The 144,179-nt window shown below is 43.2% G+C and overlaps 4 protein-coding genes across 6 annotated transcripts; 3 read left to right on the forward strand and 1 right to left on the reverse strand.

Moving 5' to 3' along the window:
- The first annotated feature begins 1,689 nt into the window (after positions 1 to 1,689).
- BAG4 (BAG cochaperone 4) lies at positions 1,690 to 21,497 on the forward strand. Of its 2 annotated transcripts, none has more exons than XM_060250546.1 (5): positions 1,690 to 1,816; positions 13,614 to 13,715; positions 17,409 to 17,660; positions 18,596 to 18,847; positions 19,999 to 21,497. In XM_060250546.1, the coding sequence occupies exons 1-5, from the start codon at positions 1,802 to 1,804 to the stop codon at positions 20,500 to 20,502; spliced, it is 1,125 nt and encodes a 374-aa protein (XP_060106529.1). In that variant the 5' UTR covers positions 1,690 to 1,801; the 3' UTR covers positions 20,503 to 21,497. The 2 variants fall into 2 exon arrangements, with proteins under 2 accessions (XP_060106529.1, XP_060106528.1); XM_060250545.1 differs by lacking the exon at positions 1,690 to 1,816 and adding an exon at positions 1,818 to 2,099.
- An 11,754-nt stretch (positions 21,498 to 33,251) lies between these two features.
- DDHD2 (DDHD domain containing 2) lies at positions 33,252 to 67,528 on the forward strand. Of its 2 annotated transcripts, none has more exons than XM_060250569.1 (18): positions 33,252 to 33,404; positions 37,589 to 37,801; positions 39,967 to 40,157; positions 45,919 to 46,008; positions 46,461 to 46,581; positions 46,998 to 47,087; positions 49,108 to 49,240; positions 51,115 to 51,323; positions 52,229 to 52,299; positions 54,216 to 54,338; positions 54,816 to 54,911; positions 57,831 to 57,950; positions 59,228 to 59,383; positions 60,319 to 60,421; positions 62,753 to 62,926; positions 63,366 to 63,510; positions 64,628 to 64,747; positions 65,672 to 67,528. In XM_060250569.1, exons 2-17 carry the CDS (start codon positions 37,597 to 37,599, stop codon positions 64,707 to 64,709), a joined length of 2,109 nt encoding a protein of 702 aa, XP_060106552.1. In that variant the 5' UTR covers positions 33,252 to 33,404; positions 37,589 to 37,596; the 3' UTR covers positions 64,710 to 64,747; positions 65,672 to 67,528. The 2 variants fall into 2 exon arrangements, with proteins under 2 accessions (XP_060106552.1, XP_060106553.1); XM_060250570.1 differs by having other exon boundaries at positions 33,356 to 33,394.
- A 2,025-nt stretch (positions 67,529 to 69,553) lies between these two features.
- Positions 69,554 to 87,235, reverse strand: PLPP5 (phospholipid phosphatase 5). The gene is made up of 7 exons (XM_060250571.1): positions 87,107 to 87,235; positions 79,609 to 79,717; positions 77,217 to 77,307; positions 76,365 to 76,428; positions 74,826 to 74,950; positions 73,569 to 73,739; positions 69,554 to 71,988 (listed from the first exon to the last, which is right to left on the reverse strand). The coding sequence occupies exons 1-7, from the start codon at positions 87,181 to 87,183 to the stop codon at positions 71,819 to 71,821; spliced, it is 807 nt and encodes a 268-aa protein (XP_060106554.1). The 5' UTR covers positions 87,184 to 87,235; the 3' UTR covers positions 69,554 to 71,818.
- A 49,330-nt stretch (positions 87,236 to 136,565) lies between these two features.
- Positions 136,566 to 140,335, forward strand: LOC132580364 (gametogenetin-like). The gene has a single exon (XM_060251115.1). It carries the CDS (start codon positions 136,575 to 136,577, stop codon positions 138,747 to 138,749), a length of 2,175 nt encoding a protein of 724 aa, XP_060107098.1. The 5' UTR covers positions 136,566 to 136,574; the 3' UTR covers positions 138,750 to 140,335.
- Positions 140,336 to 144,179: the final 3,844 nt, after the last annotated feature.

The raw sequence follows: 144,179 nt of genomic DNA on the forward strand, positions 1-144,179 counted from the left end.
GGGGGGGGGTGTAGAAAAAACAGCAGCAATGCTTATTTACTTACTTTATAGTTGCAGCAGCTGGTCTGAAGAAGGTCTGAGAAGAAAAAGACCTAAATACTGTGGGTTGGAATAATAGTGTCATCGTTAAGCCATCTATTTATTACTTTTTATCTCATCCTTTATCTCAGGCCAACAAAAACAGTTCTCCCTTCCCCATTTTATCTTCCCAGAAACCTGTGAGGTAGGAGAGTTTGAGGGGGTTAACTGACCCAAGGTCACCCAATGAGTTTCATAGTGTAAGAATGACTGGAACTGGGGTCTTCCAAGTCCTAGCCCAACACTTGAATCATTAAACCATACTTGCTGTCCTCTGTTCTTCAAAGATTTACAACATAGCAGCCATCCAAGAAAGCTGTCTCTTCAGCAAAGTTTTCTCCAGAAGCGAAAATCGTGGCGGAAAAGCCTATCAATGGCTACTAGCTATGGTGATTAAGAGGAACCTCAACATTCAAAGGCATTAAGCCTTTCAATCCCAGAGCCAGGAAGTAACATCAGGGGAAGACCTTGGCCTCAATGCCCTATTGTCGGCTGTCCAGAGGAACTGGTTGGCCACTGTGTTAGACAGGATGCTAAACCAGATGGGCTACTGTTCTGATCTACCAGGGCTCTTATGTTTGGGAGTTCATCTGGTTGGAAACGACTAGAATGAAACAAGCATCTGGGGAGAATGATTCTAGCGGCTGTCTCTCCCCCAGATGCTCCATTCTGTGTGCCAAAACCTTTATCCTTTATGAAGCTGCATTCCACTATGAAGCCCTACACAGGAAGTCTGAAATGAGGCAGACCACCTCACATGGTGTTCGTGAGACCTACAGCTACTCCCATTTCCGTTTCCACAATACAGATTTATGTCCTTGCAAAGGAAAATCTGTATCTTTAGAAGTGCACACTATATTTGCAGGTGGCTCCTTATACATCATAAAACGAACTCAGACCTGCTTTAGATGTGCATAGGAGTGAGGTAGGGACCTCTTTGAGCTAAAGGAATGGATTGTTGCATTTCAAACTGGCTCTTGCAAGAGAAGGATTGCATTTGGCATGGTCTCCATTGAGGGGGGGGGGGGGAGAACTCCCTGCAAATATTCTCCATTTGGATTTTTTAAAAAAAAAATCATCTCAGGGCTTTTTTTCTAGAAAAAGAGGTGCCCAAACTCTCAAGACAGAAATGAAAGACAAACACAGGGTGCCCCTCATGGACTTTTCAACATTTTTTAAAAGAATTTTGTTTCCATTAAGAGGTTCCAGAACTCCAAATGTAACTTTGCTACATTTCTACAGAAGAAAGCCGATTAGTCCTGTTACCTTGCTCATTAGATGTCTCATTCTGCTGACTGCATGATTTACACTGTAATCTTTCTTGAGTGTTTCAGAGAAAAAAATCTGCCTGTGCCTAACTAGAAAAACCTCTAAAAACTACCCACTCACCCGTTCTGTCGGGTATTTAATCAGGTCAAAAGGATGTACAATTCTGTGGATCTGAAGAAGTTACCTCTGAAATAAATTAGGATAATATTTAAGGTTCTACCCGACTCTATGTAATTTTTGTTATCGGTCTATCCTGGAATTCTAACCCAACTATTTTTCTCCAGCGTTCCAAGGGTTACTGGTTGATACAGAAGGTCTCTTCTGATTGGATACTTCGCATGATTGGTGCACGTTGCCGATGAACGTCTAAAACATCGGGGGACGTCGGCAAGAAGCTGTGGACTCCGCACATCCGGGTTATTATCGGCAGTTTGCCTATTGGTTTGGAAAGCCGATGACAGAAATGAAGGTAAGAAGGGGAATGCCTAAAGTACCAATTGGTTATAGCGGGACATTGTTCGCGCATGCGTGTAGTGCTCCTAGCGGGGAGGCGGCAGCGAGGGGAGCCTGAGGAGCCGCTAATGGCGGCCGCGTTGAGGAGATTGTTACACGGTACGGAAGTGGAACGAGTCCGACCGGAGCCTGAGCCTCCTCCGCCACCATGGGGCATGGAGACCCGCAGGTGTCCTGTGCATGGCGGCGGGGGTAATAGGGGGGAGAGAGTCGCTCGTGGCGACAATGGCAGTTTTCAGGTAACGGTCAAATTTTCGCTGTCCATTATCAGCTGTGTGTGACGTAAGCGGTCCCCCCTCCCGCGCTTACGAAGAGCCGCCACGTGCAGCTGTTCTGTTACGTCACTACGTGTGCAGCGTTGCAGCCTTTTAGGGGCGGGAGACAACGCTGCCTTTTAAAATTATTATTAGCGCACGTCCGGATCAATGTTCCCTCTAAGCTGCAGAGTATTGTGAGCAGAAATTCTACTTTGTGAGCTACTGGTATTAAAGTTGTGAGCTACTGCATAAATTATTGTGCTCTGAGGTCATCCTTTATGAGCTAAGACAAAAATGTGTGAGCTGGAGGCTAAAAATCTGTGAGCTAGCTTGTTAACTCTGCTTAGAGGGAACACTGGTCTGGATATGCTTTTGTTCCAGTTTTTTTTCTGAAGATCTCCTCCCCCATCTCACTTTTCTATGTTCACTGAGGGAAGGGGATGTTAATACCAGATTGAAGTTTAGAAAAAATGGTAAAACCTGTATGACCCATCTTGTTTATTTCTGTCCGTCTGTTCCCTTTCTCATTTCTTCCCCTTTTCTGTCTTCCTCTAACTGCAGAAGTAAAAATAAAATAAGAAGCTCTGACTCATGAAAGCTTATGCTTGAGTATTTAATAAGGCCTTGCAACGGACTAATAGGACCACCTCTCTGGAATTATTAATCTGGGGAGTGTTGAAGTCTGATCCACAATCTTAACAACTGATGTAGCCCTTTGTAAGGTAGAGGTTGTGCTGTGGCACAGAGAGTTGAGGACAAGGAAGATGCTACATTGAAAATAATTATCCTAGCTAATAAATGGGGCAGTACTGCTCCAGCTAGTAATTGGTGTTACCTTAAAGCTTGAAATCTCTGGTGGGGTTTATCCAGTAGCTTTCTCTTTCACCATCCCAGAAAACACCAATGCTCTAATTCTGTGCAAAAAAGAGATTTAGATTGCTCTAACCTGGTACGTACCACTGCATTATGATCCTAAGTGTGTCAGAAAGGCTTCTTATAACTTATTTAGGATAATGTTTCCAAGCAGGCCTCTCCCCTGCTTCTGCATTATGAAACTTTCCTTCCAAGAGATGCTTAATTGATTCCTTTTGTCTTCTTTCGGAGATACACAATCAATGTATTTTTGCTGACTGACTACATCTTATAAAGTCCTTTGCCCTACCCAAACTTCTCTGTTTCTTTTATACTATCCCCAATGACCTGCCGATTCCTTTCCTTCGCAAATGGCAGTTGATATTTAATTCATTCTTTTGGCAACATAAGAAATCAAATATAGGCTTCCAAACTATCAAGCATTGTCGCAATTTGAAGGGTCTGAACTACTCTGATGTATTAATTTATCATAAAACATTGCTACTAGTAAACATTATAAAAGTGGTGCATATCTAGCTGTCTGGACTAAACCACTGCAATCACTTCTCTCCCCACTAAATATTCAGGAATCTATTTTGTCAAACTCTCCCTCACATTCTTCTTTGATCAAACATAATGCTTTTATTTCAGCCATTTTTTAAACATGGGACAGCACTAGAAATAAACTGCTTCTAGAAATCTCTCGCTTCACATCCTTCCTCCATCAACTTTGGTTCCAGCCGTGCAGTGATCACGTAATAACTCCGCCGTGGAGATCTGCAAACACAACTCTACTGATTCATATTGCTTCACACACTGATCACCAAAGGCTGTATTGGAGCAAAAAATTGCCTCTCCTATCTCCTGGTACCTTCAATTAAGTCACACAATGTCTAGCCTCAGTCTTCCTAAAATTCTAAACACTCCAGTAACTGCTTTTGAAAAATTGATTGATTCTTTTGTAACAACGACAAAAGTCTGATATCCTCAATTTATGACATACTCATACATCTAGACAGTGATAAACTATTGAGCTATCAAGATAAATGGCATCTACACGGCAATGTTTCTTTCACTGTTAAACAGTGGTCGAACATCTATTCCTCGTATTTATTTGCATCCCCTGTAATCAGAGCTAGGTTACAGTCCTTCAAAATCCTTAATCGTTGGTATATCACTCCAAACTAAGTGTATTATTCTCCAACTCAAGTTCTCTTTTATCCTGAAAGAAATGCAGGAACGTCTGAACGTACGCCACTGCTGGTGGTAATGTTTGATATTACAGAAATTTTAGCTTGACATTCTCAGGCAAATCAAAACCATCACATCTTACACAATACCTCCCTATTCACCCACAGTGAATAGTCCAAAAACTAATAACTAGTCTTCTTGTAGCTGCAGAGTCTTTGACCACCTCAAACTGGAAGGCCTCTTCAGCCTCCACCAAATCAACTTGGCTTTAAAAAGTGTGGGAACACTTCATTATAGAATGATTACAGACCACCTATAACATGGGTGGGGAACCCTTTTTCTGCCAAGGGCCATTTGGATATTTACATCATTTGTGGGCCATTCAGAATTATCAGCTTAAGAAACAGTTCTCTGCTGAGGGAGAACAAGTCAGGCCAGCAAAATTAATGCAAATAATTGTTTTACTATTTAAAGTCACGTGGGGAGAGCCTAATTCACTGCACACATGCACAGCCCAACCCGCCGCCCTAGGCAAATGCCTAGGTCCAGGCATATTAGACCACATCCCCTAATAGTAGCATATTAGGTCACACACTTATTAGCATATTAGGCCACACCAGCTGGGATAATCACGTGCAAATTGAACTGGTGGTAGCTGGCTCCCACCCCTGCCACCCCTCCCTCCATGTGGAAACTGCAGCTGCTTCCAGCAGACTTTTAAAGGCACCCACATACCCCAGTGGCAGTCCTTCACAATGCCCACTACTCACGTTCCACGGGGTGGGGGGAAAAGGAAGGAAGGGAAAGGGAAAGAAAGAAAAATGAAATGGGAAGAAAGAGAAATGAAAAAATGGGAAGAAAGTGAAATAAAGGGAATGAATGCTATATTTTTATAGCATGCTATATTTTTAACTTGGCTCGCATTCCTATATTCTCCTTTTCCAGTATATAATCATTCATACCTAAGTGTGATCTAGTACAAGCTATGACACAGGATAATTTGTGTGAAAGAAATGGAAAGAAAGGAAAATAAAGGGGAAGAAAGTGAAATAAAGAAAGGGGTGAAAGGGAATTAAAGGAAACAAAGAAATGGGGGGGGGGGGGGAGAAATAGGGAAATAAATAAATGAGGGGGGAACTTACCTGAACTGTGACAGTGACTTTTCCAGGCCCTGCAGCGATCCTGGCCAGTAGGCCAGGCCCCAGGGAAGCCATAGCAAGGCTGGGTCCCGCAATCCCTGCCAGCCACTTGGGCCCTGGGGAGGCTGCTGCACAGTGCGGCTGGGCTGCACAATCCTCACCAGCCAGCTGGGCCCTAGGAAGGCCACCACGTGGTTTGACTCAGCCCAGCAATCCCCGAGGGCCTGACATTCCCCACCCCTGGTTTACAACACAGCTTGATATATATCCCCAAAATTCTCACTTTTCCTAAAAATTGATACCTTTTGTAGATGTAGACTACATCACAACTCATTATCCCTTACACTTAAGCATGCTATATTTTTAACTTGGCTCGCATTCCTATATTCTCCTTTTCCAGTATATAATCATAACCTGTGTGTGGTCTAGTACAAGCTATGACACAGGATAATTTGTTTTGTTTACATCTTCATTTAATTTGGTAATGGCTGACTTTATCATATTATTTATACTTACAATGTTTTTCAGATCATAATCCATCTAGACCTCTCACTGTATGCTAATACATTCCTGAGTTTATGCTGTGTAACTGTTTACCCATGTTTATCTCTATGCCAATTGATGCTTATCTGCTGTTGTTATTGTTCAATTTTCTTCAAATCAATAAACTATTTAATTTTTCTAAAGGAAGGTTGTTTTGCATCACTTAGCACTTTACATCAATCCTTGCTGCACATACTCAAAAGTCTCAGCTGCTTTACCTTTCTTGAGTACTAGAAAGCCACATTCCTTCCTTTACTGACTACACGTCTCCTATCCTAAACTCCTTGTGGTAGCATTCAGATTAGATAACCATGATTCCAGATGAGCTCATTGTGGCTTGTGCATCACAAACACTATTGCCTTTTCCTGCTGGTTTTTCTTTTACAGCACAGCAGTACAGTTTTGCATTCTAGTAAAATACTGGTAATTGCAGGTGGAATGGATGTGGAGCAAGGATTTGTATGTTACATGGATTACCTCTTGGTGTTCTCTGTGCGCAGAGACTCAATGAAGCCACTGTGGGGTCACTTTTAAAGAAGTGCAGGTGTTGCCCAAGGAGCAGTTCTTTCCCCACTTGTATATGTGTATATTAGCTGCTTGTTTAGATAAGAAACAAAATTAACCATATATTTTACACACTTTTGAGTGGGATTACATTTGCCTTCCTCCCTAACTAGCTCCTAAATTACTAATTCACCTTCCCTTATTGAATGTAATGGGAGTTTGTCTGCCTCTCAATAACTTTTGTTTATTTGTCATGCTAATGCAGTGGTGAGAAGGGGCTCTGTGCATTTGCTTGGTATGCAGAAGCTCCTGGGTCCAATCCTTGGTATCTCCAGCTAAAAAGATAATTTATTAGGCTATGTGAAAGACCTCTGCCTGAGACCATGGAGACCTGCTACCAGTCTGAGTAGACAGTGCTGACCTTGATGGGCCACAGGTCTAATTCACAATAAATCAGCTTCATGTGTTGTTGTTGAGCAGTATGCTACAAATCAGCATTGCAGTACTGTGTGTCCCATTCAGATGTGGTCTGCAGTACCCATGCAGTCCCAGCTGTGCTTTGTGAGTAATTTGCTTCTAGTCTTCCAAGTCCAGAAAACAGGCCCTAATATGGAAGGGACAGGCACTACAGGCCTGCCATTGGGACCTTGTCCAAATATTCTACAACCCCCCCACACACCTGTGTCCTTTATGATACCTGTAGTGCTGTTGGCTGCCCACCCATGAATGTAATGGAGCTCAAGACTTTGTTTTAATCAGGGCTTTTTTTTTTGCTGCAGCTCTGCCTGGGCTGGCCAGGGCTCTGGCTAGCCCAATCCCCCATGTACCAGCCACATGCTCCCAGCCCAGGCAGTGTGGCCTAATATGCAAACGTGCTCCTGCTGGGCTTTTTCCAACCCCCCCCCCCAAACACTGGTTTTAATATATGTAGATTCTTTCCCCACATTCTCAATAGCAGAATATGTTTAATTTGGCTACATGTAAAAACAAGGATTTTTCCGACTTGCTTGGGAAAAGGCATACTGAAACCTAGTTATAATTAATATGATCCTATGTTTTTGTATCTTTGTATCTGCTAATAGAATAATAATAATAATTTTTTATTTATATCCCGCCCTCCCTGCCAAGGCAGGCTCAAGGCAGCTTACAAGACATGATAGATATACCATGATAGAACAATAAAATACAATTAATACAATAAAATACAGTTAAATTTACAGGTTTGTAAATTTAAGTTAAATAAAAAATTTAAAACCGATATAGATTAATGGTGCTACAGTTTCAGTACATATATAAAGATGGCTAGGTATCATTGCCAAGATTCCATCTTAGAAGGCAAGTTGGAATAATAGGATGACTAAAATGCAATATTAATGGGTAGAGAAATATTCCTTGTATGCTAGAGTTGCAGTTTTAGTAAACACCTATACAACTTTATATCCGCCAAATACAGACTGCAAATACATCTTTCATTTTTAAAAAAATCACATCTTAATACTTTAACTTTGCTCTTACTTTCTTTGCTTGTACAGCAAAGTTCTCTTAACAAGTCAAGAATTTTATCAATATCTATATTGTATTTCTCTGTCCTGTATTTCAGAGTTACCCATAGAATCAGTTGTATTCCCCCTTAATGCTGCAATGTAAATGAGCTCTCCTTAGCAAATTTCAGGACTGCTTGAGAGCAGACAAAGATGGGTTTTGCACCGCCTTTCCTTTTATACTACCCAGACCTAACCCAACATCATGCTGAAAGCGAGTCACTTGCTTTTGGGGATCAAATCCACTAAGAAGTCATTATCGTATGTGCTATATATTGGTTTCCCATTGTTTATATTTATATTCCTCTTTTCCTTGAATCTGGTCAGGGCAGTGTACGTGGTCTCCCCCTCCCCACCATGGTTTTCATAATAAAACCCAGTAAAACAAGTTAGGCTAAGATAGTGACTGGATGTGTCATTCAGTTTAGGCTGTTCCAAGGAGACTGGCATAATGCCAGGGAGGCTAGAAGTCTTTACTGGAGAAACTGGGTGTGTCCCGGTGAGCTTATTCTTTCTGCTTTTATCAGAGCTTTCAAGGGCACCGGAATAACGCTGTGTTCTACAAATATGCTGGGATTACCTGTCTAAAGGTACAGTTTGTTTTGTATGTATTAAAGAGAGCAACTGTTCATCCTTAGTGCTTGAGAACTGACATACTAAACAAAATGGTGTGTTGAGGGGGAGAGTGAGATAACACAAGCAGATGCTTCCTTTGGGAATTATAGCTTTTTCATTTGGAAGCATTAGTTGGTCATAATTAAGTCATAATTGACAAGGGTATTAAAGGCACTGCTGGTGAAAAGTGGAGTGGGAGTATGTGGAGGCAGCAAAGGCATCATGTCCGGGTAGCTGTTGCTATTTACGTCTTCAAACTTTTAAGTCTACTAGTGAAACTAAATTTCACTCAATTACATTCTCACTTTCCTGATGAAGGCTGATCAAGAATCAGCAGGACCAGTCCTATATCAGATGGCCCTCCAAGGTATCTTCAGCTCAACTTTCCTTGCATTTGTTTAACTTTTGAGTACCTAATTCCATTTCTAGCCCACTTTTTGACTTTCCATGCATGATTAATTTGTGTCTTTTAGATGATAAATTAACATGGTGCTATTGTAAGTTACTTACACATTTTGTATTTGAATATTTTATGGTACTGATGTTTTCCTAATGTTAACCATTTGAACAGGCTGATGCTGTAATTTTTTTATGAATTAAAAAACCGAACACAACACTGGCTATGCAGACTATTACTGTTACAATTGAGAGTATTTGTTTTAGCTGTAGGGAAATAGTTGAGTAAGTGGTTTATGATGATGAGCACTCCCCACCCCCCCAAGTCTGGTGCCCCAGGATTTCTCTGAACATTACAGCAGCTTATCGGTTTGTGTTAGATGCTCATGGGCTGTCTATCCCAGTGGCTTTGCTAGAGACCTGAGGTTCTTTGCTGTGTTGCTACAGCTGAACTCTGGGAGACATTATGCTGCTACCCCCATCTTTAAAAAGGGTTCCAGAGGAGATCCAGGAAATTACAGGCCAGTCAGTCTGACTTCAATACCGGGGAAGTTGGTAGAAACCATTATCAAGGACAGAATGAGTAGGCACATTGATGAACACGAGTTATTGAGGAAGACTCAGCATGGGTTCTGTAGGGGAAGATCATGCCTCACTAACCTGCTACATTTCTTTGAGGGGGTGAACAAACATGTGGACAAAGGAGACCCGATAGATGTTGTTTACCTTGACTTCCAGAAAGCTTTTGATAAAGTTCCTCATCAAAGGCTCCTTAGAAAGCTTGAGAGTCATGGAGTAAAAGGACAGGTCCTCTTGTGGATCAAAAACTGGCTGAGTAATAGGAAGCAGAGAGTGTGTATAAATGGGCAGTCTTCGCAGTGGAGGACGGTAAGCAGTGGGGTGCCGCAGGGCTCGGTACTGGGTCCCATGCTCTTTAACTTGTTCATAAATGATTTAGAGTTGAGAGTGAGCAGTGAAGTGGCCAAGTTTGCGGATGACACAAAATTGTCCAGGGTGGTGAGAACCAGAGAGGATTGTGAGGAACTCCAAAGGGATCTGTTGAGGCTGGGTGAGTGGGCGTCAACATGGCAGATGCGGTTCAATGTGGCCAAGTGCAAAGTAATGCACACTGGGGCCAAGAATCCCAGCTACAAATACAAGTTGATGGGATGTGAACTGGCAGAGACTGACCACGAGAAAGATCTTGGGGTCGTGGTAGATAATTCACTGAAAATGTCAAGACAGTGTGCGTTTGCAATAAAAAAGGCCAACGCCATGCTGGGAATTATTAGGAAAGGAATTGAAAACAAATCAGCCAGTATCATAATGCCCCTGTATAAATCGATGGTGCGGTCTCATTTGGAGTACTGTGTGCAGTTCTGGTCGCCGAACCTCAAAAAGGATATTATAGCATTGGAGAAAGTCCAGAAAAGGGTAACTAGAATGACTAAAGGCTTGGAACACTTCCCCTATGAAGAAAGGTTAAAATGCTTGGGGTTCTTTAGCTTGGAGAAACGTCGACTGTGGGGTGACATGATAGAGGTTTACAAGATAATGCATGGGATGGAGAAAGTAGAGAAAGAAATACTTTTCTCCCTTTCTCACAATACAAGAACTCGTGGGCATTCCATGAAATTGCTGAGCAGAAAGGTTAAAACGGATAAAAGGAAGTACTTCTTCACCCAAAGGGTGATTAACATGTGGAATTCACTGCCACAGGAGGTGGTGGCGGCCACAAGCATAGCCACCTTCAAGAGGAGGTTAGATAAAAATATGGAGCAGAGGTCCATCAGCGGCTATTAGCCACAGTGTGTGTGTGTGTGTTTGTGTGTGTGTGTGTGTGTGTGTATATATATATATATATATATATATATATATATATATATTTGGCCGTTGTGTGACACAGAATGTTGGACTGGATGGGCCATTGGCCTGATCTAACATGGCTTCTCTTATGTTCTTATGTTCTTACCCGTTTCTTGTAAAACAACTACCTAGGATTGAAAGAAATCTCAAAGTGAGAGATGCATCCAAACATTTTGTCTCGAACTAGGGTTGGTCTGCAAAGGTTCTTGCAGTCTTTCCCCAGTTACTGTTCCTGAGAAAGCTTGGTGATTAATTATCTGAAATCTAATATCTTAGTTTTCATCAAGACCAGAAAATGGAACCTGCTTCAATGGACAATCAGTGGGTCCAATGTTGAGCAGGTTAAGACCTTCTCCCATCTGGGGATCCTGTTCTTGGCAGATTTATCTTGGACCCTCCAACTTAGAACAGCATTCAACAAAGCAAAACTGTGTACAAACACTATAAAGTTTTTCCATAATGGAGGGGGGTATATTCCCCGGAGCTGTACAAGTCTTCAACTTGAAAGCAGTCTTTACATCTCAACTATTTAAATCAAAGCCATCTCTGATAATACTGATTAATCTCTGGCCCAGTTTTTAATAATGTCCCTTGAGTATCAAATGTTGTACTGCAGGCAAAATGTTGACAAATATTCCTGGAAGCAAGAGCCTGGCTGTATGCCTTCAAACTGAAACTAATGTTGCTCTGTGCTAAAGATGGCTTGCTAGTCACTCTTAAATAGAATACCTACAAATTCAGGTGGATGAAAGCCCTCTTCATTAACACAAGAAATTAACTTTAGTTGGAATGTCAGCTAATATGGGCAAATCTGAAGTTGGTTTTGTTTTTTTTAAATTGAAAAGCTTGTTGTAGGGATTGATTGCAGCAGTTTGATCTTAAAAGTCCACCGAGTTTGGTCACCCCTGTCTTTTGGAATCCCCTCCCCCCCCAAAAAAATCTTTACTCTCAGTATGTACTATCTTACTTTCTCATGATACTGCAGAACTTTCTTATTCGCAAGATTGAATATTATATTCTCAGCGGTTTTACAGGGGAGATTTCTGAATAGATCTTATTTGGATAGACTTTGCCCTTGCGGCCTTAATAGGATTGATACATCTTTTCACATTTTGCTTGAGTGCAGGTTTTTTTTGAGAATATAAGGGATCGTTATATTAAGCCTCTAATTAATCAATTATCCCTTACACTCTGGAAACTCTTGTTGCCTCTGCTTATTGATGAGGATCTTGTTTCCTCTGCTTATTGATAAGAATCTTAAGATCACTCTGGAAATAGCAAAATTTAGATCCAAGTGGGCAGCCGTGTTGTTCTGAAGCAGTAGAACAAAGCAGGAGTCAAGGGGCACCTTTAAGACCAACAAAGTTTTATTCAGAATGTAAGCTTTCAATAGCGAAATTTGTTTCAGTCCTTTTAGCCCTTGAGTCCAAAAATGAGGGATGAGAATCTTCTACTGCTCAAGATTTTTTAATCAGTGAGCTTCTAAGGGAATAAAAGGAAGTATCCAAACTGCGAAATCTGTTTTGAAATACGGGAAGCACTCCATGAGGTTGATGTTGAGCCTTCTCCCCTTTGCTTTCATCTGTAATCAATTGTATACAGCATACCTCTTTTTAACCAGAAGGAAAGAATGACTGGACAGGAAAAACGGAACAAAGGAAAAGGGAGCGGCAGCATTCATGTTACTCTTCTATTTTGTATCCTTTGTCTTGTTTTTAAGGAATAACATAGCTGTTTATGAAACTTATGTGCAATATTGCTCAAAAATTTGTTCTCCTAGTGCACAAAATGTGTTCAGCAGAGTATTAGAATCAACTATGTGTTTTGAAGCTGTAGTAAGAACAAATGCCTTCTGATAATGCTTAGGGGCACTGCTTTAGGGTGTGAATTGCTGAGAACTGTTTGGCTCAGGCATACTTCTTGAAATCCTCTCTTACACTAAATGTCACAAACATGCAAAACATTCACGGCTATGGCCTTCCTTGTTCAGCTGAAAGAAGTTGTTTGACGTAGAGACCAATTAATTATTTGTTTGCCAGTCACTGCCCAATGTAAGGTCTGTTGTTTTTAAACATGCATATACACATGAAGCTGTCTTATACAAAGTCAGTCCATCAAGGGCAGTATTGTCTACTTAGTCTGGCAGCAGCTCTCCAGGATCTCAGGGAGAGATCTTAAACATCAGAGCCAGTTTGGTGTAGTGGTTAAGTGTGCGGACTCTTTATCTGGGAGAACCAGATTTGATTCCCCACTCCTCCACTTGCACCTGCTAGCATGGCCTTGGGTCAGCCATAGCTCAGGCAGAGGTTGTCCTTGAAAGGGAAGCTGCTGTGAGAGCCCTCTCAGCCCCACCCACCTCACAGGGTGTCTGTTGTTGGAAAGGAAGGTAAAGGAGATTGTGAGCCTCTCTGAGACTCTTCGGAGTGGAGGGCGGGATATAAATCCAATATCATCATCATCTTCTATCACCTACTGCCTGATTCTTTTAACTGGGATTGGACCTGGAACCTTTAGCTTCCAAAATATGTAGTCAAACTCTGCCTGTCTCGAAGATGTTATTAGTAGACTAGTCACTCAGGAGGCTAACTCAGCCTTTCTGTAAGATTAAAGAGAGCTTAGACCTTCTCCTAATTAGCAGGATAGTGCCATCTTGCCATAGCTGGGAAGTAGAATGGTTCAGCTTGGTCCACTTACAAGAATGTTAACAAGCAGATGTCCACTGTGTGTCTTGGTTACATGTGAATGTAAGTAGAGAATGAAGCTATTTTTGACATTTGTAATAGAAACACTCCTGCATGTTATTGGTTTTCAGGAAGTAAAACCACTTTCCCCTCCTTCTCTCTCCTTAGGAGCAGCCTTCTTATACGGGATATGGCTCCCACTACTGGAACTCTCAGCCTAGGGCTTCTTACCCAAGTCCATATCCTCCTGGATCTGAGCACCAAGGCCAGGTAGAGTAATAAAGCAGTATTTTGTGTGTTTGTAACCAAGATTGTCCACTTGGAGAATGACCTTGGATGGAGCCATCTAATAATAATTATCGTATGGTGGTGTGTGTAGAATAGGCAAGAAATTTTAAGATTGTCTGGCAGCTAGAGACTGTTGCTCCTTTAGTATTATGTACCATTAGGTGCCGCTAGGTGGCGAGCTAGACTTGGGTTTTTTTGTTTTTGTTTTTAAGGCACAGACATTTCAGAGGTGGTTTGCCATTGCCTGCCTCTGTGCCACAATTCCTTGGAGGTCTCCCATCAAATGTACCTGCCAGAATTGACCCTTCTTATCTTCCAAGATCTGACAGCCTGGGCTATCCAGGTCAAGGCTATCTGTTTGCTGCTTAGGGAATGGATTATATTGCAGTGCTGAAAGTTATTTTAAGTGGAATTCATTAGAAGCACAGTTTTTACTTCTACAAGGCCTTCTGTGCTGCAGTTGTTCTGTCATTCTTAGGTGATCTGGTATCAGCATCTTGAGTGTGAAACACTGACTCATGATGTTGACATGATGCAAGGACCTTTGCACCTGACCGTTTGCCTTGCAAAGTAGACTGGAGAGTTCTTAGTCTTGTGTCTTAGTCTCTGTGTTGATATCTGCTCTTCGTCTGCCAAATACAGTACTATCAAAAACTGTAACACACTTTCTTACTAAAATACCAGAGAATTTGGGTATGTGTCATTTTTTGGCATGGTGAAGCTTCCTCTAAATGGAGTGTGTGGTGGAGGTAAGAACTGGACTACCTAAACTTATAATTGGCAGGTTTCACTTTACCACTGTACTGTCTCATCTCAGTCTCATCTCTTTTGCAATGTTGGTGCAAATTAAAGTTGAATGAGCCTGTGACCACTACACTGAGGTCTTCTGGAAGGGCAGGACTACACATATGGTGAAAGTAGCCATGGTTTTTCCAAGCTAGAGAAAACCCTAGAAGGTAAAAAGTTTTAAATTGCATAGATGTGAATTGAAGTATCATTCCTTTCTTCCAAACTATTTAAACAGAAAATCATAATTTCTTCAGCTCACAGCAAGAAATTGGATAACTATAGAGAAGAAAGGGTTAAAAACAGTATGCACAATTCCTCTGCAGTTTAACAAATTAATGCTATCAGAATGCATTATTTTTATTTAATTTAGACTATATGCCACCTCTCCAGAGAAGCTGCTGAAGGTGGCTTTTAAAAGAGACTTGATTTGATTTATTCAATTTATAAACCACCCTCCCCATGATGGGGTGGGGAAGGATGAGAGATGGAGTCCGGGATTGATGGTGAACTGTTGCTGTCCTCAACTGTAGGCCTGATGGAACATCTCTGTCTTGCAGGCACTGTGGAACTGTACCAGGGCCCACAAGCCACAGATGTCACCAGGCAGAGAGTTCCACTAGGCTGGGGCAAGGGCTGGAAAGGCCCTAGCCCTGGTTGAGGACAGCCAGGGGATTTTGCTTCCCGGAGCAAATAAAAATAATGAATAAACCTTATTAAATGAAACTACTCATTCAAACCAATGGTCTTGAACAGTATCACACTATTAAAATTAAAACAATCTTAATTCAAGTCCAGACTAAGACTCATTGATTTATTTACATTGTTATATCTTGCTATAGCTTGGGAAAAGAACTTTGCAACTGCCAAAGTGGCTTTATGTTAGCTACCTTCTAGGAACTCTCTTGGTTTCACTCCTGTACGTATACTTGCCCTCCCTTAAGAAAGCAGTAAAATCTGTAATTTTCTTATATCTGTGTAAAACACGCATTCTAAGATACAATGCTCCAGTGTATCAGTTCACCCAGACTGACACAAACGTATTCTATTTGAGTAAGGTTCTTATAGTGACCATCCATTACCTGAGAAGATACCATATTTAATCTGGATAACATAAACACTTTTTATTTGAATAAACATGGTTTACTCAAAGTGTTCCCCGCTAGAGGGCACTCACTGAACGAGCACAAGGTGTTTTTTTTCTGCAGGAGGATTACTTGTTTTCTGAGTACAGTCACAGTGCACTGTCCATTGAGCATGGTGCTCAGTAAGAGATGGGGATGACACAATCTCAGCCTTTGTGCATGGAGTTTCTGACCCCAAACTGCAGAACTGCATGAGCCAGGGGTCCAGGAATTCTAACAGTGCAGTGTCTTTCATTCGGTAGAATCTGGCAGGCAGATCTCACTAGGATTGTTTCCTTTTTTATTCCAAGGGATTAGGTAGTGCTGAGAGTTGCAGTAAATCTTGTATTGAAGCTATATTGTACAGGCAAAGACTGCATGGTTTTCTGTGCTAGAATTGAAGGGTGTTCCTGTCCATTTAAAAACTGTATGATTTGAAAAAGTTCAATGGATGGGTTTCTCCAGTGACTTCCCGTAAACCAGGGGTGTCGAACTTATTTGTTATGAGGGTCGGATTTGACATAAATGAGATCTTGTTGGGCCGGGCCATGTATGTCATAAAATGTAATGCCAGGTGGCAGACATATAAACTGTATAAAGGGGGCGCAGACGAACACAATTTTTTTCCCTTAAAACATTAGCATGCTTGCAATATTTTGTTTTATAGTCTGATAAATGTCATCTCTTGCTATGAATTATTGCATAAAAAACTGCAGGCAACGTCTGTTCTGTACCAGTCTTGAATATGTTGTTCAAGTGTGCATGTATATAAGTTGCAAACCTACTTTTGATTTGTAGACATTCATTACAAAGATCTCATAGTCAATGCTTTGAGCCTCAGACCCAGAGGAAAACATGAAGCAGCTGGGCATTGTGAGCTTTGTACATAAGTTGCTTCATGTGCTGGTCAAGATTATGTGAAGGCACCATGGCACATACTGAGGCTTATGTGCTTGTCTACAAAATTATAGTCTTCCCCAGAAAAATAACTACAACTCCTATGTGGCAGTGCAAGAACAGAGAGACAGCCATGTACAGTGGTCAGTATCAGCCTACTGTGTGGGAAGTCTAAGTTCAAGATCACCAATCAAAGGAAAATGTGAAAGAAAAATCAAGGGAAATTTGTTAAGTAAACCTGGGCTGGACACACTCAGCCTAACCCTGGCTTGTTGTTATTGCTCTTTAAAACAGTTCACATGCTTTCCTATTGAGAAAGATTGGAGGGCATGAATATAGGAAAAAGAGGAGGGAAAACCAGTTGTACCCATAACAAGCCCAACCAAACTCTCTCTCTCTCTCTCTGTCTCTGTAGCAAGGCAAAAAGCTCATACCTTAAATGAAACGTTGCTAGTCTTAAAAGTGCTTTCTTTGTATTTCTCCCGATGGTGGGGACTGGGCAAAGGAAGTCTGGCAAACTTAATCACCCAGCAGAGCTATAGAGCCAGGCTCTTTCATTGGCTAAGGCTCCTCCTCTCTCCTCCTCCCTTTGGGAAAAAGGAGGGGGAGAGAGTAGGAACCAAGAAAGGCTGCTTTGCTGGCTGACTGATTGCTGGGGAGAAACACAAAATGGTGACTGAGCACATTAGGCAAGGTAAAATGAAGCAGACAACAGCCAGTTGCTGGAGGGCCTGATTGGAGCCCTTTGCAGGGCCCATCTGGCCCATGGGCCACATGTTTGACACCTAGTAAAGCTACAGGAATTTCTAAAATGTCACAATTTGCTCACTAGGCTGATTGGTTTAAATGTCCTTTCTTTATCTATTAGGGGATCGATCATTCCTATACAAATGGCGTTTATGGCACTCCATACTCAGCTCCTGGGACAGGACCACCTCCGTATCCCCCACAATCAAATACCTATTATTCTACAGGGCATCCTCCTGTCCCTTATTCTACAGAGTCTCCTGGATTGTACCAGTCTCAGTCATCAGTTTCCAACTGGAACTACCCCTCACCTAACTGTCCAGCAGAAGGTACTATGGTGAGGAGGCAAGTACCAGGATATGCCCAGCCTCCGGTAAGGAAGCTCTTGCAGGCAGTTATGTGTGATCTGTAATGGATGAACCAGTTAGTGAGATCTCTCTACCTTTGGCATGATGAGTTTAGTGCTTTTTGGCTTAAAGTAGCTGGATTTCTACACTTAAAACTTTTCTTCATTTGGTGATACAGCCTTCAGACAAGAACACTTTTTCCTGATGTATCTAGTTGCCTAGTTGGCTGGGCATGTTTACATGGCATATTTTATCGCTGGCCTACCAGCCCTAATCATGTTTGTCCTGGAAAACCGTTTCAGAGTTCAATAAGACTTGCTTTCTGATAGTATGCCTAACATTTCAACCTACAACCTATTCCCATGTCCACTGTGATATCATAGATTCAGAAGTATTAAACTACAGTTACAGGAGATGATGAGCCTTATACAGATAATCCCATATTACAGTTTCCCTACAAAAGATAAAATTGCAGTTTAAAATAAATATCCAGGATTGCCCATGATTGTTCCATAAAGTGGTATGAATCATAGCCATTTGCTTATATTTCTTTTTAGAGCAAGCCCACTGAAGTTACTACCAAATTTGATCTGAGTTGGTAGATCTCCATGATTCATTATGACAAATGTGTCCGTTTGGACTCTTGCCAGTTACAGGACTCATAACTGATTATATGAGCTTTAGCCAATTTATTATAGATTAAATCTACATAAGTTTTATTGGAAGAGAAAATCCTTAAATGTACTGCTTGTGCCTGCTGCAGTACTGCAATGAATAATCTTAGAGGAATCCCCCCCCCAACACAGGTAGAATTGCCTCTTAAAGTGAAACTTGCAATCTGTGATTTTTATAAATTCTTATATATTAAAGTATTCTCCCACTTGTTTTTGTTTTTTTTACTATCAAGATGTTTTTAATGAGATGGGTGCGTGAAGAAATAATTTATTTCTCTGCCCTGCAGACACCTGGCTTTCCTGTCCCACCATATCCCTATGGTGATTGCAATCATGGTATTCCTCAACAGGGGCCGCCACCGCCCCAGCCGAGGCTTCAAGATGCAACATGGAGACCTCCTGGTGTTTATGGGATGCAGCCTCCATATGGTTGGTCTCCTGCATCAACAGGACATGAGAATCGATATGTTGCTGAATCCTCTTCTCCTTGGCCTGCCAATGGAGCACCTGCCCCACATCCTCAGATTAACAGTGCAAAGGTGCGTTTTTAAAATGTACAAAGAGATCACCTTTCCCTTGTGCTGGAGAGTTCAGTTTGCTTAGCTACCCCTCCTTTCATCTGATATACAGAATGGGGCTCTTTGCTTTGACAAAGGATGAAGGTGGTGGTACCATGTATTCTAACTCACCAAGTCACCTTGCCCTGGCTACTCTTAGTGATATTTCTTGTTCAGATGCTACCACTGCTTTGGACAAGTAGTATCAGACACCGAGTTCCAGCTCATCAATGAGAGGAAGGAAAGCTTCCTGTTCCTAAAATTGCACTTTTAGCTTCTGATTAAATGCTAAGGGGTGTGAGTCTTGACCTGTATCCCATGGCTGTGGGCTTAATCTTCTGGAAAGGGCCAGAGTTCTACTTTCTGTTGGTGCTTTCAGGATGTGCATATCCAGTTTGTTGTATTTCCTAGGGAATTTATGCCCCAGTTCTCATCCCTTCAGAAAAAGGGTTTGGGAGAGGGGGGGGGGGTTGGTACCATATGCATCTTTCACCTCTGCCACTTGGTGCTGTTGTGGCTCCATAGGTATATAGGTATGATAGCACAGGCACTAATGCTCAAGGTTTCTAGACTGTATATAAATATAGGCAGCTTGGGCAGTTTTGTTTCTGACCCACCACAATCTGATCACCTCTGGCCCTTCTAGTGGACTGAGCCCTCATTAGGATTACTCTCAAGCTTTGGTAATACTTCAGTTCCCAATTGTCCTATGGACAATTGAGGTGATCTTCATATCATCTTGATAATCCTGTGGTGTTCTTCAGTTGCTGGAGCATGTGTGAACCAGAAGAATTTAGTCTACCAAGCTTCCCTAGCTACCATGTTTTGGAACAGTTTATGGGTGGCAGAGTTCATAGGGAAGGTCACCTGGGAGCCAGGTTACTGGGTGATAGCATATTGTGATGTCATTCTGACAGGTTCAGAATGCATTTCTTGTGTCTAGTATCTTTCAGGGCCTGAACCTCTTATGTACTGTCATCCTGACTATGCAGACCTTGCTCAAGGGCAGAGAAGCAGACTGGCAGTATTGGCTGCTAGGGGATCTGTGTGCACTTCACTTTTGATGCAAGATGTGAGGTAATGGAATTGGAGGAGCTAGCAACAATGTTAAAGGCTCTTATTTCTCACTTTAGGACTCCTCCTACAACCAATTGGAGCAAGGAACTAACCAGCACAGCTACTTCCCTGAAGCCACTCACCTGCCTTCTGGGACCATGAATGATCACAAGCTGACGCAGCTTAACACGAAGCCACCTGCTTCCAACACCAAAGTGCAGTACAGTGCGCAGCCCCAGCTGTATGATAATGTACAGAAGAAGCTGCCTGCGGCTGTTGACCATGGATCAGGTTTCAAAACGAATGGGCAGCTTCCAACAGAACCCTCAGATGTGCAGCCGGGAGTTCGAAAGGTTATGGAGGTTATGGAGGGGGTTGAATTGCTAGAGGAAGAGGTAGATGAATTTGTGGGGAGAAAAATGGACAAAGGCTTCCGGCTACTTGAGGAAATGCTGACCAAGAAGCTGTTGGAGTTGGACTCTATAGAGACAGGAGGTCAGGAGAGTGTACGCCAGGCAAGGAAAGAGGCTGTTCACAGAATCCAAGCCATACTGGAAGAACTGGAAAGAAAGGGGCTTTAAGTTGGAGATAGCAACAATCCTAAGGCAGAGTCCTGGAGTTCTCAAAGAACTGTGACTTTGTTCAATCCCCAGCTCTTTTGACATCAAAAGCAATAAGTGGTAACTTGAGTTTTGATTTAAAAATCACATGGTGAATTGCCTAGGACTAAATTCTTAGCTTGGTGATCCTGCAAACAAATATAGGGGAAGAGATTACATGCTGACCCTGAATGATTGAAGGCTAGCTATAGTAGCTTCCTTAGTTATCAGCATGCTTTTACTCCATAGGAGGATTATAATTCTGTATGAGGTTCACTGAGGTAAGGCTGTAAGTCTCTGAAGACAGAGCTTTTGGAGCACCAGTGACTTCTTTGAATGACTGAGTCATGTGTCGGACTCTGCTAGGTACAAAGACATTTCAGTTGCAACTCAGCACCAGTAAAATCAAGACAATAGTCTCCTTAAGCTGCTCCTCTTTGTATTATTTACAGGTTCCTTACTCTTATAATAGTAATTGCATTGTGTTCTATATTGTTGGGGGTACATCCTGCTAAATTGAAGCCCTTCTGATGAGCTAGTCAGTAGGGCAACCAAAGCCAGTATAGCTGTCCTGCCGTTTTCCTGTACCATGGAGGTACAATCATGATGCTTTTTATAGGACAAGCAGAAGGAACCAAGGTAAAGATTTGACTGTTGCCTGTTCAAGATGCAGTGCTAGAAAGCAGGGCAAATGATTGTAAGAACTCTGTCTGCAAATGCCCTTGGCCAGATGCGTTAGTGATATTTCATATGTTGCTTTACAAAAAAAAATCACTTCTATCTGTGTAACTGGTGATTCCTACATTTGCTGTCTGAGGGGGACAGGTAAGGCTACTACTGTAAATATTTTGTTCATCCCAAAGTGGTCTTTGTTCTCTAATGTGAGAAATAAACGTCCAAGTTTTTTAAATGCGAAGTTTGCAAATGACATTATTGGAATCAAGCAATTAAAATGAAATTAAGTGTGACCACACAAATGGCTTGGTATTCTGTCTTAAGTGTCCTGCTTCCTGTCTTGTAAGAGACAGTGGTGTGCAATAGACTTGATAAGAAGAGCTGCTTTCTGTGACCTGATCTACGGGACCACCTCCACCTCCTCCACTATGCCCCTGGAAGGGCTTTACGCTCTACTGTTTGGAAGCAGCCCTAAAGAGGTCCGGCTGTCCTCAGTCCTGGCCTCAACTTGGTGGAACACTCTGCCAGAGGACACCAGCGCCCTGTAAGATCTTTCGCAGTTTCACAGGGCCTGTAAGGCAGAAATGTTCCACCAAGCTTTTGCATAAGGACAGCAATGGTTTGCCCTGTTGGCACCTCCCTCCTCTCCCCTGGTTAGGAGTCCCCCCGCCATGTAACGTTTTGAAATCTGATCAACAACACTTTCACGAGTCGCGATCAGGGTTTAATTTGCTTTAGTCTTATTGGTCTATATTTGTGTGTTTTTATTTCGTTGCACATTGCCTAGAGCCCAGCACCAGCTGGGATAGGGCAATTTATTAAGTTAAATAAAATAAATAAATAATGTTTAGGGCATCTTTAGTGAGAAGATCTGTGTCCTAACAGAATGACTTTCCTTTTAGCTTCACATCTTATTAGAGACCAGTTGTATCATCGGTTATTGTCAGATTGTGGCCATTTAGTTCACATAAACTTATTATTATAAACACAAACTGTTCTGTATTAGATTCCTTGATTTTTTTGTGGGGGAGAGGTTATAACACTGGGTTAAAGTGCATTAAACAATTAGCTTTAACATTTTTTCAAAGGTGAAGTATATCTTGTTAGCTCCATTTTTGTGGTTGTTTACCGTTGGGCTGCTTACAAGCTTAAATAAAGTTTTGACTTCTGTGTGAGTCAGATGCTTGGATGTTGAAACTAGGTCTGCTGATTTGTAAATTAGGGAGCCAGTGTGGTGAAGAAACCAGATTGGAATCCAGTAGCACCGTAGAGATCAACAAGATTTCCAGGGTATAAGTTTTCAAGAGTCAAAAGAGACCCTCAAAAGATTATACCCAGAAAATCTGGTCGGTGTATAAGGTGATACTGGACTAAAATCTTGCTGTTCTATTGTAGATCAATATTCTGAAACTATCTTCATCTGTTGGATAGTTCAAATCCTGACTCATTCATAAAAGGTGACCTTGAGCTAGTCATTCTTTCTTAGCTAAACCTACCTTAAACAGAGAGTTGTGTGCTAGAACAGGAAGATATTCTAGACTATGGTATTACATTGAGTGCCCTGGAGGAAGGGCAGGATTAACTCTTGTGAACATGCTCAGGAGATCAGTACCGTGGGCTCTGTTTTGTACTTATGAACCAAATAGTCACAGTATAACCAAATCAGTGAATCAGATGAGTAACAGAAATTCTGAAAGATTGTGCACTTGGAAAAACAAAGCTTAAAAGATTTTTGGGATTCTTAAGCTTGTCCATTCTGTCTCTCTCTTCCCACCCCCCTTCCAAGTCTTTCAGAACTTGGATTCAGGTGGGTAGCCATGTTAGTCTGAAGCTACAGAACCAAGTTTGAGTCCAGTGGCACCTTTAAGACCAACAAAATTTAATTCTGGGTATAAGCTTGTATGTGCATTCTTATACACAAAAGCTTATACCCAGAATTAAACTGTTGTTAGTGTTAAATGTGTCACTGGACTCAGACTTGGTTCTTTTATTATCTGTATGCTAATTTGCTGCTATTCACAGCTCTTACCAACTGCTTTAATCCAATCTTGGCTATACTTATTGCTCAGTTAGTTATGCATCTTGACTTTAATTAGGCCTTTCTGGGAACTAACCCCACCTCCCTACCTATATGTAATGGTTGAGGAAGTCTTGCTTCAGTGTATCTGAGATGTACATGCTCATAAAAGCTTATACCCCAAATAAAAGTTTGTTGGTCTTAAAGGTGCCGCTGGACTCAAACTTTATTCTGTTTCAGAACTCCAGTTTCTCCTCTAGCTTTTGCTTTTATTGCAGGTGTTTTGACATACGTCACATTTAGTGTGACCATAAATCTCTCCTGCCCACCTGAGATGCTATAGACTTGCATGTGATAAGCCACAGGGAGCACTCTGTTCTTGATATTTCTTGCAACAGAGTTTAGAGCTTGCTTGTGTATATCAGGGGGACAGATTTTGAAACCCCAGATTTTGAAATCCCGTGCTGAGACTACTAAAAAGCACAGGTCTACAAAAATTGTCTGAATGCAGTCAATAGCAATGCTAATTTCTGAACCAGTAAGTTCTCTGTCTAAGTTGCAGGTTGTACCAGTGTTTGGTTTGAGGCACTTAGCTTTTCTTGCCTTCAGACTGTGCATTCTAGGGATGAGGGCATTGGTGAGGATTTCAGTGTTCTCACAAATCACTAGTGATGTCTTGATGCAGCTCCATAAGAAGAATTTGTGGTGCTAGAAGGGTTATGTGTTGGAAACAGGTATTCTTGTAGTATTTGTGAAAGGGATCTCAATATTATTTATGGAGGTGGAGTCGTTCCAAAGTAGGAGGATATCTTGGCTCCCTCCTGCGTGTAATGTTGCTTCACTGAAGTCTTGGTTTTAAATAAGCAGAAATACATTCATGCTGATGTATTTAACTGTAGGGTTTGCCTGATAGTTGCTGTTCAGTAAGCTTTCTGTGTTGGTTGTGTCAGTTTATATAACAACCCATCTCTGAGATTTTCCTGGGGGATTATTGTCTTTTGAAAAGCAAGCGTTGGAACATCTGCGATGAAAACGGGGAGGCATCACTCATTGCTAGTCAGGAAAAAAATTGTTGCAATAGAACATAGAACATCTTCTGGATATAAAATCCTAATTTTAAGCCTGTTGAAAGGTATCTCATTCGATTAGCTAGAGCTAGAAGGGCATCTTGAACTAAAGATGGAAATAGAAGGGAAAGGTATTGTTTTACAACACTGTAATGCTGCTAGTTGAAATAGATGGGGGTCAGGAGAAACAGCTATATTGTAGTTGTATGGCTACAGTGGGCTGCATTCAGTAAGTGGACTCCATGCCACTTCATTGTCTTTCAAAACCTAGAAAATCCCCTTCTTTTCGAGTAGATAATCTTATCATCCTTGTTGGACACCTTCTGTTCATCAGTAGTTGTGCAACCAGATCAAAACCTGTCAAAAGACAGCATATTAATCAGTGTACCATAATAACTTCCTGCTTATTATCTGATATGATAAGTGTTCTGGTTTTGACATCCAAGTCTTACATATCTTTAACCCCACGTGCATAACAGTCTCTCTTCTATTGCAGCCTTGAAAACAATAGGTAACACAGAAAAGGTATCCCAGTGTTGGAACCATGTGATATGCAATGTTGTTGTTTTTTTAGAAATGCAGTGGGCTGAATTAAGTGGAAGTTCATTTTAGCACTGTGTTCTTACTGGTATTTTCTGTAAATACTAGCAAACTCTACCCATCATGAGTGTAAACACCTTTGTAGTCTAGATCAGGGGTGTCCAACTCATTTGTTATGAGGGCCGAATCTGACAAATGAGACCTTGTTGGGCCAAGCCATGTGTGTCATAAAATGTAATGTCAGGTAGCAGAGATAAAAAAACTTTATAAAGGACACAGACAAACATGAAGTTTTTGTATCTCTCCTAGGTGGTTGAGGGAACAGAGCAAAGGAAGCTCTGGCTCTTTCCCTCCCTCCCCAGGGGATGAGGAGCAGGCAGAGCCTCAGCCAATAGAAGAAAAGAGGCTTGGCTCAGTAGCTCTGTGCGATTGAGAGAGCCTGGCAAAGCAAGCTCTCCCTCCTCCCCAAGGGGGGGGGAGCCTCAGCCAATGGAAAACATAGAAGCTTTCCCCTGTAGCTCCTATGTGATGAAGCAAGCCTGGCAAAGCAAGCTGTAACTCAGAAGGAAGCAAGAGAAAGGAAGAAGAAAGCAGACTTGCTCGCAGGCCTCATTGGAACCCTCTGGGGGCCTGATCTGCCCCCCACGCTGCATGTTTGACATCCCTGGTCTAGATCTCTCTCTACCTAGTTTTTGGTGTCACAGGAACCTTGGCTATGTAGATATGTTGTGATGTCTTGGACTGCTAGAAATACCAGAGTAGGTAAACCATAGAAGGGCCTTGGCAGCGTCTGCCTATTGTAGATCAGATTTCATGAAAGGTTTTTGACAACTTGGATTCTGAAATCCAAAACCTGAGAAACTAAACCCTTTATTCTGTATTGTAGTATAGGATGTTGAAAAATGCTATAGTGAGTAAGGATTGGTTTAGTGATGTTAGCATCCTGACAGATTTTAAAAGAAACACTGAGCCCTATGTACTTGGTAAGAAGAATCCAGTACACATTAAAATTTCAGGGGGTATCATCCACCAATCTTACAAAGTTATTTTGCAGGGATGGGAGCTAGAAATTTATGAAATAAGATTCCTTTGATGGAACCAATCATATGAATAGCTGTTAATCATCATTATAGTTGTGTTTATCTGTTTAATTTATAGTCCACCTTTATAACTGGGCCTCAAGGTTGATTACTTGAAAGTTTGATGATAATAAACTGGCTGATCCTTGTGTTGATATGGGAAGGACTGTGGTTTAGCGGAGGAGCATCTGCTTGGAATGCAGAAAGTCCTAAATTCAATCCCTAGCACCCTCCAGTTAAAAGGACCAGGCAGGAGGTGATGTGAAAGACCTCAGCCTGTGACCTTGGAGAGCCACTGCCAGTCTGAGTAGACAATACTGACGTAGATGGGACTGATGGTCTGATTCAGAATAAGGTAGCTTCTTGTGTTCATGTGATAACAAAGCTAGTTGATGTAGGCTCTGAAAACTCCCTTGAAAAACAATTTTATAAATTACCCCCAACCTGATAACACTGGTCAGATGAAGACTGCATATGCTCCAGGATGGGACTATGTGGAGACCTCTGAGTCTTGGTTAAACGGGGGGAGGGACTCAGCCTGTTGAAAAACCTGCAAACTCACAGACTACTTGAAGAGTTGCTTTTCCATGTTGTTTCCCCCCTCAATTTATTGTAGGCCCTTAAGGTTATATATGCTGAATGAAAATTATGTTCATTGGTAATGTTTCCCTGCACTTGCCTGAGCTTCCCATCCTTGATGGCTTTTCAAGCTTTTAAAAATTGGCTACTGACATATATGTTTAATGTTGTAACACTAGCTCCTCTGTATTTCCAGCTCGCATTTTAAGGAGTATGTAGCCCTTTTAATTGTGGAGATAGGCAAGGATGTGCATGTCTCCCAACAAAAAGGGCTAACAATTTATTTAAAAGGAAAGCTGGGAATACAGAGGTATTAGTAGACCAATATACTGCTATAGTGAGCTGTTTTTCTGGTTTTAAAGCCTGAGGAAGGAAAATAATATGGATGGGGTGGACCCGCAAAAAACATGCTTTCCCCATCCCTGTGACATACAAACATACTGATTGTGATCTTTCAAAAAAGATTGTACCAAATCAGGCATAAAGAGATAAGATTGTACCAAATCAGGGGCAAAGCAGGGGGAAATGTGGTAAGTAGATGATGATCATGTGTGGGTGTCCCCCCCCCTAAAAAAAAGCCCACTCTGATTTGTGTGCCAAACTGGAGCAAAACCTCCATGTGGTAGCCCCCTAACATGGCTACCCCACTGAAAAGTATACTCCCTGGCTAATGAAGGACAGATGTAGCGGGTGATGGCCTGAATTCCATAATCTCAGATTGTGAGATTATAAACAGACAGGAAAGCATAATCTGGCATCAGGAATCCTTGTTTCCTAAATGAAATACTGGTTGCATACTGTTCAGCTTGCTATAATGGCCAAGTTATAAATGACGGAATATTCCTTGGAGCCAAGCATGTCCTTGTGGATGGCAGCATACCTTTTTAATTGCTTCATGGTGTTTTCTGATAGCAAGCAGTTTTTGTCTCCCCACCCCCCACTCTGTACAAGGCAAGATCCACAAATGTTCATTCTACCTCATTGTTTTGAAGCTTACTTCTGTTCCCTCTCTAATGCATAACCACAATGAATCCTTTAAAATTTGTTTTTAAAGAATACTTACTGTGGCCTCCCTCGGGTTCCAATAAAAGCTAAGCATGTGTTCAGAAGCTAAGCAAATATACTTTTTTTTTTTTTTTGCTGTCAAGTCGCAGCTGATTTATGGTGACCCTGTAGGGTTTTCAAGGCAAGGGGCATTCAGAGGTGGATTGCCATTGCCTGTCTTGGTGTTGAGCCCTGGTTTTCCTTGGTGCTCCCCCATTCACATACTGATCAGGGACAACTCTGCTTAGCTTCTGAGACTGGATGAATCTGGGCTAGTCTAGGCTATTCAAGTCAGGGCAAACAAAGATTCTAGGGGTGAAGAAAAACATCTCTGTTGGAATACTGCATCCTTTTATACTTGCAAAATGTTTGAACTTGTAGTTGCTTAGAATAGCCTTGTTTCATAGTTGATTGTGTTTAGAGTAAAAATGAGCTAAAAAGGCAGTAGGGATGCCAGTGTTACATCTAAGCACTGACTGGTACCTTTGTGCAATGGTACCCTGAGTCAACCCTTAAAGACAGTGTGTTGAAAGAGCATGAAATTCATGCATTGTCTGCTTGTCTTTTCAAACCTCGTAAATGAGGCTTTTGGGACATGCAAAGTTTACTTTAATCAGGATCAGTATTTGTTCCACAATATGCTAATTGCATTTGTTGAATTTCTGGCAAGCAACGACATGAAACATTTTGGTTGGCATCTTCAGACCCCACGTTGCAAAATATACAGCTGTCAAAAAAAAAATTGTTGGCTGACCTAGATGTAAGATACACAAGCACAAGTAATTTCTTGTAATCGGCGGTCCTAGCACTGCTGCTAAAATGACTGGGTAAAGAGAGTCACCAGATCTCAATGAAGTTCTTTTGCAAACAACCAGTAAGGATGCTTTCAAAAGCTATTCCATGGGGATTCTGAACCCTGGGTGTATGGACTTCTTTCACAAGTCTGAGTTACACATGCCTCTTCAGATTGGATAATTGCTTAAGTTATTGTACCATGGAAGAAAAGCGGTCATGTGGAGAAAAAGCCGTCCTTGTAATGTGTGTTTGGCTTTGATCTGCAGTAAGTAGAACACTCAAATACTAACTAATACAGATCCTTAATACTTTGATCTGTCAAGGCTATAGAATTTTGCTTTCTTAAAGAGGAATTATATAGAACAAAATCTTGGGGAAATGGCATTTCCTCTGAGTGACACAATGCTCTAGTCACAAATGAAAATTATTGAATTTTGAAGATAAGACTTCTGTCTAATATGCTTCCCAAATTCATTTCCAGATTTTGTATTATAATTAAATGATCAATATTGTTTTTGGCTTATCTGTTCCTTCCTTCCTTCCTTCCTTCCTTCCTTCCTTCCTTCCTTCCTTCCTTCCTTCCTTCCTTCCTTCCTTCCTTCCTTCCTTCCTTGTTCTGTAAAACCTAAATAGGCTTACCAAGTGCAGAGCACTTTATTGAGTTATAATTTTCCTCTTGCTTCTTTTTTGGAGGTTGTGTGTTTGTGAAATATTAATTTCTGGCAGATGAATAAATGTTTGTAACCATAAGGGCATAAAGAGATAAAGTCAATCATGTAGCCAGGGCATACAATACCTATTTTTATTGTATTTTTGTATTCTCAATACCTACTGTGGTTTCAAACTCTACTTAAAACATTTTGAACAATAAAATATGACAAAAAATATGCCAGTTTCTGAAACTGTCTTCAGTTTAATTGTGAGGAAGCTGTTTCTGAATCCCCTTTAGTATCTTCTAGAACAGAGCAGGCCAAACTGTGGCTCAGAGGCCACATGTGGCCCTTTCACACATATTGTGTGGTTCTCAAAGCCCCCACAGCCCCATCAGCCAACTTGGAGAATGCATTTAAAGTTAAAGTTGCATTCTTTCTCTTTCCATTTTTCCTTCTTTCCTGTCTTGTGGCTCACACACATCTGATGTTCATGTCTTTCAGCTCTCAAACATTTCATATTTATTCTATGTGGCTCTTGCGTTAAGGCAAATTTGACCACTCCTGTTTTAAGAATTCTCAACGAGGTATTTTATGGTACTTTAAAAAGCTAGAACTTTTTAAAATCTAGCATAAATTTATTGCAAACTGAAGTCCTGTGAGCCCCGTGGCGCAGAGTGGTAAAGCTGCAGTACTGCAGTCAGAGCCCTCTGCTCACGACCTGAGTTTGATTCCAGCAGAAGCTGGTTCAGGTAGCCGGCTCTAGGTTGACTCAGCCTTCCATCCTTCCAAGGTCGGTAAAATGAGTACCCAGCTTGCCGGTGTGGGGAAGTGTAATGACCGGGGAAGGCAATGGCAAAGCACCCCGTAAAAACATCTGCCATGAAAACGTTGTGAAAGCAGCGTCACCCCAGAGTTGAAAATGGCTGGTGCTTGCACAGGGGACCTTTCCTTCCTTTCCTTTCCGAAGTCCTTAGCCCACTTCTTCAGATGCTGGTTCAGATTCTAGAAATGCTGTTTCTTGATGGATGTCTATTTAATCTTATTTTTCAGATCTCCAGCAATGACCTGCCTTCATATATTGTGCAATAGGTACATGAGAAACGTTTATCAAATGTTATCATAGAAAGGTTTTCTAAAATGAAAAAGCAATGATCTTTCTTAAGGAACGCTAATCCCAGGTTTACTTGCTGGTGAATGTTTGCTGGTGGCTGTATTTTGAAAACTTAAAAGCCCTATTCATCTATCTATATATTACATGCTGTTTCAAAATTCAGAATGCTAATATGTCAAATATTTTATGGGGGGAGTGGAATGTATTGCTATAATTTACTCAGGCAATCAGTACAAGCTATGATGACCTGTGCTGAAATAATGGTACTGAAAGCAAATGAACTGGCATTAATGATGCATTTGCCCTCTTGGTTGGATTTCCTAACTTTACGATATGACTGATTAAGATTAGTCCTTGAATGTACTCGGAATCTATCTATCCTAATCATGACATCCGAATCCTCAGCCAAAGGGGTTGCAGATCTCCACTGAGGCATTTGAGGTCTCCCCATTTTACTGAATTCACTCCCCATCAAACTTCATAACCCTGATCTTCAATTCTGGTGACCAATTTTGTTGGACAGCTTTTTAAAAACTTCTCTCAGTTTTAGCTGACATGCCAGCTACAGCTATACCTCAAAGTGTGATCTCCCCCCTTTCCTGGTCCAGTATCACAATTTTGTACACCAAATTGATATGAAGATGTTTATTTCTAGAGGTTTGGAGAGTCAGGGTAGGAAGACATAAGAACATCACTGATGGCTTTATAGCACCTTCTAACTGAGATTTAATGAAGTAACTCCTTAATTCTATGACCTATACTACTTAGGAGCATATATTTTAGTTACCCATTAACTTTTTTGTTATCTGCTCAAACAAGGTCCAACACAGCTATTATTTACAGAACTTTGAGCTGAGAAAAATTATCTATTTTTAGCCGTTTTGCTCTTCTCATGAAGAATGTATCAGTGTGCTTATGTCATAGAAAACAAGGTTAGTACCCAGTCACATTTCCCAGAGCATTTCTCAAATGGGCTCAAGAGATCAGTAAAAACGATCCATTGTGCAAGGTTCTCAGTCAGCAGTTTATGTGATGAAAGGTCAGCAATGAGGCCCAGAGTCCTGCTTCAACTAAATGGCATTTTTAAAAATGTCCTGTTTTCCTTGGATGCTATGTAAAGGATTCTTACTTTTTAAGCTAAATACACAGGCCCAAGCTGGCATATGGCAGCAACAGTTTTTCTATGGCTACCCAACTCTAGCTTTCTTTCTTTTTTTTTTGTAGCCCCCCCTCCCCCTCCCCATTAGTGTTCATGGAGGCTCAGAGCTTGCTTCTGCAGCTGGTGACTCCCAAATGCAGAGGAACAGTCATGCCTCCTTTCCTTAAAAAGCAAAAGTAAAAACTTTTAATAGTCCTGATCTCACTCCTGAGGTTTTACGGGTTTATTTCATTAAGAGCTACTTCCCACACCTCATCTCTTTAGTTGACACCTACCATTTCATTCCACAGCCACAGTGCTGCCACTGTTCTAACACCTGTAACTACACTTCAGTTTTTGAAATTTATTTTAGTTTTGTTCATTTATATCCCACTTCTCTCCCCGTTAGGGACATGAAGTAGGTCACATAATTCTGAAATACTGCTGAGACACTTTTTTGTTAACTTCAATCTGGGTTCTTTGTGGAGGTTTATCCTAGCTTCTAAACTCTCTGCTTGCCACCCACCCTTTTGAGCCTTGTTGCTTATCTGCTGCTCTGAGAACTTTTTCCTGCATCATTTTTAGTTTCATTTTCTGTTTTCATTCTTTTGAAAAAAATCTTCCCTTTTTGCTTACTCCTGCAGCAGTCTCACTCTTTGCTCTATTGTCCTCCTTGTCATATTGTGGGCGAAAGTAACATTTTTGTTGAGGGCTTTCTCCTGCAACAGTCAGTTCTGGGTTCTATTTGCAATTTCTCTCTTCTCTTTTCAAATTGTCATGCCAACTCCTATTCTGTTTGCTTAGCTCTGTCCTGCTTGCTTATGATGCGGTGTGGTCTGAAGCATGTTTTGTAGTGCAGTTGCCACACTGCTGGGGAGCCCTTAGTGCTGGAACCAGACAATGATACATCTGCTTGCAGGGTAGAGTTCCCGAGTCTGGCAATAAATGATTTGAGGATAGTCTGAAGGTTATTATAAGGTGCACAGTTAAGTATCCTGGTTTGTGGTTGGACTGGCAAATTAGGAACGGGGAACCAACTTGTAACAATCAAGCTTGTGGTAGTCCACCATGCAGTTTCTAACATCTGCTAGTCAGCCACTAAAACATCCAGGCAGGCCTATTCAGATATTATAGTTGATGAAATATGCATGAAAGCTTATGCCCAGAATTAAACTTCACTGGTCTTAAACTTTGGTCTGGAATTAAACTTTGTTCTCTTACTTCAGATCAACACATGGGCTACCCAACCTGAATCAGTCAACAGTGGACTTATTCTCCATACAACCTGTTTCTTTTAAATCAACTGGCCAGCACCGCATCTTTTGGCAGTGAGTTCCACACTCCCCCATTCCTTAAGTATGGCCTGACTCTCATCGGTGGCTAACAGGGCTGGAGTGAAAAAACCAAACAAGGGCAAATCTAGTTTATCTGTATAGCTTATCTAGTTTATCTTTATATAACACGCGACACAACCAAGAACTGATCTCGCATAAGGTTTTCACATTTACTTTTTAAATTATAAATCTTTCAAAATGATATACAGCAAGTGTAGTCAAATTTTCACAAAATATTTAATCCTTTAAATCCCCCTTCCCCCCAGACAAAAACCTATAATAATACATCTACCGGTATATAATTTTGCTGGGATCAGATTCAGATAGGCGAAATTCAAGAGGTAGATACAACAACATGAAAGCTGCATAACAAACTCCATACACAGAGAATACACACTGACAGAGTTCAAAAGAGCTAGCTTACAGAATCCACAGGGTGAACTAACTTCCCAGAAAAGGGGTGAAGAAAAAAACAAACAGGAAACCGTTCAGAACCGGCCCCTTTCCTCTGCAGCCCCTAAACCTCCCCTCCCCTCCCCTCCAATAGGAAACAATAACATCAACAAGGTTTCTTGCGCCTGCCTCCCCCTTGCGCAGGCAGCGACGCTGCCGGTGGCTGCGGATGGGACGAACTGAGCTAGGCCCCGCCCCGGGAGGGGGCGGGCAGAAGGGTGAACTGCTGCCGGCCCCACCGCCAGCGAGGCCCGGCTCGTGTGCGGGTCAGCTGCAGCCCAGCGGAACGTAACGCCGGCCCTTGTCAGCAGAGCTGGCGCAGAAAGGCGAGAAGCAAGCCAGCAAGCAGGCGCCCGAGCCCAGGAGACGTCGCGGCTTGGCCGCCTGGGGTCAGCCCGCGTGAGTAGAGCGGGCGGTGGAAAGGAAGGAATGGAGGGACGGGTGGCTGCGGGGGATGTCGTGAGGGGCAGGCGGGGGAAGAGATGTCCCGGAGGGCTGGGCTGGCCGGGGGAGGGAACGAAGGAAGGGAGGCTGGAGGGGAAGGAGTGGGGCAGCGGTGGCTGGAGGGGTGATATCGCTGAAGGGGGCACCGCACAGCGCGATGCAGTTGGGATGCTGGTTATAGGGTGGAGGAAGCGGGGCAGGTGGAGAATAGCGAGATGTTGAATCCTCCAAGGAGCTCGGGGCGGCGTGCGTGGCTCTCCTGGCTGCTGTTTGAAACCTCACAACGGCCCTGCGAGGCTGGCTGGGCGAAGGAACTGGCCCAGCGTCATTACTTCCCGGCTTATCCCTCTTTGAATAGTTCTAAGGTGCTCAGGAGAAAGGCAGGGGTATATTATGGTGACCCTGGTGGAAGGGGGTGGAGAGAGGGATCACCCAGAAAGCCTCCTGCACCTTCTAATTTTAGCCTTACCTACCTCACAGGGTTGTTGTGAGGCTAAGGTGGTGACTGCCTAATATAAACTATTGAGCTCTACGGTTTTTGTATCCTCTCATTCATGCAAGAGTCTTATAGGATATATTAAGACTAAGGCAGAGGTTTGCAATGGGCAAATATGTTTGTCCAGTTAAACTTCTGGACTAAACAGGAATTTGAACTGAGATCTTTGCAAGTCTTGCTAGGTATTTTGTCTGTTTTATGTTGCAGCAGCTCCACAATGGATTGGGTGGAAGGAAGGAATGAGGTTGTGGGAATGGTGTGGTAGTTTCTTGAGGCTGGCATCATACAGAGTGGCATTCTTTATTTTTTAATAATAGTGCTACATGTGTAGCGGCCTGCTATGGATGCAGGTGATCTATGTCTGGCAGGTGGTGTTGGAAGGAGAGCTTTTTTTGTAAACTAGAGCTGAGGAAATCAGAGATAGCTGTGTATGAGAAAAGTCAGTGTATTTAGTTCCCCTATCCTTTTGTTTAGTCATTTCTTTGCTTCATTTATATCTCACTTTTCTTCTCAGTAGAGGCCTGGAGTGGCTTACATCATTTTCCTCTTCTCCATTTTATCCTTACACCAACCCTGTGAGGTCAGTCAGCAAGCTTCCATGGCAGAGTGGGGATTTGAACCTGCATCTTCCTGATCTTAGTCTGATACCTTAACCACCACACTGCACTTTCCATTCCAGGTGTGCTGTTCAGGAGAGTATTGGTGCTATGTTTTGGGATGGAGAACTTAATATCCATATTGGGGATGAGAAGTGATGGGGAAGGCTGTGTTGTGTTGTGATGGGGAAGGAGTTTTACTTTACAGAGCTGAAGGGTATCAATCAGTGCCTGTAAGCATACAGAAATAATTGTGTGTGTTTGGTGGGAGGGAAACATTAGTGCCTAAGGAGTAAACAGACTGTTTGGAGAGTGAGAAACACGGGAGAAGGGGCCACAGTTCCTGCAGCATGATCCTTAGAGGTTTGAGCACCATGTAGGAACAACCTTGAATGAAAATGGCATGTGAATTGGATACAAAGTGACCGGTGCTCAGAGGATGATGAATTAAGTACTGGAGAAAGGGTAACATTAAGTTAACCATTACAGTGAGCTACTGTTAGATTTGAGTCTGGTAACACCTTAGAGACCAATTACTGGTTAAGAGACAGACGTGTGTTAAACGTTGCATCTCTAGCTTCAGTAATGGCTGTAAGTAGCTGTATGCCAACATGCTGTTTCGTCATCATTGTTTCTGTAGAGCCTTCCCTGAGCACAGTGAGCATTATGGAATTAGGAATGGCATTTGGTGTGCTCAATTAACTAAAGCAGTGGGTGGGAGCATGTTGAGATTGTTGTTTGGGTGTTGTCAGTATACCCTGTACTTAGATAGAAGCTGGACATCAGCATTCCTACACAGGAATTGATTTTTTCATAACATTGCTGATGAATCTGTGTCATTAACATATAGGATAGAGCTTGTGCATTCAGCTCCCCCTATGTTATGCAGGGTTAAATTCTAGCAGGAGAATGCCAGTTTGCAAGAGCTGGGGTTCCTGCCCCATGGTTTCTCCTGTCCTTTCTGAAATAAGCAGTCCATTTGCTGCTGATGAACTTTCCCAGACTGTTGGGAATATTTTACTTACACAGCATAGTGATCTGTACAGACATACATTCACAGCATCCTTTCATTTGGAAATTTCTGGAGAGAGATTTCTGAATAGCAGCATTTCTACTACAGAGACAAAAATAAGCCCCCCCAAAAGTGTCTATGTGAAGCCACCAGTAGTCTGACATTTTTACTTGTCACTGTAGAGACTGATTGGTTTACTGGCCGTGATATAAATAATACAAAAGCAAATCTGAGGTGCAGGTATGAGCATCTTAAGAGGGTCCCATCTCAAAAGAATACAAATAGAATATAGTGTTTCTGTAGGAAATTTAACACAGCAAAGTACTGACAGACTAATTAGGGTTCTGTGATTGTAAACAGCTCAGATATTATCTTCGTGCCTACATTTTTATGTAACCAAAATGGTTTAATAGTTTCCTGTCAGCTAGTGATGCTAATATAATTCAGTTCCCAAAGAAATACAGATAATACAGTTCCCACATAAAGCACTGTGTGATTATAGAACTCTGTATTTTATGTGTGTTGATTCAATAGGATGGTGAGATTTTATTATTATTATTATTTATTGTATTTAATGAATTGCCCTATCCTGGCCAGTGCCAGGTTCAGGGCGATGTACAACAGTAAAATCAGTTACATTAAATATAAATATATATAAAATCAATTACATTAAAAATTACAAACCCTGATGGCGTCTTTAAAGTGCTTTAATTCAGTTATTGGATTACATCAGGGGTGGGGGGATCCCCCCAAGAGGGGGTGGAGAGGAAAGGTGCCAGCATAGCAACTGTTGCTGTCCTCATGCAAAGGCTTGGCGGAACATCTCTGCTTTACAGGCCCTGCGAAACTGTAAAAGATCCCGCAGGGCCCTGATGTCTTCTGGCAGAGTGTTCCACCAAGTTGGGGCCAAGACTGAAAAAGCCCTGACCCTTGTTGAGGATAGCCGGACGTATTTCGGGCCAGGGATCACCAGCAGATTTCGACTACTGGAGCGTAACGCCCTTCCAGGGACATAGTGGAGGACCCGGTACTCAACTGGCAACCAGTGTAGCTGGCACAGCACAGGTAGAATACATGGCGTTCTTGTCAGGACTCGCACTGCTGCATTCTGAACCCGTTGGAGCTTCCGGATCAGACTCAAGAGTAGGCCAGCATCGAGCGAGTTACAGTAGTCTAGTCTGGGGGTGACCGTTGCATGGATTATTGTGGCTAGGTCTGAGCGAGATAGGAGGGGAGCCAGCTGCCGGGCTTGACGAAGATGAAAAAATGCCACCTTGGCAATATGTGTGACGTACGCCTCCATTGAAAGTGAGGTATCCAGTATTTCTTTTTTGAGGTATTTGTTCCGATTTATGTAGTCTTGTGTTTTAAAGCAAGAAGTTCAGTGTGCTTAGGAATGCTACTAGAACAAAACATGGGAGAGAAAGAACTTTTAAGGTTATGGCATTGATTCTCAATGTCATTGTTAAAAAATAATCTAAAGACTTTTTGAAAATTTAAATCCAAGATCCCATTTTTAAACACTAAATTCCTCAATGTAGTCTATGTTCATGGATGGTATAGGTTTTTGGAACTGAAGAAGACAAATCTAAAGCTTGATCTCTGATCCGTATTAAAGATCACTTTTTTGATATAGCTGTGTGGAAAACCTTACTTCCCATGGCTTACCAATTTGCCTGTGCATACGTCTCTCATAAATTATCAAATCTGGTGCAGTTATTTAGCTGTCAAACAATTGAGATATCCTTGTCAGATTTAGAAAGAGGCCACCCACTGAGCCAAAAATGTAAAGAGTTTTACTCATTTTACACTCTTCATCCATGTTCCTATGTTTGTTTTAGTTTGAGTAACTTGATAAGAAGTTGCTTTGTGCAGCTTCTGTTTAAGTTCTTGTAACCACTTCCACTTTTGTTTAGTTTATTTTTTCAGAAATTGTGTTTTAATTCCTGTGTGATTTTAGCTTAATGCTGGGAAAGAAACCAAATTTTGTGTTTAAAAAGTGTTCTGTTAATTTGGTCTTCTTGTGTTCTTCCAGGTAGTGCAATGTCAGCAGCGGAACCACAACCAACGGAGGTTTCTCCATCATTAAATTCATCCAGCTCCTTTGAGGCAGCGGAAGCAGATACAGCAAATAAATATGAGCCCGTTTCCTCACACTGGTTTTATTGCAAAGAAGCTGATTCCAGAGAAAGATGGATTCCCTTTAGTGGACAAGATTCTGAGAAGTTAGAACATTTTTACCAATCCAGTAAGTCGATTGGAAGGGGAGGTTATTTGTCTGTACAGGGCTGAAGATTCCAGGCTGGTAATCTTTTCCTGCATTCTGTAATGCATCTGAGAAGTTCAGAGGTGTACAAAAAATCTATAATCACCTACTTTTCATATATCTTCTCTTTTACAAAGTGTCTCCCTTAACTCTTATGACCTAGCTGCATGATTCATTCAGACTAAATCATGGATGTCTTAGAAACAGGTTATCAAGACTTCTGAATGTCCCAGGCTTGAAAGTCCTGATAGTTTCTCATAGCCACTTTTAGAACCAGGAGCCTTTGATGTATAGAATGCTTTACTAACTCTAAGTAACACTGAAAAGTATGACTCACAGTTATGAATGCCAAGTGATCAAAAGTTGCTTTTCTCTCAAAACAGGTGAACAGCACCTGCCTTGTCCTTTGTACTTTTGTGAGAGATCTGTTGGCTGTTGGGAAGTGTGCAGAAGTGTGTGGGAAAAGTGCCATCAGGTCTCAGCCGACTTATGGCAACCCCAGCAAGGGGCTTTCAGGTGCGAAGGAGAGAAGGTTTGTCATTGCCTTCCTCTGCAGTCTTCTTTGGTGGTTTTCCATCCAAATACTAAGCAGAGCTGACCCTTCTTAGCTTCCGAAATCTGATGAGACTCAGCTGTACCATGCCTCCTTCCCTCCTATGTGCAGAGGTGCAGAGAGGGAAATGTAGCATAGGTAACATGGAAAGATCAGGCAGATGTTTAGTGTATGATGTCTTCCTATGTGTTCATTTTGAAAACATTTTTTAATTTTCAAAGCTATTTCTGCAGGTTTTTTATAAAAAATAAAACCAAGAAATATGTAGTATTCTACACTTAATGTTGCATTCTCTGCAAATGGCTTCTCATTTTCACAGTCTGTTTTTAAGTTCATTTTAACAGATAGCATAAAGTGATAATTCTTTGTTTTGTTTGTTTGTTTATTTAGTAGGCTTATATTCTGCCCTTTCCCATAACGGGCTTAGGGTGGATCACAACATAAACTGAACAACTGTAAAAGCCTACCATTTAAATTCAAAATAATGCAATTAAATTAGCAAATCAAACAGAAGAATAAAACAAATAGGTCCATCGTCAGGCTTTAGGGGTTGGAAGTTGTTCTATTTTTTTCATTTAACGAGCTGATGTTGCTTTTAATAGCCGCTATAAAATGTTAAAAACAAAATCCTGGAAGGAAGAATTGCATGTTTGTTCTTTGCACAGTAAAACACATACAAGCAATCTTTTTCCTCTTAGATTTTTTATCCCTGTTTATACTGTCATACTGAATGTTCAGATCAAGTTGTATGGAATCTACTTGGGGCATATTCAGATAGCCCTTTGTATTACCGTATTTTTCGCACCATAAGACGCACTTTCCCCCCCAAAAAAGTGGGGGGAAAAGTGTGTGCGTCTTATTGAGCGGAGGTACCGGTACCTACCTTCTGGGGGGGGGGGGCGATCCACTGCTTCCGCCTCTGATCCCGGCGCTTCCCCCGCGCCTGCCTGGCTCCAGCTCTGACGCTTACAGCAAGCGCCAGGATCGCTCCCTCTGCCCTCCGATCCCGGCACTTGCTGTAAGCATCAGAGCTGAAGCCAGGCAGGCAGGCACAGAGGAAGCACCCGCCCCCTCCGCAAACCCAGCGCTTTGCGAGCGCCGGCTGTGGAGAGGGCAGCATGCTTCCTCTGTGCCTTTCTGCCTGGCTTCAGCTCTGACACTTACAGCAAGTGCTGGGATCGGAGGGCAGAGGGAGCGATCCTGGCGCTTGCTGTAAGCATCAGAGCTGGAGCCAGGCAGGCAGGCACGGAGGAAGCGCCTGGATCAGAGGCAGCGGATCGCCCCCCAGGAGGATGGTGCGTCCTATCGTCCGGAGCGCCTTATGGTGCGAAAAATACGTACCTTTTGAATTGTGTACTCTTGAACAATATTTGGGTGTGTAGTTATGAATTATGGGTTCTAATCCAGCCCCTTATTTCTGGATGGCTTGTGCCATCTGGTTAAATTGTTTTTTGTGTTCTGTAATCTGCCTTGAGTCTTGGTGAGTCTTGGTGAAAAGGGTGGGCTATAAATGAAGTAAATAAATAAAAAGTGTGTGGTTCTTTAATATCTAAAGTTTAGTTTCTCCTTTTATCAGACTCCTTGTGTCCTGCAGGTAAAGATAGTGAGGAGTTGGTTGTGCCAACAGAGGGGGGCAGATATGACGTGTTTTTGAAAAAGAGGCTCCGTTGTGCTGTCTACTGGGAGGAAGAAGACTCTGAAGTCAGGCGCTGCACTTGGTTTTACAAAGGAGAAAAAGACAACAAATATATTCCGTACTCTGAAAGCTTCAGTGAAAAGTTGGAGGTAATGTTGATTAAGGACACCAGTTGTGTCCCATCGTACATTTTTCTGATCTCCTTGGGAATATCCAGCTTCATAGTGTCACAGTCTGAGCAAGCTCTTAGCTACTCATCCCTTTCCAATTAAAGTTGGAAAAGGGTATTAGAGGCCCATTCAAATTTGATTTCAATTAATATCCTAACTGTTTCCTATCTAGTCCTTTCCTTCCCATGTCAATAGTGAATTTTTCTCAGTCGTAGGCATTTATGTGCAAGTCTTCTGTTGCAGTGTTTACATTTGCTTTCCTGCTAGACCTTAGACCTTTAGTTTTTTTCTAAGTGGCAGATAAGCCTTCCTACTTTATCTTGTACCTGTTTTATTCTCACAAATGGAGCCTGACTGTAAACTGAAGACATTTTATGTACAACTTGAATGGAGATGGAGAGAGAAAGAGAGTATTAATTTGGTGCATGGTGAAATAAGCTCTAATGGCTGTTGTGCTATAGCAGGGGTAGCCAGACTGCTGCTTGGGAGCCACATGTGGCTCTTTCACACATATTTTGTGGCTCTTAAAGCCCCCACTTCAAGTCAGCCGCCTTGAAGAAGGCATTTGTCTCTTTAAATCGCTTCTCCAAACCAAGCCAGCTGGCAGCTTGGAAAATGCATTTAATGTTAAAGTTGCTTTCTTTCCACCTCTCTCCCCCCATCTGTTCGCCTTCCTTCCTGTCTTGTGGCTCTCAAACATCCGATGTTCATGTCTTGCGGCTCTCAAACATCTGATGTTTATTCTATATGGCTCTTACGTTAAGCAAGTTTGGTCACCCCTGTGCTATAGAATCTCATCTTTACATATCTGTATGCCATCTCACAAATGGAATTTGTGAAGTGAACAGTACACACATGATCTCAGTCTTAAAGAATTAGTGCACAGGATAATGTGAGCCAATAATGCAAAGTTGCCTCTCAAGTAAATACTACTTGAAGGAATAATCTATATTGTAAGAATGTAAACAAAGTATGTTTTGCAGATGATGGGCCATTTGTTTGTCTCGCTCTTTTTTTAAAAAGTAGCACAATCTTTCTCTTATATGGGGGGCATTTCCAAAGAGATTTAGTAGCGATTTAATGCTGCATGATGTCCTTATTGACATTTCTGAAATTAGTGAATAGTATTCTCATGTCACATGGTGGGGATACCAGTAAACGTTCTTGGTGATTGCTCCCTCAGTGAACTGTGATGGTATTTTGGTCTTGCTGTTAGTGGGGTGGATTAGAGGAAATAGTTGGGATTTTACTGGCTGGGTGCTTTAACATTGTAGTTATAAAACTATTTTTTTTGCTGTTGAATCCTTCATTGTGTTAAATCCTTTACTGTGCTCTCCAGCAAAGGAATCATTCAGTTAAGGTCATGATTTATAATCTGATACATGTTTGCACTTCGAACTCTCTTACTTCCTAGTTATCCTGTGCTATGATCTAAACCAGTGTTTACCAAAATGGGCAATATTGCCCCCTGGAGGGCACTGGAACAATCCAGGGGGCTGGTAGTAGCCTTGGGTGCAATGGGGCGGTGAATAAAAATAAGGGGATGGTGGAAGCATAAAGGAAGAAGGTGGTAGGTGTCAAAACATCACATTTCTGGGAGGCATCCAGAATTTCTAATTTAGAGAAAAATTTCTATTAACAAAAATAGAGGGTTCTCTTTTGTTTGCTACTTAGTGCAAATTCACCTAATTAGACTAGTAATGAGGACCAGAACTCCTTCCACTTAAAATATAAGAAGAATGCAATTGTATACAAGAAAGAATAAAAAAATAGAGGTGTACATACAAACAAGAATCACAGAAACAAAAAACCTTACTAGCTATCCTAGCCAATACTCCCTACAGCTAGCAGCTTCTCAAGGTTGCTTGCAGTTTCTCTCAGCAATACAGTTCAAGTCAGGACAGTGGAAGCACTGAGGCAATTGCACAAACTTCTCTGAAGAGTTCCAACCTGCAGCTTTCTCCTCACAGTTTTCTACAGAGCATCAAACTTCTTACAGTCCTCTGGTTACCAGGTGGTTGCTTCTGTTGATTTTAGCCAACTGCAGTGCCCCAGACACAAGAGTGCCTTCGGCAGGAGCAGCACATGGGAGTAGGCAGGGTAGGTGACTGCCTAGGGCACCACCCTGCCAGGGTTGCTGCTGGTCACCCCTTTACTCCCCCTTCCTATGTGGCACGATCTCAGCAGGCAAGTTGAGAGCCCCGGGTGGTGGTGCTGCGTCACCACTTTTCTTCACAGGGCAAATGTTGCCTGTGCTTGTCCTCTAAAGAGAGCCCCATTTTACCACTGCCTGCTGCTTTCAGGTTGAAAGCGGCTGGGCGGCAGCACCTTCCCATTGCACTAGTCAGAGCTGATGCGTGCAGTGGGAAGCTACCACCTGTGTGTGTGAAGAATATCCCCCCCCTTAGGAGTGCACAGGGGGCATGCCTAGGGCGGTGGAACCCCTAGCACCAGCACTGGTCTTCTGCTCCTCTTCTTTAGTTTTGATATTTTACTAATCCACTTATATCACTGACTGGCTGTTAAAGTGCTAGAATTGTGCAACTAATCATTGGTACAAAACAACCAATTTAGCTGGGCCCATCTAGATCTTCTCCTGTCAAATACCTGTCAAACTAGATGGCCTCCTGTCAGTTGGAATTGACGGTTCACAGGTGTTTACTATTTTGCAGTTGTTTACCATTAAGAACATGGTCTCTAGGTTTACTTAAGCTGATAGCAACCCACACAAACACTTAGAACTTGAGTATTGTCATTTTCCAGGTAATGATGTAGACAAGAACTTGCACACATGGTTGATGAAATGCTCAATTTCTGGATGGGAGGCTTCTGCGACTTGTGGATGGGGCACCATGGCAGTCTAGTCTGCCCTCCCAACCCAATCCTGTAGCTTTGACACAGTCATAAAAAAACTAAGCAATGCCCAGCTGGCATTACATCAAAGAAGCCTATCTCCATAGTAGTAAAGCCTCTTCAAAGAAACTTCCGTATTCTTTCATGTCATTCCGGAAGCAGTTAAGTGTTTCCTGAATTACCTGAAGCCAGGAGCCCACTGCTGGCTGCCTGCTTCATTCATTACTTCATGTTACCCAAGCTCTGGCCTTACTTCCCATGGAGCTGACTGAGATAAACAGCTGCTGCTTCAAATACTACTCTGATCTCTGCTGATGGTAAGTAATGATTTCAAAATTAAAGAAATTGCAAAGGTGGCTATTCCTCAAACTATTCATGTGGGGGTAGGGTTCCCAAGTCTGACTCAAGAAATATCTGGAGATTTTAGGGGTAGAGCCAGGAGACCTTGAGGTGAGCCAGGAGCAAGGTTGTGACAAGCACAATTGAACTCTGAAGGGAATTCTGGCAATCACATTTAAAGTGACTCCACATTGTTTAAATGCCTTCCTTCCATTTGAAGCAATAAAGGATAGGGGCTCCTTCTTTGGGGTCTCATAGAAATGGACTTCCTGGTCTGACTGTTTTGAAACTTGGTGTTTTGAGTAGTGGCACTGGATGCTATGCTGAACATTTGGTGCATCTACCTCAAAAAACAGTCCTCCCAGAGCCCCAGATACCCATGGATCAATTCTCCATTATACCCTATTTTTATTTTATATTATCCTTTGTTATCTTAATTTTCTGTGTGTATATCTTTTCAAGTTGGAGACTGCAGGGTTACCAGTTTGTTGGAACTGAATCTATTTGAAAGAGAAGGGGATGAGCAAGACTGAGAAGTTGGACTTAACTGACCACAAAGTTTTGCAAGCCAGAACTAATTGGTGCATTGAACTCAGACTGCCTGTTGCTTTTCCCGTTTACTGCTACATGCATATTTTATCTTCATTGGTTTTGTTGCATTGTTCTTTATGAGGGAAGTGATGCATTGTATACTATATTTCAGTTGCTGTTACCTGCCCTGAGTCTGTTTGCATTTAGGGTGGGATAATAATTATAAATCCATTATCAAGGACAGAATGAGTAGGCACATTGATGAACACAAGTTATTGAGGAAGACTCAGCATGGGTTCTGTAAGGGAAGATCTTGCCTCACTAACCTGTTAAGGTTCTTTGAGGGGGTGAACAAGCATGTGGACAAAGGGGACCCAATAGATGTTGTTTACCTTGACTTCCAGAAAGCTTTTGATAAAGTTCCTCATCAAAGGCTCCTTAGTAAGCTCAAGAGTCATGGAGTAAAAGAACAGGTCCTCTTGTGGATCAAAAACTGGCTAAGGAAGCAGAGAGTGAGTATAAATGGGCAGTCTTTGCAGTGGAAGATGGTAAGCAGTGGGGTGCTGCAGGGCTCAGTACTGGGTCCCATGCTCTTTAACTTGGTCATTAATGATCTGGAGTTGGGAGTAAACAGGGAAGTGGCCAAGTTTGCAGATGACACTAAATTGTTCAGGGTGATAAGAACCAGAGAGGATTGTGAGGCACTCCAAAGGGATCTGTTGAGGCTGGGTGAGTGGGCGTCAACGTGGCAGATGAGGTTCATTGTGGCCAAGTGCAAAGTAATGCACATTGGGGCCAAGAATCCCAGCTACAAATACAAGTTGGTGGGTTGTGAACTGGCAGAGACTGACCAAAAGAGAGATCTTGGGGTCATGGTAGATAACTCACTGAAAATGTCAAGACATTGTGCGATTGCAATAAAAAAAAACCAACGCCATGTTGGGAATTATTAGGAAGGGAATTGAAAACAAATCAGCCAGTATCATAATGCCCCTGTATAAATCGATGGTGCTGTCTCATTTGGAGTACAGTGTGCAATTCTAGAATGATTAAAGGCTTGGAACACTTTCCCTATGAAGAAAGGTTAAAACGCTTGAGGCTCTTTAGCTTGGAGAAATGTCGACTGCGGGGTGACATGATAGAGGTTTACAAGAAGTCCTTTTCTCCCTTTCTCACAATACAAGAACTTGTGGGCATTCAATTAAATTGCTGAGCAGTCAGGTTAAAACAGATAAAAGGAAGTACTTCTTCACCCAAAGGGTGATTAACATGTGGAATTTACTGCCACAGGAGGTGGTGACAGCTACAAGCATAGCCAATTTCAAGAGGGGATTGGAAAAAATATGGAGCAGAGGTCCATCAGTGGCTATTAGCCACAGTATGTGTGTGTGTGTATGTGTGTATATATATATATTGGCCATCGTGTCATACAGAGTGTTTGTCTGGATGGGCCATTGGCCTGATCCAATATGGCTTCTCTTATGTTCTTATAAAGAAATTTCAAAAATTCTCTGTGTATGTAAATATTACTATGATTGATTTTATAAAATAATTTTAGAATTTCAAGCTTCAAAGTGTCTTCTTTACAACATCTTTGTTTATCCTGTGTACAAATATGTCACTGCATCTTTTAGTCCATTTCTTGAAGGTAGATTTCCGTGGGGGTGCTGAGTAATTTCTTTTCTGAAAAGGGGGCATTAGGCTAAATAAGTTTGGGAACCTCTGACCTAAACTAACAGTTCCCAACCTTTTAGAGTATACAGGCGACTTTTTAACATCAAAAAATCTTGCAGATCCCCACATAATAGTAGTTGTACTATGACTTTCTATTAATTGACATATAATGACAAAAAGATAAAACAGACAATGCTTAGGATATATATTTCTTTGTATACCCCTCACGATAATTCCTGCCCCCTCAGGGGTCCCCGGCCTCCGGTTTGGGAACCACTTGCCTAAATAATGAAGGCCTCTCTGAAATATGTTTGGCTTGATAAAGAATTTGTTTCTTCCTTAGGAAACATATATGATCTGTGTCACACTAGATGAGTGGAAGAGGAAACTAGAGTCACCTTCTAGAGAAATCATAATATTGCATAACCCAAAGGTAAGTGGCTTTCTCATACTGAGAAGTTTCTTCTTAAATAAATTTTCAAGTATTACAAGCAGTTCTCAGACTATTACTTTAGCTTTTTTACTGTATTTTAGTATCTTGGAAACATCTATAAAAAGTGTCTCTGCTTCTTCACTAGTACATTTTAGAAACTTGATTGTGTGTGTTGTGTTTAGGCTTGTTATAGCCTTTCAAATACACTCCAGTTTTTAGTATATGTTGGTACAGAAAGATTCCTGGATCGCTTCCATGGAAAATAATAAAAGTACATCTTACAATAGAATTAATTGGAATGGGGTGAAGGTTGCTACCATCAGTACATGTTTTTGTATTCAGATTTTCTTAGGCTCATCTCTTTGTGATGGAGGCCTTTGAATGTGATTATTTATGCTTGCTTGCTATACTACTCCACTTCTAACCTGATTTCTTTTGATGGTTCTTTCAAGCTGATGGTACATTACCATCCAGTAGCAGTCTCCGATGACTGGGGTGCAAGTCCCACAGAGCAAGGCCGACCAAGAACAGTGAAGAGAGGAGTGGAAAATATCTGTGTTGAAATCCCTAGTGGTAACTGAATGTTTTCTTCTCAGTTTGTTTGGTTTTCAGCTTTCTTTACTTTGATGTGATTTTATCCAAGGCATTTTGATTGAAATGGGTTAAGTAAAGGGCTGCAAGGAATCTTTTTAAACAAGTTATTTTAGATTTTAAGACAGAACAAAATTTTGAATGATGTCTGCTCAAAATTAAGAGGGTGCAGATAATGTAATTAGCTATCTCTGTAATAACTTTTCTGTTATTTATTTTTAAATCCCCATAGTGATTTACAGTAAGGTATTCAAAATTATCAAGATTTCATTTATAAAACGCTATTATTGCTAGTTTGGACCAGTATTTTCTGTGAGCCATAGTTTTGAAAAATACCGCACTCATTTGCAAAAGTCTTAGCTACATGCACTATGTAAATTGTCTTATGTTTGTTTCAGGAGAGCCTCTGCAAATAGATCATTTGGTTTTTGTTGTGCATGGAATTGGACCAGCCTGCGATATACGGTTCCGTAGCCTTATTCAGTGTGGTAAGTGGAAGAGAAGATGCTTGTTCCATCCCCCAAGAAGTCAGATGTATTTGTAGGCAGTTAGAACTTTTCGGTCTTGCTTTATGATGCAGTGGACCCATACAGTAGCTTGTGAGACTAAAAAGAAGAAAACTCAGTACAAAAATAGAAACAGCTCTAAAGCAATACACACCTTCTGAATGCCAGACAAATACAAGATTCTAATTCAATTATTCTAATCCCAGAAGTCCAAAGATGGATGGTAGATGTGCTCTGTAATGCAACAGCTTTAAGCAAATACCTTAAGACAAATAGGCAGAGAGCCAGCCACAGGCCTTCCAGGGTAGGGAATTCTATAAATTTGGTAAAAAACAGAACTTGATAGGAGTCCAGTTGCTTCAGCATCAGAGTAATATACTTAGAACAGCTTGCCCTTCATAGTGACCTTGTACCTGCATTCTTATATATGTGCCTGTTGTCCAGGCAAAAGTACTGTTGTGTTATACGTTTATTTTAATCCATATCCTTACAAACTGTAATTTCTCATCTAGAAGCAATAAGAGAATGAGTTATTTGGCAGTCTGATAATGCTTGAGCATTTGCCAGCAGTAGAAATTGCATATGAGGATTTTGTCAATATTTTACACAGCTACTCATACAGATATTTCTTACAGGAAACTGAAGATTGTGTTAAAAGTGACTAGGTATTTTCAGTGTACTTTTTAAAGGGGTAGCATCTCTTGCGCAGCATAGCTTTGAATATTGCAGATCTTAGAATTAGAAAGAATTGAAACACTTTAGAAAAGGCGAATGTACACTTACAGCAGGTATCACATATCAGGGGACTTACTGTACTGAAGTACTGTGATTTAAATGTTACGTAAATCCTTCATGTTCCTGATTCGGTAAAATGGATGCTAATGTCCTACATGGGAAGTTTCGAGAAGAACTGGAGTGCTGTTCCTTTTGAAGACCAACTTCCTTAGCTATTTTCACTACAGCTCTCATCTATGGTATGTTGTTGTCTTTGCTGTCAAGTCACAGCTGACTTATGGTGACCCCCATAGTGTTTTCAAGGTGAGAGGCATTGAGCGGTGGTTTGCCACTGCCTGCCTCCATGTCATGACCTGGTGTTCCTTGGAAGTATCCATCCAAATACTAGCCAGGGCTTGACCCTGCTTAGCGTCTGAGATCTGATGAGATTGGGCTATCCAGGTCAGATATTATCCACAGTATTGATGTATAGGATTACTTTCCGCTCTGGACCAATGCATTTCAAAAGCCCAGCTGTCTTTAAAAGTTGTGGTGGAACTTTTTGGTTTTAGATGGTCTAATCCTCATTGTTCATTATCACCTAATGCTGCTCCATATAAGTTGCAGTTTCAAATGCAGTAGTGCTTGTTTTTATGTATAGAATTGTTTCTCAGAAGTTTGCCAATGTTTGATTTCCAGTTCATCTCCTTTCCTGCATAAATTTGGTAGGAATATTCTAGCAGTTTTCTAATAGCAATAGTCTAACACAGTGGTGGCCAAATTTGCTTAACGTAAGAGGCACGTAGAATAAACATCAGATATTTGAGAGCTGCAAGACAGGAAGGAAGAAAGGCAGATGAGGGAGAGGGAAGGAGAGATGCACACAAAGCAACTTTAAATGCATTATCTAAGCTGCTGACTGCCTCGGCGTGGAGAAGACATTTTAAGAGACACATATATTCTCCAAGGTGGCTGATGGGCGGGGGGGCTGCAAGAGCAACTCAATATGTGTGAAAGAGCCACAGTTTGGCCACCCCTGGTCTAACATAATGACTTCCAAATAGTGGGTCTTGAGTACCTTGTGAACTGATCTGCATCTTTTGGCTGCATTTGTGAGAACTGCAAAGGCTTCAGATTCAAGAAGTGGGATGAATACAATGAGTTGCAGGTGGTGACCACTGCTGTTTGCACCCATGAATTGGGTATGGAGTTGAGTGTGCAAGTTGAACAAGCTTTAATTATTCAGTGTGTGGTGGCTGCTTCACTCAAGCTTGAAATTGTTTTCCAGTTGATGACTTCCGCAATGTTTCCTTGAGCATGCTGCAAGCACACTTCAAGAAAGCTCAGGAGGAAAACCAAATTGGCCGAGTTGAATTCCTTCCAGTGAACTGGCACAGTACTTTACATACTGGCGTGGATGTGTAAGTAAATCCTGCAGTTTTTCTAGCAAACCTACCTGTGACTGCATGCTGACAGACATATTGTGGTTAACCTTCTGTTGTTTCATAGAATGGCAGATCTGTGCTTTCTGTCAGGACGCTATGGACATAGTGCAGCAAACATACATATGAAACTGCCTTATACCAAATCAAACTTCTTGTCCATCAGGGTCAGCACTGTTTATTCATACTGGCAGTAGTGGTGCAAGATCTCAGGCATGGGTCTTTCGTATCACCTATTACCTGTTCCTTGTCACTGGAGATGCCTAGGCTTGAACCTGGTATCTTCTGTGTGCGAAGCAGATGCTCTACCCCATGTGCTGTGGATCCTTTGTGTACCCTGACTCCATGCAGCATATTTGACAAAGATGCTTTAAACATATGTGGGATTCCTGCTTGTCCATTCTTCCTTTATTCTTTTCCCATGGCAACTTGTTCTCCCACCCTCTGCTTTCTCACTTAGAATAATAGAATCATAGAACTGTAGGAGGGCTTCAAGTGTCCCTGCCCCACTGATGGACCTTCTGATGGCACCTGGAGTTTTTTGGCCACTGTGTGACACAGAGTGTTGGACTGGATGGACCATTGGCTTGATCCAACATGGTTTCTCTTATGTTCTTAAAGCCATACAGGCCTTCTAGTCCAACTCCCTGCTCAATGCAGGATAAGCCTAAAGCATCCTTGAAGGCTGCTAGTGAGGGAGCGCCTACTTCCCACTCCATCTCTTATTGTCAAGACAGATGACCTTCCCAGTCAGGGCTAGATTAACAATTAGGCCAAGTAGGTACTGGCCTATGGGCCCCCATGTCTCTAGGGGCCCTGGGCTGCCTCCCCCACCCCCAGTTTCCCCCCTGCTTGCAGTCCTCCCAGCCTGCATGCACAGCCAGCAACTGAACCACTCTTTGCCCAACTTGTCTGGTGCAGCTGCTGCTGGCATCGTCGCCAAGTTTGCCTCTCTCAGCCTCTCCCCTGCAGCTTAGTCAAAGGGGCTTTTAAGAAGGTGCCTGCAGGCTGCAGCAGGGATCATGAGTAGCAGGGCAGGCACTCCGACTCTGAAATAATTTGTGAGGGGCCCCCTGAGATTTTGACTGCCTAGAGACCTCCGCGGGGTTTAATCCGGCACGGTTCCCAGTGCATCATTTTCCCAACCTAAATGGCTGCAGGGAAGCTAGTATTACATGTAATGTCAGTTTCCCCAGTTCTGTGGGGCAATTTTGGGTTGGGAAAATGGGGATGAGGCATAAGTCCCTTTTCTCCATGGTCCCAGTCGAATTGGACTCCTATGCACCTGAGAATTAAGTACTGAGCGTTGAACTCCCAGTGGACATCTGGTAGAAAGTAGACTTGATAACATGTGAACTGGCCTTCATCATCCCATTCTCAACTCTCTCAGCAAAATCACTTAATATATCTGGATCTGATGTTGAGTACTTAGGGATTCATAATGGCATTCTACTCACATTGAATGGGAAATACATTATGGATGCAGTGTGGCCTATATGGTAGCCAATGTATTAAATATTTTTAGGTCATGTTAATCTGAATCCTATGCATGTTTACTTGAAAGGCCACTAAACTCAATGGGACTAATTTATACTTCTTGAAATAGAGTATTTATTTATTTTCCATAGGTTTATAGGCTGCCCTTTCCCATAGTGGGAGTACAGCATTTGTATCTGCCTGTAGTGTCAGGCACATTTGTATTTATCCTGCTGCCTTGGAGGAAGCTTCTCTGCGATGAAATAAAGCTTCTGTGGGACAATTTGAGAATTGGAATCCTGACTGGAAATGAAAGCTGCAAAAAGGAGTTCTTAAATGCTTTCCCCTCTAAATGCCCTTCTCTGTTTTGATTTCAGAGACTTGGAAAGAATCACCTTGCCAAGCATCAACCGCCTGCGTCATTTTATCAATGACACAATCCTGGATGTTTTCTTCTATAATAGCACCACCTACTGTCAGACCATTGTAGACACAGTTGCTTCCGAAATGAATCGGCTCTATCTGCTCTTCTTGAAAAGGAACCCTGACTTTAAAGGGGGAGTTTCAATAGCAGGGCACAGTTTAGGTATAAGTCTCTCATTTTCTTCAATACATGTACAAACAAGCGGGCTTGCATGCATGTTGAATGCTCCATTTCTTCTTGCAAATGAACCCTAACCTTAAAGGGGGAGTTTCAATAGCAGGTCACAGTTCAGATATAAATCTCTCTGTTTCCTCAGTACATGTACAAACACGTGAACTTGCATGCGTGTTGAATGCTTCATTTTATTTGGGTTTGGGGTCATTATTCTGAGATGTGGTGGAACAGTGTGGGCTTGACAGATTAAAGCTGAATCATCATCCTTCTTTTCTCCCTTCCTTTAAAATTTTAATTAAATATGAAGATTTGCAAGGCCTCCTGAGACCTGCTATCCTGTAGTCTCTTTGTCTAAAGCTTCAGCAGGAAGCTACTATTCAAGTTAAGAATATGTTTTGTGGTTATTGTGGCTAAGTATCAAGAGATCTAAACATACCAGCTAGGGATACTGACTGTGTTAAAGTTTTTGTTCTTTTGAATTATAATCTGTGGCTTCAGAATTCTGTGCTGCAATCTGCCCCCAAATCTACAACCCCAAGCCCTTGTGTTCCATGCGCATGGAGATAACTAAAATTTGCATCTGCTTGCTTAACATTTTAGCTGTAAACTTCCATTCTAGTCAACATCCTCAGACTTTGACTTTTGAATGCATTTTTTCCATGGCTTTAGGATCTTTGCTATTGTAAAAAATCAGACTGCAGCCATAGCTTTGTGTTGTTTTTAAGAGTTTTGTTTGTTTCTGAAATCTAAAACTTCTCTGAAGCAAAAAGGTCTAAAATTGTCATCTCATAATTTAAAACAAATTAGAAAAGGGAGGAGAAGAAGCTTGCCAGACAGTTCTGGCCTCTCTGAGACTGACATCCCGCTAACAATTTTGTGTTTTTTTTTTTAAGGATCGCTTATACTGTTTGATCTTCTCACTAATCAAAAATGCACCACAGAGAGAGAAGAAGATAATAACAAGGTATGTTTGTGCATGTAGAAACAGCTTCTGGATTTAAAACATCATTTTTATGTTGTTAGAACTGGAGGCTAATTTTAGAAAAGGCAATAGAGTCTGCTTAAAAATCCAATTGGATAATGTTACCTACCAATCAGAGGGTTGATATTGTTCTCTCTAAGAGCTCTGTCTCTGTAGGTGCCAAAAGGTCTGGATGTCATGTCATGTCCTTGACAGCCTTTTTCCTTCTATTCTAGACAGCTGCTGAGTTGCCAAACTCAGGGGGTTTTAAAAGTGGATTTAAAAATGTGACATTTTCCTACGTTACAAGCAATGTCCCCTCTAAGCTGCAGAGTCTTGTGAGCAAAAATTCTACATTGTGAGCTACTGGTATTAAAGTTGTGAGCTGCTGGCATTAAAATTGTGAACTGCTGCAGAAATTATTGTGTTCTGGGGCCATTTTTCCTGAGCTATGACAAAAATGTGAGAGCTGGAGGCTAAAAATCTGTGAACTAGCTCACACTAACTCAGCTTAGAGGAAACACTGGTTACAAGTATATGTCTAAATTATGTGATTTTTTAAAAACTGTTAAGGTAGTTGTTGTAGAATCAAATATGGTGATTGTGGATTCAGGAGAATGAAGCTGTGTATCTGTTCTGTGTTAAAGCATGTTTGTTGTTTGGTGAAAATGAACTGGCACAATAAGTTTGTGCTGTTATTTAATGTAGAACTGGAATCTGTTTCTTCCTTGACTTTCCCATTTAGATGCTTCATTGCTGCATTGTCCCACATTCTGCTCCCCATTTTGGAGTCTAGACAATTAAGCAATATGACATAGAGAGAAATTAATGGGTCCATCCAAAAGATGAGTTCCAAGTCTGAAATTACGTACATGGATGTAAATTGATTGTGATGTGCTTATTTCCATCTATTTTTTTGCTATTTTTTTTAATCTAGCATTATACATCTTCTGCATCATGCTGCCTAAATGTATATAGTGAAGAAGTAAGGAACGCATAGGAACAACTGAAGTAAAGAAAATAAACTGTGCAAGCCAATATTCAAATTGTTAAATTATACACACTCATCATAGAAAGTAATATAATATACAATAGAATTCACACCATGCAATCAATAAGATTTACACAGAATTCATAAATGTCCAGCACTCAACATAAATCACCGTGTAGATAAATAACTTTCCTCCAGGTGTTTTTTTTTTAGTTCAAAAATCCAGTCCAAATATTGTATCCATAACCTGGTAGGAAATCCACTTCAGTAGCTCTTGTAAGAAATAAATCCAGGTCGCTTAGAATTCAATGTAGCAGTGTTCTTCCATACTTTGCCAAAGCAGCCTGACACCTCTGCCAGCTTGTGACAGTGTTTCACATTCACAGCTTCTTCAGGGATTATCCCTTAACAAACTATAACCAACTCACAAACCTCTCCTCAGCTCAAAATACACAATCCTTATTCGGCACATGCTCACTTTTAAGTGCATATATACAAGGATTTTTAGTGTATATATACAGATAAACTTCCTGACAGAAGCAGAATTTTCTATTGTGAATCAAGGTCTTCTCCCTTTCTAGCTCCAACTCCAGTAGGGATTCTTATCCTGTCTCCCATTCTTCAGGCAGTCATTTGAGCAATTCTCTTTTTTTAAAAAATTAAATGTTGTTCTGGAGGGAGCTGCGTTTTGATTGTCACGAAAGCCAGTCAATCAACAGTGTACCTACCAGCCAGGCAGCTAAGTGCTGGTAACAGGTAGAACTGGTTACCCCTAAACAGTTAAGATGGGAAGACTATGTCTGCTTCAAGAAGGCAGAATGTTGATCAGTAGCTTCTGTCTGTATGCAGCCTAAGTGTCCATTAGATCCAGAAACTCACAAATTGTGTTAGAAAAGTACTGCTGAAGAACTGTTGACTGTTTCCACAGGGATCCTGCACGTCAGCATCCAGTGAAGAAGGCTCTGAGTCAGTAAAGGACATCTTGAAGGAACTTGAGCTTTTTGAATATTATTCTGTGTTTGAGAGGGAGCATGTGGATAGAGAAGCACTGGTAAATTGATGTGACATGATGTCTTGCTTTGTTCCTTCATCATGGAAGTTGCTTCTTTGAGATATATTTGGTGGTGTAGGAATAAGGGGGACCAGATCTGTGTCTTTTGAAATATGTACTTGACTTCTCTAGGCATATGCAAAAGAGAACCTGAATGTGAATTAGTGGGTGCTCTTCTCTACTTGTAGCAGCAGTAATTCCCTGTCTTTTTGTGTACTATGGGCCTGACAGTGGTACATTTCTGCATGGGCTTTACTGGTTGTGGTGGGATAATTTTTGCATAAGAGTCTCATGAACCTGGGCTTTCAATGTTTTGCAAAAACTCAGCAGTCCCTTAGAATTAGTGGCACAAGCAATCAGCCACCCCGTATTCTTGTCAAGTGATAGTAGCAAAGCAGAAGCTGGGGTATCCCTTATTCCTTTGGATTGCTATTTATAACAAAGCTGGAACTTATATACAAAGTTTTTATTGTGCAGGCTTTGTGTACAGAAAAAGAACTTAAAGAGATGGGAATTCCTTTGGGACCTAGAATGAAAATCCTGCACTACTTAAGGAACAAATGCAGCAACCAGGTATGCTTTTTCTAATGACTGAAGTACTTTCAGTTCTACTTTCAGGGTCAGAATAATGCATGCATGTTTTGAATTTCTTTTACCAAACCTGGTGATACTGCTAAATGGAGTATTCAGCCCTCTGTGCTTCTACTTTATTTTCTTTATCTAGAATAACAGGCAACCTTCACTGGCTTGGACTGCTGCCTTCAGGAATGGTGTTTCTTCCCACAATATACTTCCTCTACTAAAAACAGGATATGGATTGCACCCCCATTTTATCAGTAGAAGAGAACTGAGTGCTGTTGCTAAAACATGACTTGTGTTTCATGACCATGTTGGCAGTCTTGTATTTCTCCTTGCCTGAAAAGGTGGCTCTTGTATCCTGGACATAGACATGTCCCCCCTCAAAAAAAAATACAAACCTATGCTTAAAACCTATTTTGTTTTTTATTTAATCTTTGGCAGGGCAATAGAGCTTGGATCCTATGCAGTGTGAGTGGAGCTGTGCTGTATAAGCACATAAGCAGTGACTTTCCTGCCTCCCCCCTCCTGCTTCCATCTTCTCAATCCACTGAAATTGTGTCCTGTTGGGTCAGTTGACTGACAGGAACATCCTAGAGGCTGCAGTGGGTGTGGGGGAATGAATGTATATCACCCTTTCCCCTGTTCTGCAAGCAGAAGTGCTTCCCGAAAGTGGAAAGGGTGTCTAGGATCTGAATCTTTTGCATGCTTTTTTAAAAGAGTATTTGCAAGGGGAAGTGAGGAGGAGGAGAAGAAGAAATATCCATTATCTTCTGTACTGGGAGAGCTTGAGGGTGTCTGCTGGTGGTGCTGGATTTATTATTATGCAATATTAGCAGTGTTCTTTTATGAACTGGGCTGCTTTTTGACCCTAATGGGAGGCAAGGTGTGTAAATCATACACAAGTATATGTTGTGAAGCTCTCCTAGTGTTTCCTCTTCCTCCCCCAGATGAAGAGCAGCTTTTGGGAGGCTGTGATTTTAAGCAGGGTGGAGATAGGAGAAAAGAGTGTTCACCTCCCTCCCTCCCTCCCTCCCTCCCTTCCTTCCTTCCTTCCTTCCTTCCTTCCTTCCTTCCTTCCTTAAGAACATAAGAACATAAGAGAAGCCATGTTGGATCAGGCCAACGGCCCATCAAGTCCAACACTCTGTGTCACACAGTGGCAAAAAATGTTATATACACACATACACTGTGGCTAATAGCCACTGATGGACCTGTGCTCCATACACTGTGGCTAATAGCCACTGATGGACCTGTGCTCCATACACTGTGGCTAATAGCCACTGATGGACCTGTGCTCCATATTTTTATCTAAACCCCTCTTGAAGGTGGCTATACTTGTGGCCGCCACCACCTCCTGTGGCAGTGAATTCCACATGTTAATCACCCTTTGGGTGAAGAAGTACTTCCTTTTATCCGTCTTAACCTGTCTGCTCAGCAATTTCATCGAATGCCCACGAGTTCTTGTATTGTGAGAAAGGGAGAAAAGTACTTCTTTCTCTACTTTCTCCATTCCATGCATTATCTTGTAAACCTCTATCATGTCACCCCGCAGTCGACGTTTCTCCAAGCTAAAGAGTCCCAAGCGTTTCAACCTTTCTTCATAGGGAAAGTGCTCCAGCCCTTTAATCATTCTAGTTGCCCTTCTCTGCACCTTCTCTAAAGCTATAATATCCTTTTTGAGGTGCGGCGACCAGAACTGCACACAGTACTCCAAATGAGACCGCACCATCGATTTATACAGGGGCATTATGATACTGGCTGATTTCCTTCCTTCCTTCCTTCCTTCCTTCCTTCCTTCCTTCCTTCCTTCCTTCCTTCCTTCCTTCCTTCCTTCCTTCCTTCCTTCCTTCCTTCCTGTTTTTCTGCTTATTTTCACCAGCATTTTTTTTCCTTTTTGCCATCCTGTAGGATTCCAATAGTCCAGTTGGGATAACAGCTTGCTGTATAGTCAGGACTGGTTCTCCACCCAAGCAGCTGTTTGGAGTGGTACAGTGAGGAGAGCATTGTTAGATGTTGCCTTCCAGACACACATTCTGTGTTGGCAGCTGAGTCAAAGTTGAGCCCTCACTTTTGTCCAATATGAAAGGCATGTTGTAGCAGTTTGGTACCCTTTATTGACCCTATTTTTCAGAGAATGGTAGTATTCCTAGAAATCATTATTATAGAAAGTTAATTTATTTTTGAAAGTCTTCTTATCAATGCATCTTAAGCAATATATTTCTTGGATAAGGCTAGAACGACTGAAAAATTGTATTCCATGCCTGTATTAATCTGACTTCTCTTTCAATTGGTACAATGCATTTTATGTAATGTTGTTGAGAAAACCAATAAAGTTATATGATTATTGGTGGGGGGGAGTTGAGCCCTATGGCACTGCCAGTATCAGCAGGATTCAAAAAGGTGAATCTTGGCTACCTTGGTCCAGGAGGAGGTGATGGATGTTGCCTATGCTTCTCATTACCTGCCCACACTGCCATTGGCTGGCAGCATTGTGGTAGTTCAGCCACCACTGGCTTGAGAGGAATTATGGACGTATCTTGTTTGGGAAGACAGAGCATTTTAAACCAGCCCTTGGTACAACCAAAGCAGGATCTTTTTCATTTGTTAATATTTTTAGCAGGCAACTTGGCATAAGTTGTAATTATTGTTTGTAAGATATTAAGGTCCGGATCAGCAGTTTACACCTGAATGTTTTATTGTCTGCCCCAGTGGGTTGGACAAGCAATGCCATCAGCAAGTTCTGATGCAGTGTCTAGTGTGCTGTTGAAATGCTGAATATTAGTAATCATGCTGCTCTGGTATCTTTGCAAGGCGAAATTCCCGCTCCTCCAGCAACCTCATAGGGCAGGCAGCTGTGGAAGCATAGTGTTGGCAGAAATGGCTACAGAAGAGAACTGTCTGACTTTGTTGCAGGATTCCAAAAGAGAAAAACCTGCAATGGCTTGGGAAGATGGAGATGTCAAGCAAAAGGTGCCCATAAAACCCACAAATATGAAGTCCAGTTGCCAGTGTTTGGATGTTGTGACAGGACAGGTAACTGTAACCCTCCCCCAGCAATCAGCGGGCTTTTCAGAGTTGCTTTATTATGTCAGCCTTGCATTAACAGCATCATAGATAGAACAATGGCCTGTTGGGCTTCACTGTTGAACTGTTGAGAAGAGCCTTACTGGGTCAGATCAGTCATCAATTTACCAAGTAAGTAGTGTCTGCTAGTGGCCAGTTTGTATTGCTTTCAGCAAAGTATTTAAGGACACCATTGCAGATCATTTCGTTTCCAGTTGCTAGCCTCCAGCAGCCTAATGTTAAATGCCTTAAAGAACATGTGATCTCTGGGCAGATCTGTCTATCTCAGATTGCCCTTGTCCAGTCCCAGGGCTGTAGGGGAAAGGGTACTACTCCTGAAGTTTTTGCCCTCTCATAGGGTTCTAAATCTTGCCCGCAGGTTCTAAATCTTCGTGCATCAGTATCTTAGTTTGGTCGTAATAACTAGGCCTTTTTATACCCAAAATATTTACACAAGTATTCAAGCGGCTGTCTCAAACAACACATAATTTATTGAGCTGTCTGAACATTCTTGTTCTGTTTAATTTATGAAGCTTAAATAGGTTTGAGTTTTGCCTCTATCAGGAAGATTGTTTGGGAGCCTGCTTTAGATCTTGGAGACAAGATGCAAATAATGCAGATGTTTTCTTGCTAACTGAAAACCAATCAGCAGTCTGATTCTGTACAGGTTTGGGTAACTCTTACCTTTAAACTCATTAAATTGTGATCCATCACAACATTCCACAGCACTGCATTCCATAAGTGAGCTGTGTATCATACCTCGGTGCTGGGGTGAAGTCCCGTCTTTCACGCCTTTCATGTTTTAATGTAAGTGGACACATAGCTGAGTGCAGAAAAGGGTAGCTGGATCAAGTAAATGGAGCAGCTCTCCTGTTAAGGGGTCTTTTTTCCTTTAGCAAAATGTTGACTTAAGAGGAAGTGAGGGGAAGCATAATTAAGACGTATCAAGGTGCACACTCTCTGGAGAAACAAATTGGGTGGGCCTCCTTCTTTCTTCTCCTATATTAGGGGTAATCAACTTTAAACAGTAAATTCAGACACAAGCATTAATTCTCCTAAAGCATAATTGGGGGTGAGATTTTTGCCTTGAGTGGCTTGCTAATGGCTTTCCCAGAAGTATTTCTTTGGCTACTCATGATGCTGGATTAGGTAGATCTTTTTGCCCTGATCCTGCTGGGGGTGCTCTTGTGGTGCTTTGCACAATTTTTTCCCCTACCAATTAGTCTGTTGCATTTAAACTCTTCCAGGTTTCTGCCAATTACCCTCAGCTGATCTATAAGCCGCAGATCTTCTTTGCCTTTGGGTCTCCTATTGGGATGTTTCTCACTGTACGAGGAATAAAAAGGATTGATCCAACGTACAGCCTGCCTACCTGCAAAGGTTTCTTCCATGTCTTTCATCCCGTATGTATGAACAGCAACACTGTGGTTCCCCACCCACCCCCAGGTCAAAATGGCTCTTGAACATGTAGTGCATAAACAAAAACTCACTAAATGAAGAGAATTCAGTGCTATTAAGTGGTCCCCATCCCTTGCCTTCCCTTTCTCCTTCCCTTCCTGGGTCTTCAACTGTTTCAGGACCCATTTGCTCCTCGCCCCCGAGCTAATTAAAATATGTTACCTGTGTAGATAATATAAAACATGAGCATCAAATGACTTGGACTTAGCTTTAATAATTTTTGTTTTCATAAATGTCATTTCCAGTGGGATTCACAAACACAGAACTTTGGGCTAGAGAAAATAACTTTCCTATTTATGTGTTCAACGTGAGATTTCACCTTGTTGCCCAGTGTTCAGTGCAGCTGTCTATAGCTGGATTTCAAGATCAGTCTGCTTTTCTGGGCTTATTTGCTGTATTGATACACTGTACAACATGATCTTTGTTAAAATGCGGGTGGAATTGGTTTACAGTGGGAAGGATTTAGATTGTGGTTATAGCAGAGGGTTTTTAACCCTTTCAGGAACCCAGTGTTGGTTAATAGTGCAGGATATAAATACTCCCCCCCCCCACCCAGTGCTTTCCCCCCTAACAGCTCTCTCCCTACCCTGAAGTTAAACTTGTTCTACACAGGGAGACCTAACAGGCATCGTGTGTTCCCCCTTTCCTCCCTGAGAAAGAAAAGACTGAAATTAGGAAAATGATATGCGGGGAAAGAGTTAACCCTACTTCTCCCCAGGCTGCAGCCCATATCCACAATGGGGGCCCACAACAATTGTTCACTCCTGGCAAATGGCAAGTTGTTCGGAGCCTTTCTAACAGAAGGGGCTGGGGTAGAAGTCTGTTTCCCTGATACATGCAAATACATACCATTGAATGTCTTATGCTCTTTCTTCTGCAGTTTGACCCAGTGGCATACAGGATTGAGCCCTTGATTGTCCCTGATGTGGAATTTGAACCTATGTTGCTTCCTCATCATAAAGGCAGGAAAAGGATGCATTTAGGTAATGCAGAGACTGTTCCTTTTGCAGACATTGTCCTTTTGAATGCGTGCTCCAAGAAATGTTTTGCATTTTCAGGTGGTGTTTGAACACATTCATGTAAATGTATTCTGCCCCTTTTGGACAGGTGTTAGTGTTTACTCAAATATTATTCACAGGTATTTCAGCTTCCATTTGGGAAAAAATTCCAGCCTTTCAGGGTTTCAAAATGCAGAAAGCTGTGGGCTACCTGTCAATAAGCAAGGACTGGCCTTAGCTCGCAAAGAGGGCCTCTAGAAAGTTTGTCAGGCTGTGGGTACCAGTTCTCAACCAAACATGACAAGCTCTAGACAGATGTATCTTCTTCCAGGAGTACTTGTGGGATTTCCAACTGTGGGACAAATTCTGCTCCTCCTTCCCCACGTCCCTCTATTATCATATGTACATGGCTCTAACCCCAGTATGGATTTTCATGTATTCTCTCCTGCTTCCTACTTCAGTCAGGCTTTTATGAATTTTCTCCCCACTCCAAGTATTTGGGCCATTTGTCCTTTCAAACATTTGAGAACTATTAAAAAAAACCTTGTAAGAAATTGAAACATGAGGCAAGGTGCATAGGAATTGACTGGCAGTGCAGTCCTGAGAACACTTTCCTGGGGGTACCATTGAGCAGACTTTAGTAGAATTCTGAGTAGACCTTTTTAGGATCGCAGTGTAAACGAATGCTAGAAGACCCAGCCTATTAGCGAACTGCACAGCCAGCTTCTCTTGGAAACAAGAAGTCATCATAGGCCCAATTCACTTTGCAAGTTTGTACAAATGCCCCAAAGGAATAAATGCAGGTTGGCAGCAGATTTGGTGCTCAGGATCTCATAAGAACATAAGAGGAGCCATGTTGCATCAGGTCAATGGCCCATCCAGTCCAACACTCTGTGTCACACAGTGGCCAAAAACCCCCAAGTGCCATCAGAAGTTCCACCAGTGGGGCCAGGACACTAGAAGCCCTCCCACTGTGCCCCCCCAGCACCAAAAATACCGAGCATCACTGTCCCAGACAGAGAGTTCCAATGATAAGCTGTGGCTAAGCCACTGATGGACCTCTGCTCTATATGCTTATCCAATTCGCTCTTGAAGCTGTCTATGCTTGTAGCCACCACCACCTCCTGTGGCAGTGAATTCCGTGTGTGAATCACCCTTTGGGTGAAGAAGTACTTCCTTTTTCATTTCTAACCCAACTGCTCAGCAATTTCATTGAATGTCCACAAGTTCTCGTATTGTGAGAAAGGGAGAAAAATATTTTTTTCTCTACCTACTCTATCTCAAAGCAGTGAGTGCTGATTCTGGTGGCATGGGCTCTGCCTTGGGGAATGTAGCTTTATCTAAGTGGTGGGTGGAAAGTGACTCCTTAAATGAGAGAGGTTGAGGAGTGGCAAGTATCCAGTTTCCATGAGACCCTTTGCATCCCTGAGAGTATTCTTCAGTTGAGTATAAAAAGAGCCCTGCTAGATCATACCAATAGTTCATCTAGTCCTGCAGCCTGTCTCACACAGCAGCCAACCAGTTCCTCTGGACAGCCAACAATGGGGCATAGAGGCCAAGGCATTCCCCTGAGGTTGACTCCTGACTCTGGGATTCAGAAGATTAGTGCCTCTGAATGTGGAGATTTGCCTCAGTCATCATGGCAAATAGCCAGTGATAGATTCAGGTGGGTAGCTGTGTTGGTTTAAAGCAATAGAACAGAGGTTGAATCCAGTGGCACCTTTAAGACCCAACGAAGTTTAATTTCTGGGTATAAGCTTTCATATATATGCACAAAATGTATTTGATGACGTGTACATGCATACAAAAGCTTATACCAAGAGACACTGATACTTATCCCCCATGAATATATCTAGTCCCCTTGTAAAGTGGTTTTCAACAGTTGAATGCAGTTCCTCAAAATGTTATCTACTGTTTCTTAGCCTTGCCTCTGAAGATGATGTGCATAAGGAAAGGAAACCTTCCCCCCCCATGCACTTACACACCTCAGAACAGTAATTTCAGTAGCTTTTGATTGGATGTAAAACTTTTATCTTGGATCTGGTCCAGGGAAATGAGAATTAGAGCTGGGTAAAGCATGTGTGTATAGACGATAATGTGTCTATGCGAAAGAAATAGGATTGAATGGGCCAAAGAAGGGAATCTGATAGATGACAGATTTGGCTTCATGCTGAACTGAGCAGGATGGGTTGGTTGACGGGAAGGACATGTGCATCCTGGAATTCTGACAGAATTTGTGAATCACAGGCTTTCTAGGTTGCGTGTGAGCCTTGCTACATTCAGCTGCTGGACCATTTCTATTTCTTCTTCTTACAGAGCTGAAGGAGGGCCTCACTCGGATGAGCACTGACATAAAAAACAACTTGCTAGGCTCTTTGAGGATAGCCTGGCAATCATTCACCAGGGTCTCATTGCCAGCTGTGGAGGCAGGGGCCACCGGAGATACCGAACAGGAATCGGAAACTGAAGCCAGTTCAGAGAAGCAACCTGGTTAGTGAAGAGGGAATTATGCAAAAGAGCAAGGTGGCAAAAGAGTAAGGTGTTTGATACATCCCAGCAGTGCCCTCCTTCCTTGCAGTTACAGTGGTGCCTGCTGTTCTTGCCAAAAAAAGTGTTAGCTGTACAAAAGCTAACAAAAGCTCTTGACTCATGTCAATTGAGTGTGTTGAAAGCTACGCTTAAGTTTCTTTGGTACTGGATATGGGCTACTTTTCTGTTTGTTAAAAAAAATGCTCCTTGAGGACTTGTGTTCTTTATTCTCTAAACCTCATCCATCAAACATATGACGTGTAGTTTTTCTGCTAAAACTGTAAATTAATTGGTTTTGTCTCAGTGGGTACAGAATCCTTGCAATGCCTGTTACTATTGGATAGCCTGCACAAACTTGGAACCCCATGTAATCTTGGCTGTGTCTGTCTACTTCATTCAGATGAGAAACCCGAGGAGCTGGAAGCCACATCAATTAATGTGGGCATGCTTAATGGGGGCCACCGCATTGACTATGTGCTTCAAGAGAAACCAATTGAAAGCTTTAACGAATATTTGTTTGCACTGCAAGGCCATCTCTGCTATTGGTATGTAATGGCTTTTAAATTGCTTTAGGAAATCCTTGCGGGTAGCTGTCTGTTGAACTTTGAAAATTGAGATAAAGCTAATGGTCATGGAATTTAGTCAGTTTTGCTGCTGAAAAGATCCAAGTCAGAAAATAAAGCTTTTTACTAATGGGTTTTCCTCCAGTAACTTGTTTTTACAGCCATCGTTTCAAGTAAGTGTCTGCTTCTCTTGGCTGCACCCAACCCCTTGAAAAGAAATCTGAGCAAGTTCATGTCTGAACTCAGGTGGTTTCTGGGTTTCTTAGGCACATCCAATAATCTGTGTAGTGGACCATCTTTGACTCTTCATCAGGGTTTCCTCCCTGCCCCCCAGTGAAAAATGGCTTTCATAAGTCTAAGAGTGCTGACATTTTAAAAATCAAATGACTAGGAGTCTGCAGTGGGGGCCTATGAGTAAAATTCACCCTATGGAAGGCTGGCGGCTGGCATCTGTTATGGTTTTTCTGCCACTTTGAATGAAGACATCAAAGTGATGGCAGGCACAGCTGCATCTAGTTTCATGCTGGCCAAGCTGAGAAAAAAGGTTAAGTTTGAGAGAAGAGGCAGGTATACCACCTCCTTTGCCGTTGTTTTTGCCTCTGAAATCTTGGATGAAGGCAATATTAGCTCCTGCAGCTTGTCTCCTCCTCTTCCGCAACTGCCCTGAGGATTAGCTGTAGGGTCACACGTGGGCACTAATGAAGCTGCCTTATACTGAACCAGACCATTGATGCATCAGTCAGTATTGTCTACTCACACTAGCAGCAGCTCTCCAGAGTCTCAGGCTGAGGCCTATCACACCACCTATGACCTTATTTTTAGTGGTGATGCTAGGGACTGAATCTGGGACCTTCTGCTGCATGCCAAGCACATGCTGTACCACTTGAGCTACAACCCCTCCCCGGATGAGCCCTTCTCTAGAGTTTCCTTGCATGTGGGAAGGTGCTGCATGTAGTTAAGTGGCATCGTAGGAGCACCTCACAGATTCATCTTAGTCTAGATAGGCTTGTCACATCTGACTCGGATAGGCTTGCCATGTGCACTTTCATGAGAAAGGCACTCATGTTATTCTGTTTAATTCCCTATTCCTAACCTCTAGGGTGTCGGAAGACACAGCACTGTTGCTGCTGAAAGAGATTTACCAAACGCAGGGCATCAGCCTGGACCAGCCTCTCCTGTAAAGCCAGACTGACATGCTGCATCAGTCTAGTTACCAAATGTAAGTCGTTTTGTTTCTCAGACAAAATTGCCCACTCTCTTCCACTGCTTCTACTTCGGCTTAGATCAGCCAGATCAACAACATGGCAGAAGCTTCTGATGTTTCAGGAAACAAAACAAGCCATGCAATTGCAACAGGCTCACAACATTTTTCAGCTGTAGCTCTCTATAGGAGCAGTTCTACTTCTCTACCTTAAGGCCTCTCCATATATTTTAATAGATCTTGTGTGGGTATCGTGTGAATTTTTGCCCAGTTGTGATTAGTCACTTGGGTTTTCTTTGAACAGAGGTCAGGAATTTGCTGTTAAACTGGAACATGCTGGGGGGGGGGGGGCATTTTGCCTTGATGTGGCAAAGAGTCAAATGGCCCTCAAGGACCATTAACAGTCTCAGAAATGTCATCTTAAATTCATTACAGCAAGGTAACCTTAAATTCATTACAACAAGGTACTGAGTAACATTGACATCAGCCCAGCTTCCTTCCATATATCAGTATACTATGCTGATTCTCTTCTTTGTAAGTAGCCTCAATGGATCAAACTCTAGTCTTTCTGATGGCACAGGGGAGAAAAAGGCACAATTTTCCAGAGAGACTTCGTGTTCTTCTGGGTTTATCCTGCTGTGCCTGATGGGAGGGTGGGCAACTTTCCTTAAATTAATATACAGTATTTATGTAAGTGCTATCAATATATTGTTTATTGAGCTGTAGGTTACTACAACAGATTTGTCTGGTTTTTTTGAGCCTCTTGTTGAATCTTACTAGAGTTCCTGAAATCTCTTATACAGTTATTAGATATACTCAGTAGTCTTCCCTGATTGTGTTTACCGGCCCCTCATTACCTGCATTATTCAGAGAGCAGCAATAACATCATTCTCATCATAAGCAAAACTGCCTTAACATGGCTGATCTTTCCAATTTTCTTAGATATAGTCCGAAGTGGAAGCTTGTCAAGACTTCCTGTCCCATCGCCTCCACCTTCTCTCATCTGTCGCTGATGCGCCCAGCATGCTTCACCCCCACAACCTGGAGCATTCCTTGTCCCAGTAACAGCGGAAGTGTGGCAAGCATTTTTGGCCTCATACCATACTTGTTGCACACTGACTCTCCGGGCTGTGCCCTCTGGCTTAGAGGCAGGTGTGTGTTAAGTTGCAATACCAGCTATGTCGAATCTAGAACTGCACTAGATGTGGCTAGAAATCGGTGCTAGAACTTCACATCACTACTTTGGCTGGAAACCTCTGGGACAAGAGAGCAGCATTGGTTAAGGTGATGTCACGTTTGAGTGAATAACTCCTTATTGTGTCTCTGTGGGGGTATATTTATAAACCTTTGTTGTGTAGCAGCACTTGTGTATTCCAGCATCACGGTTTTGTTCTCTATGGATTTATTTTGTTCTGTACCCTTCCCTGCTGCTGCTTTGCCCAACAGGTGGAGCTACAGACCAAAGCAAGAGGTTCTCCAAACCCATTTTACTACAGTCAGGCCTGCTCTGCTGACCATTGTCAGGTGATCCGTACAGTGGCTGTGTTGGGTGGGGGGGATGGGGACAAGATGCTTCCATAAGGAGAAACTGACAGTTGTGCGGAAAGCTGCAAATTTGCTCCTTTTTTGTACGCTCCCAAGATGTGACCTGTTGACTCAGTTGTGGCACTGTGAGCATATTCATTATACCCCATATTGATAAGCATGAGATCCACCGTGGGCTTTCCCAGCTCTCCTTTGTGTAGTGTGTTGTGCAAGCAGCTGTTCGTTCCATGAAGGTGGAGGGTCCTGAGGATAGCTGTGCACAGACACATTTTGTTCAGCTGCAGCAAGAAGAGCACATTTTGCTCCAAGAGTGCTGGAAAGAAAATCCAACGTTGTCAGAGAACCTATAGTGCGAGGCATTGTAGTGATCAGCGAGAGAACATCAGTATGCATAGCCAACTCTGAAAGTTGGGATCAAGAGGAAGAGCAGGGCCACTTGCAGCACGTAGGCAGCCTGCTTTACACAATATGTTGCCAAATGTAAACCCTGGCGAGTGATGGGGCCCTAGTAAGCAACAAGGAATGACCAGTCCGGCCTCTGCTTACTTCCATGGAGGTCAGTTTCCTCTTGGAATCCCAGTCAATTGACCATTAGGAGACAGTTCACATGACCAGGGTGATAATTCAGAAGGCAGACCAAATGGTTTCTCTTGGCTACAGTGAAAAGCATAGCAAAGGCCACTCATGCTACTGAAATAGGATGTCAGTCAGGTAGAAGAGGTACTGTACTGTGACTGCACAGGGGCTTCATGTGCTCACACTGGGGGGCTAGGTTATAAACCAGGGACTGTAGTACAATTGCACAGCTACTTCATATGCACTAGCCCTAAATCTTGGCACAACTGTTTAGTAAAAAAAGTGTCCCTTGTTTCCAGGTATTTGCTCACAGTTCAGGAAAGCTCTTCAACAAGAGCGGTAGCCAGCAATGTATTCCTTGGTGGGTGTTTTTGGGGTGGGTGTGATCATGCTGTACTCTTTGTATACTCTTATCAATACATCCTGTCTCATGGGTTAGTCTCCCTATGTGATTGCACTCTTGCCCCTGCCTCACTCACCACCTCATCCACCAGTGCTTCAGCTGCGACTGAGCAACAACACCATTTGGTGTGACCGAGTTCTGGGCTAGAACCTCTGGGGGTGGATACAGAAAAGAATCCAGCCTTGGCCAGTCGGGTCACAACAACAGCTGTTGAAATTTATGCACTTTGTAAAATATGTCTATTAAAAAAGTTATTTAATCTCTTTTTCAGTAAACATATGGCTTTGGCGTATTTCTTGTCTTCTGCAAGGAGAATGCTAAAGTGAATTAACAGTGCAAAGGTTCTCTCTCCCACCCCACAAGCTCCATTCATACATGCTAGAGGAAGCAAAGACCGAAGAAATGCAGGGTTCTAGCACAGGTTTAAGAGCAACTTTAAGTGTTTATACCTGACTGCTAAGCCAAGACAAAACAACCCAGTGGCCAAGAAGCTAGCTTCCCTGCAACCAGTTATATACATTGTAGCAGAAATATACCCAACAATTCAGGTTATACCCAGACAGGGCTTTTTTGGGTAGACAAAGCCCAGCAGGAACTCATATATACATTAGGCCACACCCCCAATTCCAAGCCAGCCAGAACTACATTCCTGCTTTTAAAAAGCCCTGCGCCCAGACACACATGATCCCTTGCTGAGGGCAAGGAATGAGACATAGCTATAATCGAAACTTCTACTGCTACTCCATACTGCCATTTTCTGTTTTTTTAAAGTCCCTGAATGTGCTGGTATTTTAAGACACACAAATCCACTTCCTTTTGGAACAGCTCCATGCTATGTGCAATAGTTCTGCTTGCTGCATTATCCTATGCAGTCACTGCAAGAAACCATGAATGACAGATGATCTAACCATCGTGTGTTGGAGCCCCTGTTCAAAGACATACGTTCTTGTTCACACTTCATGTCTGCTGCAGTCAGCACTGACCTAACACTGGTGTAATCACAACAACCATTATTAATATATACATCTGAAATAGCTTTCTGAGTGGTTCTGCCAAGACAGCCCTGCTGAGCTGTGTTTACATTACAGAACTAACAGGACACAAATTTGTGCCAGTGAGGCCTTGCTGTCAAGCTAGGTCAGGGTTGCATTGACTAAAAGTCAGCTGCAGACCACCTGTGGCAGTCACTAGAATGTTTTGCTTCAGGTGGTGACCTTGGAGGCCAAAGAGAACTGCAGTGAACTGGAGTAAAAAAAAAGATGGGGAGAGGGGACACAACCCTGAAAACAAATCGATGATCAAAAAGGGCTAATTAGTAAACCTCAAATTACATATAATTTTTAAAAAAACTTTTAATGGGCTTTAATCATCCATAAATTACACATGACATAAATACTGCTCTACTATTCATATATAGCTAGTCAAAGAATATGGCACAACAAAAACCATTGATATTTATGCTGTATGTGTAATTTATGGATAATTAAAACTCATTTTATAAATTATATTTTGAAATTTGGTTTAATTAACCCTTTTTGGTTATTTGCAGTGAAATGCACGCAGGGCAAACTTACCTTATTTTTCATGCTTTCGCAGCAGTTCTTCCAGAAACTAAGCCGCATCTTGGGTGAACACAGTGCACAAGCATCCTGTGTTTTACAGATAGTTAGCTGCAAATTAAAAACAGTCTAATCTCATGCACATATGTCTGAGAAGTCAATGGGGTTTTACTCCTAAGTAGACACTGCATTACTGTGGAAGGAGAGCTAATGTAACCCTTCATGGAGGCCATTAACCCATTACACTTACTTGTTGCTGTGCTGAATCAGCAAGGGGAAAGGCCTTTACCCCCAGTCACTGCTATACAGCAAAGGGGATTTCTTTTGAATGCACCAATTTTAATGTTTTAGAATCTTCCTGTCAGTCATCAGTAATACTGAAGACGGATGACAATGTTCCCTCTAAGCTGAGTTAGTGTGAGCTAGCTCAGTTTTTTAGCCTCTGGCTCACGCATTTTTGTCTTACTCTTAGCTTATGAAAAATGGTCCCAGAGCAAACTAATTTACGCAGTAGCTCACAACTTGAATGGTAGTAGCGCACAAAGCAGAATTTCTGGTCAGAAGACTCCACAGCTTAAAGGGAACATTAACGACAAATACTTAACCAAGCAAGAGGGGGAATGGTAGGTCAAGCTGGGATTTGGAACACAATAACCTTGAGCTAAACCTTACCTGTTCAGTGCAAGCCCATGTAATTTTTGTTAAAAGACTGATTCAAGGATCACAGCAGGGACGCGACTCTTGTCATTTAAAGTACCGGCATTTATTTGATTTGACACTTTAAAAAATACCAACAACCATGAGACTCGAGTGACCTGATTTGGTCTCTAAAAACATATAAAATATTAAAAAGGCAAACGTGAGCACTGTAATCCTTACATTACAACCTACAGTTCTTCCCTCTGCAAATGTTCAGGCTAGCCTCATTTTAACAGGAAGTACAAATGAGCAAGCTTGAAAGTGTTCTAACGCTTGAGATGACAGCTACTGCCTGCAAAAGTGGAGTGGAACACCCCTATCCAGAGGCAGCATTCCTTTAATTTCTACAGTGGGGAGAGCAGAAGAAACAACAAGTGATAACTGCCATCCTCTTGCTCAGGGCTCTCTGGCGAGCCACTGTTCGAACCACATGGTAACTGACCAACCTTGTAAAGGCTTTTTTCTTTCCAGTTTCTGTGCAATGTCATGCTACCCTGCATGCTGCTCCTGTGAAAAAAATGCTCTCCTCCCCTACCAGAAGCAGGTCAGATGTTGTGTTTTCTGTATGGCAAAAAAATGGCTAGTGTTGGTAATGGGGTTGCTTGTGTTAATTCGCATGCACTATGCTAAATTGCATGGCATTTCTGGGTATTATCACTTAGGCCATACTCACAAGCCACACAGAGCCAAACTCCCTACACAATAAGTTTTTTGCTTGAGTTGGGGTGGGTATCCTGACCCCCCCCCCCCTTGCATTCCCCACAGCCAGACAGCAGACAAATGCCACAGCACCCAGTTTGAATTGGGACCATGGTTTGGGAGAAAAGGGACTTTAACCTCCTTACATGCTGTTTTTCTGAACCAGGGAACAATTTTTGCTTTGTTGCAGGGCTGGGCATGCAGGAATTCTGTTATGCTCCAGGATGAGAAAAAGACAAGTATCCCTATTGTGACTCTTTATCTCCTAGGGCTTAAAGCATCTGGGGAAGGGGGAGAATTCAGAAAATCCTTCCCACCGTCATGGCCCTGACCCATACTGCCCCCTATGGCCCATTATTCAAACTACAATGCACATATGGGAACTCTATCAGAGATCCCCTATGTCTTATGAGGTTCTGGCCCTCAAATCCTATCCCTGGCCAATTTCTAAGGATTAGAATGATAAAAAATATTTTAAAGTACTTATAGTCTGTTCGTCCCTAAAGGGGTCAAAGAAATATAAACTGGCCTTGTTGCTTTAAAGGTATATGTAGTAGCTTGAACCTGTTTCAATAGTCATGTATTTTGTGCTGGCATGATTACAGCTAGATTTGCTCTGCACCAAAAAAGATGCAAGAGCTACATTCAAAACAAATGCACCAGATTGCATGTACTAAGACTCAAGTCAGAGTATGGATACTTTCAGAGTACAGATTAGGGACTGAATATAAAGAGGGAATGGGGGGGGGGGGTAAAAGTTGATATGAAGTAAGGGATAGGAAGTGGTTAGTCATGCAACAAAACAAAACCTAGGAACACCCTGAAACGCCATCTCCAGGTCATGGAAGGACTTGCACACCCTCATTTCTCCACCATCAACAGCTGCTGCTTCCAAGCTCTACCTTCATAAAGACTATAATAATGCCTTCCAAAACAGAAGCTAAAATGGTCAAGACCCCAACATTGGCATCAGTTACCAAGATAAGCATGGGGCCTGGACAATATGCAATGAATAACCTGGTCATACAGTGCAAAACCATCTCTTGGAGGCAGTCAAAGGAATACAGATTCCTAAAGCCATACCTAAGTCCAACATGACCTCTCTGTGTAAGACGGAGTTGGGGTGTATTTTTTTAAAAGGCAGGTACTAGCTGAGTAGGCAGCAAACAAAGCTAACCTGCCCCTGCATGCTAAAGCCATGCTGCATACGTGGTGTTACAATGCACGGTGAGCTAACATGCACCCAGGTTTGCTTGAGTTAACCACAGCAACTGCCCTGCAGAATATTTTCCGCCTTGCAGCAAAGAATTGGACTGGATTGTTGTTTGATCCCACCAGTGCTCCAGAACTGTACACTAAACGCTTTGTGCAAAAGGCCTTAGAGTGGATCCAGGGCTGATCCTTTGCAGTAAGATACCACTGCCAGGGATAAGACGATGGTTCGCCTCCATTTCAGTGCACACCAAACGCAATACTCTTTTCTCTGCCAACAGGCTCATGACGAAGGGAAGAGGAGCATGCTGGCCCTTTAAAGTGGGAATATTCCCCCCCCCTCCAGGCACAGGGTCCTGTGGAGGGCTGTACCTCCTTTCTCCCCAAGAGTATCCTTTATACATCTAGGTTAAAACCAGAGAGGGTTAACTTTTGCCTCTCGGGGGCAGAGAGTCTGGACTTGCGTTGCAGCGGCTGATGGCAGTTGGGGTCCGTCAGAGGTGGGTAATGCTGTCTGTAGCACAGGTACGCAAAGGCAAGGCCCATGGCTGAGCCAACCATTACATCTTGGAGAGGAAAAGAAGAAAAAGAATGCAAAGGTCAATTCAACGAGGGCTATCTAACAGCAGCTTATCTAATTAAAAAAACAAATCACTTGCTCATCATCTCCAGAGCTGTGCATCTGCTTGGACATCTCTGGCACCAAGCCTGCTGCCTACAGCAAATCCAATGAAAAAGGAAGAAAATGTCCTGTCCAATATAAGACAGTATATCAACTTAGATCAGAGGCCTATCAAGCTCAGTCCAATAGCGCTTCCCTGGAGCTCTTTTCTCAGTATCAGGAAGAGGAGCTCACTAGATATACTTTCATAGGTGATGCTGTGGACTGAACCTGGGATCTTTTTGACTTGCCAAACTCACACCCAACCAGTTATTGTTGGTTGCAACACTGTAGATTAGTCAGCTTTAAATCAGGTGTGCAGTGGATTGGGACACAAGCCTTTGCATGCTGAGTGTTTTTCCAGTGCATCAGCAAATGTGAAAGTTGCACAACAGTCAGGACTTACTATTGTGCCAGTATTTGCATTGCTTCAGGAGTGCACCATGTAGCAACATGGTGGTTTCTCTGGTAGGAGTGAGGTCTACAGCAACCCTGTGGCTTATATTCTGCCAGAGGTCATATAAGCCTAGCTGTTCCTTCCATATGATAAGACCATTCCCTGTCATGTTTGCAGGCAGCTTTACAAATGGTGGTTCTGAGAACACCTATCCCCTTATAGCATCTACACAGCTCTTTGCGCATGCCTGGGCATTTGGAGATCTGCCCCAGCCTTTGTGCCTGAAGTTTTGCACAGCTTGGTATTAGCATCCCTATTAGAAGGGCTACCCAGCACTCCTACCACCCTAAGCCCCCATGATCAACAATCAGTGCTTAATGTGTTGGAACCAAACTAAATTTTCCACCAGCAGAACAAAAACTTTGCTACTTCTCTCCTTGCATCCCACTGGTCTCCATGAAAGGCTTCTCCTGGGAGATAGGGGACCCTGAGAAATGACATGGGGGGTCTGAAGAGGGGAGGCGGAATCAGTGGAAATTCAGTCTGGAGACAAGATAACATTCAGGGAGTCTAAATTCTACAAACCCCACCCAATAATTACTGCCATTAGGCCAGAACTAAAAACCTATCTCAACCCAATACATGAACTCTTGCCTGGCTTTGGTAAATTGTTTTCGACTGTGTGCTACAGCAACCCCCAAACAGCACTAGGCACGCAACAGGAGTTTATCTGGCCCCCATGACCATATCTGTACAGAAGGTTCCAAGTATAAATATAAGAGCAGAACATAATGTCAGGATTGAAGAGGAAGCTGGGATCAGTTGCTGACCAGCTTCAGTGTGGCCAGAAGAGCCACAGGGTTGTTCATTCATCTGTTCAGAGCCTGAGTGTGAACTCAGGGAAACATTTTCTACTTCTCTAAAAACAGAGCCTGAGGTGATGTGGTCCCTGAGAACCCTTGCTAGGGAGGCTCCACAAAATTCACCATCCCTGACTTAGAGGAAGGGTTACCGTGCTTAAGCAATACAACCCGTTGTCATCCCTTGTTCCATCATCATCCCCAAAGTCCCAGGAAGCCTTCACTCACCTTGCCAGTGATGCTTGTAATCACAGGTACGGGACAAAGCAATGAGCAGTGCGACAAAGAGTGGTGTCAAGAAGGCACAGAGGCGCCAGGACTGCCCACGCCCACCGGGTGCAAAACAGTGGAGCTTCCCTGCCATGTAGAAGGAGCCAAAGGCAAGACCAGCAAAAGCAACTGCAAGATAGGAAGGGGGATCCCTGTGAGACCCCAATAATACTCAACCATCTTCATACACTCCCTTTAAGTAAAAGCAGCCTGAACGCGGTATCTGGGCAGTTTATAGAGCAGGCTAGCCTTGAATTTTGTAGACAGCAGCAATGCTGTAAGTGTCCTCTCAGGACTGCCTCATATTTTACAGGAACTGGGCAACTGCTGCATTCCCATGGCTAACCTTGCATTATTTGAACAACAGAATCCCCTGGAACAGGCAATCGTGTGAGAGGTTCCCACAATCACATCCAAGATCCTAGTCTGGCACCCTAACCTTTACACCACACTGGCTCTCAAGGGATACTAACATCCACTTGATTCTGTTATTCAAGTGTTACTAGGAACTATGAAGACGCAAAATGTATGAATGAGCCCTCTCCCCCAAGATTAATATAAAAGGTATAAAATCCTAATTTTCACAATGCTTTGGGTGCATCTGCAGAAGAATTTCTTGCTACATAGCTTCAGAGCTAAAACAAAAGTTTAGGAATATTTAGGATTGCCTCCTATGAACAAGTCCCATGTGCACTAGATAGTCTGTGCCATGGTGCATGCTTTCTCTTGTTCTAGACTACATAGAACCCACAGAACTTGTTCAAAGGGTTCAACACTAAAGGCATGAGATGGGCATAGGAAATGCCTGAGCCTAGACTGGACACTGAACATTGCAGAGAGGCCTTCTGGTTGGCTGTTCCCTGCAGCATATATCTGGGGTCACGACCTGGAGTTATCAGCTCTGCAAACATATCTGCCCAATGAGACTGCCCTCTCCTCTGGGGACTGGAGTGCACACGTTGCTCAGTCAAGAACTGGCTGACAGACAGCTCAGTTCCAGAAATGGCCTTTTAGTACAAGCCATCTGAATGATTCTGGCTGTTGCGGATGAACTGAACAGCAGCCCCCGGTTCAATCTGCTGCAGATGCAGGGTTAAGAGATCTAGGAGAATATAAGGCACACAGTCAAGAACTAGCAGTAAGCTGATCGTTATCAAATCTGATCAGGGCTTCCTGTTCCTGCCCGCAATGCATCCAGGCAACCGTCAAACCTACATGAAGAATGCCCACTGGGGAAGCTCTTGCGCCCTTCCGTCACTACTTCTGCGTCACCCGTGCACAACAGCTGAGTGGTTGCCCGACCATCTGGAAAGCAGCGGAAGAAGAAATCGGGCCGAGGCCTGTGGTGAGGAAAGGAAGCAAAAGGATGAGACTCTGCAGTGCTAACAAGAGCTGAAAGAGGAAGCTGCTGCCATAGGATGCTTCTTTTATTAGGCTCCAAAAAAGCCCCTGCTGCACCCAATTCCAGGGGTCTCTTAAGAATGTGCAGGTCTCTGCCTTTGTTTGGCTCAACTTCAAATTAGACTTCATGAAACAAGATGCTGCCAGAGCTGACCGGATCCTCTTGGCACTTTAAATCCCTAATATCAGCTACACAGCAGTCCAGTTCAAATTGGAGCCATGTAGGGTACCCCCTAATCAAAACTATCCCCACTGTAGTTCTTATAGGGAAAAAGTATGGTTTGCCCATCTTTTTTTCCCCTTTGGGGACAATGCATGTGTACATGTACATGTGGGGAGTTAGCTTCAACTGGCGCAACCACCTAGGAGAAAGTATTGAACTCCCTCTACCCAGGCATGGCCCTCATTCTCCATGTGGCTGATTTTAGCATTCTAAAAACAGTGGGAGGATCCAGTTATGGCTCTCACATTGTCTTGTTCTAGTTTGACTCCAACAATCACGCTGCAGAGACAGAGAGCTTTAGAGAATTCCCAGAGTACTGATTGTTACGACTGAGGACTCTGAACCCATGGCAACTGTTTATTTCCACAACTGAGGAGAGTCAGGGAAAACAGAAACTGGGCGTCAGTGTGAAAAAGCCCATTTATTCCACCTGCCGAAGAAGGAGATGAATGGGCATCATAAAAAACCTGAGCTGGGAAGAGAGACAAGGGCGATGTGCCAAAGGACCTCACTGGCTGCACCACCTAGAATATATCCATGAGGATCAAGACTTTGAAGAGGGGGGAGGGAAGAGGTTTTCACTAAAGCAGGCAGAAGTTTTTAAGAAAGTTTTAAAAGCGGAATCTTCCTTTTCCTGGGTTCAGATCGTTTAACTTTGATGGCTATTTTCTGTGTATGTGCTGCAGTTTAATCTTTTATAACAAAGCTTCTAACCTGTTTCAGAAAGCAGACTGTGACACTACACACACACACATGCACACAAACACAAAAGGGATCCTAACCTCATTGGAAGCTCTGCCCTTTGTTCTTGCTCAAAGGCAGGGTACATGGGTAGGGGTAGAAAGGGAAGTGTGAGGGGGGTCCTGGTGGTGAGCATAGGAGGGAAAGGGAGGTAAGCACTCTCTGCCCAGGGTCCAACAAAACCTGGAACCAGCCCTGCAAGCTAGAGACTGAACTGGGGACCTTTGGCATGCCCCTTGAAATTGGATTAAAATCAGAGGTCAAGCAACTCAAGCAGGCTTTCCCAAAGATGTGGCCCACCACAAAACTCTCAGCATTTGGCCATCAAAACTGGAATGGGAGGGCCCAAGAGAAATACTGGCACAGATAAGTTGCTGGGAAGCACTAACCTGCCTACGACCAACTTCACAGCATTGGTGAAGACTCCATTCAGCGTAAGAGCCAAGCTGGCCCCTGGAGAAAGAAGAGTTCATGTCATCAACAGGATTGTTAACAGCTCAATTCTAATCCCTGTAAAGATGAGCAAGACAATGGGGAAAGGAGTTCAAGAGTCTCTAAAGGCATAGTTTGGTGTAGTGGTTAAGTGTACAGACTCTTATCTGGGAGAACCAGGTTTGATTCCCCACTCCTCCACTTACAGCTGCTGGAATGGCCTTCGGTTAGCCATAGCTCTGGCAGAGGTTGTCCTTGAAAGGGCAGCTGCTGTGAGTCCTCTCAGCCCCACCCATCTCACAGACTGTCTGTTGTGGGAGAGGAAGATAAAAGATTGTGAGCTGCTCTGAGACTCGGAGTGGAGGGTGGGATATAAATCCAATATCTTTTTTATATTTATTTGGCACATTTTTATCCCACCTTTCCTCCAAGGAGTGCAGACTGATGTATACATCACTCTTTTCCTCCATTTTATCCTCACAACAACCCAGCAAGGCTGTAAGGATGTGACTGACCCAAGGTCACACAGGGAGCTTCCACGGCAGAGCGGAGATTCAAACCTGAGTCTCCCAGACCCTATTCTGACATCCTAACTACAACTATGCCCTTGTCCTCTTGTCCAGCAGTTGACCTGGCTGATGTTATCAGGAGAGGACAGCTTTGTTTGACAGATGGTTGTGTAATAAGGCATGTAGAAAAGCCACACTTACTTCAAATAGTAAAACAATTCTGACCCTGCCCAGCCACCGTACAGCTCAATGCTCCCCATCTACCCACCCACCCCTACTATCACCACCGCTCAAGCTCACCTAGGCATGCTTCCCGCATATCCTCTTGGTCAGCATTCATGAAGAATTTGGCCAGAAGAATCAAGACCAAGGGAGATAAAAAAGAAATGAACTGCAACAGGAGGAAAGAGACAGGCTTAGTCAGCAATGCTGTGAAAAAAGAATAAAAGCAAAAGGAAGCTACGCATCGCAAATGCTTTGCCATTTCCCCAGGCTATCTTTTTGTTCATTTTAACATTTAAAGAGTCCTGTTAACTGTCTTGTTCCAGACTGTTTTATGATGGCTACATTGAGAAAAGCAGGTTGTAATGCAAACAAATAAAATGTATTGCTTGTAGCCAATGACTTAAGAATGAGATACGTTCAAGTTTCACCATAAACTCCCTAAATGGCTTTAAGGAAGCCATTTCCCCTCAGGCTCAGTCCCCCCTCCCCACAAAGAAAATAACAATCTCAGACTACCTTACAGCACTGTTGTAAGGAATTGCATGTGATGCAGACATAAAGTAAAGGTAGTCCCCTGTACAAGCACCAGTCGTTTCCAATTCTGGGGTGACGTCGCATCACAACGTTTTCCATAAGCATATAATTCCTATGTTGTACCCTTGTTTAGAAGGCTCTCTGTGTTGGGCTGTTTTTTCCTCTTATCCTGTCTTTTTAAAAAATATTCTTTTGAACACTTGTGGCTTACACAGTTTGCCCAGAAAGTCTCCTGATGAGACACTGCCCAGATCCAGATGTACTTAGCTTCAGCAAGGCTACAACACTGTGAACCCTTCAGTCATCAAATCACCCAGACAACTGTGGAGGCTGCTGATACACCAAGTGGACAAGCCCTTGCAGTTGCCAACTCTAGCTTGGGAAATCCCTGGAGACTTGTGGGCAGTGCCTGGGGAGGGAGGGAGCTCAACAAGGATGTGATGCCACAGAGTCCACCCTCCAAGGCTGCCATTTTTGCCATGAGAATGGATCTCTGTAGTCTGGAGATCAGTCACACCCAGCTGGGAGTTGCGTTGGAGAAAGCACTGGGCATGTCTTGCTTGGGGTGACCAAATACCTGGAACTGGTTCAGCCAAGGTTCCATCTGTCTCCTTTTAGGTTATGTTATAACAATATTTCAGGTTTTGGCAACAGATACACATCCGGTTGTCCTTAAAACAATCTACAGTATTTGTTAATGTATCTGCTGAATGCATACAGAGAGAGGAATAAAACCACCATTTTTGTGATGTTTCTGTTAATATCATTTAATAATTCAATATTGTGCTAAATACTTTTTAATAAGTTGTCAGGAACTGGGAACCTGAGAGTTTGTGAATTCTATCCCGCTCATTAAAATGTTCCCCTCCAGGATTCTAGGAACTCTCAGGGTCTTCAGCAGGCTAATTCCATCTCTCCTTCCAGCAAGGGTTTCCAACCTCCAGGAGAAAAAGTGTCCTATTCCTTTAAGAGAGATTTCTGCCTTCTTTCACACACTAAAGGGACAGATCATTTTTCTCCAGGACTGCCCCAGTTGACCTTTAGTGGCTGTCAACATTCTGTTTTTTCTAGAGCATAATCCATCCTCATCAGGCTGGTTTTTAAGGGTCCCCCCCTCCACCATAATTCTCTGCACACCTGCAGGGGGTTACCTATGTATGCAGAGACCTCCACCCTACATGGTTGAGTATCCACACAGAGGCGAGTGAGTTTAGATACAATATTCAGCATCAGTTACTCTATGTGTTTAAGCTTCCCCTCCTTTTATTGTGGAGAAAACCTTGTAGGATATTTAGTCCAGCTCTTACAAAGAGGGGAAAGTTCTTCAATTTAAATTGTATTTGGAGAGGGGCCTCTCAAGAAAACAGAGCTCTGCATTAGAACATATCTTAATATTTACTTTTTAAAAAGATAACAACCAAATACTGGTTGACTGATGCATTTTCATCAATCAAAAAACACCCATTCTGTGCCCAAACACTGACTAATCTTGTTCCATAAAACTAAGAATTCTGACCACAAGGGCTTTTTCTACAAAAAAGCCCAGGGTGAACTCATTTGCATATTAGACCACACCCCCTGACAGTGCCATTGTATCACACAAGGATTTTTGCAGAAAAGGCCCAGCAGGAACTTATTTGCATGTTAGGACACACCCCCTGATGCCAAACCATCCGGAACTGTGTTCCTGTGCGTTCCTGCTCAAAAAAAGCCCTGCTGACTATGAAAGATCTTTCTTTATCAAGATTCAGCAGTATCATCTTGCTTCATTTCTTTTCCCATCTGCATTACCGCAGATGCTATCTTATGAATGCATGCCACTTTGTACAGCCCACACAGGATACAGATTAGAAGCAGCGCCCACTCGAAATAAGCCATATACTTCAAGCACAGCCTACACGACACAAAATGGTTGGGATGAAGGCATACTTACAAACATTGGCTTGGCAGGCACGTGGTCAGACTCCACATAGGGGTTTTTATACAGCCACATCTCTTCAGGCTGTATGACCCGCTGGAATGGAGGCAGGATTTCAGTGATCCTGCAGAAAAGAGAATCCAGTAACCAAGATGTGTGTGATAATACCAGAGAAAGCAGCAGGCCAGAGCTGAGACTTTCTCCCAGTATAAAAGGCTTCAAGTGCTAGAGCCTAAGGGAGCAATTCCCAACCTGTGAGTCCTGACCCCAAAGTGGGTCATGAAGCCTGTGAAAGTTTGTCATAGGTTTTGCAGTTTTATTGGTTTAAGTAAATTTCTGCATCGAGGCCTCCGGTCATGGTTATAAAACAGGCATCCTTAAAATGCATGAAAGCAATGGCTGCCAAAGACCCAAGGTCCAAAATTCACATGAACAATAAATTGATGTGTTGCTGTACCAAGCAAATATGGACTTGAGGGTCACTGCGCCAAAAAGGTTGGGAACTACTAACTAACCCAAGGCATGCAGCTAAGTCTGAAGCCTTCTTCCAATTTATGTGGCTCTTCCTCCAACAGAGGAACCACTCAAGTTAGAGGCAGGCTTCTAAAGCTGACACTTGACTATGAATCCATTATTCTGCCCTGGTGCCAAGAATCACCAGTCTAGGATATTTTAATCCTGCCCTTGCCTTCAAGGAATACAGATCAGCACCCTGGGCCCTCTTGTCCTCACAACAAGGTAGGTTAGGCTGAGAGAATGTGTCTGGCTCAGGGTCGTGCTTCAAAGCAAAGTGAATATTTGAACCCAGGTCTCCCACTAAACTGTCACTCATCTATCAGCAGAATGTGTCTCTTTATTACAACATGGCTCCCTACATTGGTGGAAAGCTCCACTGGTAATTGAATGCATTCACAGTACATAACCTGAAAAGCAAAGCAAGTGTCTTTACAGTCCATGGAACAAAATTCCACCTAGGTTCAAATCCCTGATCAGATATGAATGCGCAAGCTAGCCAGGCATAATTGGACAGGCATAATTCTCTGTTTCTTTGTGTATGATCAGATTTTTATTGCAAAATGCAATAGACACACTTGGTTACTTATTTGTTGTCATGTTGGCACCCTGCATTATTGATCAATACTTTCAGTTAACCACCAACCATTTTGTCTGCAATCAAATACTCCATGAACAATGTTGTATAAAGGGTAGCTCTCCTGGTATCAGGAGAAAGTGCTGTGTTTGTTCCCAAGTTTTGCACCCTTTGGGAAAGCCTGGGCAGCACAGGTGATGCCAAAGAGAAGAAGCTTTGCTAGAACCAAAGAAAACCATTGGTGGCAAAGATCCTTTCCAATATTATTTAAAAGTTAATTTAATCAGCTCCTTTCCAGACATCACGGCAATCAAAATTCTGTCTGGGAGTTCAATCTACCCAGCTTTTCAACGAAAAAGAAAGGAGGCATCCTCTTTAACCACTCAAAAATAATATTCTGAGAATTATGGATCCTGCAGGCACAAAAGTCATGTGGGATGGAGAACTAATATGAATAAGATTCAGTGCAAACTGGGATAAAAAAAAGAATACTGGACATGCCTTTTTTGTGCAATACTAATCATGATTAATTTTTATTGCATGGAATTCATAAGGCCTGCTTTTGTTGGGAGGAGTTAACATTTTCCAAGCACTCCAAGAGCAAAGCTTTGCACTGGGGAAATGTTCTCTTCCTTGTGTCTTATTATGGTACTCCTGTGAGCCAGTAAGGTACAGTGCAGGGATCCCCAACCCTTTTGAGCCTGCAGGTTGTTAAAGGATTACTTATGCACATCCCACTGTACCTTCAAAATTCTGACACAGCATTGTGGGCATAGTCACAAAATGGCTGCCTCAGAAGGTGGAGCCTATCACAAAATGGCTGCCACATCATATATTCAGTCACAAGGAAGATCCTTGTGCTGTGTAGCAGCTACTGCCAAAGCAAAGTTTTGGCCAACCAAATTTCCAATAGCCAGTTAGAAACCTCACTGGGCAAAAGCCCTACTGACTTTCTAAAAAGCACTTGGTGGCCACTAGGAAATGTGTCGGTGGACGCTGTGGTGCCTATAGCAGTTAGTGTGTCAGACTAGGATCTGGATGACCCAGGTTCAAATCCCCACTCTGCCATGGGAACCCATTGAATGATCTTGGACTAGTCAGTCTCTTATTCTACCTCACAGGGCTGTTTTAGTGAGTTAGGTTAGGTTCCTCTTGGGTCAATAACCCCATCTTGACATAAGCTACCTCACAGGGTTGTGAGGATAAAACAGCGGAGAGGGGAACAACATAAGTTGCTTTGGGTCTCTATGGGGGAGACAAGCAGGATATAAATGAAGTAAAATAAAATACAATAGTTGACCACAGTGTGACACGGGATACTACTTTAGATGGACCACCTCTTATATTCTTAAAATCAATATTGTAAATAGCAACAATATTACAATATTACTTTCCTTTCCCATGCATTCTCCAGTCTCAGTCCAGCCCTGCACCTACAAAACTTCATCAACACAGCTGTATCACCCCATACCCAACTGCAGCAATTCTGCAAACCTCCTGGTTCCCCTGAAAGCCCTTGGAGGCTGCGTGCTGTCTTTCAGCCATGCCAGAGTTCACATCTTGCCTAATGATCCATTTGTTTGCATTGGAAAGGCAAACAGCAGCAGGATGATTGAGGCCCCACGTTATTACTGGGAGGGCTCTGGTTGCAGCTACTATACCTTTGGTTCTGGTCACTGCCCGGATGGGAGATGACCTTAGGAGTCCCATGTAAGCCAACTAAATTTCCACAATGGCAGAAAGGTGGATATGAGTGCAAGAAAGATGACAACACTGAACGGACAACAGCTATAGGTAACTGTAATCCTGTTTTCTCTTCTGCCTGCATGTGCCTGAATCTGAGGTTATAGAGGGCATCATGCAAAGGATGAAGCACACTATCTAATCACGAGGAAAGGACTTTGGGGATTGATTCTCCCATTTGCCCACTTTTTCCCTTTGGTGACAGGGGCATGAATCAAATAAAACCTCTCAAGCTGCTTGCTCTCATTCCCTCTGATCAGAATTAAGTGCCACATTGTTCCATGGGGCTAGCATCTAAGCAAACAGACACAAAAGCATGCATATAAATGGTGACAAACATGACATGTTATTTCCTTGCTTCATTCATACCCTGCCTTTCTCTGCAACAGAACCCCCTAGTGCGGGGGTGGGCAACCTTTTTTCTGCCAAGGGCCACATGGATATTTATAACATCATTCGTGGGCCATAAAAAATTATCAACTTAAAAAACAGTGCTCCGCCAAGGGAGAATGATTCAGACCAGCAAAATTAATGCAAATAATTGTTTTTCTATTTGAAGTCATGTGAGGAGAGCACACACACATACACACCCAGCCCGCCGCCCTAGGCAAATGCATAGGTCCAAGGCTTTTTTGTAGAAAAAGCCCAGCAGGAACTCAGTAGCATATTAGACCACATCCCCTAATATTAGCATATTAGGTCACACACTCATTCGCATATTAGGCCACACCATCTGGGATAATCAAGTGCAAACTGAACTGTGACAGTAACTTTTCCAGACCCTGCAGCAATTCTGGCCGGCCAGCCAGCCAGCCAGGCCCCAGAGAGGCTGCTGCACAGTACATCTGGGCCCTGTGATCCCTGCCTGGCCCTGGGGAGGCTGCTACACAGCACGGCTAGGTCCCACGATCCTCGCTGGCCAGCCAGGCCCCAGGGAGGCTGCCATATGACTCAGTTTGATCTAGCAATCCCCGAGGGCCACACCAAGTGACCTCAGGGGCCATATACGGCCCTCAGGACAGAAGTTTCCCACCCCTGCCCTAGTGGCTTACATAGTTCTCTCTTCCATTGTATCCTTACAACAACCCTCTGAGATAGGTTATGGTAAGAGTGTATGATTGGCCCAAAGTCATCCAGGAAACTTGCATGGCAGAGTGGGGGTTCACATGTGGATCTCCCAGATCCTAGCCTAACACACTAACTCCTACATGCAGACTCTTTAACAATACAGGGAGATGTCTGTAGGATTTTGGGAGACACATTCTCATTTCCTGTACACAGGATGTTTTGTAGATGTTTGGTTTCAAGGGCAGAAAGATGGAGGCAGGCCTCTCCTTGTGGCAAATGCTTGTACTGCAGAAGCAGGTGCTAATTAAGATCTTGGGAGTCTTGAAAAGGCCAAGTTACACAGAGGTAGTTCTAGCCTCTTTGGGAGCTTGGATGCGCACATCTCACCAGAGTCTGCTTTCAGTCTGTCCAGCTGGAAAGGCTCCGGCTCACATCTCAACCCTAAATCCACCCACTGCCATCACTGAAAAAAAGACAGGAACATCTGTCACTCTCCATAAAGATCTGCTGTATTGTTGCTGTTAACTTTCATTTCAATGTATGTGAGGAAGTGTGCATGCGAACGGGAGCTCATACATTGAATAAACCTTTGTTGGTCTTAAATGTGCCACTGGACTCAACATTTGTTCTACTGCTTCAGACCAACATGGCTACTGACCTGGATCTAGCTGCTGTTTTGTGTGATTGGTGCTCGTTTCCTTTTCTAAAACAAAGTTTTATATCGTGTTATATTTGTTAGCAATTGCACACTGCCTCAAACAGACAGTGGAAAAGAGATCTATTAATATTTTAAACAATACAACTCAGGGAAGGCTTATTCATCAGATGCTTTCAGTGTTGCAAAGGTGCATAAATATGTGTTATTAGGGTACTGCTTGGTAGCTCCAGATGTGCTAGATAAAGTTTTACAGTACTCTGGGTAAACATAGTAATCTCATTTAGGGTACACAAGAGGCTGTTCTATTAGACATCCCACTGAAGCCCCGGAGACAAGGTCCCAGCCTTGAATAATGGCCGTTTGTAGTGGAAACTGCCATCAAGCTGTAGCCAACTTATGGTAACCCCAAGGCAAGAGACTCAGAGGGGGCTTGCCATTGCCTGCCTCTGCATAGCGACCCTGAACTTCCTTGGTAGTCTCCCATCCAAATACTAACCAGGGCTGGCCCCACTCAGTTTCCAAGATCTGATAAGATCAGGCTATCCTGAGCCATCCATTCTACTCCATTCATCCCATTGAAGAATCAGAGACGAAGGCCCAGCCATGAATAATGGCCACTGGTAGTGCAAATGCCATCAAGCTGTAGGCAACTTATGGCAACCCCATAGGCTTTTCAAGGCAAGAGACATTCAGAGGTGGTTTGCCATTGACTGCCTCTGCACAGCAACCCTGGGCTTTCTTCATGGCATCCAATCCAAGTGCTAACTGGGGCCAACACTGCTTAGCTTCCAAAGGGTCATCCAGGTCTGGTTCTATTGCATACATCCCATTGAAGCACCAGAGATAAAGGCCCATCCATGAATAGTGGATTCAACCAAGTGCCACAATTCTACCAAGAGAATCTGAGCGGTAGCAAGATACTAGGTTATGCCATAAACACACTAACATATGAAGCTGTCCAATCCTGAATCAGGCCCCTGGTCCATCAAAGTCAGTACTGTCAACTCAGGTTGGCAGCAGCTCTCCAGGGACTCAGGCAGCAATTGTCACATCATCTACTGCCAGACTCTTTAACAGCTGATGGAACCTTCTGCATTCTGAGCAGATGCTCTACCACTGAGCCATGGTCCTCCCACTGTTGTGGCCCTGCAGAAGGTTCAATCCTTCACATCTGCAGGAGGTCACAGGTTCAGTCCTTCACATCTCCAATTTAGGGAACTTGGACTGAAGGTAATGGGAAAGACTTGGTTGCTTGGTAGCTCCAGATGTGCCTGATAAAGATTTACAGTATTCTGGGTAGAGATAGCAACCTCATTTAGGGAGCATGCTTCAGTAGACCTACTAGGAAGTAAATCCCACATCTTTATATTTTATACCCTACATTTCTTCCTAGTGGGGACCCAAAGAAGCTTACATCATTCTCTTCTGCTCCATTTCACCCTCACGCCCCTCTTGTGAGATAGCTTCAGTTGAGAGAAAGCGACTGGCCTGAGGTCACTCAGTGAATGTCCATGGCGGAGTGGGGATTCAAACACGGGTCTCCAAGATTCCAGTCCAACATGCTAACAACTACATAAGACCATTCCTGCCCCCCTTCCCCCAACATCCCTCTTGATGAGGGGAACTCAAAAACTTGCACTCCCCATATTGTGATACATTGACTGGCCCTAATAAAAAGGTACGATACTTCTCTTGGTTTGGGATCCCCCCCCCCCAGACCTATATGGTAACCTACAGTTGCTAAGCTTTATAGCATAAACCCAAAGAGCAAATAAATTTCTTTATTAGATTCAACTCAAAAATCACAAAGAAGCACCTAGGCTTTTGAATTCATTGGAACTTTTCAACTGGCTGAACAGTAAAGAAAACAAAACAGATGTTGCTGAGCAGGAGAGAGCGCCTATATCACTGATGATCCACCATGTCAGATCAGAGAATCTGGTCCTGTTCCACATGGTGGCAAACCAGATACCCCAGACGACACCCAGCAAGGACAGGGAGGTAGGGTTACCAACCTCGGGAAGGGGGACCTAGAGATCTCCCAAAATTACAGCTGATCTCCAAATGACTGTTTTCCTGGAGGAAATGGCTGCTTTGGGAAGTGGACTCTATGGCGATACACCCCACAGATGTCCCTCCCTCCCCTCCTCAAGCCCCACCCTGCCCAGGTTCTATCTTTAAGTCTCCAGGAATTTCCCAACCCAGAGTCAGCAACCCTAATGGAAGGTCAAAGGCTCATCTGTTGCTGTCTCGAGTCTGGCATTCAGAGGTATACTGCCTCTGACAATGGAGGTTTCATTTTAGCCATCACGGCTAACAGTCATCATTGATAAACTTATCTTTCCACAAATGGGCGCACACCCCTTTTAATAACAAAATTAATTAGTTTATAACAGAACACAGGAGATGCCACTCAGCTTGTCTGATTAGGCCGTGCGGATGTGACGCAAAAGGGGATTGCACCACACCAGAGGCAAGCGGGACAAAGGGCTCCCCTTTCAAAATACGAGGGCCCGCAGTTACGAGCATCTCATGCAAGCCTATGGGAACTCTATGCCTGGAAGCTTATCATTTCCCATGCACTTAAGAAGTAACGGCAGAGCCAGCAAAGGTCTATCCAACCCGGCAAAGCCATGTTACCAACAAGATGCCGTTCGCCCTCCTATATGCATGCAATTCGGCAAGAGGCAAGCATCAATATCCCATATGGCACGTAAGCATCGCCCAGGTTTGCCGAAAAGCCGACAATATTCTAAGCTTTACGGTAGTCCCCAGCCTTGAAGAAGAAGCCATTCGTTCCGGTCTCGACAGCAGAGCATCGGCACCACCAGAGAGAGCTTTTCCCCTCCCCCTTCTTCGAATGCACACGCAGAGCCAGCAGGCCGTGCATTATACACATTCTGGCCCGGCCAGAAGCAACGACGACCTCTCCCCCCCACCCCCTTTGCACTCACAGGAAAACTCCGAAGAGCAGCGCGCGCACCCCCACTTCCAGCGCCAAGGCGAGCCCCGCCCGCGGGACCCGCCGCATCCTCGGCTCCTGCAGAAGCCACGCGCGCTCCTCCTGCCTGCCTGCCTCGCGGCGCTCCGCCCACGCCCTCGTCGTCGGACCTAGAGGGGAGCGAGAGGCGGGGCCCGGCGGCCCCCCTGCTGCGAGAGCGGCCACGCGGGACGCCCCGGAGGGGGTTGCTGACGTGTTGCACAGGTAGACGGCGAGGAAAGCGAGGGTGAGCCGGCCGGCTTTATTGGCTCGGGTGTGTGACTCATCTCTACGGCAGACGAGCAAGACGCGGAGAGAGGGAAGTCGCTTGCCTGGGTCGTGACCATTATAATTTTAGGGGGGCGGGGAGAGCAGAGCTGCCTGGACTTCTTGAGCGGCGCTCTACACATGTTCAGAGAGGCGCTGTGCTTTCTCAGTCGGGCTGCTAACTTTCGAACCGTCCGGCCCCTTTAACAGCGGGTTGATTTGCAGCACTGAGATCATGTGCGCATTTCCCGCCAAAAACCAAGAGACGCTGGAAGGTACCCTGGGACTGGGGGAGCCCTCTGCATAATATATTTATTCCAGGATTTGTACCCTTCTTTTTTCTGTGTGCTTACAGATACTGCATGCTGAATTTCTGAAAATATCGTGCAAGGCAGAGATTTTCCGCCAAGCTATAAGGACAGCAAAGGTTGCCCCGCTGACACCTTTTCCTCTCCACTCCCTCTTGGAGGGATCCCCCTATCCCTGATGTGATGTAATGACTGAATAAGGGAACTTTAAAGATGCCATCAGGGTTTGTAATTTTTAATGTAACTGATTTTATATATATGTATTTTTTAATGTTCTACATTGCCCTGAGCCTGGCGCTGGCCGGGATAGGGCTATTCAACAAAGGTAAACAATAATGATAATAAGTTAAAAAGAGAAACACCTATTTACACAGTGCATACATGCTGCTGCAAGCGTAGATTGGCATGGGAGTAAAATCAGGCCCTGATTGAACAGCCGCGGTCATATTGCTAAAAGGCACAGTAGCAATTCAGGCTGTATTGAGGAGTCAGTTGGCAAGCTTTGAAGAACCCTGCTGCTGGAAAACGTTTCTGGACCTAAACTTATCTTAAGCTCCAACCAGGAAGTGTTCCCAAGCAAACAGTAAAAGTGTGCAACTCAATCTTTTGCATTTACAAATGATACTTCCAAGTTGGGTTGCCAACCTCCATGTGGGGGCTGGTGAGTTCCTGGGATTATCTCCCTTTCAGGGTTGCTGGATTTTGGCTGAGAAGATGCATAGTGTGCATTTCAGAGCACCTTAAACCCAGGGAAGAAGGGGGAAGAGCAGTACAATGGGGTGGGGGTGGGGAAAGCAGTAGTAAAGATGCAGACCAGAGGGAAGATTGAGATGGATCTGCAGAAGTAACTACGGAATAAATCAGAAGGGCTGGGAGCCTCCTGTGGAGGAAAGGTCTCCTACTTTAGAGGACTCATTGAGGGGAAAGGACTTTTCAGTTTGATTGTATTGAAGTAATTAAGTCATTTATACTCTTCCTTTCTCCCCAATGAAAACCCAGAGTGGCTTCCATCATTTTTGTCTCCTCCACCTTATCTTCACAAACAACCCTGTGAGGTAGGTTTGGCTGAGACACTGTGACTGGCCCAAGATCACCCAGTGAGGTAGAGTGCAGATTTGAATCTGGGTTTCCGAGATACCTGTCTGATACTCTTAACCACTACACCTAGCAGGAAGAAGTGATTGATTGGCATAGGCAAGAAGTAGTCAGTAAGGCTGGGCATCTTGTATCTTGGAGGTACTATGACCTCTCTGAGACCTGGGAGACAGGATCCATGTCCAAGAATACATCATGTAGCATCTCCTGGATCATTGATGGTACAGCCACACACATCAAAAGTTGACTGTGCAGGATGAAGAACTATGGAACTGTGACAAAAAGTACTTCAAAAAGCGCCTGTGTCTCGAGTTGGCCTGGAACATGGATTGAAGATAATATTGGATATTTAGATAGTCTCCTGGCTGGAACAGGACTTTTAATAGGGTAAGGTGGCTGCTACAGGTGGGAGCAATAAAAGTGACAATACTGGATTTCCTGGTTTGCTGGGTTTCCTGTGCTGGAAACGTGGGAGGATGGGGAATTGGTCCATGCCCCTTGATTATTTATATTACCATAAGTAAATAATTTGTTCTTTCATTTCCAAAGGTAATTATTATTTGTTTTATTTAACATTCAATTGAATTGGTTTCTGTTGCTATGAATTTTTATATATGTGTGTAGGGGCAAAATCATTGAATATAATAACATTTTGTTAAAATGAAATATTGTGTTACATTTGACCTAATTAATCAATAAAGGTATTGAAACATTGATAGCCCACTTTTCATCTTGGTTCAAATGCTGTGTGTTATTAAATTCAGGTCTCCTAAATTTATTTTGTTTCCAGGATAGTTATTTTTCTCAAACAAAATGTATTGAAAATGTTTGTCATTGTATAACTATGCTGAATGCCACTTTGGGGTTTAACCCCATGGAGTCTCTATAAGATGAAATTCGGAGTTATGAGGTGGGCAGCAGGAGTAAACCCTTAACATCAATATATATATACAGAAACCAATATATATCATATATATATGATAATTAAACATGTTTATTCACTTTCCAATTGAAATAATGGAACTTCAGTGGCTATACTATACTGTAAAGAAGCTTTAATGAATGTTTTGGATTACAGAGTTCAATTCAGATGTGTTGGTCTGAAGCAACAGAACAAAGTAATTCTGCCAATGGACAGTCTTTATTCATCATGCTGGTTGTTAACTGTGATGGGTGACCATTCAGTGCATAAGTATGAGTGAAAGCAAGAATATGTAACTAAAGGAGTGTTCACCAATTCCAAATCTTCCACAATTCCAAAAATTCCTGATCCAATTCCAGATCTTCCACAAGAACACACCCTAATTGAAATTGAAAGAGAATGATGTCCCTTGAGACAGTCTGTGTTCAGCAGGCAATTTCCTAATAGCGCTGTCTGAATGAAGAATAGTTTGTTTTCAGGTTTGACTTTTGCTGCTTCCCATCTCTGCCCCTCCTTTAAAAAGTAATTCTGGCAACTCTTATGTCCTTTTCTGGCAGCTAAATGAACACTTTAGTTTATGGACATAACTTGTTTAATTCTGTGGACTTTTTTTGGTACGATGCAATTATGAAGCTAACGGGTTTGTTATAGGATTTTCAAGTTTTTCCCTCTCCATGTTCTATGTAATAACTTGTGTCTTAAGGGCTCATCTTGCAGTCTGCTTTGATCTTGCAGCAACAGAGAAGTATAGGGCAATCCTAAATCAATGAGTTTAGAAGGGTGTAATTGTTTTAGGATTGTGCTGCCTATCCTTATTCAGTCATTAGGCTCCAAACCTAGTGGTTTAAGCGGGTTTTTCCCTTAGTCAAGTCACAGCTGTCTTCCAGTGATCTCATAGATTTTCCAAGGCAAGAGACGTTCAGAGGTGGTTTGCAGTTGCTTGCCTCTGTGCAGCAACCCTGGTATTCCTTGGTGGTCTCCCACTCTGACCAAGGCTGACCCTGCAGAGATCTGATGGCCCTGCTTAGCTTCTGAGATCTGATGAGATTGGGCTTTATGCCACAGGAAAAGCTCATTGCTTCAGAAAGCTTTTAGCAAAAGTAGTTAATGTTGTGCTTATCACACGGCATTGAAATCTATGGTGGAGACTGACAGAATGAAGGGCCACTCTAAAAGTGACTTTTCCACAAATATTTTCTTTTCCCACACTGGGTCTATTCTGCAGATTTTTTAAAAAGGAGTGATTAATTAGAATCATAGGGAGGAGGGGGAGCTGGCTGAGGACAACACTGATTTGGCAGGGGACACATTCACCCCATTCCCCAGAATGTTTATATTTAATTGTAATTTTTAAAATGAGATGATTAGTGAATGTTTAAATGAATAATTGGATGTGAAGAACCAGCATTTGTTTCAGTGGTATGTGCATCTTTTATGTACATTGCAAAGACCACAGATGAAGAACCTGCCAAAAGATCAGTTTTAGATGTTGTGTGTTTCTTCAGCCTCAAATTCAGGTTGCTCCACTTCAGCCACCACCTTGCTGATTCACTTTGAGCAGGTCTCTAGAGCACATTCCATTTCTTAACTCCAACTTGGGACAACAGCTGCCTTCATTCAGTGGCTGCAGAATTGCAGGGCAGACCTTCTTTGTGTTACTCTGCTGATTTGTTCTGAAGGTGCTGGCCCAGAATTTGTGCGGGTTGCTGTTTTTGCTGGTGAGACAGCTCAGGCAGGGCAAGCAGCAAAGTAATAATGGTGCAAACAGATTTTGTATAAGATTACTGTAGCAGCAGCAGGGCTGTCAAGGTAGGCGGTGGTGTGGTTGTGAGAAAAGCCTAGAAACCAGAGTCGAGACAGCAACTTACAGCTGGCTGTGCAGCCTTACATCTTGTGCATTAGAGCAAAATTTACTCAAGTTTGGCATCCTTACTCATGCGTAGGACTGTGAGACCATCAAGATAACACTTTGCAATTGTGCTGTAGGCTTCAGCTATGGAACGACTGCATTTTTCTGGGGTTTTGTAGTGTCAGATATGTTTATGGGGGTCTTGAGCTGGGAAAACACCCACTTGTGGCAATGGAACACTTCTGGCTTCCAGAACTGAGCAGGATCTAGGGGTGTCACTTGCTTGACTACATTGCTTACTGTCTTTGGTGGTGGACACTGACCCCCTCCAAGCACTCTGAATCCCACAAAGGGCTCATTGTTGGGATGTAGAAATCTGGCGACTCCTGCTTCTTAATCAGTTTTCGGAAGGCCATGAGACATGACACCACTGAGATCTGCTGGAGTGTCCCCAGGTAAAATACTAAATTGTGACTCAGCATGGATCTTGCTGCTTGTACCTTGGTTATCGGTGGTATATAAAAACTGATTGCAGGGATGGTGGATGCATGGGGCCCATGTTACTGCACACTGACCTTTCAGTCTGCTGAAAAGCAGCCTCGCTAATGGGATCACTTTTGTGCACAGAACTGATGTTCTTGGAAAGAGCAGCTGTGATTGTGTGTATTCCCTCCCTGCTCCCACCCATAAAGACCTTTTAAGTAGATGATCCAGTCCTGCCTTTTGGATGAATCATGACTTCACTGAATTACCTGTTCTCATTAAGTGCCCTTTCCCAGTCTTTGCAATTAGCAGTCAATTCCTCCCTTCCTCATGTTCTCCCCTGTGGAGTGTTTACAGACTAACAGCTTCAAATGCACTATGTCCTGCTGATCAGAGGAATAATTTAAATAGCTTGTTTGTAACAGCTTGAGATTTGAGAGCTTAATCTCACAGCAAAAGTCGAGTTACTTGTGGATACCAATGTAAAATTCAGTAGAGCAGCCATCTTCAACTATTCTAGACCTCGGACCCACTGAACTGCGAGCACATCAGGGGAAGTCACATAATAGCCATGTGACAGGAAGAGGAGGAGCCAGCCGTATGACCACACAGCTGTCCAGGCCAGCTCAATGAGCAGCATGCCAAAAGATCTGGGGAGGAGTGGAAACCAAGCATCAAGAGGTGTTCCATAGTGAGGACCATACTGGGAAGTAGAAGAGCAATGTTTTTGGAGGACTTTTTCCCTATAGAGATGCAATCACATTTTCCAGCTCTACTATTTGGTCTTGGGGAAATCTACATGCCAATAAAGGTGACTGGCTGACCTGGGGAAATCCCTCTTGATTTTTGTTTCTTCGATGTGTGAATTCAGCCCACAAGTCGTCATTTTCTTGCTGCTTCCTAGGGTTTTTTCCTATGGGGGGGTGGGTTTGGTGTGTATTACTTTGGTATACATGGTACTTTAAAAACATAAAATGGTATAAAAATAAAGTCTGGAATACCAACAAAAAATGGACACCAAAGGCAAACAATAGTAAGTCTCAATTCAAATAAATGGAATGTCTTCCTTTTAGCTATGTGCTTTTAAAAAAAAATTGGAGGTGGTGGTAGCCTAATAGGAGGGAATGGCTGCTGCCAAGGAAAACCACTGTAATCATGAAGGAAACAGCATAAATCATGCAAAATGGCCACATCTGAATTTGCCCAGGCACATCCAGACAGGTCACCAGATTGTCAGCTTCCTGATCACAACTGCTTAACAGGATGTGAGTCAGTCCAGTTGGCACTCTAGCATGCCCAATATTCACCCCTCCCCCCAATTTAGGACTAACTCTTAGTCTATGTTCCTGCTTGCTTTCCCTTGCTCAGTCTGTATCTTTGCAAATAAAAACACTGCAAGTATCCACTACTACTGTTATGGGTTGTATCTCTTTCAATTTATCAATCCATGCATAAAATATAGAGATGGATACTTCTGCCAAATTGATGTAGACATGCAGAGGGTTGGTTTGGTTTTTTGTGTGTGTGTGTGTTTTTAAATTCTCAGTAGGATTGCACAGACATAAATATGTATGAAATCACTGGACGTTGACTAAACTGGATTGTCTCAGCCTGCACCATATTCAGCTTATCTAGGAACCATTAATTGCTGTTGGAGTGACAGCAAACTGCTGTTAAAAGATACCAACATTACAATCGCTGTTTCTCTTGAGAGCAAGAGGAAATGGTACCTTTGCTTTTCACAGCTGGACAGCCCATATGCAGCTCATTGCAGACCTATGTGCTACCTTGGTCCCCCAAATAAACTAAGTATGTTCTTTTAGCAGTGGCCGCTGTACATGTTCACACAAGAGTTCATTGTGCAAGTGGTGCCTTGCATGAAACATCACACATTCAGCATCAAAAAATTTATCAGTTAGATTCTCCTTTGGTCAAGAGTTTTGAATCAGCACCATATTTTGGTCCAAAAATAAAATCTGCCTCCTGAGAGCCCTAGAAATAGGTACCAAAGCTTTTGTCAGCTCTAGAGCTTTGTAATTTGCTCTGCTGCCAAGCCCAGACACCAGCTGTGGGGCTAATCCATCTTCCAAGGGAAAGACAGTCTGAAGTTTTCAGTAAGCTAGTTTGTAAAAACGGTGTGTGTTTTAGTTTCCTGTATTCTGTACTTTTCTGTACCAAGCTGTTTTTGTTTCTGGCCTGCAATAAACTGTAAAATTTGATCTAATCAGGATTAATTTCTGCACAAGTCAATCACTCTGTAATACTACCATAAAAACAAAGAGAAGAGAAGGGGGGGATCCTGGTCCCCCCTCCCCTCACATATGCATGAACGCAGTCATGTTCAAAGACTGATCTGTAGTAGGGCTCTTACTGAGCCTTTGGGCACTGAGTATTTTGAGGCCAGGGCGTGAGGGCCACCACAAAATGGCTACCATGGGGGCAATCACAAAATGGCTGCCATGGAGTGCCACAGGGTCCAGTGATAAAATGATGGGAGCTTGCAAGCCAAGCAACCTCCTGTGATGGCCAGATGGGTGCTCCCTGAGGATGAAAAGGTGATGCCTCCTGGGTTTCTCTGAAGCATCTCCCAGTGGAGGAAAGGACTGGCTCTTTGCTTTGGGGAAGTGATGCTTTGTCAAAGAAGCAAGACAGGCACCAGGAATCCCATTGAAGGCCATGATGGTACCACACTGGCAATCACTCATCTATAGGCTGACTTGAAATGGTCTGGGTTTTGAAAAAGTTTTTATTTTTCTTCCAGATGGTGACAGAAGAAAAACTAATAAGGATGTGTCTTGGGTCCAAGGAAATCTGGGCATATATTGAATGCACAGCTGTAGTTAAAGAAACAAAGGGATCTCATCAGAGCAGATTCATCACAGTGGTATACAATAAAGAAGACTGGATCCATTACAGCAGCTATTCCTGAGCTGATCACCTCTGGAATGACTGGGAATGGCACAAAAGCACAGTAGTGGGTTGGGCCCCCTGCCAACTTTGCTTTCTTTCTTGTCCTGTTAATGGGCACCAATCGTTCTGTTTGTTACTTAAGAGATGAGAGTCATGGGGGAGGAGAAAGTTCTGTCTGGTGGAGACACTGCTAATAAAAAATGTGAGATTAATTTGATGTTAGCACATCTTGCGGTCAAGAAGGCACTGCAGTGTATGGAAAGTGGAGGATCAGTCTTTCCATTACTGATGCAAGAAGGCACCAGACAAGTATTACAGATGCAGCTTGAAACACTTTGCTCTTCGGGGGAGGGGGGGAAGAGAATTTCAAATGAATTTATCTCTGTGTGGCAGGTTTTGGAATGGAAACAGCTTTGGGCTGACATGAAATCATGGGGTGGGGGGCTGGATCCAGACTAAAGTGGCAGTTCCTACTTCCTGCTGCAGACTCACCTCAGGTCATTCCTTGACCCTCTATTTCCAGGAGTAACTTTTCAAAGCAATCAGTGGGTTGCAGTGGGATGGGGAAGGCAGGGTATTCTGCCAATGGAAGATTTAGTCTGAATCCAGCCCAGAGTGATTACTTTTCTTTCTCTAGGTTTGATTTTTCTTGTTAAATATTGTTTCTACTGTATTTTGTATGTCATTTTGAGCTACACTGAGGACATTTGTGAGGAAAAGCAAGGTAGCAATCTAATAATTATTTAAAATATTTTTACCCAGCCTAACTCCTGAATCAAGAATCAAATAATAAAAGTAAGATGAAATAATGCCCTTTCCACTCATGGAAGAAAAGCTCTTTCAATGACTGGAAGGACCCCTTTGTGATGAATAAATTTTAATCCGTGATATAAGGTTGTTAACTTCCACTGAAGACCTCTCAGGTGACAGACATCAGTTCCGCTGGAGAAAATGGCTGCTTCAGAAGGTGAACTCTGTGGCACTTTAGCCAGCTGAAATCCCTCTCCTCTCCAAACCCTGCCCTTCCCAGCTTTATCCCCAAATCTCCAGGTACTTCCCAAGCAGCAACAGATTTTGAGTCCAGTGGCACCTTTAAGAACAACAAATGTTTATTTAAGGTAAGAGCTTTCGTGTGCACACACACTTCTTCAGACACAAGCTCGTACCTTGAATAAACTTTTGATGGTCCTAAAGTTGCCACTGGACTCAAAATCTGTTTTACCGCTTCAAACCAACAGGACTGCCCACCTGGCTCTACTCCCAGGCAACAGTCACCCTATCCATCAACCGTGTTAGGCTTCATAATGGAAACAGGTTTATTGTACTGTTTACTAAATTTAGTAGTGGTTTTTGCCCTGACCTGGATAGCCCAGGCAAGCCCAATCTTGTCAGATCTTGGAAGCTAAACAGGGCTGACTCTGGCAAGTACTTGGATGAGAGACCTCCTTGAAATACCGGAGGCGGGAGGTGGTAGCAAGCTTTATTCAGCCCACCTCTCTGAATATCTTCCAGGCTCCCGGTAGGCGTCAGTCACCATGACCTCTAGGTGCAGACGCACACACACACAATACAAATAGTGGGGTATTTTGTTTTGTTTTGAGAACTGGGATTTTCTTGTAGGAATGATACTGTAGGGTTCAAATGTTTGTGAAATGGTGGAGTATAGCTGCGGGGATGGTTTTATTTATTAAGGATTCATGAGGACCCATCTTGTGATGTCCCAAATCAGATACTCCCCTTCTGTTGGCTTTCCCATAGGAATTAGTTGAAAAATTAGTTTAAAAACTTCTGCAACCACTGTCTAGGTAGTGTGTGATCATCTAAATCAAGGGTCACCAGTCTTTTTGAACCTGTGGGTACCATTGGAATTCTGACACAGGGCAATGAATGCAACTACAAAATGGCTGCTGTGTAAGGTGGAGCCAACCATAAAATGGCTGCCACAAGAGGCAGAGCTAACCACAAAATGTAAAGGACTGAGGTTATGCATATCTCTGATAGTATTTATCCAAAATTTTAGACAGAAGCTCTTTTTAGTAGGATGCCTTTTTAAATGAACTCATTGATTTAAAATACTTAGTTGCTTACACATAGCTTACCATCAGTCATGCAGTGAAGATCCTCATACTGTGTTGGCAGCTGCTCCTGAAGCAATGACACAGCCAATCAGATCACCGATAGCCAATTAGTAACCCTGATGGACAAAAGCTACCCCATTTTCTAAAAAAATAAATAAATGGTGGACATAAGGAAAGGTATCAGTGCCTTGACACCCATGGGCACCGCATTGGGGGGCCCTGACCTAAACTTTTGCACTACATAGTCAATATGCAGTCAAAACACCCATCACAAACCCTTTTCTGTGCACTGAATCACCCATTGCCAAGAGCTCCCACTAGTACTAGAGGGATATCCTTGATGCAAGGATATCTGGTCATTATATTAGGAACAGTATGCTCCTCTTCACCCTGATATCCTCCTACCCTTATTCTCCTTGGAACAGAGAAGCTACCAGCATCAGAGCAGAATAGATCTATCAGGTCCATCTTTTTGACTATGGCAGGAAATATTATTTTGGATTGGCCACATACCTCTTGTAGCAAAGGATGGCTGTAGATCCCCCGTTTTTACCAACCCCAAATAAACACTTTAGTTGGCTTTTTAAAAAAAGAGTTTAGTGCCACCTTCAAGACTAATAGATTTATTGTAGTAGAAGTTTTCATGAGCTACAATCCACTTCATCAGATACATGAAGCATGCCCTCAGTTGGTAGAGATAGATAGATATACTTGCATAGGATCAGAACAAAAAACGCAGTAAGCAGTAGATTCCAAAGCCAAGGAAGATTAAGTCTGTGACATTTAAAAGCACAGCTCCAGTGTATACAATAAACACAATGACCATTAACCACAGCAGTAATTGATGGTGTTGTTACAGCAATTTGCATGCATCTGAAATGCGTAGCATATATTGGTAAAACTGATGTTTGGGGAAAGAGCACAGAATGCATGTTACTGCTGATCCACTAGGCTTGCTCAGTAGTAGAAACCCAAGCATGAAATGAAGTTTTTGCTATTGGCCTATTTCCTGTTTGGTTTTCGTATCAGCAACTGGGCCCCTGTGATTTTATCCTGCAGCTAGAACACTACAGCTTACCAAGCTGATAATCAGTAATTCACCCCAGTAACCAAGGCCTCCATTGCTTGAGCATGGCTCACGGCATGATTCCTCTGCACACAGGTGATTTATCACGTGCCACATCACCCTGGCCTTTTGGTCACTTGAATTCCTTCCTTCAGGTAAGTGCAGCTTGCTTGAAGTCATTGTGAAGCTAACACATTCGTTAACATTGGATTTTTTGGTCATGTTAGGCTGTGGAGATGAAAAGCAGTCAGGGTAATGAAGGCCACTGGGAAAATCTTTCCAGTTATCCTTGTAAAATCTGGTGTCCTGAGGGTCTAAAACCACATCCTCAATCATTGGACCACCATGGCAGAGATTTCCTGAGACAGTTGATATTGTCGGGGCTGGCAGTTTGGTATCACTATTGGTGGAGGTCTTTTTATTCCGCTTACTTGGTGAGCTGCTCCTCCGGCAAAGGCCAACATCACCGCACAGGGCTACCAAGAGGACTATAGCAGTCAGATTCCTCTGCATTGTAATCTTTGAAAGGAGAAAAGAAGCATGTTCAGTCCACACAAGAGCTCCCAGTGGCAACCAGAAGCTCTCTAATTGCCCATGAACCTGAAGAGACATTCAGAAACCTGTTTACTTAAAGCCTCATTCGTTCCTCAGCTTTGTACCCTACCCCACCCCCCAATCCACATAGCTCAGGATGGTGTGATCCGGTTGCTTCCCTTGCAGCAACTGTGCAAGACAATAAGGGGGAGTGACTGGTCAAATAATCACCCAGACAGCTCCCTAAGTGGGGAATCAAACCAGGTCTCTGATATTCAAACCAGACAGAAGCCACTACACCAGGGTCCCCAGCAAGATGCCCATTGGTGCCCACTGACACTTTTTCTGGTGCCCATCAAGAGTTTTGAGGAAGTGGGCAGGGCTTTTACTCAGTATGGCTTCTTATAGACCACTGGTGATTGGACTGGCTGTGCAGATTGTTTATTTGGGGAGGGGTTATATTTATGTGTGTGTGAGTGAGTGCGCACACCTGGAAATCATGGTAACCTCTGGTGACTGAACCCTGGGGGCCTGGAGGATATTCAGGGAGGTGGCTGAAAAAAGCCTGACTCTGTCTCCTGACCCTGGTACTCCAAGGAGGTCTCCCATCCAAGTACTTTCCAGAGTCAACTCTGCTTAGCTTTCAAGATTGGATGAGATCAGGTTTGCCTGGGCTATCTAGGTCAGGGTGGCTGTGCAGGTTTTAAAAAATGTTTTGGCAGCAGCTCCCTCCACAGCACAAGGATCTGCACTGTGTTATTGAAGTTAAGCTGTGGAAATAATTTTGTGGCTGGTTCCACCTTCTGCAGCAGCCGTTTTGTGGCAGCCATTTGCTGCTGTGCCCACCATGCCAGGTCAGAATTCCAGCTGTGCCCACAGGTTCAAAAATGTCAGAGAGCCCTGCATTACAATATGCTGGTTCTCTATAGAAACAGATTCAGATATTACAGTGGGTTTCTGGCTCTGGGTTGGGGAATAACTGGAGAATTTTGAGGGGTTTGAATCCTGGGAAGGGCAGGGTTTAGAGAGGAGTGGGGCCTCAGTTTGGTCTAGTGCCATAGAATCCACACTCCAAAGCAGTTTTTTTCTCCAGGGGAAACTAATTTCTGTTGGCTGGAGATCGGATCTAATCCTGCAAGATCTCCAGGCCCTACCTGCAGGTTGGCAACCCTAATAATGAGGGTCATGTACTTACCTTATTTTCAAAGCCATGCCTCTAGCCTTTCTCCCTTCCCACCTCCTGATATATCCTAGACATAACATTCACTCCTTCCTCTCTACAGAGTGAAGTACATGTTACAATTCTTAATTGTATTGTACAGTTCTGGTTTCCCCAGCTTGACCATGACACATCAAATGTGTGAGAACTCATTGCCCAAGCACGCAGAGCCCCAGTCTGGATTGAAACCACAGTGTGGGAAGAAAGAAGAAGATTGCAGATTTATACCCCGCCCTTCTCTCTGAGTCAGAGACTCAGAGCGGTTTACAATCTCCTATATCTTCTCCCCCCACAACAGACACCCTGTGAGGTGGATGGGGCTGAGAGGGCTCTCACAGCAGCTGCCCTTTCAAGGACAACTCCTGCAATCGCTATGGCTAACCCAAGGCCATTCCAGCAGCTGCAAGTGGAGGAGTGGGGAATCAAACCCTGTTTTCCCAGATAAGAGTTTGCACACTTAACCACTACACCAAACTGGCTCTCCCCCCTCACCAAAAGGCCTCCCCCCTCATAATTTCTTCACCCTCAAATGGCTCTGGGTGGTGGTGATTTCCCCCACTGAGTGGGGGGCTGCACATGTATGGTCAAAGATCTGCTCAAATGGCTCTGTCCTTTCTCCCTTAATGCCTTTGCCTAGAACTGTCTCCCAGAATTTCCTTGTGATGTTGCCATCACCTTCCCCTCCCCTACAGTAAAGCTGTTTTCTGTGAAGATTCTGCACACAACCTTTTGTTTCTCATCCCCATTGTGCCACTTGACACATTTCAATAGAGACCTGCAATTGCATCTTTTCCTGAGGTGCATCTTTGACTCTATACAGCGGACAGAATGGGAAGTGAAGGGATTCTGACTGAGGATGATGTTTGGAGCATAACGGGGTGCTTAGATATTTCCACTGCCATGTGCAACAATGCTAGGATGGGAACTATGGTGCACAATTCCAGGAGTCCTGCTTAAGTGTGTGTGTGTAGCTAAGCAAATGATGTGAGTTGCACCCATATGTGAATGCCATGTTTGGTTTGGAATGAGTGAGGGAAGCCCAGAGGGAATTTTTGTGTGTGGTTGGTGGGGGGTCCTTCATAGCTTCTAGAAGTCCTGGTGATGTTTTCCTGATTGAGACCAGATCTCTTTACCCCTCTGGACTGAATTTAATCCCAGCTGGGAAAGAAGACGGGCAATGAAGGGTGAAGGATACGGATGGTGTAAAACCCTTCCCTTCCACTGTGCTAATCTCTACCCAAATCAGCACCTTCTCCCAATTCCAATCATGGATCTCCCATTAATATATAGTTTGCCCTTGATACTGATTGATAGAATTAGATTATAATTCTGTCAAGCAAAGAGCCCTCAATATGTCTTATTATTGCTGAAGCACATTTCAGAATTGCACACAACAGAAGACTAGTCATGGCATATCGTCCCAGAGACAACTTCTTAACTTCTTCCTGTCCCAATAATACACAGGTGTTTTGCCAATTGCAGAAACAGAAAACTTTTTTAAAAAAGGGAAATCTACTAGAGAAGACACTTTCAAGTCAACCTGCCTTTCCTAAGGGGCCTGGCAGGCGCAGCTGCTGTAGCATAGCAACCAATAGTGCAATCCCAGAGTTATAGATTCTAAATCCATCGACATCCCAGGTTGTTTGGGATTTCCCTATATAAGGCTGACCTGCAATTTAGGAAGTTCCTAAGTTACATGTTGCCCTCCACAATGAGCAAACTAGATAGTCTTAAGCAAGCAGTCTTCTCTTAGCCTCAGCTTCTCCACCTATAATATGGGTATAAAAGCAGTAATCTTCTACCTTAGTGGATTGTTGTAAAGATTAGGACCAATTGATGTGTGTGATGTCCTCTGAGACCTAATAAACACCCAGTATCCTTATATTTAACAGCTGAAGCTACTATGCTGATCAGCATGAGGGGCACATCTCCCAAGGCAGAGATGAACAATTACAAGGGAAGGGGAGGTTTTAATCTCTTTTGTTACAGACAGGTTAAATACTAAGGGCAGGTGAAAGGACCAGTTCTGCATGCAACTGTATCATCTCACAAATTGTTTGATTCATAGCACGCCTTCTCTGAACTGTTCCTGCAACTAGAAAGCTAATGAATCAGGTTGGAATATTTGGATTAACAATCAGTCCGATCCTTACCTGCTAGGAACTAAGCTCCACTGAGCACACTGGGACTTGCTTCCAGATACTCATGCATAGTATTAAGTTGTGAGCCTTATTCAACCTTTCCCACCCACCCATTTATTCATATTTTTCTTGCAAGAACACATGGCTGTCCTTAATCTTGCAAAGAAGGGTGCTGTAGTGCCATTTCTAGCCGTTCTTCCTATTCAGTGGAACGCTAATTCACATAGACTGGGCTTTAGGCACAGTGGCACAGAGTACTAAAGCAGCAGTACTGTGGTCTGAACTCTCTGCTCACGACCTGAGTTCGATTCTGGTGGAAGCTGGATTCAGGTAGCCGGCCCAAGGTTGACTCAGCTTTCCATCCTTCCAAGGTCGGTAAAATGAGTACCCAGCTTGCCTGGGGGGAAAGTGTAAAAGACTGGGGAAGGCAGTGGCAAACCACCCCTTAAAAAGTCTGCCGTGAAAACGTTGTGAAAGCAATGTCACCCCAGAGTCGGAATCGACTGGTGCTTGCACAGGGGACCTTTCCTTTCCTTTCCTTACATGTGGGGGGCAAAATTATTTACAGTTAGGGATGCCAGATCTGGGTTGGGAAGCACCTGGAGATTTTGGGGGTGAAGCCTGGGGAAGGTGGGATTTTGGGAGGAGAGGGACCTCAGCAGGATAAAATGTCATTGAATATACTCTTTAAAGCAGCCATTTTCTACAGGGGGGGGGGGTGGATTTTGGTCATCTGGAGATCAATTGTGATAGTGGGAGATCTCCAGGCCCTACCTGACAGTTGGCAGCCCTATATATGCCTCTGGGTGCCCCTACCAGTCAGATATGGGAGGTTGCCACCAAAGGCTTTTGGGATATTGCAGGGGTTTCTGTGCTCTTTCCTTGGTCTTTCCAAGCAGGAAACAGGAAATCTCCCAGAGATCTACAGAAGGAAGGAACTGAGTACAGCTCATTAAAGCCCTGCTGCGCACAGCTGAGAGGGGCTCCCAAGGAAGGAGGTAAACACACCACTCTCTTGCCCACATTCAAATTGTATCAGTTTGAAGGAGTCACAACTGGTTTCTTGTCTCTGGGTGCCCCTACCAGCCAGAAATGGGAGGTTGCCACCAAAGGCTTTTGGGATATTGCAGGATTAAGAACATAAGAGAAGCCATGTTAGAGCAGGCCAATGGCCCATCCAGTCCAACACTCTGTGTCACACAGTGCCATATCTCGGGCTATCTCTCATTTCTAGTTCAGCAGGATGCCTGGGGGAAGGCAATGCATGCTGTATGGTTATTTTCAATATTTTTGGGGCCCATACATGGATCTGGGCCCAGTATTTTTTGGCTTTTTCACATTGCCACCAACAATGGTACAGAGTTCCCCTTGTCCTATTACATTTCCAGCATTTGTTAGAAGAGTTAGGATAAATTTTAGCTAGTTTCTCAGGTGTTAAGTACCAATGATATACCATCTTGTAGATGTTTTCTTTAAATGTGACCGATTTAGTTAATTTGAGATTCTCTTTCCAAATTTTTTCCCATTCCACTCATTCTATGTTATAACCAAAATCCTGCATCCATCTTACCCAAGTTTCTTTAACTACTTCATCCTGCATTCTTACCTCTAAAAGCCAATTATAGACTTTAGAAATCAACTTCTGATCAGTACTTAAAATTAAAGTATCAAATTCATTGAATTTCTTAAGAAAACCTATTTCTTTGTCTGCTTTGTATCTTGATCTAATCTGTAGTTTAATCCACCAATCTAAGGATTTTTCATCAAGTTGTAAATTGCCTTTATCATCTAATAAGGTCCCATAATTAAGATTGTGCTCCCACTGGTAAAGGTTAGGGTGAGTTGATGCTTCTACCTGAGATAGCCATACAGGCGTGTACCTGTAAAATTGGGCTTTTACTCCTATCCAAATTTTATAGATTGACTTTCTTATTTCATGTCTAAAAAATACACTATTCTTTTCTGGGGGTTGGTACCAAATATAGGAATGCCACCCCCTTATTAGATCTGCCCCTTCTATTATCAGCAATCTCTTATTCTTCAATAAAAGCCAATCCTTTGCCCAAGTTAAAACACACGCCTTGTAATATATTTGCCAGTCTGATAATGCAACCCCCCCTCTTAGTTTACTATCTTGTAGTATCTTCAATTTTATTCTGGGCCTCTTATTTTGCCATATAAACTTACTTATTATCTTGTTCAATTGTTGAAAATAAGCTGTTGGGATTACAATCGGAATAGTTTGAAATAGGAAGAGAATTCGAGGTAGCACATTCATTTTAATTGACACGATCCTTCCTAGTAGGGAAATTTGCAGATCATTCCATCTTTCTAAATCAAATTTTATTTTCTTCATAATCTTATCAAAATGGTCATGTTTCAAGTTTTTCAATTCTGTTGTCAAGTAAATACCTAAGTATTTTACTCTTTTTCCATGTCCAATATGGGGGAAGGCAATGCAGTATGCTCTCCTTCAAACCCCCAGCAGTTATGTATCAGCACTGGGTCTTTCTGGTGCCATAGGGCATCAGCAGCCATCAGCTCAAACCTGATGGTAGATCTTGATCTCCAAGAAGGTGTTGTAATACGAAGTTTGGAAAAGTGAAATGGCTCTGTGCGTCATATCTCTTTTCTTTCCAAGTGGCACTTGGAACAAATGTACTGCTTGATAAACCAAATAAAGAGGGGAAATCTCTTCAAAGTGTTTAGGAATAGGAGAATCTACAAATGGTCAAATATCACACTTGTCCAGCCTTGCTGGATCCTCTAAGGAACCAAAAAGCAGCACAGGGATCAACACTTAGCTTCACATATAAAATTGAATTTATACAGAAATTTATACAGAATTTATACAGAAATCTCACACACACACACTCACACCTATTTATAACTATTTATATACAAGGTATATAACTTGATAAAATATAGTAATGCATATAGTTAGATATATTATAACAACATGCATTCTATATAGTTAAATATACAAATGTAGCTTATGCAGCATTTGACTGAAGATGTTTATTAAAGCAGCACATGGATTTAATGTGCAATAGCATGCTTTTAAAAACATTGCTGTGATTTTTAAAAAAAAATCAGAATATTTGCAGGGAAAAAAGCATCAAGCAGTTTATCTGTTCTGATGCATAACACATTTGGCTCCCTCAAAACTAAAAGACAAGCAATTCCATTTGCCTCCATTGCTCTTTGGAACTTTTGGGTTTATTACATTCACTTGATGATTACAATATGGGCTCACTACCTGACAAGTAACTTAAAACAAATCTAAATCAACTGGTATGACAGAGAAACTATGAGCATTACAAAGACCTGATAAACATGGGAGTAACTTACCTTCCTTTAGACACTTTTCTGGTTGCCTTCTTAGAAGATCTCTCCTTTTGGAGGGGGAGTTTCTAGATTCTACAAAACTCGTTTCTGGCAAAATATATAGAAGTAGGTGGTGCATATTTGATGTCAAATCTGGCCAATCATTTATCTCAGAGTATACACCATCTGAGAGCATCTTCTGATTTCTGTGTCCCTCACTCTAAATGGACCACAGAACTCCCTGGGGCACTTTTCAGACTGTGGAAAAAACAGAACACTGCACACCACTAAAAAACTCACTGGTCAGCCATTGACTCCAGGTACAGACTGTGCTTTCATTGTTCTCTGGTACGATGCAAAGATGCTAGACAAGGTTTTATAAATAATTTTCATCCTAATACAGAAACAAAGCACAAAACATGTGACCACTGTTTATTAACAGCATTTAGACTCTGGTAGAACGCTGCGTATCTCAAAAAAGGTTCCTCCACTTTTCTTCTACTGCATTTTAACAGGAGCACTGAAATATAAATATTTGAAAACTATCTGTTACATAAGAAAAGATTTGCTACATCAAATCAGTGGACCCTCTAATCCAGGGATGTCAAACATGGCCAAATCAGGCCCCCGGAAGTTTTCTATCAGCCAGTTTGGTATAGTGGTTAAGTGTGCGGACTCTTATCTGGGAGAACCGGGTTTGATTCCCCACTCCTCCACTTACACCTGCTAGCATGGGCTTGGGTCAGCCATAGCTCTGGCAGAGGTTGTCCTTGAAAGGGCAGCTGCTGTGAGAGCCCTCTCCAGCCCCACCCACCTCACAGGGTATCTGTTGTGGGGGAGGAAGGTAAAGGAGATTGTTAGCTGCTCTGAGATTCTTCGGAGTGGAGGATGGGATATAAATCCAATATCTTCTTCTTCTTCTTGAGCAACTCATTGTTGTCTGCTTCCTTCTCCCTCTCTTGCTTCCTTCTGCGTCACAACTTTGCCAGGCTTGCTCAATTGCACAGGAGCAGCAGAGCAAAGCTCCTCCCTTGGGGAGGAAATGGGGGAAGGAGAGCTGGCTTTGCCAGGCTCTCTCAATTGCATAGCAGAGCTACTGAGCCAAGCCTCTTTTGCTTCTGTTGGCGAGGCTCAACAAGTCAGTGAGGTGGATTAGGCTGAGTGTGTGTTTTTGTCTGAGTCCTTTATAAAGTTTATATCTTCCCTACCTTGCATTACATTTTATGATGTAACAACAAGGTCAAGATCTGGCCCTCATAACGAATGACTTCGACACCCTTGCTCTAATCCATCACACTGGTCTTTCCAGTTTGCCCTATCAAACCATGCTATCAGCAGTCCTTGGGAGGTGTTATTTAAATAACATGTATTTAAATATGCAGCTTGGCTCTCTCAGTGGTCCAAATGTTTTGCAGTGTGAAATAAAATCCACAAAAATCTACAGCAGAATTCCTTTAAAAAACAAAAACCCTAAAGAATAACATAAAAAGAAGAAGAAACTAGCTACATAGCAGATAAAAACATGAACCACTAAGATGAAAAACCCACAACAGCAATATAGACAAGATGCTTGCAAGGTTTATTAACGACTGAAGTAAAAACCTTAGACCATAAAATAGCAATGGAGATATGAACACATTTGAAAATGAGAGAAGGGCTTTTAAAATTATTATTATTATTATTTAGTATATTTTTATCTCACTCCTTCTCCAAGGAGTTTAAGGCCACATACATCATTCTCCCCTTCTTCTTTCTCCTCACAACAACCCTGTGAGATGGGTTCAACTGAAAGAATGTTTGGTCCCAAGATCACCCAACGAGCTTCATGGGACAGTGTGGTTTTGAACCTGGATCTCCAAGATCTTAGTCCGGCACTCTAACTATCACATCACACTGACTGAAGAAGCAGTCAGGGCTTTTTTTGAGCAAGAACGCAGAGGAACACAGTTCTGGCTGGCTTTGTGTCAAGGAGTGTGACCTGGTATGCAAATAAGTTCTGGTGCTGTGTAAAAACAATGGTGATGTCAGGGGTGTGGCTAAATATGCAAATGAGTTCCTGCTGGGCTTTTTCTACAAAAAAAGCCTTGAGCAGAATAATAACTATGGGTAGAGACAAAAACCCACCAGAGCTGTGAATAAAGGGTAAACATTAACAGAAGTGGTTCATCCACAAGTCAGGAAGAATAAAAGGGTTTCATCTAGTGCCAAAAGACAATATACTTGGTGCCAGGTAAACCACTGAGAAGATGGTATGGTTGCCAGCTCCAGGTTGGGAAATACCTGGAGACTTTGAAGGTTGAACCTGAGGAAAGTGGGATTTGGGGAGGGGAGGGATGGTTTTAGTACCACAGAGTCCACCTTCCAAATCAGGCCTGGAGATCAGCTGTAATGTCAGGAGACCTCCAGCCACCACCTGGAGGTAATTAACAACAAACTGGACCTGCAGTGTGTGAATAGGCAAAGAAAAACAGAAAACACAGCGCTGTAGTGTCTTATTATAAATGCAAATTTATTGTCTTTTTGTTATAAATGCAAATTAATTGTCTGTATGCACGTAGTCCCTCAAAGGATAAAGTAAAGTAAAAAGTCCCTTGTTCATTTTCATAACAGATCCACAGATGAACAGATTTCCTTCATCGAACTCATATAGCAAACATGACCAGTGAACCCATCTGGATCTGAAGACCATTTCAAATAATCAGATTCTTCCTCAAGGTCGCCTTGCTGTTTTTGAAACCAATGCTTTTGACAAATCCTCTTGTTAGCTGGTGAACATACAGCCTGTTCTCTGGAAGGGTTTTTTTTTGCTTTGCACTGGTTATTATAGAAGGCTTTGCTGCTCAGCTTTGGAAATTATTATATTTATCCACAAACACATGGTATGAATTCCAGGCTCTTGAAAAAGAAAAATATTTTCAAAATGATAATTGGGCTTGGACTTAATTGATCCTGCCCCTGTCTGCTTTGGAGGAGAGTCCATTTTGAGTAATCTACTAGTGAAATTAATGGACTTTTGATATACTCCAACAAGGACACTTTATTGCTGGAAAAGGACTTGGAACAAATATTGTTATTTTCAGGGCTTTTTTGTAAAAAAAAAAAAAGCCCAGCAGGAACTCATTTACATATTAGGCCATACCCTGATGTCACCATCGTTTCACACAGGGCTTTTTGTAGAAAAAGCCCAGTAGGAACTAATTTGCATATTAGGTCACACCCCATGACACTAAGCTAGCCAGTGCAATGGTGGGAGAAAATATATATATATATATATAATGATGCTAGGTGCAGTGTCTCATCATAGTAAAAAAAGCAATTGACATAGAGAAACTCTAGGAATCACCACAAACTCTATGGTAAAACCATAGAGTTTCTGTCAATGGCCCTCATTTTCAGTTATTCTTAGAGATATCCTGGTTTTTTACTGGAAGCAATATGCAATATGGCGCGGCAGCAGGTATTGCATCCCTCTCATATCCCTGTTCAGTGCTTTCTCATTAGTTGCTAGGTGCTGCCTGGCAACCCTAAATATATCAGTTATGATTATGTACTGTTGAAATCAATATTTTATAGCACATAGCACTTCAACTAGATCAGGGTCCAATTCTTTAATATATATATTTCCCCCACATGTACTTCAATGTTTGGAAACATCTGGAGAAGACAGTTATGTGATACAGGTGTGTGAACACTGTAAATTACTGTTCTCTCATATTATCAAGCAAGCAATTTTAAACAATTATGATATAGTTTATATTCACCTAAAAGGCCTTTTTAGCTTCACACATCTCAAAAGTGAGTCTCAGGGTCTTTTCACTGAAGAGGTTTCCCACAATTTGGGTGCTGAGGTGCAGCAGTTTTTTCTTCAAGTTCCCTTACATAATTGTCCATTCATTGTCTTTCTATGCTTTCCTTATTGTTTATCTTTATTTTTTCAAATCAATGGTGGTTTGAGAAAGCACAAAGAAACAAGGCAACCACAGAACAACAACAGATGGACAATTGTGGGAAACCTCTCTATGGAAAAATCTCTTAGAACTGGTCTGATGAATGCAGAATTCTACATCTAGGTAGCAAAAATGGCAAGCATCCATGTTGGATGGGGGACACACTTTTTGAGTACCATTGTGTGTGAACAAGATATTGGGGTACAGGTAGACTGTAAGCTAAATATGAGCTGTCAGGGTGATGCAGCAGCCAAAAAAGTAACGCAATCTTGGAGTGTATCAAGAGAGGCATAACATCCAAATCACAAGATGCCATTGTCCTGCTGTGTACACTGCATTGGGCCCTGCGGGACCTAGGGCAGTTCCGCAGGGCCTGCAAGACAGTCCTCTTCCGGCTGGCCTACAACAACTAACTGACACTGAGAATCTTTGGATGGAGCTAGAATGCATTTGATAGACCGCTGCTTTTTTATGTTTTACGTTTTACTAAATTATTGTTTTAACTGTTGTTATTTAACTGTTTTTAAGCCAAACCTATGTAAGTTTTATATGTTGTAAGCCGCCCTGAGCCACCTCGGTGGGGAGGGTGGGATATAAATCGAAATATAAATAAATAAATAAATAAATAAATAAATAAATAAATAAATAAATAAATAAATAAATAGGTCAGGCTGCATCTAGAGTATGGTATGCAATTCTAGAGGCCAAAAAGGATGTGGACAGAGGAGGGTGCAGAGGAGGCAATGAAGATTATCAGGGGTCTGGAGACCAAGCCCTACAAGCAAAGGCACTTGGGAAGACACTTGGAAATGTTCAGTCTGGAAAAGAGAATGTTGATGGGGCATATGATTGGTCTCTTTAAGTATCTGAAAGACTGTCACTTAAAGGAGGGCTGGGAGCTATTCCTGTTGGCAGCAGAGGAGAGGACTCCCAATAATTTATTTAAATTACAAGCAAAAAGATGCCAACTGGCTTAAAAAAAAAAAAAGTAAATTCAGCAGTGGAACTGGCTGCCCAGGGAGGTGGTGAGCTCCCCCTCATTGGCAGTCTTCAAGCAGCGGCTGGATGAACACTTGTCAGGGATGCTTTTAGGCTGATCTTGCATTAAGCCATAGATGGCCTGCATGGCCCCTTTCAACTCTGTGATTCTGTGAATCATAAAAGAAGTTCAGCCATTGACATTATTTTATCTTCCCCTTTCTACAAGGAACCCAGGGTGACATATACGGCTCTTCCCTCTTCCATTATATCTGTACAACAATCCTAAAGGTAGATTGGACTGTAGGCAACTAACTGGCTTAAAGTCAGTGCTAAGAAAGCATTTGAACCCAGGCCTCACCAGTCCCATTCAGGCATCCTAACTACTACACTAAAATGTCAGAAAAAGTGAGAGGCAGTTTGGTATAGTGGTTAAGAGTGGCGTACTCATATCTGGAAACCGAGTTCGATTCCCTGTTCCTCCACTTGAAGCCAGCTGGATGACCTTGAGTCAGTCACAATTTTCTCAGCTCACTACAAAAAAACCTAGAGTTTCAGGCTGCCAGACAATCTTTGGATCTCCTGGCAATACTACACCCACTAGCACACAATAATTAATTTAGTCAGAAAAGCTAGAAAATTTCTTGCAAGCACTTTCTTTGTGTTAATGGCTTCTGTTCAATACTAATAATGCCTTAGGGAAAAAAATGCTTGAAATTAATTTCCAATGCTCTGATTGCCAGCCTTTTAAGCTCATTAACTAATGTTTATTCTGAACTACTTAGAAATGTTGAACTAATGTTTCTAGGATGAGTTTGCATGGTTGCAGAGTTCAGAATTGCACTGGCTTAAAAAATGGTTGATTGGGGTTTTTTTTTGTCAGATCTGGCCCCTTACTGCTTCCATTTATCCCCTTTAGTTTTCATTTCATTCCCCACTCCAATGGTTCTTTTGATATGATTTAATGTTCATGTATATTACAAATGTTTAGATTTTTAACTATAAATTATGAAATGTCAATTTTAATGTTTAATTTTATATTTTATGTTAGTTTTATATGTTGTAAGCCGCCCTGAGCCACCTAGTGGGAAGGGCGGGATATAAATCTTAAAATAAATAAATAAATAAATATTACTTTTACCCCAGACTTTTTCTGGAAGCTTATTTTGGTCACCTTTTTCATCATGTGCAATGTTTCCATCAGTTTTCTTTGTCATACCCATTCCCAGGCACTTCCAGCCCACTTTTTGATGGCTGGATGGTCAACATTGTCATACCACTCCTCTCTTCCCCCACCCCTGAAGACAAACAGTGTTGGTTTTTATTTTTGATTACACTGAGTAGCACACAAAGGTGTGGTGTAGGGTTGCCAAGTCCAATTCAATAAATAGCTGGGGACTTTGGGGGTGGAGCCAGGAGGCTTTGGAGTGGCGGGGGGGAGCAAGGTTGTGACAAGCATAATTGAACTCCAAAGGGAGTTCTGGCCATCGCATTTAAAGGAACTGCACACCTTTTAAATGCCTTCCTTCCATTAGAAATAATGAAGGGTAGGAGCACCTTTCTTTTGGGCCCTACCCTTGGACCTCCTGGTCCAATCTTTTTGAAACATGGAGGGTGTTTTGAAGAGAGGTACCTGATGCTATGCTGAAGATTTGGTGCCTCTACCTCAAAAACCAGCCCCCACTCCAGAGACCCAGATATCTGCAGATCAATTCACTATTATACCCTATGGGAATTGGTCTCCATAGGGTATAATGGAGTGCCCTGCAGACATTTTCCCCCCACACTTTCTGATGACCCTGAAGTGGGGGAAGGGCCTCCAAACCGGGGGATCCCTTGCCCCCACGTGGGGATTGGCAACCCTAGTGTGGTGTAGCGGATTAAATAAAATGGCACTGTTAGTAGCACCCTCCATGTAGTTGCTTATTTATGCAGGGGCAAAGGAGGAGCAGGAGGTTGAACACTGGCTGGGAAGAATTACCCACATCTCATGCCTACCAGTAATCCCTTTCCAGTTCCATTGTGGCCATCTTTGTTGTTCCTGTTTTCCAATTTGTTTCTTTGCCCTGGATTTCTCCCACGGCCGTTACACCACACTCTTCCACAAGTGTTCTGGGGACTTCTCACTACAGTTCCTGTGTGTTGCCAGTTTTTGAACAACAGAGATCTGGTATGGGGGGAAGCTTAGGGGTCAGAGGCAGAGCCCAGGGAGGTGAAGGAGCAGAGTGTGTACACTTGGAGGGAGGCAAAGGGTTAAAAAATCAAAGGAAAATGCCCCGTTCAGCATGGTGTAGTGGTTAAGAGAGCCAGCATAGCATCATGGTTAAGAGTGTTAGATTCTAATCTGGAGGACTGTCTTTGATTTCCCCACTCCTCCACATGAATCCTGCTGGGTGATCTTGGGCCAGAACTCTCAGAACTTTCAGAACTCTCTCAGCCACACCTACCTCACAAGGTGTCTGTTGTGGGGAGAGGGAGGGAAAGTGATTGTAAGCTGTTTTGAGACTCCTTAAGGTAGAGAAAAGTAGGCTATGAAAACCAACTCTTCTTCATGTAAGGTGCACAGATTGGTCAATTTAACACATGTGCCAGATGCAAGGAAAATACTTTTCTCTTCTCACGATCCCAGAGAGCTTCTGCCAGTCAAAGCAGACAGTACTGAGCTAGATGGGCCAATGGTCTGCCTTAGTATACAGCAGCTTCACACCTTACACAGCCCACAGAGTACTGGAAACTAGAACTGATTTGCTGCTAAGATTCTTCCTTCGTTAACTGTGTAGAATCTCAAGGTGGCATCAGCCACACTGACATATAATTCATTTATTCCATTTACATCACCCCACCTGGCTGAAGAGGGCCCTTCCCTCAGCATGTGCAGACTTTCTAAACAAATAAATTTGCTTATTAGCCACTAGATGGCAACACACATATTTAACAAGTTGTATTCAACTGGTACATGTTATCAGGTTTGCATTATTTCCAATGATTACAGGACTGTCCAGGCAATACAGGCACTGGGATTCGGCAATTCATAAAAATAATAGATGAGGAGGAGGATAACTGCATCTCCATGTCTATATTGTCAACAGGCCCTAATTACTGTGACTGGCCACAAAAAGAGAGAGTGTTTTTTTCCTGCCACAGTTATATATTTAGGACTGCCTTGTAAGTAGACCTCAATAATGTAGCACCTCAACTGCAGCCAGATCTTCTCAAGCCTCCGAAAATCCTCCTCCCTCCTTGTCTTCTCTTACATACTAATGGACAAAAGCACACTTTATGGTCCAGGCTTCTGCCATGTCTATGGAACTGATGTAGACTTCCTGTTGGACTTTGGTCAAGTCACTAACAGGCACTCCTGTTGGGGGGGGGGGAACTTCTGTTGCCTGCCTTAAAACCAGCTGAGCACCACCAGTCAAGCTGAATGACTGTTATGTTTTGGCTTGACAGTGGCAATAGCAACAGTGACATTCTTGGCATGACATCCTCATGGTATAAGATACAGCAGGCCATCCAGCAAGGACCACAGTTTACCATCTAGTGGGGTAGTTCAAAGTCAACATTGGAAGAGCTGCTCGTCATAGGGTTTCTCTGCTGAAATAATGGGGGACAATGCACCAAGTTTATCTGGAACTCTGTCAGGTCCACACATTTAAGGCACCATCAGTTCAGGGAGATGCAGCAAATGAGGCGAGATGGAAGACCAAACCCATGAGGCAGCTGAGTTGGGTTAAGTTGAGCTGTTCAGTGTTCAGGTTCCTACACAGATAGCATCATTATCACCCATGAAGGTGTAGTCTGAATGTTCAAGGCCTGTGTGGTGTTATGTACTAAGCGTAATATAATGACTAAGCTTGAAGCAAACATTCGTTGCAGGCCAGGCTCCTGATGCCTACATTCTGATTGGCTGTTCTGCTAGAATTGGCCAATTAGGAAGCGAGGCATTTCAGAGGGAAATGTAAATGAAGGATCCTAGAGGGTGCAGTGGGATTGGTGACTGCTTCTCAGTAAATGTACTCTTGCTTACAAAGAGCTGACTGAGCTCACTTTATAACATGTGGATAGTAAGGGTGGACTAAGACAGCAGCTGAAAATTGGGGATCCATGTATATAGCAAATTCAACTTTTGACTTCTTTCCATAGTCAGATGGTTTCCATCCTAAGAGAAGTAAAACTGGAGCCAACACTGCCCCCAAAGTTGTAGAAAATCAGGAATTGTTGCAAGCCAGTATACATCAAAAAGTTTCCTGACATATTCCAGTACTAGGTCAATCATCTCTTTTCCTCACTGTGTAGTGACCTCTTACCCAGCCATCATTCCTTTCCAGAAATTGGCTGTTCAGGTTAAATAAATGTTTGTACTGTATGTCCTGTTTTGTGCTTCATCTGTTAATGTTGGTTCCAGATCTACAAACACCATGAGCAATATACTTTCCTGAAATTAGAAAGCTGTTGGGCTGGATGCCAGGCTTTAAGTAGTAGAGTTCCTAACTTGTATTGTTGGTCTGCCCACCAGCTTAGCCAACAACAAACTGATGGAGAGAGGGACTCACATGCATAGTCGGTAGGATGAGAGTCTGTGGAGTTGTTGGTGTGCAGGAGACAGCAGACACACAACAAGTTAAGGCAAAAATTGGGTAAGCATTTAGAAGGGGTTTTTTTTAGCAGGAACACACAGGAACGCAGTTCCGGCTGGCTTGGCATCAGGGTGTGTGGTCCAGGGGTGGAATTCTAGCAGGAGTTCCTTTGCATATTAGGCCACACCAGGGGTTGTTTTGTAGAAAAATAGGTGGTGGAGCTCATCCAGGGATTGTTATGTAGCTGCACATACTCTTCAATGGACAAGGCGGTGGAACTCTCAGAAGGAGGAGATGGAGCTCTCAGAAATGTTCAGGAGTTGCATTCCTGTGAGCTCCCACTGAATTTGAGGCCTGGGCCACACACCCCTGATGTAGCCAATCCTCCAAGAGCTTACAAAAAAGAGCCTTGTAAGCTCCTGAAGGATTGGCTACATCAGGGATGTATGGCCTAATATGCAAAGGGGCTCCTGCTAGAATTCCACCCCTGGTATGGCCAAAAATGCAAATGAGTTCCTGCTGGGCTTTTTCTGCAAAGAAGCTGTGTGAAACAATGATGACATCAGGGGGTGTGACCTAATATGCAAATAAGTTCCCGCTGGGCCTTTTCTATTAAAAAGCCCTGGCATTTAGTATATATTTGATTTTATATTAATGTCGTTCAAGCTTAACCATGGGTATGAGATGGCAGTCTTCAAATCAGGTGCAGCTTAGTTGAGATCTAAACTAGGTTTAAAGAGTTTAATCCAAATACTACAGTTTAGGTTTGAGCCAGTCCAGAAAGGGTTTAACTTCATAACAGTATATCTCTGCTCCCCAAAGTGTCCCAAATAACCATCAATTTGCCCCCTTCTTAACCACCATAGACTCTTTTAGACAATATGCATCCTAGTTCTATACTGCCTACACATTTGGTTTGACTCGCACTGATGAAATTGCTGGGGAGTTGTTCCAAATATGAAATGAAAGGTGGCTGGAAGAAGGGATTTTAGATAGATAGATAGATAGATAGATAGATAGATAGATAGATAGATAGATAGATAGATAGATAGATAGATGATAGATAGATGATAGATAGATAGATAGATAGATAGATAGATAGATAGATAGATAGATAGATAGATAGATAGATAGATAGATAGATAAAAACATACCAACACATCAACACCCACAAAAGGACATATACATAAACCATTTAAATGAAACATGCAGAATTTTTAACCTAGGATGCCTGATGTCACACCTGAGATATTTGCATATGAGCCATTGAGGAGTTTTTGGGATGGACTTTGATCCATCTATCTTTGGGCTGGACTTTGATCATGTGTACCAGAAACTTCTGAAACCTTTCCGGTGGAAATCAAGAAGGCCCTATGGTGTGGCAGAGACTGGGATTGTGACTCTTTAGTGTATTGTTAGATATATGTGTGCTTGTTATTGTACTGTGAATGAATGAGTATACCAGAGTTACAGTAACTTTATGCACTAATTAGTGTTATAGTACACAGTATTTTTGTTCAGTTTTGCTCAACCTGTACATCATGTTGTTTCCTGTTTCGTTGCACCCACCTGGAGGTTGGCATCCTTTCTAAACAGAGATTTCTTCCAAGAACACTTAAGTATGATAAGGATGATAATTTGCTAGTAATTTGTAATTCAGCAATTTCCCTTTCATCAGACAATAGTATGGGATGGAATTAGCAGTCCTACATATAAAGAAAGTGGAATACCATGGTGGGGTCTGGAAATTGTAGGTTTGGGACGACTGGGCAGAAAAATCAGCAAAGGCAATAAATGTCAGAATTGGAGATTGATATCTATGTCATTAAGTTTCTTAAAAGGAATAAATTAGAATCTGTTGTAATGTTCCATTGGTCTAATCTAAAACATGGGTTAAAATAACAAATTTTTTTTCTGTAGAATGAAGCTGGAGTCTACTGTATTTAAATACTAATATAAAATATATTAGAATACAGTAGATGTATACCTCTCAAGTATGGGAAATGTATAGCTCTATTTGGTGAGAATGGGTTTGCATATGTAATAAGATAAGAAACCAATATTCCTGTTCAGTCCCAGGGAGGTGTTTGTTCCAAGTTTCATAACAACGTGTAATTCAGCAATTTCCCTTTCATTCCATTCTTCAAGTTCCTTTGCTGTAAAACAGCTACTCTGAGGTCACTCACTGAATGTTCTGGAAGGCTGAAGTGTTCTACAGGTTTCTCAGTTTTGTAATTCCTGGTGTCAGATTAGTGCCCATTTATCCTTTGGCATAGGGTTTGTTCTGTTTGTCCTATGTAGAGAACTGAAGGATATTGTTGGCATTTAATGGCATATATAATGTTGGAAGATGAGCAAGTGAATGAGCCTGAGATAGTGTAGTTAATGCTCTTAGGTCCAGTGATTTTGTTGTCTGGGTGAATGTGACAGCAAAGTTGGCATATGGGTTTACTGCAAGCTTTGGTACCAGTGTCCATGTTCAAGTGTGATGATGTATTATTGTGGGTGAGTAGTTGTTTGAGATTGGGGGGGTTGTCTTTGTGCAAGAAAAGGTTTGCTCCCCTGTACTTTGCCCCTGGACATACTGTTATAGATCTGAAAGCTACTGCTCTCTGCCTCCTCCCCAAAAAACTCCCAAAAACCAACAAGACCAAAACGACTTAAAGGAGAATGTACCCTGTGAAAGTGCTGAACTAGAACTCATAAAGAAATTCAACATTACCTATCATTCTGACAAAGAGAGACTTGCATTTCCTTTCCCACTACAATTTTTAATAGCTCTCCAGGACCTGCTTTATAGAACCTTTAGCTGGCTACCCTTAATTTAAAAAAAAAAAAAATCGTACTATAGCCTCATAATATCAGGTGATTTTCCAAACTTAAGTCTGTTTCTTCCTGATCAGTTCTCTTTATCCGGTTCCATTGCTGGGTTCAGTTGTACCTCAAGCAAGGCTGGAAGTCTGACTTCATCCATTATGTGGAACAATGATTTCCTTATGCAGAAATTTACACTTGAAAGATTTATGATGGGATTCACACAACCCCCCCTCTCAACTCTTTCTTTCTCCTCTCCTGTCGTTTGCCCTTTCAGAATCCCCAGCATGATTTCCTGAAGGAGCAAGATCTGACTCATAAAAGTTCATTTTGAAATAAATATTGCTAGTCTTTAAGGTGATGCTGGATTTTTATTAACCTGCACAGAAAGGGTTGAATTTCAAAGCAGAGTAGACCTCTGCTCTAGGAAGTACCCCCACTGACCCTTTAATCCCCCTCCATAATAGGGTTGCCAAGTCCAATTCAAGAAATATCTGGGAACTTTGGGGGTGAAGCCAGGAGACTTTGGGGGTGGAGCCAGGAGACATTAGGGGTGGAGTCAAGATCAAGGCTGTGGCAAGCATAATTGAACTCCAAAGGGAGTTCTGGCCATCACATTTAAAGGGACGGCACACCTTTTCAATTCCTTTCTTCCATAGGAAATAATGGATAGGGGCACCTTCTTTTGGGGCTCATAGAATTGGACCCTCTGGTCCAATCTTTTTGAAACTTGGGGGGTATTTTGGGGAGAGGCACTAGATGCTATATTGAAAATTTGGCGCCTCTACCAAAAAAACAGCCCCCCCAGAGCCCCAGATACCCGCAGATCAATTCTCCATGATTTTCTATGGGAATAAATCTCCATAGGGAATAATAGAGTTCCCAGCAGACATTTCCCTCCCCCCCCCCCGCTTTCTGACGACCCTGAAGCAGGGGGAGGGCCTCCAAACCGGGGGATCCTCTGCCCCCACCTGGGGATTGGCAACCCTACTCCATAATCACCACACCCTCTTTTCTGAGCTAGGGCCAAGTCACTGTGATTGGTTACAAAGCAGAGTACTGGCTTCTTGCCACAGTGCAGTTTTTAGGACTAGTTTTCCAATTAGTTCCATTTGGCTCCACAACCCCAATGAGGAAACCTCAGAGCAGCACCTGAACAAAGGCAGAAGGTGAATGACTTTGCTCATCAGTAGGGTGAGAAAGCCAGGTGCTAGGTTTTGTTCCTCCCATGATTGCACAGGCCAAATAAACACCTGAGTTTTAAATTAAAAGATGTGAAAAGACTAGAGCAGACATGAGAGTGAAACCTGGCAGGGAGGTCAAGGCCAGCCAGTACATGACGGCAGAGAATGGATGTGGGAAGAGGTTGTGGTTAGGATGATCAGCACGATGAACGATAAGCAGCTCCATTAAAATGTTGATTTGGTTTGTGGCTGCAGGGAAAGAAGGCAAACTGCATGCTGGGAATTATTAGGAAAGGGAGTGGAAGCAAAACGGTGGCGTTGCAATGCTGTTCTATCAGTCTCTGGTATGACTGTATTTGAAAAACTGTGCAGTTCTCATTGTCCTGTGTTGAAAAGGTTACTGTTAGTGTTTAAAAAGGGCCATCAAAGTGATCAAGGGACTGGAGCATTCTCCTGGCATGGAAAGGCAGTATGGGGACTTTTTGGGTCAAAGGAAATGATGGGTTGGGAGGGGCACAATAGAGGTTTATAAAATGTGAGAAGAACTTATAGAAGAGGGAGAAAAAGTGCTAGAACTTGGTAGGCACTCAGTGCAGTTGATCAACAGTAGATAAGATTATCCTCCCTGAGGATAAATCACCATAGTTCTGGTGGGTTAGGAGGTAGTTGTTAAAGTTGCCAGGTTGTAGTCTCTTGCTGGACATAGGCGAGAGGGAGCTTTCCAGGAGTGTAGATTGACTCAATCAAGGAAGTCATGGCAACCAGTTTGCAAGACCTGAGCAAGGCTGTTAATGATAGGAGATAATTCATAGGGTCTCCATAAGTCAGAAGTCACTTGATGGTGCTTAGCACGCACTGTAAGAAAAAGTCCCCGTTACTTTTCATACACATGGATATCGTGAGCCTGCTCCGGCGGGGAGGGCGGGATACAAATAAAATTTGTTGTTGTTGTGATCACCAGTATGGTTGCCAGGGTGCCTGGAGTTTTGACTCGCATACATCTGCTCTAAGAAGTGGACTTTGCCCATGTTTTCTAAGGCTTATGTGAACACTATAAGCCTCAGCTTTGCAGCAGCATTCTACATCTCTGGATGGGTGTTAGTCAGAACTACAGACGAGCTTCCAGCCACTTCTTGCGTGCACAATCTCGGCCGTTGCAGTGGAAGAAGCCACGCCACCATGAACTGTACAGGCAAACAGTTTCCAGCCTGTTTCCATGAACTAAAGGCTAACACCACCAGAATCCATCTTGTTTTCCTGACTCCATTACAGCAAAGAAAGAGACTCATGTATCCAACAGCTGCTTCAACTTCTGCATAAGGCAATCAAGCTTATCTTAGGTGTGGATCCTGCCAGACTGCCTAAGCTTTTGTCCAACGGAATCCAAGACAAAGGATGGTGCCAGCAGAGAAGTGAAGAAGAGGAAGAACATTTTCACCTAGAGCCAAGTGTCTTTGTATAGATTGGGTGTTACCTTAGGTAGCAATTTGGCCATCTATTGTCACCTTTTAGATAAGTTTTGATAGTTTTAATCCCCTCTACCCCAGTGATTTCTCCCATTCTTTCCCTTAATGGTCATCCTGGAGTCTCCCCCTTTGACCCATTATTACCTGGAAGTCCAATCAGGTAACCAGGGCCAAGTCTGCTCATTGGCTAGGTATGGGCATCCAATCAGGTGCCCCCAATAAACTGACTATTGGCTGCCGCATAAGTCCAGCCCTTATGGTCATTGCGGAGCCTCCCCTTTTTCTGAGGTCATGTACCAGCTGACCACCTGTCATCCACCCCTGTACCTCCCATCCCCTAAGGGTTCAAGGTAGTCCTTATAACCTGTGACCCAGCTCCCCACAGGTGTGCATCTAGCAGTACCCCAGTTCCGCTGTCTTGATACATCTCCGATTCCTGATCAGTTGAGGCTCCCCTCCCCCTAGTCCTCGTTTGTCGCCATTGGAGCCTTCCTTGAAGACTATGATCGGTAATTATCACTGTTTGTTCATCCTTGTGTTATCTCTGAATCTCTCTCTATTTTTCTTAGGACTGTGTGTATGTTTTATGAGTTTATTACCTTGTATGTGTGTCTATATTTTCCTACAATAATTTTTTTTTTTTACTTAATTAGTGTCCCTGGTAATTTTAAGCAATAATTTCTGGACGTGTTTCCTGTATACATAGATTCAAAGATCCTTTTTAAGCCAGGTGCCCACCTGTCAATTCCCCAACCTCGTTTTGAGGGCATTTTGGCTTACAGCACACTGTCACTGCTGCAGGATACAATGGTGGAATGAGAGATGCCATAGCACTGTGGTAGAGTATCTACTTTGTAGTAGATGATTCCAAGTTTAATCCCTGGCATCTGTTTAAAAGTGTTGAAGTGAGCGACTCAGCAGGCCTGGACATCAAAGGGCATCAATCAAACATCACTCTTAAGTGTGTAGGTGTTATCTCCTTGAATGGGATGTCTCCCTCTGACTTAACTTGGGAGCTGCCCTCTGACCCCTCCTCTCTCACTTTGTCCTCTCGCACTTGGCCTTCCATAGAGACATGTCTCTGCAGATCCTATAGATATGGTGCCCTCATAATTCCACATATATGATGGCAGACAAGCTGGCCATTTGTGATAGGGAAAGAACTCTTTCTCTTGACTGCAACTGAATGTGAACTGGATCTACTCCCCCCCCCCTTTCTTTTTGGTGTAGTGGTTAAGTGTGTGGACTCTTATCTGGGAGAACCAGGTTTGATTCCCCACTCCTCCACTTGCACCTGCTGGAATGGCCTTGGGTCAGCCATAGTTCTCCCAGAGGTTGACCTTGAAAGGGCAGCTGCTGTGAGGGCTCTCTCAGCCCCACCCACCTCACAGGGTGTCTGTTGTGGGGGGAGAAGATATGGAGATTAGAAGCCGCTCTGAGTCTCTGATTCAGAGAGTAGGGCGGGGTATAAATCTGCAATTCTTCTTTTTCATAAAGTACTTTCAAACTGGATCTACTTGAGTAGATGTAAGTTTACCTTTTTGCTGTATATTTCTTGGGAGATTTATTTACTGCACTCAATACCATGTGTCTATGACTGGGCAAAACTCTACTATATTAACCAAACATCCCAATTTAGAAAAGTGATATGAAGGATATCTGATTGAGACTCTGGAACTTTGTTGCAAACCAGAGTATCCAACGTAGACCTTGATAGTTGAACTGAGGATATAAGGCAGCTTCATGTGTTCTGCTACTTCACTTGATTTTAAAAGGGGTTAGACAAACTGATGAGGCCGATTTCAAGGAGCGATGATCTACTATGGGCCATAACTTAATTCTGTCCTACCTGATTGACAAATATGCAACCAACAATTCTGTTTCCTTATACGCAGCCTTCATAGATCTAAAATTGGCTTTTGTGCCTTCCCTGAAACACATATGCTATCATGTGCCAGTGGTACCCTTCACCATTTGCCCTGGATAAACAGGACTGTTGCTATGCAAGAGAATAACTGATTGTAAACCAGATAATTAATATGGGGAAGGAGTGGCAGCTCCTAAACCACTGGGGAGGATTTCAACCTCTCTGGATATTCAACAATGAAAGTTCAATTTTAAAAGTTTCAAAAGAATAAAGCCATTTTGGCATTTATTTATTTATTTGCACTAGGGCGTGTCCAAGGATCAATGAACTTCGTAGAGCAATATTTTCCTGTTTCCTCCTTCAGTAGCAGCATATTTGGCCCCCCAAAATCAGTTCCTTAGGAGCATGGTCAACAGACCTACACAAACAGCATCAGGGGAAAAGTAGGGGTCTACAGTCAGTGTGTGTGTGGGTGACTGGCAGAAAATTCTGTTCCTTCTGAAAACAGAAATGCCAATCTGTTGGAGGAAAGCAAAGTTGGATGCACTCCATTATTAAGTACTCTTCAGACTTTCCAAGCAACATGCATTGGAGAAAGCTTGTGCAGATTTATAATTATGAAGCTTGGACTCAGTAAAGACCAGAAGCTGCAGCAGAAATGAGTTGTCTCTCTGTAGAGATGTAGTTTCTTTTTGCTTTGCCAATTCAACATCTCCTCCGATGAGGTCATTTTTTTGGCTTGGATGTTTTCAGATGTGCTGCGCATTATACATTTGGTTTCCTGCATCGCTGTGACCTTCATTTTGAAATAATTTGTCCTCTTCTCTTCCTCAGTGCGTACATCTGCCCACTTCATAGAAAGCTTCTTCCATAGCATTTGTTAACCAGTTATTATTTATATTATTATTTACTGCCTTTCCTCATGGTTCAAGGCAGTTCACAATAACAGGAACGTTTTCAGTTAAAACCAAAATAAAACTACAAACAACAAATCTCTCCTCCCTCTCCCCTTGAAAGATCCCTGTCCTAAAAACACCTGCAAAAGCCCTAGCACACCTTGAGGGACCTTCTGAAGTCTCCAAGAAGGGGCAACCCATCACCACTTCACGTTTTTAAGGTGCAACATTATTTTTCAGCAATTTCATACTAGCTTAAGCAATCCAGATCTGCTGAAGTACTATTTTTTTTTTCCAAGACAACCTGTTCCTTTTAAACGTGCCAGAGAAGACAACAAGGAGAAACAACTGGAAGGAGTTTCAAGGCTGCTTACAGTCTCCTTTCCCTTCCTCTCCCCACAACAGACACCCTTGTGAGGTAGGTGGGGCTGAGAGAGCTCTTTCAAGAACTATTGACTGGCCCAAGGTCACTCAGCAGGCATCATGTGGAGGAGGACTGGGGAATCAGACCCAGAGTAGAGCCCACCACTCCACCAAGCTAGCTCTGAAGTTTGCAGCTTTGTGTTAGTTCTTCAGACGCGGCTTTCTGTGGCAAAGACCAACACAAAGAACCCATTCAGCTCCAGGCTGTCTTGGAGGGCTCCTCCTCAAACCCTCCCGCTTGGTCCGCCTAACGGTCCACCCGCCTCCCTGTGGCCGCTGCCTTCCTACTGAAGTATTTGTGCAAACGGATGATGGTCTTTTAGCAACGAGCTCCTGATCTTTCCCCACAGACCAAAGCGTTTAAAACAGGGGATCAGGCAAAATAAATCCATTTTCAAAAATGAAATATCTGAAGGTGTAAAATATATATATATCTCGCGCTGAGCTAGAAGGTCTCCCCGGTGATATTCAAGCGTCACAAAAGCGTTTCAGTGGCCTTAGCGGGTGGACCTAGATTTCCCGGCATTTATAAAATGCACATCTCGTTCCGCATCCTGGAAAGAGAATCAATGGGGAAAGTACAGCTTGTGCCCGGAGCCCGTGAATGGCTGGCCAGATCCCTGCTGATGCTGGGTGTTGTCGTCCAGCCGCCCCCCCCCCCCCCCGCTTCCCGCCCTTGCACAGTCTGGGAGTGACGGCTGGGAATGTTTTCCTCCTAAGGTTCGGCACCGACAGGCGAGGAGGAAGCCCTGCTCAGATGGTGCATGCTAGTCTGCCTGCAACGATTGGGCATGGGTTGCACTGAACAGGCCCCGCCTCTACCTCTTTATAGCTCGATAATCCCAGATTTCACTGGACCGTATTGAAAGTTGCCTTCCCAAACCGGGGAGGGGGGGGGGGGAGAAAGCCCCCCGGGAAGCTTAACAGAAGCGGTCCAAATAAAGGTAAGTCACACTCGCGTGTTTCTTTGCAATGTTTGTGTTGTAGCTTCTCTGTCTACGCAGGGTTGCTCCTGCCCTTCGCTGTGAAGCTGTTTCCAGTGTTTTGGAAGCAAGGCTTGCTGTAATCGGCAGGATTTCCTTTCCCTTAAAATCAGGCTGGATTGAAAAGTCTGTCAGGGATCCAATAGTTGCTGTGGTTGGAGGGAGTTAGGGCTGTCTTGGCTTTCGCTTTGAGGATTTTTGTTACATGCCCCAGCAGATAAACCACTTGAGACTTCTGCTACGCAGAATTGCCCTGGCAAGAATTTCAGTGGTGTGCACATTTAAAACATGTGAGGCTTTTTTTTACAAGCATCTGGAAGCAAACCTGGGAAATTCTGCTGCCTGCAGAACAGAAGCCGTCTGATTGTAATGGGTGGGGCAGCAGTTTTCTTAAAGAAGGCAGAATTCTAGGGGCTTTGGACGAAACGCGAAACTCTTTGGATCAAGAATAAATGGGAGAAAAGTCCACAAGCTGCAGAAGAAAAGGAATTCTGGTGTTATGAACTCTCCCCCCCCCCCGTTCCTTTGGTTTGGATTTTTAAAAATTTGCCTGCTTAATGATAACTAAACTTTGCGGCATGAACAACATTCTGTAGTTTAAAGGTTCCACCCCCCCCCCCCTTTCAGTTTTTATTCATGGAAAAATTGCAATACGTTCAGAATGTTTATTTAAATTTAATTTGCTACCTCCGTTCTTAATTGTTTGGCATATTGAAAGGCAGCATCCTTCAAACACATTTTAGTTCTTTGCAAGTATGAAGTTCCTTAAACTTGTGGAGCATTTGCTTCTTAGAAAAGACTGTGGTGGGGGGGAATAAAGGACAGCCATTCCATTTACATATGCTTGCCTGCAAAAACAAAATAGTGTTTAAAAATCCTGGAAACTGGATAATTATTACTTGAGTTCTTGAAAAAAAATGTGACTAGGAACAAAACAATGGAACCCCCCCTAAGAGGTACCGTACATAGGATTCTTATTTTACTACAAATGCTAGTTTTCTGCCTCCAGTCATTCTCCCTAATCCATATCCTGAAAATCTTGTCAGTCTCTTAAGTGCTATTATACTTTATCTGTTACTCCAGAAACATTGGGCTGGATCCAGCCATCCTTTTCACTCAATATCACTCAACTGCCATCCATACTACAGCCCCCATCCCAAATGGCTTTAATACCTGTGGATCCCATTATTCTGAGCATTGCATCTTTGAGTGGGTCAAAGAGAATGTGTCCTTTTTTCACTAAAGGAAAAAATGGTTGGCTCCAACCCACTAACTCTTATTAGTTAATGGGCTAGAAAAGTGGCCATTAGTTAATGGGCTAGCTAGAAAATGACATGGCCATTAGTTAGAGGGCTAGAAAAGTGACACATAAAAGCCAGAAATTGAATTGCAGTGTTTTAAAAGTGTTACGCCACTAGAAAAGAAGTCACAAACACAGAGGAAGTGTTTGCAAAATAATCTGTCTCTTCTACATTTTTTTCTTTCTAGCACAGCTCAGGACAAGTGCTAGTCATCACTTTTAGAAAGCCTGATGTAATGCAAAAAAGAAGCTTCTGAGCATGTGCAGAGTGTATTTCCTTACCCAACAATGTATGCACTGCTTGCATCCTACACATCTGGGATGTAAAAATCTACTTCTGGAACCCTTGATTCCTAGTGCTTCTTTTTAAAAAATTAGATTGCTACTCTTTCTGTAGTGCTAATGGAGCAACCTTACAGTCAAGTGTAAGAGAACCACCAATTTGCTGGAATATACTCTGGTGTAACTCAGTTGTTTTCCTATTTTCTGTCAGCAGAGGGATAGAAAGGAAAAACCCAAAGATACATTTTTAAGGAACAGTGAATAGAGCAGCATCTCCAGAAGCCATGGTGATGCTGCCGCTGTCCACCAGTTACAGAGCAACATGTCAGGGGTGCTGTCATTTTATCCATGTATGGAAAGAGCCAATCCAGACGTGATGAGGCAGGTATGCCTCTGGTACATCACCACACCTAGCCACAGACCCAAAAGCTGAAGAGACATGACACAGCAACCTCAGCTATGCAAATCATTTGATTGCTTCCTCATGCTTGTGGATATTGTGCTATTGTTGCAATAACAAAGATCATTTGTAATCAGATTTTTGTGTGGACATGCCCCTCCAGTCACAATGGCTGTCCCAGGGCAATATTTAGCCCTACATGGATTGCAGCCATTGTGGCATTCCCAATTGCCCTGTGATGGCCATGCTGAAGAGGTCCCTGCAGATGCAAATTCAGTTCTACTTATGCTGCACAAAGCAACAAATGACAATGTATTTCCTGGCAGGACACACAGTGAGAGCAGCCCTGGAACTTTAAATTGCTGGTGAGAGTGACTGTGACTCAGTTGTAGAACATCTGGTTTGCTTGCAGAAGGTGCCAGTTTCAATCCCCTGCATCTCCAGGTAAAAGGATCACATAGGAGGTGATGTTAACAGACCTCTGCCTGAGACCCTGGAGTGGCTGCCAGTCAGACAGGACAGTGCTGCCCTTGATAGATCACCAAGAGAGAAATCCCTTGATGAAATCCTAGGTAAAATCCTCTAGGGAACCCTGAGGCGGCTTCTCAGGAGAATGAAAGTTTTGATAATTAGAATGACAACATAAACAGCCTCCGTAGATGGAGGCTCAAGACATGCTTTTTGGGGGGTGGGGCAGCTGTCTGGTGATAGGAAAGAGATGTTTTACAAGGTGGAGGGACAGAGACTATGTCACCAATGACTCACTGTAGCACAGTTGTTTTTCCTTGGAAAATTTATGGTACACCATTTGCTTGAATTTTGCTTGAAGCCCCTCCTATGTGTTGCCAAGCCCACAAGTGCTGCAGAGTGGAGGGGGGAATAAAAATGGTTGACACACTTGGTTCCATATATGAATGTCTATACAGAAACCACTCATAGTTCATATTAAAGGAAAAGGTTTTCAACAGAGCACAAAAGCACAGTAGCCTGAGGTGGGGCAAAAAAATGGCTAAGCTGCTAGCAAAACTATGGCTGTGGTCACAAATAATAAATAATGCAGCTTCAGTCCACTTCAGAAACTGTTGAATTTTCTGAATTCAATTTCAGAAAAGCGAATTTTGCCATTTATACAGCAAAATACAGTTGAAAAGTGCCTTGAAAATGCATTGTTTAGCACATGTGACCACACCCTATCACTGGCAGGACTATGGAAATTCTGCTAGTAGTATCTCATCTGTCGATTATTGGTGAACATGACAGGAGATAAAGTTCTGAGGAAACTGTAAATTATTAGTGGAAATGACAGGATACAGGGAGGTAAAATTCTGCAGAAAGTATCTGTAAGTATTATCAGTGGATATAACAGAATATATGGAGATAAATTCTGAATCTGAAGAAATAGCCTGCAGATTATGGAAAAAGGAAGACGCAGAGCTGGGAAGAAGGTGGGTTCATTTTTGAAAGGATCACGTTGATAGTAGGAGAAGACACAATCCATAGCAAGGAGAGAGAAACCAGTTCTTAGAGAAAGCAAAATCAAGAGGTTAGATCAGGAGTGGCCAAGCTTGCTTAATGTAAGAGCCACATAGAATAAACGCTGGATGTTTGAGAGCCTTGAGACATGCATGTCAGATGTTTGAAAACTGGAAGGCAGGCAGGCAAATAGATGGGGAGGGAGAAGTGGGAAGAAAGTAACTTTAAATGCATTCTCCAAGCAGCTGATTGACTCGGCTTGGGTTGCCAGGTCTGAGTTGTAAAATACCTGGAGACTTTGGGGGTGGAGCTGGAAGAGGGTGTTGTTTGGGGAGGGGAGAGACTTCAATATGGTACAATGTGTCCACCCTTCAAAGCAGCCATTTTCTCCAGGGGAGCTGATCTTTGCCAGCTGGAGATCAGTTGTAAAAGCAGGAGATCTCCAGGCCCCACCTGGAGGCTGGCAACCCTAGCTTGGAGAAGTGATTTTAAGAGAGAAATGCCTTCTCCAAGCCAGCTGACAGGGTAGTGGAGGCTTCAAGAGTCACACAATATGTGTGAAAGAGCCACATATGGCTCCTGAGCCACAGTTTGGCCACCCCTGGGTTAGATGAACTTTACTGACTTCTGTGGCCAAAGTCTCAAGAGGTTAAAGAAAGAAGGAGAATGTTAAGAGTGCCTCTTGCCATATTTGAATCACTTTACAAATGACTCCTTGTAACATCTCAGGGTCCTGCTTAGCTCTTATCAACCTGCTCTGTCTGTATGTCTATACCTTAAATGTAACCAATTCCACCCTAGGAAGGTGCATGCTTTCGTTTCTCTGTTACAAGGGGCTCAGAATGCTTGTGGGGGATGGAGAGAGAAGCTATTGGCTAATTTTGGTGCTTTGTACTTTGAATGTATAACGGACTGTAACTGTCTGTGGGAACAGCAAAAGTTTAATGTGTGCTGTAACTGCTTAACCACTTAATAAACAACCTTACTATTGAAGGAGTGTTCATTGGTGGTGACTGTGCAGAACCTGACAGAGAAGCAACAGGATAAAGGCCAAACAAGACAAGCTTCCCTGAATTCCCTGAAAGAAGCTCCCAGTGACTTTTTCTTTAACGATCTGGTGATTGCTGCCTTTCTTTCTAATTTGGACTGGCTGGAGTTTGTAGGGCTTGTGTATTCCCTCCATGCTGTTTTTCTAAACCAGGGGTGGCTAAACTATGACTCGGGAGCCACATGTGGCTCTTTCACACAAATTGTGTAGCTCTCAAAGCCCTTACCACCCCATTGTCTGGCTTGGAGAAGGCATTTGTCTATTTAAATCACTTATCCAAGCCAAACCAGCTGGTGGCATAGAAAATGCATTTAAAGTTAAAGTTGCTTTCTTTCTATCTCCCTTCCCCCATATTTGTTTTATTTCATTTTTCCTTCCTTCCTTGCTGCTCTCAAACATCTGATGTTCAGACATCTAACATTTATTCTATGTGGCTCTTATGTTAAGCACGTTTGGCCACCCCTGTTCTAAACCAACACAGTCCCGTTTTCAGCTGCTATTTGCCCCACTGGTGAAAACAATGGTACCCACATTCATACCTTTATGCTTATTCTAACTATTAAAAGAAGCTCCATGGGGCTGCTTCAGCTTGGGGAAATGAGGTGGGGGGGGAGGATGAGATTTGCCCTCTCCTTAGACCATGATAGGTGGGTGATAAACTACAGAGACAATATACCATAGCAAGGAGTAAAGATGTGAGGAATTAAGCAGTGGAGTTGATTTGGTGTAGTGATTAGGAACGGGGACTCTAATCTGGGAGAACCAAGTTTGATTTCCCCGCTCCACATGCAGCTGCTGGTATGACATTGGGTCAGCTACAGTTCTTTCAGACCTGTTCTTTCAGAGCTCTCTGGGCCCCACTTGCCTCACAGGGTGTCTGTTGTTGGGAGAGAAAGGGAAGGAGACTGTAAGCTGCACTGAGATGCCAAGTGAAGGGCAGGGTATAAATCAGGGATAGCCACATGTGGCTCTTTCACATATATTGTGTGGCTCTTGAAGCCTCCACCACCCTGCAGGCTAGGTTGGAGAAGCCATTTGCCTCTTTAAATCACTTTTCCAAGCCAAGCCAGCTGGCAGCTTAGAAACTGCATTTAAAGTTAAAGTTGCTTTCTTTCCGCCTCTCCCTCCCTCTCCCATCTATTTGATTTCCTCTCTCTCTCCCTCCCTCCCTCCCTTTCTCTCTTGCGGCTCTCAAACATCTGACATTCATGTCTTGTAGCTCTTGAACATCTGATGTTTATTCTATGTGGCTCTTACATTAAGCAGGTTTGGCCACCCCTGGTATAAATCCAATCCCTTCTTCCGCTTCTTCTTAGCGCCATGAGTGGTGGAAAGTGTTGTCAAGTCACAGTCAACTTCTGGTGACCCCACAGGGTTTCCAAGGCAAGAGGCTAACAGAGGTGGTTTGCCACTGCCTGCCTCTGCGTAACAACCCTGGGCTTCCTTGGTGGTTACCCATCCAAATACTAACCAGGTCTGACCTTGCTTAGCTTCCAAGAACTGATGAGACTGGGCTAACTTGGACCATTCGGGTCAGCAGAGCTTAGTGCCATCAGGGTAGAGCAGAGCTGTCCAAACAGGTTGTAAAGGATCCCTTTGGGGTAGGCCCTTCCACAGCCAGAAAGGCGCTGATGAAGAAAGCAGCCACACCCCTGTGGGGGCAGGAAATCAGAACATAGTGACTTGGAAAGGCTTTTACTTCTTTACTGGCAAAGGATTGTTGAAAACAAAGAAGCAGCAGTAATTAAAGGGAGAGATTGGGTTGAAACTCTTCAGCTGATCTTCTGGCTTGGGGGGTGGGGAATGGGGACACTCAATAAAGGGCCAGAGCTGTGGGGCTTCTCTGCAGCTGACTTGCTGGGCAAAGCCATGGGCCCATCTTCCCTGGCCTCAGGCCTTGTACCCACCCACTCCACCCCCAGTCCCAGTATCTTCATTTACCACCTAAAGGTCTCTGTTGAGAATGATGGGACAAACAGGTACCAAAGCCTTGTTGGCTGGGGGCTATAGTGAAGAGGAGAATTGGGGGAGATGCAACATAACAGCTTTCTGTCTTCTTTCCTCCACACCATGCATAATCTTAAAAGCTCTATCACCTGATGCCTTAAGTAAAGAAATAGAAGAGGGGAGGCTAATAGAAGTTTACAATGTTGTTTTACTGCCAGCTGTTTGCTGGGCACCTCTCATGATGCAAATTTGACACCGTCCTTCTCTGCTCCCTTTCATGCAGAAGTTTCTGCATTCTATTTTTGAAGCATTTGCCTGGGAGTAAATTAGTCACATGCATCTGCCCTCATATTATACAAGACAGGCCTCAATTATTGCCAGGCAGATTCTTATTTCCTGCTTAGGAGTTATCTCTGCCTCAGCAGTGACTGGCAAATATCTGATAGCAACACAAGAGATAAGATCTTGGAGGAGCAGCTGTGGCATAAAACATAGCCAGCTTGCAGCCCTTTGGCAGCTGTCAGTGATTGTGGTTGACCAATACAGCAGTAGAAATCAAGACACTGGTGATGCCCAATGGTCCTCTGTAGCATGGATTTGCTCTTCCAGTACATTTCTCAGTGCATCTGTTGTTGAGTTTTAGTATGATAGTAGCAACTGCAGCTGAACGTTGTACTCGAGAGCCAGTTTGGTGTAGTGGATAAGTGTGTGGAGAACCGGGTTTGATTTCCTACATCTCCACTTGCAGCTGCTGGAATGACCTTGGGTCAGCCATAGCTTTCATAGGAGTTGTCCTTGAAAGGACAGCTGCTGTAAAAGTTCTCTCAGCCTCACCTCCCTCATGGGGTGTCTGTTGTGGAGGGGGGGAGGTAGAGGAGATTGTGACCACTCTGAGATTCAGAGTATAGGGCGAAATATAAAACCAACTACTACTACTACTACTACTACTTCCTCCTCCTCCTCAGAGGAACAAGTTCTGCTTTGCATACAGAAGGTCCTAGGTTCAATCCCTGGTATCCCCAGTTAAAGGAGATAAGGAAGAGAAATTTCTCTCTCTGAGACCCTGGAGAGCTATCGCTGATCACCGCAAGTGGTGCTGGGCTAGTCTGACTAAGTACAAGGGAACTTCATGCGTTCAGCATGGATGTTGCATGGCACTTTAACAGACAAGCAAAAGCAATAAATAAGTAAAGGTCAGTCCCCACTGCCAGAGCTGTATAATATAACTCAGGTCCAACCCAGCACTGCAAATTAGACATGCTGTGGGAATCCAGTGCTCAGAATTTAATTCCCAAGCATGTGTGGGCCTCATTCAGATTGGAAGCATGACGCACAGGGAGAAAAGAATTTAAGAACATAAGAGAAGCCATGTTGGATCAGGCCAGTGGCCCAACCAGTGCAATACTCTGTGTCACACAATGGCAAAAACAACAACAACAAAACCCCAGGTGGCCAGAAGAGCCAGTTTGGCATAGTGATTAAGTGTGCGGACTCTTATCTGGGAGAACCGGGTTTGATTCCCCACTCCTCCACTTGCACCTGCTAGCATGGCCTTGGGTCAGCCATAGCTCTGGCAGAGGTTGTCCTTGAAAGGGCAGCTGCTGTGAGAGCCCTCTGCAGCCCCACCCACCTCACAGGGTATCTGTTGTGGGGGAGGAAGGTAAAGGAGATTGTGAGCCGCTCTGAGTCTCTTTGGAGTGGAGGGCGGGATATAAATCCAATATCTTCTTCATCTTCATCAGGAGTCCCACCAGTGGGGCCAGGACACTAGAAAGCCCTCTCATTGTTCCCCCCTCCAGCACCAAGAATACAGAGCATCACTGCCCCAAACAGAGTTCCGTCAATACGCTGTGGCTAATAGCCACTGATTGACCTCTGCTCCATATGTTTATCCAATTCCCTCTTGAATCTGTCTTGAGCTTTTTTGCCCTGCTCCTTTTTCCCAGCCTGAAACAACCCAGTAGCTACTATGTGCTCTCCTGGGAGCTACATGCTATTTTTCCTAGTGGGACAGGTAATCACTTCCATTTGAAGTTGGTGAATGGGGTTACCACCCCCCTCCAGGTGGGACCCAGGAATTACACCTGATCTCCAGAACACAGAGATCAGTTTCCATGGAGGAAACAGCAGCTTCTGATGGTTGAAGCTATAGCATTATATAACCTATCAAACTTCCACTACTCCCCAAACTCAGCATTCCCCTAACAAAGGCTCCAAGTCTCCAAGAATTCCCCAAGTAGAGTTGGCAACTCCCTTGGGGAAAACAGACCAATGCATCTGGCTATTATACTTTGAGCACAGAACTCCCAGAGCACATCCTTCAGTGGATGACCTCCAGCGGCATCAGGACTGATGTGGCTCGGCGGTGCTGATGTTGTTAGACCTATCAGCTGCGTTCGATACGGTCGACCATAGCCTCCCCAACGTGGGGATCCAGGAGTTGGCCTTGCAATGGCTTTCCTCCTTCCTAGATGGTCGGAAACAAAGAGTGGCATTTGGGGGAGAACTGTCCCGGAGGCATGCGCTTAATTGTGGGGTGCCTCAGGGGGCGGTGCTCTCCTCGATGTTGTTTAACATCTACATGCGCACCCTTGCCCAGATTGCCTGGAGGTATGGGTTGGGTTGCCACCAGTATGCTGATGATACCCAGCTCTATCTATTGATGGACGGACGGCCTGACTGTGTCCCAGAAAATCTAGATCTGGTGTTGCAAGCTGTGGCAGGATGGCTTAGGCTGAGTCGATTGAAGTTGAATCCAGTGAAGACAGAGGTCCTTTGCCTGAGTCGTGGCAGTCTGAGCAGGGAATTCCCCTTACCAGCATTTGGCGGTGCACCATTGACAATGGCGCACAAGGTCAAGAGCTTGGGGGTGCTGCTGGAGCCTGCCCTAATAATGGAGGCCCAGATAGCAGCCACTGCTAAATCTGCTTTCTTTCACCTTAGGCAGATGAGGGTCCCCTTCCTGGAGCACGATGACCTGGCAACAGTGATCCATGCAACAGTCACCTCGAGGCTGGACTACTGTAATGCCCTCTCCTTGGGGCTGCCCCTGTGCCGAACCCGGAAATTACAGCAGAATGTGGCGGTCAGGCTGCTATTGGGGCTTCCCGGGTGGGAGCACATACAACCGGGGCTGCAGGAACTGCACTGGTTGCCAATAGTATACTGGATTCGTTACAAGGTGCTGGTTATTACCTTTAAAGCCCTATATGGCCTAGGACCTGCCTACCTTAGGGACCGTCTCTCCCCATATGTTCCCCAGAGGGTACTTCATTCAGGATCTCAAAATCTATTGGTAATCCCCGGGCCGAAGGAGGCCAAACTAAAGGTCACCAGAGAGAGGGCCTTCTCGATTGCAGCCCCCCACTGGTGGAATCAACTAAGGGCCTTGCGGAACCTTGCCCAGTTCCGCAAGGCCTGCAAGACCGCTCTCTTCCGGTTGGCATTTAATTGATGTGGAGCTTATACTGTAGGAAGCTGAAGACATACCGTCGCCACTAGAGAAATATGTATTACCAAAGAGACTAGCACCAAATTAATTTTGATTGTTTTAATTACAGAATGTGTTTTTTATGTAATGTAGTTTTATAATGTTTTGATCTATTGTTTGTTATGATTTTATACTGTGAGCCACCCTGAGCCTGCTTTGGCGGGAAATAAATCTTAAAAATAAATAAATAAATCCTAATGATCATATTTGTATGGGTGCTACCAGGAAAAAGACTCTGTTTCCAGTGATGCAGCAAGGAAGTGGGAAACATATTACAGTGCCATGGCAATGTCCCCTCTAAGCTCCACAGTGCTGTGAGCAGAAATTCTACCTCATGAGTGAAAAAAGATAGCGGCATTAAAGTTGTGAACAAGTTTACATTTGGCTGTCACATAAATTAGCTTTTTTAGAAAATTACTTCCATAACCTTGTAAAAATCCCAGAATAAAATCTTTAAAATTATATTTAAACATTATAAGAGAAAACAGAATCAATTCAAATCTCACCCACCCCATTTCACTATATCGGTAGAACTAGCCTCCAGAGAACAGGTCTACCCACCCCAGTCCACTATATTGGTAGACCTGGCTTTGGACTTTCACCCTGCTCTGAGCCTCAGAAAACATACCAGCACTTATGGAGGGAAAAAACTCTTGTGGTCTACTTTGTTTTTTTGTTTTGCTTAAAAGTGAAATATGACAACCAGCATTACAAGTCAGTGTAACAGAGGGGGAACAATCACTGTCAGAACCCTGCCTAACCTAAAAAAACAGGACATTGCTTAAATGTTATCAGTCTGCTCAAACTTATTTATTCATATATTTGCATCTCACTTTCGCCTGTGTGTCAAAGCAGCTTACAAATCATACTGAAAAGCACAATAGGAGTGTGCAAAAAAAAAGTTGTTCTCCAGTTCTTTTGTAGCCTATGGGGACCATTATAGTCAATGGGTCCCATAGCCTATAATGGAGAATTGATCTGGGGGTATCGGGAGCTCAGGGGTGGGGTGCTGTTTTTTGAAACAGAGGTGCCACATTGGCCACATAGCTGCTGGTGCCGCTCCTCAAAAACCTCCCCGAGTTTCAAAAAGATTGGACCAGGGGGTCCAATTCTGTGGGTCCCAGAAGGGGGTGCCCCCCCTCCTCCGTTGTTTCCTGAAGCAGTATCTGGGCAGAAGTAGAAATCTGTGAGCAGCCTTTTCAAAATTTGTGCACCAGCACCCCCTAACACAGCTTAGAGGGAACTATGACCATGGCACAGGTGAAGTGATCCTTGCACAGGGCAGGGAGGGGAGAAATATATATTGGCCACAGAGTGTTGGACTGGATGGGCCATTGGCCTGATCCAACATGGCTTCTCTTATGTTAAATCCGCGATTATATTAGCTAACGACATCCGACATTTTTTGTAGATTTGCTTACCATAGAATCATAGAGTTATAGTTGGAAGGGACTTCCAGGGTCATCTAGTCCAACCGCCTGCACAATACAGGAAATTCTCAAGTACCTCCCCCTTGCACACATACCCTGTAACCGCTGTGCCAAGCCCAAAAGATGGCAAAAAACCCCAAACCTCTCCAGGATCCCTGGGCATGTAAGAAGGAGCCACAGGAACTAAGCTGTGATGCAACCCTTCCTGCCTTCCTTCTCATGATCTGCCAAATTTCACAGAATCAGCATTGCTGTCAGATGACCATCTAGTCTGTTTGAAAACCTCCAGAGTTCACCAGTTCCCAAGGAAGCCTGTTCCACTGAGAAACCACTCTGTCAGGAAGTTCTTCCTAATGTTTAGCCAAGAACTCTTTTTGATTTATTTTCAATCAGTCTGACCTTCTGAGGCAACAGAAAACAACTGCACCATCCTGCTTAATCCTGTTAAACCGTTTTACAATAGTTAGTCATCATTACATACAGCATGCATTAAAACAATTAAAAATAGATGCTGGCAGTCCATCTTCAACACTGTTTTGTTTTTATTTATTTGTATTGTGCCATCGCATGATACTTATTGCGGCCAGTGTTTGCTTGGTATGTGCTACAGAGGAGCCTCTTTTGTAATGTCTTTTCTCAGCTGCTTGCTTTGTCCATTTTGCTCTGTATATTTTAGAAATGTCATGTTGTTACACTTTTAAAACAAGGTTTCTTATTTTGGTTTACAGAATATCCACCATGAGAAGGTGTGTGGTGACCTGCTGGATAGCAGTTCTGTTTATCCTCCTGCTGATTGATGATTCCTTGTCCGGAAGGTCCAGCAGCAGCAGCAGCAGCAGCAGCAAGTCCAGAGGCGGCAGCAGGCCCAGCGGCGGCAGCAGGCCCAGTGGCGGCAGCAGGCCCAGTGGTGGCAATCAGCCCAGCGGCGGCAGCAGGCCCAGCGGCGGCAGCAGGCCCAGTGGTGGCAATCAGCCCAGTGGTGGCAGCAGGCCCAGTGGCGGCAGCGAGCCCAGTGGTGGTAGCAAGCCTAGTGGTGGCAGCAGGCCTGGTTCCTCCTTCCCCAGCAAACCTGGTTCTAACCAGCCTGATTCCTCCCCAATCAAGCCTGATTCTGCCCCCATCAAACCAGGCTCCTCTCCAGTCAAACCTGGCTCCCCTGCAGGAAACCCTGTAGATCCCCCATACAATCCTGCTTACCCACAAAATCCTGCTCACCCCCCACAAAACCCCAGCTTTCCACAAAACCCTGCTCACCACCCTCAAAACCCCCCACAAAACCCTGCTTATCCTCCCCAAAACCCAGCTTATCCTCCCCAGCACTACCCACAAAACCCTGCATATCCCCCTCAAAACCCTGGCTACCCACAAAATCCTGCTCACCCCCCACAAAACCCAGCATATCCCCCTCAACACTACCCACAAAACCCTGCATATCCCCCTCAAAACCCTGGCTACCCACAAAATCCTGCCTACCCCCCACAAAATCCCAACTTTCCACAAAACCCTGCTCACCCCCCACCATATCCTGGTCAACCTCCACAAAACCCTGGTCACCCCCCACCATATCCTGGTCAACCTCCACAAAACCCTGGTCACCCCCCACCATATCCTGGTCAACCTCCACAAAACCCTGGTCACCCCCCACCATATCCTGGTCAACCTCCACAAAACCCTGGTCACCCCCCACCATATCCTGGTCAACCTCCACAAAACCCTGGTCATCCCCCAGCATACCCTGGTCAACCCCAACCATACCCTGGTCACCCTCCACCGTACCCTGGTCATCCCCCGCAATATCCTGTTCAGCCACCACAACGCCCTGGTTATCCCATAAATCCTGTCTATCCCAGCCATACAGGAGGAGACAGCTGGAACCGTTATGGCAGTAAGCCATGGAAACCCAAGAAACCCAAGATGAAATATGTGGCGGGAGCAGCTGCAGTAGGAGCTATGGGTGGCTTCCTCTTAGGCAATGCCATGTCTAACATGCGTTTTCGTTTTCACAACTCTGCTGAGGAACGGTGGTGGTATGAAAACCGAAATCGTTATCCCGATCAAGTTTATTACCGACAGTACAATGAGCCTGTTGTGAGGGATGTGTTTGTGAGAGACTGCATCAATATCACAGTGCGAGAGTATATTGAGCCCACTGAAAACCAAACAGCAGATGAGATGGAAACTACAGTTGTGACTCGAGTGGTACATGAGATGTGTACTGAGCAGTACCGCTTGGTGTCCAGTGCTTCAGATGGAGGTAGTTGGAGTCGTTACAATACTGAACCTTGGAAACCCAAGACACCCAAGCACAAAGTGCCGCAAGTGGCAAAGGAAACGGTTACAGTTGCCCCAGGAGCTGTTGTTGGTCCCCTCTTAGGCAGTCCTATGTCAAATATGAGTTTTCAGTTTAACAGCACTGAAGAGGAACGGTGGTGGTATGAGAATCGCAATAATTATTCAGACCGAGTTTACTATCTGGAGTACAGCCAACCCGTGTCGCAGGATGTCTTTGTGGGAGACTGCATGAACATTACATTGGAGAAGTTTCTTGAGCCCACCAGGAATCAAACAGTCGACGAAATAGAGGAGAGGGTCATAAAACAAGTGGTCCACAAAATGTGTATAGAACAGTACTGGTTGGTGTTGGGCATCGCTGGAGGAGGTTCCTGGAGCCATCATGATAGCGAGCCATGGAAATCTAAGACAGCCAAACCCCAGATGCACTATGTGGAAGAGGAAGCTGCTCCATACGCTACCGCTGCAGCTATCGGCAGTAACCGCTTCGAAAGTGCCGCATCTTACCCCGGCTTTAACAAGGCTGACCAGGGAAAATTCAATTCAGGCATTACTATGTTTCTGGTCAACCCTTCCCTGCTTTGGATCAACACATTTGCCTTCTGTTTCCTGACACAATGAGGTCACACAGATGAAGCCTCTCTGTTGTTGTCCATCTAGCTGATGTTCAAAAAAATGAGATCTGTCATATACAATTACATACTGTAATATTATGTAATGGGTTGCCTTGTTCCTGTATTGCTATGTAATGCAAACTTTTTGTGTGTGGAGAACATATTGCTTATGCACCTTTCTGGTGGCACAGATTATATCTGTTGAATTTTAGAGAACATACAAGCTGCCATGGTTACTCACTCCTTTTTTAGGGCTGTCTGATTCTGTATTTCACACAACACAAAGAAGCTTGCTAGTGGTGGTGTGCACCAAAATATTTGGGGGGATTTTTTGAATTTTAGATATATTGGACCCCAAAACATTTGAGATTATAAAAAAACCCACCCACCCCTGAATTCCTATACTAGTATAATATTCAGATTCAGGTTTGTTTTGTTTTTTTTTTAATTCCCAGAGGGGTTTTTTTTCGCTCCACTATAGCCTATGGGACCATTATAGTCAATGGGGAATCTATCTGGAGGTATGCAGGGGCTATGGCTTTTTTTTTTTTTGGTAAAGGAACCAAAATTTCAACATAGTTTCTGGTACCAAGACTCACCAAGTTTCAAAAAGAGTGGACCAGGGGTCCAATTCTATGGGCCCCCAAAGAAGGTGCCCTCATCTTTCATTGTTTCCAAGTGTTGTTGGGGAAGCAAAAAACCCACAAGGATTGATATCAAACCAGAGAGTCTCCTCCATTTGCTTGGCACTCTGTACGTGCATTGTCTGTGCTAAGCTTGCAGCCTCTTCTTGCTTGGGCATTTGTTGAGATGACATTTCCACAGTGGCTCTGGTTCTGCAAAAATACATCCACTTCAGTTTCTATTGCAGAGACTCTCAGGTCTGACATCAGTTCCTGCTTTTCCTCCCCCCCTCCATTGGAGATAATGGAGAATGGGGGCATCTTCTTCAGGGGCACAAAGAATTGGACCAGAAGTTATGCTGAAAATTTAGTGCACCTACCTAAAAAAACAGCCCCCAAAGACCCCTGCATACCCCCAGATAGATTCTCCATTATAGTTTATGGGGATCGTAGACTATAATGGCCCCAGGCTATAATGGAGCCAAAGGAATTTAAATGTATTGTTGTCCCTTTTAGTGCTTTTGTGAAGCTGCAGCTTCACCTGGAATTGCATTTTAAGGGAGTTCATTCTCTTTAAATGCTGTTTAACTGCTGCTATGCTGTTTTCCCAGATAATCACGAATTTGGGGAGGATTACCTGGGAAAGGCTATGCTTGATAGCCGAAAATATCCCTCCTCTATGTCTGGTGTAAATAATAGCTGATAAATACCAATAAGGTATTTTCTGGCTATTTTTTTTCCAGCTCAGATAGAGCCAAATACCACCTCCCTACTTGCTAGGGAAGAGGCCATTCATTCTTTTATCAAGGGGGAAAAATTCCTCCTTATCCTGCCCTCAACTCAGGAACCAATATACATGTTTTCTCGTTAAACTTGCAGGTTGAATAACAGGAGAATAAATGCTGATCCCTCCAATAAAGTTCATTGTCCAGTACATGGAGTGCAGTGCAAATAAAAAATACCAACATTATATCTGTTTCTGAGAGCTTTGTTTTCAGTGCTCAGTGTTTCTGCCTTGGGAAGAAACGGATCTGATGAGTTCAACCAGGGGTTTTTTTGAGCAGGAATGCAGTGCCAGCTGGCTTGGCATCAGGAGGTATGGCCTAATATGCAAATGAGTTCTTACTAGGCTTTTCCTACAAAAACAAACACTGGTTCAAACACTGGCCCATAATGAGACATAATACTGTTTGCATGTGGCCTTTCCATGTGTTAGTCCTGAGGCATGTCCCCTCCCTTTTAAAAAGGAACTATGGAACAACTATGGCACATTCATCTTTAAGAAGAGTAGTAGAACTGGGTTTTTTAAACCCCACTTTTCTCTATCCTAAGGAGTCTTAGAGTGGCTTATAATCACCTTCCCTTCCTTTCCCACAGCAGGCACCTGGTGTGGTAGGTGGGGCTGAGAGAACTGCAGCTGGCTCAAGATCACCCAGCAGGCTTCATGTGGAGAGATGGGGAATCATAGAGTTCACTGCTCTTAACCGCTTCACCATGCTGGCTTTAAGAAGGAGGCTGTGTTAATGTTTTAACTGTAGAGGTTCAAAATGCTGGGAGCCTCGTTTATTGATGGGTACCTGGCCAGCATCTTGTCTGGTCTTGCCCGAAGTGTGGTTGTCAGCAGGAATGATATCACTAAGGAGCAAACTGGAAATGATATCAGACAAAGGCTGGCCAAGCAATGAAGTCAAAGAAAGGGGTTGAAAGACTGCATGCAGATGCAATAAACTCATAACAAAATGCAAGGTGTTAAGCAGAGGGCTCAGTGTCATGAGGGGCTGCCTGAACAGGCACCAAAGGATGCATGTAGTGGTGGCCCTTGAGCAAACCCAAAGGCAGCTGAAGTCAAAGAAGCAGCCACACTCCTTGGCCCCAAGGGAGAGCGGCTTCTTGATTGCGTTTGTGTGAAGAAGCCAGACCCAGCTGCTTGGAAAACCCTTTGCCTTCTTTCCTAGCAAGAGGCTGGTGAAGCCAAAGCAGCAGCCACGCCCTGGGACCCCAAGCAGTGGCAGCTGCTCCTCTTGGATGTGTTTGATTTGGTTCCAGAGCACAATGGAGAAACCACTGGAGGCCTGGTCTGTCACTGCTCTGGATGTTAAAGGCAGAAGAGCCTGCCAAGGTTTTTAAAGTGCCTGTTACGCATGGCTCTATTGTCCCTGTTTTTGGTTCCCCTCCGCGGTGAATCAGCCTCCATTTCTGGGAACGTTTCAGAGAATGTTTCTTCTTGTGTGCATGTTTCTTTTAGATTGAACTCACTTCCCTTTCATCTGCAATCCAAACATTTCTATTAAGGGTCACACCACACATTTTTGCTTTCTGTTGCATCATCCTGTTCAGAAATAGAATCTCCAAGTTGTTTGATGACCCAGAGCTTAAAATATTTTGGGGGGCATTTTGGGTTGAGATGATGATCTGGGAAGGAAAGGATGAGCCCCCTTTCCCACTGCCAAGTTCTGATCCGCATGCTCCTCTTGTACCTGCTTTTGCAGTTCAATCCCCAGTATGGTTGCCAGCTTTAGGTTGGGGAACAGCTGGAGTTTTGGGGGTGGGGCCTGAGGAGGGCTGGGTTTGGGGAGGCAAGGGACTTGAGTAAGGTCCCCCTTCCAAATAGGCCATTTTCTCTAGGTGCACTGATATCTGTTGCCTGGAGATCAGTTGTCATCCCAGGAGAACTCCAGTCACCACCTGGGAATACAGAAAACAATATGGCTTTACAGAAAGGTAGTATTGTAACAAAAGGAAACACTGAGCCTCGCACAGAGACATTTTGAATCTGCCAAAGGGTAACCCCTAATGGAAGACTGTTGATCTCTGAGGCTCCAACTGCAACTTATCTGCACAGCATTTGTAAAAGCTGGAGAGTGTCCTAAGCACAAATTTGAAAGAAATACTGGGTATTCAATAATTGAACTCAAGGCTTTACCTAGTGTACTGCAGCCTGAAGAAGGCAAATGAAATGGATGGTTACCTAGGCAATCTATTGCTGCTGTTGCTATAATATCAACCTTTTGTAATTCTTGTTAAATTCAGGCATCAAGTGTTTTTTGCTAATAATACTGAGATCAAATTGTTTCAAAATATAGACTAGCAAGCCAAGACTTGTATTAAGAATTGTTACTTCTATACAGTTTTTCCTTTTGTTACAATACCATCTCGAAATAGGCAGCCCTATTCCCCAACACTGTACGTTTTGTTCTTGAGACAGGAAATGGTGCTGAATGTTTGAGTCATTCATTGTATGACTGAACATTCTGAAGTTTTAAAAGAAAGAAACTGATATGGACAGTTTGTTGACATCACCATTTTTTCCACAAGCCCCTACGGGTGAATAAGTCTAGGATACAGCATGCAGAGAAAGAAGAACCATGCTGCACCAATGTCAAAGTTGGGACACGGGTTGCAGTTTTTGGTGAGAAGAGGGGTGCGTATGCAGAAGACTGCCTGCTTTCAGTTCTCCAGTGCTGGAGAATTGGCTCTCAAATTTAATCAGTCTTTATTGCATTAGCAACAAAATGCCATAGCAACTAACAACTTAAGAATAGAAGAAGAAAAAACCCCAATAAAACATTCAATACAACAATAAAATATATCCTTGATTTGGTACTAAATTTAGATGTTTATAGTTTTAAATGGCATTTTCTTTTATAATATAATTGTATCACCTCCTGCTTCCTATTAGCTGGATTCTTATGAACAAATGTCCAATCAAGATTTCAGTTATCAGTACTCAAATTATATAACATGTGCAGCAGTTATTTCCAGTCAGATACACAATTTCCTCATACAAATAATCTCCACCTTAGCCTTGTTTGCTAACTACCTAGTAACCACTCAGCAATCAAATAATTAAGTATTACTGTTATCCAGTTTTCAGTGGTGGAAGGCATGTTGCTTTTACAGGTGTCTCAAACATACCATGCTATTCTGGTATGTGGGAACCAGCAATGGACTGATTATATGGGACCAGGCCAGGTTGTATAGTGGTTAGAGGGAGAAAAAAATGAGTCTATCCACTTTATCCACACCATTCATAATTTTGCAAACATCTATCATATTAAATAAATATAGGGGTGGAGGTGAAGTTTAAAACACTGCTTTCCTGTTCAGGACAGACCCAAGGAAATACTGCTTTACACAGAGCAGGATTAAAGTGTGGAATTGGTTGTCAGAGGATGTAGTGATAGCCACAAGAATAAACAACTTCCAAAGGGGATTAGATTCATGGAGGATAGTTTTGTCAGTGGCTACTAGCCATGGTGACTGAGGAGAACAATCTCCACATTCAGAGACAGTAAACCTCTGAACACCAGTGCTAGGAGGCAACATTGGGGGAAACCTGTGGTCTCTGTGCCCACTGTGTGAGACAGGATGTTGGACTAGATGGGCTATTGGTCTCATCCAGCAGGGCTTTTCTTATATTCTTATTGCCAGGTTTTTGCTGGGCGCTATTTGAGATGCAAATAGTCCCTCCCTACTGACTTTTATCCAAAAGCGTCTACATTCTATTTTTGAAGCATTTGCCTGGGAGTAAGTCAGTCACATGCATCTGCCCTCATGTTATACAAGATGAGCCTTAGTTATTCACTAGCAGATTTTAACTATCTTCTTAGAAATCATTTCTGCCTTAGGGATGACTGGTAACAACCTCATCAGTGCTTAAGTATCTGGTATAGCAACTAAAGTGTACAATGCCATCTGCCCACAGACAAGTTGACAAATACAGAGCTGAGAATCCAAACAGCATACTGAACCTCCTGTGGGATGGGTTTGCTTCTCTAGCACCTGTCTAATTGCATCTGTCATTGGCTTCTGGC

This window comes from Heteronotia binoei, chromosome 12, assembly GCF_032191835.1.
Source record: "Heteronotia binoei isolate CCM8104 ecotype False Entrance Well chromosome 12, APGP_CSIRO_Hbin_v1, whole genome shotgun sequence".
Lineage (NCBI taxonomy): Eukaryota > Metazoa > Chordata > Lepidosauria > Squamata > Gekkonidae > Heteronotia > Heteronotia binoei.

Bases quoted from the DNA above. Each gene is read 5' to 3' on its own strand.
- BAG4 (XM_060250545.1), top strand. From the start codon at position 1,872: ATGCGTGTAGTGCTCCTAGCGGGGAGGCGGCAGCGAGGGGAGCCTGAG. The intron at 2,100-13,613 runs GTAACGGTCAAA...CTCTCTCCTTAG, and splicing joins GCGACAATGGCAGTTTTCAG to GAGCAGCCTTCTTATACGGG. The intron at 17,661-18,595 runs GTAAGGAAGCTC...TCTGCCCTGCAG, and splicing joins CAGGATATGCCCAGCCTCCG to ACACCTGGCTTTCCTGTCCC.
- DDHD2 (XM_060250569.1), top strand. From the start codon at position 37,597: ATGTCAGCAGCGGAACCACAACCAACGGAGGTTTCTCCATCATTAAAT. The intron at 40,158-45,918 runs GTAATGTTGATT...TTTCTTCCTTAG, and splicing joins GCTTCAGTGAAAAGTTGGAG to GAAACATATATGATCTGTGT. The intron at 46,009-46,460 runs GTAAGTGGCTTT...GGTTCTTTCAAG, and splicing joins TAATATTGCATAACCCAAAG to CTGATGGTACATTACCATCC.
- PLPP5 (XM_060250571.1), bottom strand. From the start codon at position 87,183: ATGCGGCGGGTCCCGCGGGCGGGGCTCGCCTTGGCGCTGGAAGTGGGG. The intron at 79,718-87,106 runs GTGAGTGCAAAG...TCTTTTCTGCAG, and splicing joins CTGCTCTTCGGAGTTTTCCT to GATCACTGAAATCCTGCCTC. The intron at 76,429-77,216 runs GTGAGCTTGAGC...TTCTTTCTCCAG, and splicing joins TATGCGGGAAGCATGCCTAG to GGGCCAGCTTGGCTCTTACG.
- LOC132580364 (XM_060251115.1), top strand. From the start codon at position 136,575: ATGAGAAGGTGTGTGGTGACCTGCTGGATAGCAGTTCTGTTTATCCTC.